This window comes from Myotis myotis, unplaced genomic scaffold, assembly GCF_014108235.1.
Source record: "Myotis myotis isolate mMyoMyo1 unplaced genomic scaffold, mMyoMyo1.p scaffold_m19_p_6, whole genome shotgun sequence".
Classification (NCBI taxonomy): domain Eukaryota; kingdom Metazoa; phylum Chordata; class Mammalia; order Chiroptera; family Vespertilionidae; genus Myotis; species Myotis myotis.
In genome coordinates, this window is record NW_023416368.1 from 77,314,612 (window position 1) to 77,448,173 (window position 133,562).

Here is a 133,562-nt window from a genome sequence, read left to right on the forward strand (position 1 = left end):
CTCAGCCCCTCACCCAGACTGGCCAGGCACCCCAGTGGGGACCCCCACCCTGAAGGGGATGTGACCAGCTGCAAACAGCCATCAGCCCCTCACCCAGGCTGGCCAGGCACCCAAGCGGGACCCCCACCCTGATCTGGGACACCCTTCAGGGCAAACCAGCCGGCCCCCACCTGTGCACCAGGCCTCTATCCTATATAGTAAAAGGGTAATATGCAAACTGACCCTAACAGCAGAAAGACTGGGAATGGCTGGTCACTATGACACACACTGACCACCAGGGGGCAGATGCTCAATGCAGGAGCTGCCCTCTGGTGGTCAGTGCGCTCCCACATTGGGAGCTCTGCTCAGCCACAATCCAGGCTGATGGCTGCCAGTACAGCAGTGGTGGTGGGAGCCTCTCCTGCCTCCTCAGCAGTGCTAAGGATGTCCGACTGCAGCTTAGGCCTGCTCCCCGCTGGCAAGTGGACATCCCCTGAGGGCTGTCGGGCTGCCAGAGGGATGTCTGATTGCCAGCTTAGGCCCAATCCCCCAGGGAGCAGGCCTAAGCCAGCAGGTGGTCATTCCCTGAGGGGTCCCAGACTGCGAGAGGGCACAGGCTAGGCTGAGGGACCCCTCACCGAGTGCACAAATTTTTGTGCACTGGGCCTCTAGTAAACATATAAATAAGAAAAAAACTCCCTTTATTTTAAACTCAAAATTTTCTTTATTTTCAGTAAAAACAAAATTTTACCAAAAGTATATGACAGTTGTCAATACAAATCTCTCACTTCTTTAAGGTATACTTTTCATTCTGATACACAGTTTAGGTATTATGATGCATTTTTAAAAAGGAACAGTTTAAGGTCAAAACCCAAGTTGCTTCAATGTAACAACACTTAAAAGTTAGCACTATCATATCGAATTGCAGCATACATACTGTATTGCCCCGTGCTAGTCTGATATCAATGCTAGTTGGTACTGCCATGGTAGCGATGTCAGGTGGTGTTCCTTCGCCCTCCGATTTTTCTTCTTTAATCTTGGGAACACCAGGCACATCAGAGGAAAGTTCATTCAGTATTTTTTTGATAAGAGGATCTTCGTGAAAGGATTTCTCTGCGTTTATGAGAATCAATTACACCTTCTGATTCTGTAGACTCATCTGTCTCTGTGATTGTTGCTACCCTAACAGTTTGTATCTGTGTTGTCTGAATTACACACTGGACATGTACAGTTTGGCCCGAAGGTAACTGTACTAGAGTTATAGCTGGGGAACCTCTTCCGGTGCCTGATCCAGCTACAGAAACCTGAGCTAAATTAGGGATTGAATTTTGACCAGTCTGGGCCTGCTTATTTGCAGTTTCTCTGTCACAGAATCTGTTACACTTCCATCCTGTTGAGATTCGATTGTTTCCATGGTCATTTCTCCACCGCGAAGGGATTTATGTAGCGGCCCCCGTCACTGCTTACACATGCAAGGTGGGAACCACAAACCAGAAATGCAGGCGCAATCGGCGGCCCCACGTCATCCACCATCCACTGTCATCAGCTCTGATGCGGCAGCCCCGGCTTCCCCACCGACCTAAAGTAGCGCGGCAGCCGCAGGAACTGCCAGCACTATTTCTTATGGAAGATCTCCCTGCATTTTTCAAACCAACTCAGAGCCCCCAGTCTCCTATGTCCATCATTTAGGCCTTAGAGAAGGCCCAAGCCATCTCTGTGTCCCACATCCAGCATCAGACTACAGCGATTTCCTCCGTCACTTTACTAAACAAACTCAATTATGACTGCACTGTGGTTGCCTATTTCTAGAAACGGTTCTTGCTACGGCCAGCTCTGCAACAGTCGCATTCAGCAGCCATCCTCATCTCTACAAGATTATTTGATACGAAGTTCGCTTTGTCTGATATTAACACATCCACCCAAGCTTTCTTTGACTCCTATTAGCTTGGTATGTCTTTATCTCTCTTTTATTTTTAACTTCTGTGCTTATATTTAAAGTGGGTTCCTTTTATGCAGCATATAGTTGGGGCTTGCTTTTATCTAATCTAACAATCTCTGCCTTTTATTTGCAGTAGCCACTTTGCAGTCAACTGCTTTAAGGGGGAGTGGGGGGCATTCTTTCTGCACCTAGGAACTTTTTTTTTTCTGGCACAACATTTAAAAAATAGTTGTCATTTCTTACAAACATTTACATGGTGATGACAGGGAGGTTAGAAATGTGGTAGTGCCCAGCAAGGATGCCTAGGGTATGATGCGGGACAAATCAGAGACAGTGAAAACTGCCACTAGACTTTTGCAATAGTTTAGCTGAACTTCGGGATCCTCTGATGAAGAGCCATTCTACTGAAGGAGGAAACAGAGGTTGGTGACAAATTGGTTACAGTCACTAAGATTTCTCCTTCCCAGGCTCTGGGTATGCCTTAGTCGCCCTGTTTACTGAAATTATGCAGAGGATAAAAAAAGTTCAGAGTGTCTGAGTTGGGAACATTTAGTTCAATCTTTTCTTTTATAGTTGAAGGAAGTCAGAAAAGTGAAATACTATGCTCAGGTCATGCCCCTAGCTCAGCAATTTTCAATATTGGTATGCTGCAAGAGGCACACTGGTATGCTGCAAGAATTTTTAACACACGCAATACCTGACTATTTTAGTCAAGGACACCGGCCTCTTTTCCCTTAGACCCGTGGTCGGCAAACTGTGGCTCGCGAGCCACATGCGGCTCTTTGGCCCCTGGAGTGTGGATCTTCCTAAGCCTTAGGAGTACCCTAATTAAGTTAATAACAATGTACCTACCTATATAGTTTAACCCTTTGCAGTCGTTTGTCTACTCTCAGCCACCAAAGCTTTTTTACCGTTCCGGTCGTATGTCTGCTCTCAGCCACCACAGCAAGGAACCATACGAATCTTAACTCTATTCATTCCTGTATCAGTTCATAATTTCTCTGAAAGCTCCTAAGTGTCTAAGCGACCTTGTCACGAACCAAAACATTGCCCCGACAAATTGGAGATATCGAAACTCAATATAAACAAACGCGGTCGTTCCACACTCGCCATGCAAAACATCGTGGCGAGTCAGTCGCCTTTTGAGAGTGAAGAAATCGACAAGCTTCAGAGATACTTCGCAGAATTTCAAATAAAGCTTTACAAATTACTATTAACTGTAATTAGGCATTCTCGCTTGTTAAGATATTTCAAAATAATACTCCAAAATGGCAAAAAGAAAGTTACCGAAATAAGTGTACTGCGAATCTGAAAGTGCCGGGAGCCAGTCCATCCTTGCTGTTTCAAGGGACCTGGCATATATGGCATACTGTTCTTAATATGTTTGCTCACCTTCTTGGCACTATGTGTTTTAACCAAGGTCACCTCTCTGAGAAAGGTTGTTTCCCCAGGTAGGGATTTTCCCCTGAAGTTAGGGAGGGAATAAAACCCCTTAACTAAGTGCCAGGCGGGTAATTAATCACTTTAACTACGAACAATCATGCTTAAGCTACATAATCTTTACTCCCTGGAATGGAGATAAGAAACGCCCTAACCTTTGGACTAGAGATTGATAGGATTGGAATCAACTGGTATAAATACAGATGTAACAAGACAACAGGACACAGAACCTAGACACAGAACCTACACAGAACCTAGACACAGAACCTACATAGAACCTAGAGACAGAAGAACTTCGCTGGAGAGAACATGGCAAAAGATCCTGGACAGAAACTGGAGACAGAACCTAGAGACAGAACCTAGCGAGAGAACATGGCAAAAGATCCTGGACAGAAACTGGCTACAGAACCTAGACACAGAACCTAGCGAGAGAACCTGGCTGAAGAACCTAGAGACAGAACCTGGCTACAGAACCTGGCTACAGAACCTGGATAGAACATGGCAAGAGAACCTGACTAGAACCTGGTGACTGAACCTGGCAAAAGAACCTGGACAGAACCTGGCTGGAGAACCTGGAGAACCTGGCTGGAGAACCTAGCAAGAGAACATGGATACAGAACTTGGCTGGAGATTGTGGCTAGAGATCCTGGCAAGGCTGCTGATCAACTGAACGCTGTCTCCGTGTCATTCCTTCTTCGCCGACTCCGTCCACACCTTTGGGGACCCCTGGACCTGCTGGGGCTGGACCCCAACATGAAAGTAACGATGAAGAGTTTTATTTTGGCATCTTGAATACTGACTCTGACATAGAAAGTGATAACGTTTGTAGTGATTCTACTAGTAGTGACGTAGTTCCAAAAAAGAATTAATAAATCTTGTTTACCCTTCATAATCTTGCATGTTATGTATCACTGCTCTTTCAATGGAAATTAATTCCGACCAGTACGACACCCATGTCCAAATTTAATACGACCACAAAGGGTTAAGTTTAAAAAATTTAGCTCTCAAAAGAAATTTCAATCGTTGTACTGTTGATATTTGGCTCTGTTGACTAATGAGTTTGCTGACCACATTAGACTATCAAATTAAAAACTTTTAACAGCCAACACAACAATTGCTGTTCAGTGTGAACAAATCAAAATTATACCTATTTATGTATCAGATCAGCAAAAATGATATATTTTCTGGGGTGCCACAGAATTTTAGTAATTAGTTTATGTGTGCCATGAAATGGAAAAGGTTGAAAATCGCTTCCCTAGCTAGTGGTGGAGCTTGGACTAGAACCAAGTCCTTTCCAGATTCCCAGAAAGACTGAAGAACCTTACTGGTTTAATGTCAACCTTCGTATTCTACTTTTTAAAAAAGATACAATTAATTTCTACTCTTTACCCACTCAAAGTTTAAAGGGGAAAAACAACAAGACAAACAAGGAAGATCCTTTACGAACAGAATGAAACACATAGATAGCAAAACAGACAAATTCACAGAGCAACTGGGACACACAGATAAGAGAACACAATGAAAGAAAGAGACAAGAAAAGTCAAGTTTTTCCAGGGAGTTGTTAGCCTCAACTTGTAGCCTTTTTGGAGACTGCCATTAAGGTTAGCATTTGAACCAGGAACTATAACTTACCCGGGTTGCGGGCTCAAACCCCACTGGCAGGCGTGCAGGAGACAGCTGATCAATGATTCTCTCTCATTGTTTCTCTCTTCCTCTCCCTTCCTCTCTGGAATCAATAAAAACAAAAAAATAAAAAAAGATATGCAGGAACTGTCTTCCAACAGAAACCAGAAACGAGTGTGTCAAGGGAAAGGAATTCTATGTGTTAAAGCAAGAAACGTTCTAACCTGTAAAGAATTTTTGTGAGTTTATTTGAGCCAAACTGTCAACAATTGCTGGGAAGCAGAACCTCAACATATTGAGATAATGCTCCAGAGAATGGCGGTTTTTCACCTAGTTTTATAAATTAACATCAAAGGAGAAGACATTCGTGGGTTTACATGAAATCCATTGGTGATAGATTAGGGAGGTGGGAGAAAGCAAAGTGGGGAAGCCTCTGGAACTGGATAAAAAGTGAAATGGTAGATACATGCTTCTTTCACTTAGGTGGGTACAGGATAGTTAACAGTCAACCATTAACACCTAAACAATAACAATGTGGGAATTTTCGGTCTCTCCCCTGGCACACTGGTTGTGCCCTGAGGAGTCCGGAAAAATGGAAGCTATAGTTACCCTGACATTCCAAAGGTCTGTTATCATAGATGTAAAAATAGGCTCAGTTAAGATCAAAGTTGATCTTTGTCAGGGAAGATACCAACCTAGGACATGACTACCCACTATAAGTTGCTTTTTATTTATTTTTTAAATGGATGATTCTTTAAAATATATATATATATATATATATATATATATATATATATATATAATTTTTTTTATTATTTTTTTTTTACAGAGAGGGAGAGAGATAGAAACATTGATGACAGAGAAACACTGATCAGCTGCCTTCTGCACACGCCCTACTGGGCAGCAAGCCTGAAACCATGGTACATGCCCTTGCCCTTGACTGGAATCGAGCCTAGGGACCCTTCATCCCTCAGGCCGACGCTGTATCCACTGAACTGAACCAGTTAGGGCTAAACTGCTTTCTAATTTCAAGACCATCCTTTGTGGTTACTTTAGGTCTGAGTTTGCAAGGCTGCCACGCAGGCCTTCCCTGAGTTGGTCATGTTAGCATGTGGCCCCTTTACGTCCACATACGTCTGAAGGCTGTAAAGTGATCCAACAGAGGCAGGAATGGGAGGTGGAAAGATCCAGGCATGCTGTACCAGGCTGGATTCTAGGTCCCAGAGCTAACTTTGCAGAAGTCCCTGCTTGTTGGGGCCCAACCCCAGCAGGTCCAGGGGTTCCCAAAAGTGTGGACGGAGGCAGTGTTCAGGTGATCATCATAGCCAGGTTCTCCAGTCAAGTTCTGTGTTTATTGTCTTGTTAAATCTGTATTTATACCAGTTGATTTTAACCCTATCAATTCTATTCCAAAGGTTAGGGCGTTTCTTATCTCCGTTCCAAGGTTACTCTATTGTTCTATTAAGCTACAAGGAAGGAACTGAAGGAGATTATCCTAAGTAAAGATTATGTAGCCTAAGCGTGATTGTTCGTAGTTAAAGTGATTAATTACCCGCCTGGCACTTAGTTAAGGGGTTTTATTCCCTCCCTAACTCCATCACCTGGGGAAACAACCTTTCTCGGGGAGGTGGTCCTGTTTAAAACACATAGCGCTAAGTGGGGGAGCAAACATATGCCATATACGCCAGGTCCCTTGAAACATAAGCTGTACAGATGTTTCTTCCCTAAAGTGACTGTGTCAAGCAGCAAGGGTGGACTGGCTTCCAGCACCTGCCTGATGTCGTGAGCACTTTCCATACTTATTCCACTTTAATCCTAACACCTCAAGGAGAGGAGAGAGATTTTACCCAGGGGGAGGGTAATATTAAGTAAACAACTAATCCAAGAGTGGGCACAGATCTATAAATCCTAAATGGTGCAAACACTAGCCACGCTGTGAAGACCAGACTCACCCCTAGCCGGTTTGGCTCAGTGTCTGCCTGCAGGTTGCAGGGTTCAGTTCCCATCATGGGCATGTACCCGGGTTGCAGGCACAATGCCCAGGCCCTGGTCGGGTGTGTGCAGGAAGCAACCAATCACACACACATGGATGTTTCTCTCTTGTCTCGCCCCTTCCTTTCCACCCTCTCTAAAAAAAATAAAAATAAAAAATAAAAAAAAGCCTGGCCTCCTGGCTCAGTGACTGATTGTGGAAACCTGAACCAGGAGATCACAGCTGGATTCCCAGGTTGGGGCTCATCCCCAGTAGGGGGTGTGCAGGAGGCAGCCGATCAAAGACTCCCATCATTGATGTTTCCATCTCTCTCTCCCCCTCCCTTCCTCTCTCTGAAATCAATAAAAACATTCTTTTAAATCAATGGGGGAAAATATCCTCGTGTGAGGATGGGGGGGGGGGGGGGGTACTCTACCTCGGATCCAGGAAGGGGGAGCTCTGGCTTTTCCTACCTCACGGGCCTGACTGGCCTTCGGGGATTGGTTAAGGAAGGGGCTTATAGACTTCATTTCCCATTTCAAATCGGAAGTAGGTTTCCAGTGACACGGAATACCTACAGCGCCGCTGGGGAGTTTACTCCTCGCTAAATCCCGGTACCTTACGGGGTACTGGCAGCGTCATCGGAGCAGATCTGCCCCGCCACGCTCCTCCATGGTTTTCCGCCCCGACCGGAAGTGGGGCGGAGCCTCTGAGCATGTCCAGCAGGATTGGCCTGCGCGGCTGTCATTCAGCGCTTGGAGGGAAAGGGCTGGGCCGCGCTCACCAGAAGTCCCCGGAGCAGCTGCGGGGCTGAGCAGGAGCGGCAGCGGAAGCTGCGGGCACCCAGCAGACAGTGGGTGCCATGGAGTCGGAACCCTCGCTGTCCCCCACGCTTTCCCGCTCCATCAAGGAGGAGCTGCTCTGCGCCGTCTGCTACGACCCCTTCCGGGATGCGGTGACGCTGCGCTGCGGCCACAACTTCTGCCGCGAGTGCGTGACCCGCTGCTGGGAGGTGCAGACGACGCCCACCTGCCCAGTGTGCAAGGACCGGGTGGCGCCCGCCGACCTGCGCACCAACCACACCCTCAACAACCTGGTGGAGAAACTGCTGCGCGAGGACACCGAGGGCGGGCGCTATGCCGGCCACCGCTCCCCGCGCTTCTGCCGCGCGCACCGCGGCCAGCTCAGCCTCTTCTGCATTGAGGACAAGGAGCTGCTGTGCTGCTCGTGCCAGGCCGACCCCCGGCACCTGGGGCACCGCGTGCAGGCGGTGAAGGACACTGCCCACGACTTTCGGGTAAGCGCGGCCGGGTGAGGGAGGCGGCCCAGCTCGCCGAGGCGGCCCAGGCAGGGCTCGGACCCAGCACCCCTGACCCCGCTGCTCCCGCCGCCACCGCCGGCCAGAGCCGAGGGTGCCCAGCCCGCCCCTCTCCCTGCAGCCAGCTGGCTGGTGTCGCCTCTGGACCCACTCCTGGATGACTCCGGGAACCTATGGAGGCGCCATTTTTAAAAAATATATTTTTACTGATTTCTGAGAGGAGGGGGGAGGGAGAGCAGGAAACATCAATGATGAGAATCGTGGCTAGGCGGCCTCCTGCACGCCCCCTACTGGGGATCAAGCCCACAACCCGGGCCTGTACCCTGAGGGGGAATCTAACGTTGACCTCCTGGTTCCTTAGGTTTGGGCTCAACCACTGGGCCACACCGGCGGGGCTAGAGGCTGCCTTTTTTTTCTTTTCCTTTTTTTTTTTTTTTCTTTTTGTCCTCATCAAAGCCGGTCCAAGGGGGCCTGAGATGGGAGAAGAGAGGCAAACAGGAAGTGTGTGGACTGGGGTGACACGAAGTTCTCAAGGCAGCCCCCACCCACGTATTAGGCGATGGATGCACCCTTTCTGCCAGCGGGGTGTGGCCCGTGCCTCTTCGAGAAGCACAGGTGTGGATAAAGCTCAGGGACCCTGGAGCTCGGCACCCGCAGGTGAGAGGTGCCGGAGCCCACGGCCTGGCGGTGGATGTGGAGCTTTGAGATCCTCCGTGTTGGTCACCTGCTTCCCCAGCTGCCCATCCATTGTGTAGCTGTGGGGAGGCCTCTGGCCCTGGCCAGCTGGCTTGTTCTGGATCAGCATCCCAATGCCTAGAGTGCCAGGGGCTATAAATACAGGAGCCACTTACAGGGCCAAACTGACACGGGGAATATTTTGGTGTCGGGAGGGAAAACGATCAGAAAATAAGGATTCGCCAACTCAGGAGTTTTCAAATTTTTTTTTTTACCTTAGCCCATAGTGAGAAATAGTTTCTCCATTATGACCCAGAACACTCATGTACTAATGTATCAGTTGAAACAAAAGTTCTGTGAAAATGATCATTGTACCCAGGCATTTTATGTTGTATTTTTGTTTATTGTTTTATTTTAAAAATTGTGCAGGGTGCGAAACACTAATTTATTTCGTCATCTATAATAATACATTGGTTAGACCCACCGTTTGGCGAGAACACCGGTTAGGTGGTAGGAAGCTGAATGTATTGAAAAGGAGGTGCTGCAAGAACCCCCTACTGCCTGGTTTACAGACACTGTTTTAATTAGTTGGTTTTAATGACTTCCTTAAGATATATCAAAAGTTGATTATTAAACATTGAAATATGTAAAGTTTCGTACACATTTTGACAAAGTTCAAGTGAAAGGGAATGTCATCAGTATACATTGAACACTGATGTGGCTGGGGGCTATCTTATTGGTTTTAACAACAGTGCTTTTGCCCATTTCCACGGGCAGAGGTGCCAGGTCCTGATTTGGGGCGGCTAAAGTAAGTGCTGAGCAGTCTGGGGGCTGGGGTGAAGGTAGAGGATCAAGTCATGAGTAATCACTATGGGGCTGGCAGAGGTACAGCTCAGGAAGAGAGTCAGGGGTCAAGGCAAAGGGTACCAAGGTAAAACCCCCAGGTCTGGACTAAGCCAGATTCAAGATCAGTGAGCCAGACACCGGGAAGTATATATGATCTAATGACAACTTTCTATTTATTCAGCAGATGCCTGGTATTGCTGGGCCCTGGGGACAATACTGACACGAGATAAATAATTTATATCTTCTAGGAGCTTCAAGCAGAGACCAGAGGAATAAGGAAGTGTTAGCCAGGTGAAGAGGGTAAGGGAGGGGCAGCAGCAATGTGTAAGGGTCCAGAGCAGGGAGGCCTGCCTTTCCAAGCACAGGAAGCATTACAGAGTAATTAGAATGAGGATGGAGATACAAAAAGAACCAGGAGGCCCCGAGCCTTGGCATTTATCCTAAAGACTATAGGAAGCAGTCTGAGGGTTTTAAGCAGAGGAACGATGCTGTCAGATCCATGGGCACTCAGGGCAATGTCTGAGGGGGTCGGGAGTCTAGACCTGAAAGATCTGAGGAGCGTGCAAGCTACGTGTGCTCAGCCTAATGCAGGGTGGAGCTCATTCGTGTCTTAGACAACTGTGTATCAAGGGCCTGTTGTGTTCCAGGGCCTCTTCTGGGTGCTGATGCTGCGGAGTTCACTAAGGCAGAGATCTCGCCCCATGGAGTCTCTTTGCAGTGGGGGAAGACAGACAGTAAATAGACAAATTGTAGTTCTGCATGATTGAAGTGGGTAGTGGTTGGCGGGGAGCAGTGTGGGAAGGCTGGAGAGGTCTGGCACTGAGGGGGTCTTTCCATTGTGTGCTATGGGCACCTGAAAGCTTTTACATAGGGATTTTGTGATGACATGTGTGCTTTAGAAAGATCACTTTGACACCCATATGAAGAATTCAGCAAAAATAATATCAGCCAACATTTCGAGCATTTACTATGTGCCAGGTGCTCTTAAGTGTTTACCTGTCAACAATTTTAATCCTCACAAAACCCCTGTGAGCTTGTGTATTAATACCTGCTGCTGCTGCTGTAATAAATTGCCACAGACGTTGTGTTTAACGCAGCGCAGATGTATTATCTTACAAGTCTGGAGGTCAGAAGTGCTGAAGTCAAGGTGTTGGCAGGGCGACATGCCTTGTGGAGGCTACGAGAGGATTTATTGCCCTGCCTTGTCCAGCTTTTAGAGGCCCCTCCTCCATCTTTAAAGCGCATCATTCCAACTCCTGATTCTTGTTCCACTACCATTCTAACTAACTCTGCTACCTCCATCTTACAAGGACCCTTGTAATTATATGGGGCCCACGCAGACAGTCCAGGATAATTACCCCATCTTAAAATCTGTAATTTAATCACACCTACAGGGTCCTTTTTGCCATATAAGGTAACAGACTCACAGGTTCAGGGATTAGGATTGGCAACTCTGGGGAAACCATCCTTCAGCTTGCTACAGGTGCAGAGACACTGAGCCTCAGACACGTTGAGAAGCCTGTCCACAGTCACAGAGCAGCTACGGTGGCGTTCTCCTGGGCCTTGTTCAGCCCTTACTCTGGTCATGGGCTTTCAGAGAAGCTTCTCTGGTCTCAGGGTAACACTTGCCCCTCTGGTCCTCTGTTCCAGGAGCTGTGAAGGCAGTTGACGATGTGTGTGGGAACTTGGAGTCTGGAGGGGAGAACAACAACTCTCAGTGGGCTGATTGAGTGCCTACTGTGTGCCAGGCACGGTGTGTCCACTGGAGGACAGGGCAGGCAGTCCTAACCCCTGCCTTCTTGGAGTCTGATAAGCATGACTGAATAATCACGCTAACCGTTACACGGTTTCAGACTGTGACATTCCTATCGCTTCTTCTAGGCCATTTGGCTGAGATCAAGTATAGTATCAGACTGTGACATTCCTGTGCAGGACAGTAGGATGTGTGGGCCGTTGTTCCAAGGAGGCCTGCTCTTGTCTGATGGGCATGGGGAAACGTTTCTGAGGAAATGATTTCGCAGCAACCCAAGGACGTGCTGGATGAGGACTGAGGGCACGTGAGGGCTGGGATTTTGTCCTACGTGCCATGGGGTACGAAGGAAAGGACTCATGAGCTTTCAGAATGTGATATTGTTTAAACCAGAACTTTGAAGTGTGTGTTGGATCTTTAGGGGACCTTATAAAATCCTCTAGTATTTGTACACGTTCTTTATATATATGTTATATATATATTTTTATTGACTCAGAGAGGAAGGAAGAAGAAGAGAGATAGAAACATCAATGATGAGAGAGAATCATTGATTGGCTGCCTCAACCAGCTAGAGCTGTACATGTTCTTCTTAAAGGAACAAATATTCCAACTGTATGTCGTAAATTATCATTCCTTACATACAAGCACAAAACTAGTGTGAATTCCTCTTGCTTATACCACATAGAGATAATAAAACCAAAATAAATTTACAGATTAAGTACAAATAAAACTAAAGTCAATACAATCCTAGTTAAAATATTAATTACAGGGCTTTATTTTGTTGGAGCTAAAATGCTGTTTCTGGGTGGCTGTAAAGCCCCTTTTCCCTGTTCAAAGTGATGACTTGATTCACCAGCCAAAACTTCCCTGTTTGCTGAACTGAAACTTTCCTGGGATATAACTGGCCTTGTTTGGGTCTAATATATCCTTCACTTGTAAAGTGTATTTCTGCTTTTTATTAGGCCAAGACATTGTCAGAGTATAGCCTGGTGTCAAGGAAGTTGTTAAGAAAATACAAATACTGGCACTGAAGTTAATAGGAACCTAAAGTGTGCGTCAGCAAGTTTATACAGTGATTCACAATAGGCTTATCTTAGGGTTTTTTAGGTTGTCACTAAGTGAAACACTAATTTAAAACACTCATGGAAAACTTGCAAATCCCCCAAATACTTAGACCCAGAGCCACAGGGGCTGTAAGGAGATGCTTACATTTGACTAATGAGAAAACGGAAACTTGGAGAAGTACAGTGACTCCTGCCAGTCACGGGGATTGAATGTAGAACACCTAGGACTAGAACTCTGGCTTCCGGAGTCCCCAGTCTAGCCTTCACTCTGGTTTGCATCTCCAAAGCAAACCTGCCCTGAGCCTGCACCAAGTCCCAGGCCTCTGAACTGCCTTGTCAAGACCCCTTTCGTATCCATCCCATGGACTGACCTGATGGCCATCCTCTACCCTCCAGCCTCTTTCTCCCCCCACCGCTTTCCCTTCCAAGGTTACCTTCTTAGAATCAATCTGACCTGGGAGTATTCCAGGCGCTCCTTTTTTTTTTAAGATTTTTTAAAAATATGTTTTTATTGATTTTAAAGAGGGGGGATAGAGAGAGAGAAACATTGATGAGAGAGAAACATCAATTGGCTGCCTCCTGTATGCCCCCTATCTGGGATTGAGCCTGAAATCTGGGTATATGCCCTGACTGGGAATCAATCCTGTGACCTCTTGGTTCATGGGTCATCGCTCAACCACTGAGCAACACCGGCCAGGCCAAGCACTTCTTAAGTCTTACCCTTACAATTCTTTCCCCTTGTTTCCTAACTGTTCACCTCCATCCCACATCCTCTTCAACCCTCACGGGCCAGGCCCTACCAGATCCAAGTGACACTGCAGTATGTTCATTTCCTACTGGCGAGGCATGTGCCGGGGGACAGAATGGGGTCTTACTGAACACTGCTCATGAAGGCTCCTGAGGTACAGGGCCCCCAGCACTAGGTGCTTAGTAGACACCTGCTTCTTAGGGCTGAACTCCATGGGAGAGGAAGAATGGGGAGACTAGGTTGGAGTTGGATAAGAAAGGGATCTGTTATCTCAGGTGCATTTGTGTTACCCATTTAGGATAAGAAGCCTGGAGGGGGGTAAGCGAAATGGATGAAGGTGGCCCAAAGGTACAAACTTAATGTACATAAGTCATAGAATGTAATGTACATCCTGGTAACTATTATTAATAATACTGTACTGCATATTTGAAGTTGCTAAGAGAGTAAATCTTAAAAGTTTTCATCACAAGAAAATTTTATAACTATGGTGATGGATGTTAACTATTGTGGAGATCATTTTGTAATATATTCAGATATCAAGTCATTATATTGTATAACTGAAACTAATATAATTTTATATGTGAATTATATCTCAATTAATAAATGAAGAAACCTGGAAAATAACCAGTAAGAGAGGTAAAGTTACCTGGCAATAAGTGGTACTTAATAGTAGTAAGAACTAACATGTGCCTGGGGCACTCTTGTAAGCACTTGCATGGACTGACTTGTTGGATCTTCACAGCCATTCTATGAGCTAGATAGTATTCTCACCCCAGAGACGCAGAGAAGTTAAGAAACTTGCTCAAGATCACTCACTAATAAGTGGAGGAGCTGGGATTTGAATTTGGGTGGCCAGGTGCCATGCCAGAGCTCTTAGCTACTACAGAAATCTGCCTGAAGTCAAATGTTTGAAATAGATAGGAAAAAAGACATGAACTAGAGGCAGATGGTAGGAAACCCTGGTGATGGACCAGTAAACATAAACAGAGGAAACTACACTCATCATTTTCATGGGAAAATTTGAGAGACCATAGAAACTTGCATGCCTTCATCTTGAAGTTGAGGAGCCTAACAGCCACAGAGAGACAGAAGTTCTCACCAGTGATTAGTGACAAAAATAAGGGTGCGAATCAATTTTTCTAGCTTCCAGTCCAGGAGGCGATGTGTCATAGTAGAGAGAACATGGGTGTTCAGTGCACTGATTGACTAGGCAAGTAGTTAGTTGAGCATCTACTTTGTGCTAAGACCTGGAGATATGCAGTAGGCAAAACAGTCTCTACCCCTGCAGAGCAAGCCTTCACTCCTGCAAGCGTGTATTGAGCGCCATTCTGGTAGGTTGAGAGGACGTGGTGTTAGGACTTGCCCCCAGGAAGCCTGCAGTCTTTCCAAGAGCATGAGGTGATTATCCAGAGTAGTGGGTGAGGTGATAGAGGTGTACCCGGGAGCTGTGAGAGCCCCCGGAGATACATCTGAACTGTCCTGAGAGATCAGGCTGGCTTCCTGGAGGAAACGAAGAGGCCTGAGTTGTTTTCAAGGCTACGATGTGATAGTTGAGTGAAACAGGTAGAGATAAGTTAGAAGCATATATAGGACCTCAGAGGACAGAAAACTTGGGTTGGGCCTGACAGCCCTAGCTTCAGACACGGCCCTAGCACTTTGATAAGTACTTGCAAGGGTCCTGTGACAATCTTGGGAAATCATAGTTATTCTTTCTCTTACCAGCACCTTCACCGTTCCCACTTTCTGTTATGGCACCTGAGTTAACAGATATTTGGGTAAAACCATTTTGTAAAATCCTTGATGTATTAGATATGCTATTGAAATTTGCTGCATAAGGAATCAAATTGTAATTTCTAAAATATCCATATAGGCTATATAATCACATTCTGAATCCTGTAGTGTAAATAAAAACTTCATATTTTCTGTGTATTGATAACTAAATAATATTGAATGTTATAATTTGATGCCCAAATCAGAGCTCATTTGTTCTTTGGGGTTTGGGGGCTGGGTGACATTCCAGATGTGTCATGGGCCACTCAGCCACCCAGGGCGGTGATAACTATTAGTCCAGTTGGGCTTCACACAAGAGCCCTCATTAGTGACCCTGCAGTTTCTGCTCATTCAGGCATTTTGTGGGCTACAAGCAGGTAATTGGGTCCCTGAATGGTGGGTCCAGTTGTGATACAAGTATATTAAAACTAGAATATCAAAAGCAAACATGAAAAGTATATGGTTTAGATTCATTTGAATTCATACTTTTAATGTATTTTCTAGGTTAACCACTAAATGCAGAGAAGGGGAAAAAGTAAAATAAAAATGCATAGTAAATTTTTCAAAAAGGCAAAAAGAAATATTGAACAAGCAGGGCAAATAGCACAGAACAAGAATGTAAGTTTAAATGCAGATATATCAGTAATTATGTTAAATATTCCAGTTCAGTGACAAAAGTTGTTAGACTAGATAGGAAACCAAAATCCAATTCTGTGCCACTTAAATATGATATAACAATTGATTTAAAATGTGTTTGATAAAATTCAATATCCTTTTGGAATTAAAAGGGAAAAAAAAACGGTGAACAAGGAATGGAAGGAAGGTCCTTAATCTTGATTAAGGGTATCTAACAAAAAGTGTATAACAAAAAATACGATATTTAATGGTGAAACATTGAAAGCTTTCTTACTGAGATTTTTTTTAAAAAGACAGGAATGCCCATTTTGACCAATTCAATTCAATTTTGTAATGGAGATCCTAGCTAATAAAGTAAATCAGGAATTATAAATAAGTTATAAGGTTTGAAAAGAGGAAAACAATACTGAAATAGGGTGTGTGGTGTTGTGGTTAAGAATGTGGCCTTAAAAAAAAAAAAAAAAAGAATGTGGCCTGTAGAACTGGACAGTTCTGAGTACAATTCCTGGTTCTGCTACAGCCTGTGTAATTTTGACAAGTTTCTTAGCTCCCCTGGGCCTTATTTCCTCCTCTGCATAATAGGAATACAGGGCCTACCTTGTAGAAATGTAACAGGCTCAATAATAACTGCTTGCTGATAATAATAACATTTTTTGTTGATCTCACCAGCTGCATTAAACCAGAAATCTCCAGGTGATTGAAAAGTATGGGAAGGACAAGGGACTGTCACCCCCTCTTACCTATCTTCATTGTCCTACAACTTCCTAACTGGCAAGGTTGAAGGCCAGAGGGTCGGGCTGTGTTTGGGGGCAGCACAACACTAGGTAATGTGTGTGGACAGTTGCTTCACTTCTATCATTCATACTTATTTGGACAATCATAGAATTGTCCTCTTGAACTTTATCGCATGATTTTGTAACAATATAATGAAACAGGATGATATTTCAGTGGCTGTGTGGGACACTCATACTAATGTTATTTTGCTATTGAGGACACACACCACCTTAGTGTGTCAAATTACATTAAGTGGTGATATACTGTTAAAAAAAAAAAAACAGTACTTTTAAAAATCTATTAAATATTCCCAAGAAGAACATAAAAATATCCAGAATGAAAAGAAAACAAAACCTGCAGAAAATGAAATCAGTCATTGTTTTGTTTTCTGTAGCATAGCAGTTAAAAGAATGGGCTGTGGAGTAGGACAGATAGGCAAGTAGTTATCTGTTGCTGTGTAACAAATTACTGCAAAACATAGCCGCTTGAAACAAAAAATATATATATATTATCTCATGGTTTCTGTGCATCAGAAATGTGAGCATGACTTAGCTGCGTGCCTCCGCCTCAGGGTCTCATGCTGCTGCTATCAAAGTGTTGCCGAGGCCGGGTCTCAGCGGAAGGCTCAAGTAGGCCAAGACCCCCGTTTAGGCTCGCTGGGGTGGGGGGAGAGGGGGCTGGCGGGTTTCAGGTCCTCGAGGGCTGTTGGTTGGAGACCACCTCAGTTCCTCGCCCCATGGGCTGCTCCATAGGCCAGATCAAGTAAGAGAGGGAGAGAAGGTGTGCACAGCCTTTTTGTCATCTCATCTCAGAAGTGGCATCCCATCACTTTTGCCATAATGATTGGTTAGAAGCAAATCACTAGCCCTAGTCCACAGGGGAGGGGTTTTTACCAGGGCATGAATACCAGGAGGTGGGGATCATTAGAGCCATTTTATAGGCTGCCTCCTTCATTCTGTCCTCTGGCCCCCACTGATTCATAGCCCTCCCACATGCAGAATACACTCACCCCCTCGTAAGATCCCCATACGTCTCATCGCATCATAGTATCAGCTCAAAATCCAGAATCATCTCATCCAAATCAGGTCCAGGTGCGGATGAGGCTTTTGAAGACAAATCTCTATTATCTCTTGGTGTATAACATTGGTGTATCATCCCCAGATTTGATAGCTTAAATCACAAACATCTCACAGGAGTGAGGGATCACTGGGGCCGTCTTAGGGGCTGTCTAGGTTCACATTCTTACTCTGCCACATACTAGCTGTGTACCCTTGGGCTAATCACTTCCCCTTTCTTGTGCTTCACACGTTTTCATCTTTAAAATGGGGCTAATAATAATACTTACCTAATAGGGATACAATGATTAAGTGACATAATTTGTAAAGTAATTAGCATAGTCCCTGGCAAATAGTAAATGTTCAATAAATGGTAGTCATTTATAATTAATGTTATTAGAATTGTTATTTTTTGTTATTTTTTTCAAAGAAAAAAACTTGAGCCCTGGCCAGGTGGCTCAGTTGGTTGGAACGTGATCCTAGACACCAAAAGGTTGCGTGTTCAATCCCCAGTCTGGGTGCGTATGGGAGGCAACTGATCGGTGTTTCTCACATCGATGTTTCTCTCCCTCCCCCGCCCCCCCTGAAATCTGTGGAAACATATCCTCAGGTGAGGATTCAAAACAAAAACAAATAAAAAACTTGAAAAGCTTTCTTAGAATGTAGAGAGAAAAAGATATAGAGAGAAGATGCTAGGCTCTGGATACAAAGGGTGAGAATTCAACCTAAAACTAGTCCCAGTACTTCAAGGAGTCAGTCCAAGGAGATCAGAGCAGTGGTTAAAGTTTAAAAAACAAAAACTATTAAACAAAAAGGTGTTTGAATCTGCTAATTAAAGTATTTCACATGGTCAACGCATAATTAGAATATTGGGATAAGGTTGGGATGTGCGAGACAGTTTAGATAAGGACCCGTGGGAATAACTGGATGAACCCTGTAATTGGACCTGCTGATTAGTGACTGCAGGCCAGTCCAGTTTAGAAAGTCACAAAGGGAGGCTGTGGGCACATTGTCTTTACAGTTAAACACACAGCTCCAGACTCACGGCCGAGTCTGGACCAGCTTTAGGCCTGAGCAGGATGCATCCCCTCTCTGCTGTACTGTGACCAACTTGAGGGGGAATAGGTCCCTTGATTTTCTCAGCCCTGTCTCTGTACCTGTAGTAGGAATAAAGCAATGGTCGAGTTAGAGGATATCTGAGAGCCCTTTATGCTGTAAACATGGTTCAAGGTCAGGGCCGTACCTCCTGCTGTTCCCTACAGTGTGTGGACGGAGTGGGTTCAGTAATTACGGCTGAGCTGTACCCTTGTGGAAGTGGAACTCGAGTTGTAAATGTGTCGTCCTCCCAGTCTGGCCTCCACCCCTAAACTTGCCTCTCTCTCATTCTTCCCATCAGGCTAAGTGCAGGAACATGGAGCACTCGCTGCGGGAGAAAGCCAAGGCCTTCTGGGCCATGCGGCGCTCTTATGAGGCCATTGCCAAGCACAATCAGGTGAGTGAGTGCTCCAGCTGTGTGGAACAGTGGGGCCACCTAAGGCCATCTTGCGGGTAGGTGAGGGGGGCTGGCCCTGGTCATGGCTGTTGACAAAGAGTCGGCCTTCCCCAGCCCTGACAGTCTAGTACACCCATGCTCTCAGATTCTGATTATGGCTGTGCTGCCAGGCCCTCTGTAAATACCTGTGCATGCCATGCCAGTAGCCACAGGAGTGGCTTAAAAGCCACCTGCACTATGGTTTCAGACTAACTTAAGCATGTGGCACACTCTTCCATCTACCTGAGTACTCAAGCCAGTGATGACCTGGGCTCATTAGTTATCACTCTTTCCCGCTCACTCTCTATGTCCACTCCATCAGCAGTTCTGTCCCCTCTATCTCCAGAATACATCACGATCACATCCATCCTACACTCCGTATCCACTGCCACCATCCCAGTCCAGGTCACTGTCTTTTCTCACTTGCCTCCTACCTGAGCCTCATGCTTCCTTCACTCTTTTATGTTGTTGTTATTAATCCTCACCTGAGTATATTTTTTTCATTGATTTTCAGAGAGAGTGGAAGAGAGGGGGAGAAACAGAGAGAGAATCATCTATCGATAGGTTGCCTCCCGCACGTGCCCCACCCGGGGCCAGGGATCGAGTCTGCATCGAAGGTATGTGCCCTTGACCAGAATTGAACCCAAGACCCTTCAGTCTGTGAGCCAAAGTTCTAACCACAGAGCAAACCAGCTAGGGCACTTCCTTCCACTCTTCTTCTGCAGTCCACTCTCTGCAGAGTGACCTGCTCTTTTAGAAAATGCATCGATCGTGTCACTCCTCTCTTTATAATTGTCCAATGGCTTCCATGACCCCCAATATAATCCAGACTCCTCACCATGGCCTCCAAGGCCCTCATCCAACACCTTCCTGCCCCTCAACTTCATCTCCTCTCAGGCTGGCCTGTGCTCTCAGTTCCAGGCACATTGGCCTTCTTCCTGTTCCTTAAATGAGCTAAGTCTTCTGGCTGTTTTTTTCCTGCCTACTCTGTTTTTATCTTCCTGTGTGATAAGAATCACCCCAGATTTCACTCTCTCTTCCACTGTACATTATCGGACTTTTTAGCTTGATATTTCAATAGCGGTGTCTCACTTCCTTTGCATTTCTTGGATTTTTACTGTTTGTACATCCTTTCACAAGTATAATAGCCATTTGCATTTCTTGGAATATTTATATTTTCTCCTTGTGGATGCATATGAGCACTTTGTATATTAAGAATAATATGTTATTATATATATTTATATATGGGGAAATATTTTTCCTACTTTATCTTTTCTTTTTCAATGAAATATTTTCACTTTTTTTGGTCATATTCACTTTTTTAGTGAACCATTTTATCATCAGATTGTCAGAGCCATAAACATATATTGAATTTTCAATCCAAAGATATGGATTACTGCCCTAACTGGTTTGGCTCAATGGATAGAGCGTCGGCCTGGGGACTCAAGGGTCCCAGGTTCGATTCCGGTCAAGGGCATGTACCTTGGTTGCAGGCACATCCCCAGTAGGAGGTGTGCAGGAGGCAGCTGATCGATGTTTCTCTTTCATCGATGTTTCTAATTCTCTATCCCTCTCCCTTCCTCTTTGTAAGAAATCAATAAAATATATTTTTTAAAAAAAGATATGGATTACTAACCTTCCATTGCTAGAGCACACATTTTGAGGTGTTTTTCCGATAGTCATCATGAACTATACAATTTGTATATTTTAATCAATAAGTATTTGCCTTTATTAGTATTTACCTTTATTACTTTCTTAAAGCTTTTTGTGGTTATGATGAAGTATGCATACTATTAATGATTCCAGTTTTTGTTTGTTTGTTGATTTAAGAGAGGGGGAGAGAGAAACATTGATTTGTTGTTCTGCTTATTTATGCATTCATTGGTTGATTCTTGTATGTGCCCTGACTGGGGATTGATCCTCAACCTTGGCATATCGGGATGACGCTCTAACCAGCTGAATTACCTAGCCAGGGCAATGATTCTATTTTTAAATAAATATTTCCTGCCGTTCTTTTGATAAGCCTCTCGATCAAACAAATTTGAAATCCTAAGATTGGAAAGCAATTAATTGTTTTTAAATAATTGCTATTTGCATCAATTCTTTTCTGTAACTCAGGATTTCTTTTGCTGGTGTGCAGCTTAAACAAGATGCAGAATATTATCTATTGAGGAAGTTACAAGACCACAGTTGTCATATATAAGCAGCAATTTCAGCTTTTAAAAAATTAATCAAAAACAACTTCATTTTGCTGTTTGACTTATTTCAAATTTAAACTTGTAAATTTGTGATAAGAAAACTTCATCTATATTTTATCCATTTGGGTTCTGCATAGGTTTCTTTTGAAAGTCGAGTCCCTTTGCTAAAAATCTGAGTCACTGGGTTAGGTGACAGCTTAGGTTCCCTCCAGCGTCTGATCCTCTGTGCCTCCTTCCCGCTCTCTGCTGCAGGTGGAGGCTACCTGGCTAGAAAGGAGAATCCGGCAGGAGTTTGAAAAGCTTCGAGAGTTCTTAAGAGGGGAGGAGCAGGCCATCCTGGATGTCATGGCCGAGGAGGCGAGGCAGAAGCAGCATTTGGTGGAGGAGAAGATGAAGCAGCTCAAGAAAGACACAGAGACTCTAGCCCATGAGATTGAGCGGCTGCAGATGGAGATGAAGGAAGATGATATTTCTTTTCTCATGGTGAGGACCTCATCATCTCAGTGACAGGGGCCAGATGTTCAGGAACCAGTGGGAGCCTGAGACCAGCAGCCCCGGGCAGCCCAATATGTTTTTATTGGAGAGAGAGTGAGAGAAACATCCATGTGAGATTGGCTGCCTCTTGGATACCCCCTACTGTGCCCTGACCGGGAATCAAACCAGCGACCTTTGGGTGCATGGGGCAATGTTCAACCAACTGAGCCACACCGGCCAGGGCTCCCATACGATTTTGATTCACATTTCCCTGATGGCTAGTGACATTGAGCATCTTTCATGTAGTTGTTGGCCATTTGTGTGTATCTTCTTTGGAGAAATGTACATTCAAGTCCTTTAGCCATTTTAAAAATTGGGCTGTTTGTCTTTTTGTTGTTGAATTGTAAGATTTTTATATATATATATTATGGCTACTAGACCTTTATCAGCTATATAATGTATAAATATTTTCTTCCAATCTCTGAGTTATTTTTTCACTTTCTTGATGACATCCTTTGAAGCACAGAGACTTTTCATTTTGATGAAGTGCTCCTTAACTGTTTACTCTTACTGCTGCTTTGTGCTGTTGGTGTCATATCTAAGAAGCCATAGCCTAAGCCAAGTTCATGATTTTTCTAGTTTTATCTCTACGTTTAAGTCTTTGACCCATTTTGAGTTAATTTTTTAATACGGTGTAAGGGAATCCAACTTCATTCTTTTGCATGTAGATATCCAGTTGTCCCAGCACCATTTGTTAGCCCATTGAATGTTCTTGGCACCCTGTAGATAACCAATTGCCAGTAAATGTGACGGTTTATTTGTAGACTTTCAATGTCCACTGGTCCATATGTCTATCCTTATGTTAATACCACACTAACTTGTTTACTATTGCTTTTATTAAGTTTTTAGTAGGGAAGTTTGAGCCACCAGCTTTGTTCTTTTCCAAGATTGTTTTGGCTATTTTGAGTCCCTTGAATTTTCATATGAATTTTAGAACAGCTTATCAGTTTCTGAAATTTTGATAGAAATTGCATTGAATCTTTAGATCACTTTGGGGATTATGGCCATCTTAATCCTATGAAGTCTTCTGACCCATGAACATTAGGTGTATGGCTCCTTTTGAGGTCAGAAACTTACATGTTTTCTCTGTGTCTGTGTTTGTGTCTGATTTTTTCTCTTTCAGAAACACAAGAGCCGAAAACGCCGGTAAGTTGCCAAGGTTGATGGAGGGGAGGGAAAGAGCAGGCAGAAATACCTGGGGTGCAAACTCCAGTGGCTCCAGGGCCAGGCATGTAATAAAGCCAACTGGGTGTAAGACAGAGGGCGTGATGGGGACTGGCCAGGTGTACAGAGCCCTCTTTCAAGGCATCCCACTGGTGCAGTGTTGTTATCCACGGGGCAGGGAGAGAGAGGGCCCTCCTGCGCGTGGCTCGTAGTTCTCAGTAGGTCGTCCCAACCTTTAAGCTTATTTCTTGGTCAGCACCCTCCCTCCGAGAGCCTCTGGACGTATTCTGGCTGATGTTGATGGTTGAACACAGGGATGAGTAAGGAAGAACTGTGTCTCAGACAGAGCTGTACGAAGATGAAAGAGAGTGCTTTGGGCAGTAGTGAGTTCCCTGTCACTGTAGGTGTTTAAGCAAAGGCCAGTGACACCTCATACTGTTGGACTAGAGGGCCTTTATGATCCCTTTTGACTCAGACATCCTTTGAGCAGATGTATGAGTGCAATTTCTGCCCACCAGGAAGGCAACCATGTCTGAGTACCTCCTATTTATATTTATCTTAGCTGGGGCAGGATGAGCCCTAATACTGAATCTTGAAGCGGTATGAGCTGCCCAGATGCTTCCTGGCTCATCCTCTCATCAGAGCCCAGTTTGGGTTTGTCCTGGGTGAGGTGGTGGGGAATTTAGGCCTGTGATAAGGGAAGAAGTCCTATTGTTTGTTAAATCCAGCTGACCCAGTTAGGCCCAGATGCATGACCCCAGCCCTGCCCACCAGACCCAGTTCTCCTTCCCCAGCCTCTTCTGTACCATGGAGCCAGAGCCTGTGCAGCCTGGCATGCTGATCAACGTTTGCAAGTACCTAGACTCCCTGCAGTACCGTGTCTGGAAGAAGATGGTCATGTCTGTTGAAACTGGTGAGTGGGAACGCGCACGGGCAGGTGGTACAGGCATGGGAGGCACTTCACACAAGGCAGAGAGCTCACTAAACTCCAGCCTCGTTCAGACAAGGCCCCAGTGCTGCCTCGTTCAGACAGGGCCCCAGCACCCAACTCCTCCTCCACTCCTTGCCCCACTGCTCTTAGCAGGACGCCTTCCTCTTTGGGTCCTGACACGTCGCCACCTCTTCAGAAAAAGAAACTGACTTCCCTCTATTCAGAACTGGATTGTGGATACAAATCTTCCTCAGTTCAGAATTGCCTCTTTCAAGGTGATTCCAGCCCACACGATCACTAGGTCATGTGCTGTGGCTGAATGTTTGTATGCCCTCCTCCCCACCCAGATCATATGTTGAAGCCCTAACCTTCTATGTGATGGTGTTTGGAAGCAGGGCCTCTGGGAGGTGATTAGGATCGGATGAGGTCATAAGGGTGGTGCCCTGTGGTGGGATCCGTGCCCTTACAAGAAGAGACACGAGAGAGCTGACTTCTCTCTCATTCCGTCTTGTGAGGACACAGCAGGAAAGTGACCATCTGTAAACCAAAAAGAGGGCCCTCACCATGACTTGGCCATGGGAGCACCCTGATCTCGGACTTCCAGCCTCTAGAACCGTGAGAAATAAAGTTCTGTTGTTTGAGCCACCCAGTCTGCGGTGCTTTTGTTGCAGCCGCCCAAACTGGCTGACTCTTATAGGGAGAAATGTCGGTGGCCCGGGGGATGTTCCGTGCTTTTCTAAGGCAGCATAGGAGTTGTGTGAGCATCGGGATCCCTGCCTGTATTGCTCCCGATGGCTGACATAATCAGACTGCAAACTGGATGCCTTAAAACGGCAGAAATTCATTCTCACATGGCCAGAGGCTAAGAAGTCCAAAATCTAGGTGTCAGCAGGGTCCTGCATCCTCTCAACCCTGTGGGGAAAGATCTTTGTCTCTTCTTAACTCCTGGTGTTTGCAGGCAATCCGGGGTTGGGGCCACAGTACTTTTATCTCCACCTTTGTGGTCACATGACCTTCTCCCCTCACTGTGTTGCTTCTCTTTTTGTAAGGACAACAGTCATTGTATTAAGGCCCCACTATATTCCAGTCTAATTACATCTGAAACAAATAAGGTCACCTTCTGAGGTACTAGGGGTTAGGACTTGCACATATCTTTCTTAGTGGGGCACGTTTCAACTCATAACCCTGTCCCTCAGCCCAGGGCAGCTCCTTCCCTGCACTGGGCCAGGTGGGACACCCTTGGTCAGTCTGGGGGGCCGGGGCATCAGCTGGCATGGCAGAAGGGCAGGATGTGAGGTTCACTGATTTACCCCTCTCTCTCCCTCTGCTCTCAGTGCCCTTCAGCTTTGATCCCAACACTGCGGCGGGCTGGCTGGCTGTGTCTGAGGACCTCACCAGTGTCACCAACCACGGCTACCGAGTGCAGGTGGAGAACCCGGAGCGCTTCTCCTCGGCGCCCTGCCTGCTGGGCTCCCGCTCCTTCTCCCACGGCTCCCACGCCTGGGAGGTGGACCTGGGGGGGCTGCCCAGCTGGCGGGTGGGCGTGGTGCGCATGTGCCTAGAAACTGGCCCCGAGGGCTACTCCCACAGCTGCTACCAGGACACTCGCTCTGGTTTCTGGTACCTGTGCCGCACGCAGGGAGTGGAGGGCGACCACTGCGTGACCTCAGACCCGGCCACATCACCACTGGTCCCCTCCATCCCGCGCCGCCTGCGTGTGGAGCTGGAATGTGAGGAGGGCGAGCTGTCCTTCTACGATGCTGAGCGCCAGTGCCACCTCTACACCTTCCATGCCCGCTTTGGGGAGGTGCGGCCCTACTTCTACCTGGGGGGCACCCGGGGGAACGGGCCCCCGGAGCCTCTGCGCATCTGTCCCCTGCGCATCACTGTCAAGAAGGAGCTGGATACCTGAGGCCGGCGGGGAGCCTGCCAGATGCTGCCCGGGTGTTCTGCCATGGTCCTGCTTTCTTTCTGTCCCTCTTTCTCAAGCCCACACGCACCTGGACACCTCTAGGTCCTGCTTTCTTGCCAGGATCTGGCTACTAACTGTCTAACCTTTTCCGTGGCTCCAGGCCCCAAGCCCCCCTCTTCATTTTTGGTCTTTTCTGTACCCACAGTTGAACATCATCCAGGAGATAGCTTACGGGCCAGGCTCTCCCCAGAGTCCTGGCATCTTCGGGATGTGAATTTCCTTCCTTCTAACTCCAGGATTTCTGGGGACAAAGTTTGCCTCTAGAGTAAGACCTGTTTTAAAAATGTTTTTAATGTAGGTTTTATTATTCAGGTATGATGAGGCCAACAGACCAAGAGTCAGCTGCCATTGAGAGGAGTTTGTTACTTATTGTTCCTAAGAGGAAGGGCCATGCTATGGGGTGGGGGACACAGAGGGAAGCACCAAGTCCCCCTAGGACAGTGGTTGGCAAACTGAGGCTCACGAGCCACATGCGGCTCTTTGGCCCCTTCAATGTGGCTCTTCCACAAAATACCACGTGCAGGCGCGCATGTACAGTGCGATTTAAACTTCGTGGCCCATGCACAAAAATCGGTATTTTGTGGAAGAGCCACACTCAAGGGGCCAAAGAGCCGCATGTGGCTCGCGAGCCGCAGTTTGCCGACCACTGGCCTAGGAGGCAGAGGTAGTGACTGGGGTGCATAGGCAGGAGACTAGTGTTTTCACAGGAAGGAACAGATGAGGCAGGTACAGGGTAGACAGGTTTAGGATTGGTTAGTTTAGCTAACCCTGGGAGGGGCAGCTCCCATAGTCGGTGAGCTCCAGATTTCAGAGTATCAAGAATGTAGAAATATATATATATATCTATAAATACAGAACCATGGCTGTGGCTTTGGGGCAGGACCAGGACTCTGCTCACCTGTCACTTTAAACCAGTATTTTAACACTGCCTCACAGAGCCTCCCTGGGGGTCCTCGAGGCCCGAGGCGAGGATACCCATCAGATCAACTCTTATTTAACTCTTTATATTTCTTGGATGATTTCCTCTGAACAGAGGGTTCCAGAGCACTTAAAACACAATTTTAGAACCATGGTTTAGGCCCGTTCCCTCTCTGGTCCTGGGTTTCCCCGTCTGTAAATGAGGCAGCGGGACTGGAGGATAACGTGCTTCCGTAATTGCTGTGGAGGAAACTCCTCGTCGCTGTTACAAAGGTAGGAGAAGGGGAGGAAAGAGGGTGCAGTCCGGGGGTGCAGGGAGTGAGAAGGGAAGGAGATACTCATTCTTGTTCCGCTGCCTTTTGTGTTTTTATCCCGATTTCTTCTCCCTCTGCCATGCCTGCCAGCTATGTACCTCCATCTTTTTTTCCTCGTGCATGCCTACAGGTAATTTTAATGGTCAAATCACCATGTCCTGGGGACAGCATTGTAAAAGGAAAATAATTTTTTATAGTAGCGATGTTCTCACTGGGGGAGCGCGTTCCTGACCGAGGATTGACATTCTTTCTCCTGCCTGCGCCCCCAGTTCACAGAAACGGATATTTTATACAGACATGATGACTCAAAACTATAAATTGGTTATAAATGTGGTGAGTACTTTGGCAGGGGCCATGGGAAGGATGTGGTAGGAAATACCGCTGAGTAAAGGCAAGCAGGTTGGGAGTGGGGATGCTGACACACTCGTGAGCGGCCCCTCCAGAGGACTCAGACTTGGAAAAGCTCAAAGCACTTTGATACTAAACACGTGAGGCCAGTGCGCACTCTACAACAAAGTATTTATCAAGCCCTTCTAATATAATTTCCATGTAATTATCTTGACTGGAAGTTTTGTTAGTTATAGTAAACTTTTAAAAATGTTTTTTATTTCCATCTTACATGTTGGAAAAGTTGTGTGTTTTTACAGCTTGATTTGGATAGACTAGGTCCCTTTTATGAAAATAAAAATATTTGAGCTAAAACCCACTTGTTTTGACATTTTCCTTTTAGTGTTCTCGTAAGCAAAAATTCATCCATGTTGTAGCATGTATTCAACTTTATTCCTTTTTATTATTGGACTAGAGGCCCAGTGCACAAATTTTGTGCACTGGGGGGGGGGGCGGTCCCTCAGCCCGGCCTGTGCCCTCTCACAGTCCAGGAGCCCTTGGGAGATGGCTGACTGCTGGCTTACGCTCGCTCCCTGAGTGGGCCTAAGCCGGCAGTCAGACATCTTTAGCACTGCCACCACTGCTGCTGCATTCCCCAGCCGTGGGCCCGGTTTCTGAGCAGCACTCCCCCTGTGGGAGCACATTGACCACCAGGGAGCAGCTCCTGAGTTGAGCGTCTGCCCCCTGATGGTCAGTGCACATCATAGCGATCAGTCATTCCATCGTTCAGTCGATTTGCATATTAGCCTTTTCTTATATAGGATAATATTCTGTCGTATGCATAGACTACATTTTAGTTATCCATTTATCTTCCCCTGAACCCTCTCCTATCCTCATCTTCCACTCTCACTTGTCCCTGGTTCACTCTCCTGCTCATCACTGCATTCTGACTGAAGATGCAGCCTCTGCTTCTCCCAACTTCAGCTCGTCCCATGTGCTGCTGCCAGACGTTAGCTTCAGTCTCACCTGTCATCTGAGTGACGCCCACTCCTCCCTGCCCAGGTGCAGTTAGTCCTCCAGGGCAGTGTTTGGAGCACATCTTTCTCCTGCTCTGCCTTTGGACCCACACTTCCCTGCCTTCCATCACACACACTCCCCCTTCCGGCTGGGCTTCTGACCCTTCAGACCCAGCCGCCTGGCTTCCTGCAGACAGCTGGTTGTTTGAGTTGGAATGTCCTGACATCGGTTCTTCTGTCTATTCTCATTATATTGGCTCCGCCACGTCCATGCTGTGTCTCCTTGGGCACAGGCTTTACTTTCCTGAGTTCATGTCCCCATCTGTAAAAGGGGGGCAACCCCCACCTTGTAAAGGTCTGATGCAGCTGCCTGCACGGTGCTGTCCCACGTGAGCACTTCACAGTGGCAGCCATTGGAAGCGGACAAAGGAGATCGTGTATGTTTCCCTCATTGACCAGCCCCTCCCCGCCCCCCCGCCTAACTCCCCATCACGCCTACATCAGCCACCAGTTATGTTTTGGGTCAGAATTAAGTGTACTGTGGACATCTTCCTTGCTTCCTCCTGTGTGTGGTGGGTGAAATTTCTCTCAAGAATCTGTTGATGAGAATACTGGGAATCTCTCATGACCCCCGTAGTTTGTGAAGTGGCAGTATCAGGATCTTCAGTACGGAGTGACTGTGCCATCCTGGAGTTTACCCTTAATGTGACATTCAGAGCCCTCCCCTGCAGCTCCTACCCACCTCTGCCACCATTCTCTGCACAGACTCTGCCCAGCCTCCCAGAGCCCCAGGCACATGCGCATCCCTGGGAGCTGCTTTGCAGTTCTGCCCGCAGGGCCTGTGCCCGCCCAAATCTGCCTTCAGTTGTCCTTGAAGTGGTGCCTTCTGAGTCCTCCCTGGGCTGCCACTGCACGTTGTCCGTTCTGCTGAAAGGTTCCTTGGTGGCAGAGCTGCTTCTGCTGTCCTCCCCCATGGAAACGAGTGCAGGAAGCAACCCCCTTCATCTCCTGCCAGTTCCAGAGACGCTGCCGGGCGTAGCAAATGCTTACTGAGTTGTGTAGCCGAGGCCGGGGAGGCTGTCCCTGAAAACTCCACAGGACCGGCAGCGTCTTCAGTAAGGAGAACATGGCCCAGAGCCTAAAACTCCATTTCCTGGTTCCAGATACCAACTGTATCAGAGGCTGCCTGGACCTTTGGAACCTCTGCTCCCATCTAAGGTGAGGATTCCGATTTCACCTCAGGCTGTTGTGAGGATTAAATCAGGCAGTTCTTTTGGTACAAATGCCATGTGTGCTATCTTAAATAGTATAGACTTCATGATACATGTTGGCTAATCCTTCGTAAAGTGGGAGGTTCTGAATGTTGATGCTGTGATTCACATTAATAAAGAATCCCAAAGGAAATTGAGACATCTAAGTTATCTGTACTAGGAGTGCCCCAATTTCTTGAGATTTTTAACAAGGATGTGTACATAAAACTCACGTTTATGAAAAATTTCAATAACATGGGAAATGGTTATGTTGTACTAACCAAGAAAAACAGGATTCCGAGTTATGCCTACAGACATTCAACACACACAAAAAAGACAAGCAGGCCCTGGCCAGTGTGGCTCAGTTGGTTGGAGCATCGTCCTGTGCATCGAAGGGTCACAGGTTTGATTCCCAGTCAGGGAAATACCCAGGTTGTGGGTTTGATCCCTGTTCTGGGCATGTACATGAGGCAACTGATTGATGTTTCTCTCTCACATCAATGTTTCTGTTTCTCCCCCTTTCCTTTCCTCTTTAAAAGCACATCCTTGGGTGAAGATTTTTTTTAAAAGACAGGTGGGATCTTGTCTCTAATTTTTGGGTACTATTTGATTAGAGCATTCATTTATGTGGCTGTAAATTCCAAAAGTACAGAAAGTACTAGAACAGTCTCCCACTTTTTCCCATTCAGCTCCCCTCCTTGTGAACAATCATACTACCATTTAAAAAAATCCTTCCAGATAGATTCTGTGCACAGTAATATTGTTTATGAGTATATCTGGTTCTCCCAAAACACTGTAATTTAAAAGCAGATATTCTAGATCTGTATCTCTAAGCAACCCAACAAGAGGAGAAAAATAAGGGATATTAAAATAATTTCATCATGGGTATCTTCATGTAGTAAGTTCCACTGGTGGATTGAGCTTTTTGTTCTCATTTTAACTATTTCACCTTAGGGTTGTTGTTTTTTTTAATATATTTTTATTGATTTCAGAGAGAAGGGAAATGTAGAGAGAGGTAGAAACATCAATGAGAGAGAATCACTGATTGGCTGCCTCTTGCATGTTCCACCCTGATGACCAAGCCTGCAACCGAGGCATGTACCCTGACTGGGAATCGAACCGTGACCTCCTGTTTCATAGGTTGACGCTCAACCTCTGAGCCATGCCAACCGGGCACACCCTAGGGTTTTAAAACGGGGAAAAACTAGGTGGAATCTAGTTGCTCCTGACATTAGAAGATAAACCTTAAACCTCAATTTACATTTAGGAAAGCTCAGTCCTCACAAAAATATCTAGTGACCTAAATAGGCTAGTGGTTAGGAGGTTGGGATATGGGATTGGACAAGCTGGGTTCACTCACTCAACCACTGTGTGACCTTGGGAGAGTTACTTAACCTCTCAGTGCCTTAGTTTCATCACGTGAAAGATGGAGATAATATGATACCTTAAGATTCATGGAGACAACCTACGTCCTAAGGTGGTTATGAGATTAAATGGGCAAATGTGTGAAACACTTAGAATAGGGTCTGGTTCATGCTTGGCAGTTGTGAGTCTCCTATTGTGTGGCCTGGCCCTGCTACTAAAAAGCTGTGAGACTTAAGATAAACTTCGGTAAGCAGGGAAACTAGGCCACTTGCATATTGTTTTCGAGGTCTTTTCCAATTCTAAAGTCCTGTGTATTGTGTCACTAGCAAAAGCCTAGTTTCTTGCATGCAGCAGGGAGTGCCGCTGACCAATATTCAGTAACCTCGGTGTGGTGCCAGGAGCTTTGCCTCCCGTTTTGAGTCTAGAGAAAAAGAAGCCTACGGAGTCTTAACGTCTGACGTATAGAAAAGGTTCTTCTAGAGAGGAACAGGTCTCGGGAAATCGTTCCTTAAATTAGTAATCAGCCGTGCACAATACAACTGTATTGTCATGTCCCAGTGATGGCTCATGTGCTTATATGTGCCAGACTGTGGATGTCAGATACTGACTCACATCTACCATGAATATGATCTCAGCGGCAGCAGAGCTATTTGGATCGGGCCAAACGATGACTGTGGTGGGGGTTGTAGCATCTCCCTTCAAGCTTTCAAAAGGGAAATGCAGCGTCTTACACTGACCTGGGCCTCCCATTCCTTCCCCCCGGCGACGATTGGAGGACCAGGCAAGACAGAGTCAATGACCCTCACAGCCCGATGCCTCCGGGCGGAGGGAAGCCCTCCTGCGCTGGATGCTCTTTGTCCTTGGTGGTGGGTGTCACTCGGGTGGGTCTCTTTTGCTGGGGAACAGGCTGGGGAAGATGGGAGGCTTTGGTTTCTATGGATACTGGGCTAGCTTGGATTTGCATAATGTATTTCAGAGAACAGACAATCTGGGAACAATGTGGACCCAGGAGGAACATACCGGCACATGGAAACGAGTTGGGTGGTCAGGCTCCATTGCAGCCCTCCTCCAGGGACAGTCTGGGATCCAACCCTCTTTCTTTGGAGAGGTGGCAACGTGGAGCCCTGAGGATCAAGGGAGGCAGTGGATGAACAGCGTCCCCCACAGGGCACAGTACACACTTGGGGTTCAACAAATGCTCAGGCTCTTGCCTCCCCCTTTATGTCAGCCCTGGGCTAGAGGGGTCCTTGATGAACTCTACTAGCCTATGAAATTTCCTTGTTTACTTACAAAGCATTCCACATGTGCCCTCTCATATTAATCTCCTCTGCCACCTAATAACTATGTGAGATAGGCTCAAGAGGCTGGAAGACAAGTCCAAGGTCACATGAGTAATTGATAGCAGAGCCAGACCTCAATCCCAGGCCTACAGTGACATCCACAAATCGCAAAACATCTAGGTTTGACAGCAATAAATGTGGCATGATTGTGGCAGTTCAGCTTGTATGGGAAGGGGAGTGTGGATAAAAAGAGATGGGAGCTAGAAATACTGGAGGTAAGACGGCCAGGACGATTGTGAAGAATGGACCAGGTGAAGGAAGTCAGGAGAGCCATGGTGACCTGGTTTCTGCCTTTCGTGGTGTGTCAGAGACTGGAGGAAGCAGGCGGGTTTAGTGTTCTGTGTGGGAACATTGTGGTGGAAGAGAAGACCATTAGATACAGCTCTGTAGCTCTGGATCTGTACGGGAGATGCAGAGTGAGGAGTTGGCAGGGTTGTCTTGTTGAAGCTACTGGAGTCTGCGTTCTCACATGGCTGTTGTCTAGAGCAGCGGTCGCCAATCGGTGGTCTGTGAGGTCCGAACGGTTGGTTGGCAACCGCTGGTTTAGAGTAAAAGGAGCGGGACAGGTCTTGGGAGCACTGATACATTTAGAGGTGGGCCGAGATCTCTGGGTTAAAGACTCAAGAAGTGAATAGAGAAGCAGAAGCAGAGAAGGTGATGGGAAAGAAAACAAAACAAAACAAAACACCATGTTGAAGGTAGAAGCGAGTGAACATCATTGTCAGACCCAGAAAGTCTGGTCAAATGAAGGTGGAAAATAATTCACCTGCTCTGATTTAATTGCAACCCCTGACACAGCTTCTCCCAATATCAGTGAAGACAAGAAAAGTTGAAAACTCATATCAATGAAAAGTGATGGGTGACCAACCTGTTGGCAGAAATTAGGAGGAATGCCCTCTACTTATAAAGCCAGGGGAGCACCCTCCCAGACTTTGCCTCTTTTTTTTTTTTTTGTCTGAGAGAAGCTGGGCACCTGAAGAACTGCCCTCAGTTGTACACATCATCACCTCATTGGATCTTGTGTGGGGCTGATGGAATCCATGTGTTAGGTATCACTTCCTTTGAGGATGAGCCCATTGGTTTAAAAAACAACATGGGGCATGACAAAATACCATAGAACAAAGGAGAAGAATCATCCAAAGACCCAGTGGGAGCATATATCCCTTTTAAAGGCCATCTGCGCCCAGCCGGTGTGGCTCAGTGGCTGAGTGTCGACCTGTGAACCAGGAAGTCATGGTTCGATTCCCAGTCAGGCACATGCCTGGGTTGCAGGCTCGATCCCCAGTGGCAGCCAATCAATGATTCTCTCTAATCAGTAATGTTTCTATTTCTCTCTCATTCTTTCTCTCCCTCTCTGAAATTAATTATATATATAATTGATATAATATATATATATATGTGTGTGTGTGTGTATATATATATATATAAGAAATTGACTAGAATAAGCAGTCATAAATCAAAATTCCTCGCTGTTTGGTTTTGAAATTAGACAAAGTGATTTTTAATTTCATTTGGGATAACAGAGGGTTAAACAAAAAATTTCTTTGTGTGTGTGTGGGGGGGTGGGGGGTGATCATAGCCCTCAGATTGCAACTTGAGGAAATATTTAGATATATGGGGCAATTTATGTACAATTCATGTTCATCACAGAATTATTTAGAAGAGGGAATAGTTGGAAATAATCTAATATATAAGAGAAGGGGAACAGTAAATAAATTATTCCATATGCAGTCATACTATGAAGCCACTAAATAAATAAAGAATATTTAAAGACATGAAATATTTGACCAAAGCCAAATTAAGGAAACAAAGTATAATCAGACCAATTCCAATTTTATAAATCTACTGTATTTTAGAAACAAATACCCAGCATTGTTAACCATGGCTATCTTTGGATGAGGTGGTTTCACTGTGACTTTTGTTTTTTTCCTCCTCCTCCTCCTTTGTTTTCTAAAGAAAGAAAGCATTATACCTAATAATGTGGCTATTAAGCGGTTACTGGTGCCCTTGCTGCAGGGTTCTGTTTTCAGAACTGTGAGGTTAGGAGGGGGAAGCCTGAACAGCGACCTGGGAGAGAGGGCTTCCCAGCTGGGCTGAGTCCCCAGAGAAAGGAGGGGTGACGACATGGGGACAAACAGAAACATTTGCATTGACTCATTGTGAATCCTCGAGTTTTTTTCAGCAGGATGCTGGCAGCAGCGTGTCCGAAAAGGAAGTGGTGAAGCTCTGGGACAGAGGGGCTGGGAGAAGGGCCAGAACCCGCTTGGAGAAGCCCCCAGGGTGGCACCTGCCTGGAGAGCCGGGAGGAGGTCCAGATCTGCAGGTAGAGGTGTCTGCAGAGCTGGTCCAGATGCCTCACTGGTCCAGATGCCTCACTAAGGCATCCGGGTCTTAAGGAAACTTCCTAAGCAGGTTTGCTACTATTGGCCCGTGCTGCTGGCATGATGTCACCATCATCCAATCTGAAGTCAGTTTCTCCTCCCAGATTAGGAGTTAATTCGGAGTTAACTCTTACTGACCCTTACGAACTAGCAAAAACAGTGCCTCTCATCTTTTTTACTCTATTCTCCAGGGTAGGGAAGTGAGGAGGAGCGATGGAAATAAACGGAATTAGAGAAAACAGTGCCAGGTTTGTATAGTGGGTATAGATAGAATTGTTATAGTATAAAAGTAATGCATGTTCATTGAGAAAGTTGTAAAAAGAATCACACCACCCAAACTTAATACTCTTAAGCTTTTCGATGCAGTTTCTTTCTATATTTTTAAACTAAAAAGTATGAGATTTTAACAGAAATTACCTCACTATATTTTTGCAGCCTTTTAAAAAATTCACTTACTGTGAATTTGTACTTAAATAAATAAATAAATAATCTTCAAATGCATAGTATTTGGCTGCAAAACTTTTCAACTAAATGGCCACTTCGTAAGTGCATCATTTCCCAGGATATACACCTATACCAGTGATGGCGAACCTATGACACGCGTGTCAGAGGTGACACGCGAACTCATTTTTTTGGTTGATTTTTCTTTGTTAAATGGCATTTAAATATATAAAATAAATATCAAAAATATAGCCCTAGCCGGCTTGGCTCAGTGGATAGAGCATCAGCCTGCGGACTGAAGGGTCCCAGGTTTGATTCCGGCCAAGGGCACATGCCTGGGTTGCGGGCTCGTTCCCCAGTGGTGGGTGTGCAGGAGGCAGCCAATCAATGATTCTCTCTCATCATTGATGTTTCTATCTCTCTCCTTCTCCCTTCCTCTCTCTGAAATCAATAAAGAAATATATATTTTAAAAATATATATATATAAATCTTTGTTTTACTATGGTTGCAAATATCAAAATTTTTCTTTTTTTTAATATATTTTATTGATTTTTTACAGAGAAGAAGGGAGAGGGATAGAGAGTTAGAAACATCGATGAGAGAGATCGATCAGCTGCCTCCTGCACGCCCCCCCAGTGGGGATGTGCACACAACCAAGGTACATGCCCCTGACCAGAATTGAACCTGGGACCCCTGAGTCTGCAGGCCAATGCTCTATCCACTGAGCCAAACTGGTTCGGCTCAAAATTTTTCTATATGTGACATAGTACCAGAGTTAAGTTAGGGTTTTTCAAAATGCTGACACGCCGAGCTCAAAAGGTTCGCCATCCCTGACCTATACTCTCATTTTTACTAGATAAGGAATTGTATTGTATGAATATATTATAATTTATTTTCAAAGTGCCCAGGTCACTGCTGCAATGAACGCTATCGAACATACATTGTATTGTAGGACTCTTGACCAATTCATTCCTTAGGATAAATTCTTAGGAGCAAAATGCCTGTGGCAAAGATTAAAATACATGTTGCCAGATTGTTGTCCAGAAACGTAGACAGTCCATGAGTGCGTCCAGTTCTTCACAGCCTAAGCAGACTTGGATGTTTTTAATATTTTACGTCTTTGATCATCTAGTACAAAATGATAGCTCATTAATCTTTCCCCCCATTTCCTCATTACTGGTGATGTTGACCACGATTTTATGTATGCAGTGCCTCATATATCTTTATGAATTATCTGTCTTCTCTGCCCATTTTTATACCCGGAAGTTTATTGTTTTCTAATCCACTAGCAAGATCTTTAATTTCAACCTGACAGTAGTTTCCTGAATCTTTTTTCATAGGCACATAGTGAATATACAGGGGTTTTAGTCATACTGTTTTGTCGGGTTTTTGTTTCAGTACTCCATTATTTTTGTGCTGCACCTAGACAGTTTTCCTACTTTTTCTGTGTGGAATAGTTTATGTAGTATGTTCCTGGGAGCTTTAAGGAACCAGAACCATTATTAGAGGTAATTTTTTGACCACTTTTAAAATATCTTACATACGCCCTGGCCTGTGTGCTCAGTGATTAGAAGAGCATCACCCCGTGCACCCAAGGGTCCCAGGTTCTATTCCCAGTCAAGGGCATGAACCTGCAACCCAGGTTCCATTCCCAGCCCTGGTCAGGGCACATGTGGGAGGCAACCAAGACACATCAATGTTTCTCTTTCTCTCTCATCCTCCCTCCCTCCTTCCCTCTCTCTAAAAAGAAAAATTAATGGAAAAATATCCTTGGTTGAGGATTAACAAAAAATAAATAAATAAGAAATAAAATATCTTACATAATTACTAGTCAATTCAATTAGTCTTTTCTTTATTAAATTTTTAATTTTTAATTATTCTTAGTTAAAATAATTAAAGTTTTAATTAAAACTTTATTTAAAATTTTTACTAAAATGTTTAAATTAGTAATATACGCTTGGGTACAAATACAGAGTTCAAAAGGAAGACGGTACAAGGTTAGTTTCTCTCTCCTCTCTGCCCCAATCATCTACCTTCTCTCTCCATAAAGAACCCCTCTTACTGGTTTGTTATGGATCTTTCCAGAGATATACTGAAAATAAGCACATTCTTTCTCTTTTTAAAACCACAACATAATCACAGACTTTAAATATTTTATCTTGCTTTTTAAAAATGATACATTTTGAAGATTGTCTTATTTAATACATACACAGTTACTTCATTCATTTTAAGAGCTGGGTATTGTCCCATTGTATGAAACTTATAATTTACTTAGCCACCTCATTTGTGAGAAAAATTAAGGTTATTTCTAATATTTACTATCCTATATACTAAAAAGCCAGCGACCATAAGCGTAACGACCAGAATGACCGCTCAACCAGTCGCCATGAGGTGCATTGACCACCTCTTGGTCCCTCCCCCCATCACCCACCCCAGCCTGTAGGCTCCGATCTCAGCATGGTGAATAGGGAACCAAAGCGAACCAAGGTGAGTGGCAGCTGGGCGGGACTGGTGAGCGGGCGGAATGGCTGACCTCTTGGTCCCTCCCCCTGGCCCACAGGCTCCTGAAACGGGAGTCATGCTGCAATCAGGGAACCATGGTGAACTGGGAGGTGGTGATGGGGTGGGACTGGGGACTGACGAGCAGGCAAAAGATGGTCCTGATTGCAGGCTAGGCCTAGGGACCCTATCTACGTACAATTTTGTGCACTGAGCCTCTAGTTATAAATTATGCTGCAATAACTATCCTTACACATAACTATCAAATCCGTGAGCTGTTTTTTTAAGTAAGCAAGCTTAGTGTACTTGCAGTAATTATCATGACAAATATGCTTAGACTTAATTATGTCTTCAATTTTATGAGTTTTGTTTTTATTTCTTCTGAATTTTAACTACTTTACTATGTATCTGTTCGTGAGCGTGCATGTGTTGCTTCTGATAATCTGGGAGGTTTTTATTTCTGGTCTGTTGGTTATCCTTATAACATAAACTTTCAGCTGTTTTTATTTATTGAAGTCAAAGAATGAAGCTTGTATAACTTCTGCTGTTTGCGTTGTTGATGCTTCCTTTGGGTTTTGTATATAACCATTTTTTAATTTGTCCTGTGCTTCATGTAGTGGTTTAAAAATGCGTTCACAAATTCTTTGATGCTCCTCCTTTGAAGGAAGGGATCTAATTCCTCTCTCCCTAAGTGTGGATTGGACTCAGTAACTCAATTCTGAGGAATAGAATGAAGCAGAAGTGATGGTGTGAAACTTTCTAACGTAAATCACGTAAAGGGACTGCAGCTTCCATTGCAGCTGCTCTTTCCCTCTTGAGTCACTAACTCTGCTGTATCTCGAGAACATTTTTGGAAGCAGATCCTCCAGCCCCAGTCAAACCTTCAGATGACCACAGCCCTGTGAGAAACCCAGAGCCACCGCTGGGTACTGACCATCAGAAACTGTCAGATAGTAAATGTTTGCCATTTAAAGTTGTTGTTTTTTTCCAGTATTCTTTTTTTTTTAATTAAATCTTTATTGTTCAGATTATTACATTTGTTCCTCTTTTTTCCCCCCCATAACTCCCCTCCTCCCAGTTCCCGCCCCACCCTCCGCCCTCACTCCCCACCCACTGTCCTCATCCATAGGTGCACGATTTTTGTCCAGTCTCTTCCCGCATCTCCCACACCCCTTTCCCCCCCAAGAATAGTCAGTCCATTCCCTTTCTATGTCCCTGAATCTATTATAATCACCAGTTCATTCTGTTCATCAGATTATTTATTCACTTGATTCTTAGATTCACTTGTTGATAGATGCATATTTGTTGTTCATAATTTACCTTTTTATTCCTCTTCCTCTTCTTAAAGGATACCTTTTAGCATTTCATATAATCCTGGTTTGGTGGTGATGAACTCCTTTAGCTTTTCCTTATCTGTGAAGCTCTTTATCTGACCTTCAATTCTGAATGATAGCTTTGCTGGATAAAGTAGTCTTGGTTGTAGGTTCTTGGTATTCATCACTTTGAATATTTCTTGCCACTCCCTTCTGGCCTGCAAAGTTTCTGTTGAGAAATCAGCTGACAGTCGTATGGGTATTCCCTTGTAGGTAACTGAGTTTCTTTCTCTTGCTGTTTTTAAGATTCTCTCTTTATCTTTTGCTCTTGGCATTTTAATTATGATGTGTCTTGCTGTGGTCCTCTTTGGATTCCTTTTGTTTGGGGTTCTCCGTGCTTCTTGGACCTGTAAGTCCATTTCTTTCACCAGGTGGGGGAAGTTTTCTGTCATTATTTCTTCAAATAGGTTTTCAATATCTTGCTCTCTCTCATCTTCTGGCACCCCTATAATTCTGATGTTGGTACGCTTGAAGCTGTCCCAGAGGCTCCTTACACTATCCTTGCATTTTTGGATTCTTTTTTCATTTTGCTTTTCCGGTTGGGTGTTTTTTGCTTCCTCGCATTTCAAATCATTGACTTGATTCTTGCGCTCCTCTGGTCTGCTGTCGGGAGTCTGTATAATATTCGTTATTTCAGTCCGTGTATGCTTAATTTCTAGTTGGTTCCCCAATATAACATCGAGGATCTCATTAGTTTTCTTGTAGATCTCATTAAGTTTATCGGCGGCTTCTAAACAGTTCTTGAGAGACCTTAAAAGTGTGGTTCTGAACTCTATATCTTCCATTGACAATTTTGTCCTGTTTCTTTGTCTCCGCATTTTGTTATGCTTCCTTGGTGCACCCCCTAGTGGTCTTTGTGCGCAGTCTTATAGTTAAACCTTGATTGTTGTAGCTAATTCCAGGGAGGGTTTGACCTCCAGGCCAAGTGGCTATGAGAATCAGCTGTGTCAGCAGTGAGAGAACTTCTGTTCTCTAGGGAGGTGCTAATCTAGCGTTTGCCTGAGGCTATCCGGCAAAAGCCTCTGTGCAGGGCTTGGGCGGGGCGGGTCGCACAGGATCAACAGGGTGGGCCGGAGAGAGCAGTTATGGCGACTCTCAGTCCTGTCCCCAGGGGCTCTGCCTCTCTGAGTCCCAGCACCCACTGCAAAGCTCGGAGAGAAAGCTGCACTCGCTCTGATGGAAGCCAGACAGTCCCGCTTCTCCCGTTTGAGTCTGGGTCCCTAAAGACTCGCCCGGATCTGGAGCTCAGATTCTGCGACTCCCTCCCGATTGAAAACGCCAACCACGCCCTCCGCCGCCAGCCCGCTCTGCGCACTCCGCACCTCAGAATTTGACTTCAGCACTGCGCCTCCTCTGAGTGTCCGTATGCGTTTCTCTTTCCTCCTAGTTGTAGGACTTCCACTCAGCCAGCGTTCCTGTGGTTCTGGGTGATGTCCATTCAGTTTTTTAGTTTCACTTTTGAAGTAGTTGTTCAAGGCAGCAAACTCCGGCGTTAACCTATGCCGCCATCTTGGTTCTCCCATTTAAAGTTTTGAAGTAATGTTTTCACAACAATAGATGACAAATACACTCTGTGTTGCCCCTTGAATTTCATTTTATCTGACATAATATTGCTGCTCTCATTATTTTTGTGTCTGTTTGTCTACTATATATTGGTCCATGCATTGACCACCTCTTGGTCCCTCCCCCCATAACCCACCCCGGCCTGCAGGCTCCAATCGCAGCATGGTGAACAGGGAACCATGGTGAACCAAGGTGAGTGGCAGCTGGGCGGGACTGGTGAGCGGGCGGAATGGCTGACCTCTTGGTCCCTCCCCCTGACATTTTAACTTTCTGTGTCATTTTTTTAATGCCTGTAGTAAAATAGATGAGATTTTTCAGACATTGTTTTTCATAGAAAAGTTTAAAACTTACTTTTACTATCACTCTGTTTTTAATATATTTTTATTGATTTAGAGAGAGGAAGGGAGAGGGATAGAGAGATAGAAACATTGATGAGAGAGAAATATAATTGATTGACTGCCTCCTGCACTCCCCCTACTGGGGATTGAGCCCACAACCCGGGCATGTGCCCTGACTGGGAATCAAACCCTGACTTCCTGGTTCATGGGCTGATGCTCAACCACTGAGCCACACCAGCTGGGCTGTCACTCTGTTTTATACTTCTTTGTTTCATTCCTTCCCCCCACACACACACACACATTTTGCTCTGTAAAGTGTATTTTCTTACATTTTTTCCTCTAGAAATTTGGTAAGTACTTCCATTATTTGTGGTTTTAATAGTTATCATCTTTAGTTTTATGAGAAAACATAACTAACACTTCCTATTTTATGAAATTAGCATCACAAATCAAAACCTGAGAGAAACATTATAAGAATGATAACTATAGACCAATTTTATTCAAAACCAAAGATCTTGAAAAAAATAAGTCCTAAACAAATAGTGAACCAAATCTTAAAGTATTCTAAAATGGTATATAATCATTTTATTTCAAGAATATATTTCAGGTTTTGTTTTTAACATTCAAAAGCAATCAACTATTTTATCACATTAAAAGAGAAGAAAGTATAGGATTATCTCAGTAGATGCAGAATAATCATCTGATCAAATTCAACAGCCATTCATTAAAAAATTCTTTGGAAGCTAGGAATAGAAGAAAACTTTCTGAATCTGATATATGGATATGTACAAAAAAGTTAGAGGAAAATATATATATATATATATATATATATATATATATATATATATATATATATATACACACACACACACACACACACACATACACTGAGTGGCCAGATTATTATGACCACCTGACGTTTGTAGGCAAATTAGCCGTACACTGCATCGTATGGGATATGGAAGCCGAAGGCCTGTTCGAACACCTTTGCTGTCTGCAATTACCAAGATAAAACGTCTCCAATTCACATAGGAACATGAGGATTGGACAGTCGAGCATTGGTCATCTGGTCCTCAGGAACAAGCTGGGGCTGGTGTGGCTGCTCACCTCTCTCCAGCATGGTGCACTGCTCTCTGCTTGTATGAAGGTACCTGGAAGCTGGAATTATGAACAACATAATCTTCTAATTTTGTAAATCCACTTTTTAAAAATATATTTTTATTGATTTCAGAGATAGAAACACCAATGATGAGAGAGAATCATTGATCAGCTGCCTTCTGCAGGCCCCACACTGGGGATCGAGCCCAAAACCCGAAAGGGTTAAAGAGAATAAAACAGGGCAGAGAAAGACTTATTGTGCTTAGCAGATATCTTGCAGAAAGCTTGCAGCCTTGAGCACAGCATAGCTCAGATAACCAGAAGACACATGGCATGGGAGGGACCAAGGACGGACCAGACCGCTAAGTCAGCAGAGCAGCTTGTAGCCAGCAAAAATTAGTAAAAATCTCTCTCTCCCTGTTCTCTTCGCTGATGCTTTTCTCGGTCTCAGCCTACCTGCACCTAGGTGGTCGAAATAAAGTCTTTTTTGATACATTATGGCCTCATGTCATAAGTGCATGACCCCACCCACTCCGAACCTTTCAAAACCCAGGCACGTGCCCTTGACCGGAATTGAACCTGGGACCCTTCAGTCCACACGCTGATGCTCTATGCAGTGAGTCAAACCAGCTAGGGCGTAAATCCACATTTTTTAAACTTGCTACAATGAATGTGGATTGCCTTAAACATTAGAAAACAAAACTCTAAGCCTTATAACAAAAATCTGCAAAACAACTGAGTGGCTGAGCAATGATGTAGAATGAGAACTACAGCACACCCCTCCCTTGTTGAAAATCTTTTCCACTTTGTACTTCAGCATCTAAACTTTCACCCTGTCCTTTCTATAATTTAAGAATTCCATTTTCCCTTTAAAAATGCTAGATTCATGTTCAGCTCTCTTATTAAGCTATTCTTAATCATTATCTTTATCATGTGCTTTGGGAAACACAGGATAAGAACAACTGTTTCCTGAGTCAGGGAAAGCCCCCCCAGAGGAGGTGACATGTATGCTGGGACTTAAAAAATGAGTAGGAGCTGGCCAGACAGAGGTGGTGAGATGTCAGCCCAGCCATGAAGAAGGACAGTGTATTCAAAGGTGGATGGTTGGAAATGGTGCGACTTCTTTGAGGAGTCAACTATAGTTTGTTGCAGTTCAAAAAGGAGGTGTGTGTGTGTGTGTGTGTGTGTGTGTGTGTGTGTGTGTGTGGCAGGGGTGGGGCACAGGAGTGGAGGCCTCCAGGACACACAGAGAGATTTGGACATTGTCCTGTAGGTGCTAGGGAGCCATTGAAGGTTTTAAAGGAGGATCAAGGTATAATTACAGGGGTGAACCTGAGGAGGGGCGGTAAAGGATTAAAGAAGACAGACAAGAGAATACAGTTGGGGCCAGGTAAGATCACTGTGCCTGGATGAGGAAACAGTGACAGCCTATAAGCCAGTGGTTCTCAACCTTCTGGCCCTTTAAATACAGTTCCTCATGTTGTGGTGACCCCCAACCATAAAATTATTTTCGTTGCTACTTCATAACTGTAATGTTGCTACTGTTATGAATCATAATGTAAATATCTGATATGCAGGATGGTCTTAGGTGACCCCTGTGAAAGGGTCGTTCGACCACCAAAGGGGTCGGGACCCACAGGTTGAGAACCATTGAGTAAGCCAAAGCTTTATTGTATAGTCAGAGCACAGGAAGCAAAACAAGGGCAAGATGTTTACAATGTTCTTGTAAGTTTCAAGTCTATTTCGTTACTCAAGCCTTATTTTGGCAGCACTTGCTGCACCTCCCACAGCCCATTAGCCACCTAGGAACAAGGGAGGACTATAAGGTCAAGCTTAATTGCCCTAGGAGGGCTCTGCCCTCCAAGCTGGGACTATGTGGCTCTGCCACAGGTCAGTCCAAGGCTTGATCCTATAGCCACTCCCTACAATTCTTTGTATGAGGAAAAGGTGCCAATATTTGTCCTCAAATTCACAGCTATGATGCTCATTACTTAAAGAACTGCAGCCACTTGTGGTCCTTGCAGGGCCTGCTTGTCCCTGCTTGTCCCTGGGGAGCTGAAGGCATCATTAGAGTCCTCAGAACCTCAGGGACCAGGATGATGTCATGCTCAATCTGATCTGAGTCCCCTTCCCCCAGGAACAGTATTCACTGTGCCTGTTACCTGTAAGCCTCTCCCCAGGCAGAGGTCATTCTCACAAGGCTGGTGAGCTGAGCTGCAGGTGGAGATAAAGGCCAGAGATGGCTTGTGTTGCTTTCTGAACCTCAAGCATGAGGCTGACAGTGGCTTCCATTTTTTCCGTTTCTAGATCAGCTCTGTTAGGGAAATGGTGAAGCAACACCAGACCTCTGAGATGGGTCCTATTTCCTTTTGGCCCATTGGAATGCACCCTCTATTCCTGTATAGCCTTCCTCAGAGTCCATGAAGACAGACCTTAAATTATAATAGGTTGAGTTCTAACAGCTCATCTGGGGGATAGGTGTTCAAAACTTGAAACTCAACTAATGAAGTAATAACAGTGCTTCTATTTCCTTGGAATGAGTCCATTTGCTAGCCTCTATCCCCAAAAGTTATCTTCTTTGTTTCCTTCTCCTTGGGGTGTTTCTGGTATACTCTGGGTTCACAGTCTGCTGAGCTAATCCCCAACACCAGCACATATATAGGGTGTCCCAAAATTCACGCAAGAAGTAATTTTGATAGAAAACACAGGTTTATAATTAAAAATTGTCAATTTTTTGCCCTAACCGGTTTGGCTCAGTGGATAGAGCGTCAGCCTGCGGACTGAAGGGTCCCAGGTTCGATTTCGGTCAAGGGTATGTACCTTGGTTGTGGGCACATACCCAGTAGGGAGTGTGCAGGAGGCAGCTGAATCAATGTTTCTCTCTCATCGATGTTTCTAACTCTCTATCCCTCTCCCTTCCTCTCTGTAAAAAATTCAATAAAATATTTTTAAAAATTGTAAATTTTTTATTGATTCATAAAGTATACAGTATAGGGTTATGTATGGAATAGCATATTAGGTAAATGGCCTCCATGGCTTTGCTGGCATATATGCAAAGCCGTGGTCTTCATTGGTCTTCATTGTCCCTGCTCCTGGGCCATAATTGGTACTTGGTAATGCTTATCAAATTGAAGGGATTGAAATCAAAGGGCAACAGATATTAGAATCTGATTCAATAAACCAAGTAAAATTAGGCTTTTACTTTTTGTTGTTAATGCTCACGCAAAATTCAAATCTTGCGTGAATTTTGGGACACCCTATATTTCCTTTGAAATGCACACCCAGCCCCAGGAAAGAAAGGAACAGACAGAGGCAGTGCACTGTCTTCCTTTTCTTCCCCTGGACTCTTTTAAGAGTTACAGCGATGCCCCAGAAAGGGGCCTTAGATATAACCCAGCTCAACTCTCACCTTACAGGCTGGCAGCCTACCTCCCCACTTCCTTTCTTCATCCCAGAGAACACATAGGACCACCCGGCATGAAGTTTTGTGTCCAAATTCTTGTGCAGATTGGGATTTGCCAGGCCAGTTCATTCCCTGTCATTTATTTGTGCATGGCTTTTTCATGTCTGCCTTAATTCCACAATTTTTGAAGCTCATCCTGGTGCTAAGATTCTTGCAAAAGATAACAAGCTAAGTCCTTGCTCTCAAGAAACTCATAGTCCAAGGGAGAGAGAGGTCATTAAAATACATAGGGAGCATTGAGTGTCAACAATCTGTCTGAGGCCAGAGAGGAGGAGTGGGATGGAAAGGCAGGGGGTGTCCCATAGGAGGAAGGAAGGATGAACAGGAGAAGGCTGGGGCTGGAAGGCGAGTGGGGCCACACCTGCACTGTCAGGATTGTGAACTCCTCACAGGCTTCTGAATTCATGAGTTTTGTTTCCATAATATCAACATAGAGTATTTTGTTCTGGGCCCAGCTCAGCATAGAACCAGAAAAGCTGGATTCGTCATAGGTAGCAATGTGACCTTGGCCAAGTCCGTTATCCTCCTTGAGACTCAGTTTCTTCATGTGCAAAATGGCTTTAGTCATTCCCAACATACAGGTTTATTGTGAACATTAAACGAGATCATCTATGTCAAGAGCCCAGCAGAGTACCCGGTCCTTGTAGGAATCATTATGTAACAGCTGATCTTGGTACTGTATTGGTTCAGGCTATGACTCCAAGAACATAGGGCCCACCATTTCCACACCCTAAAGTGAGGGAGCGGGGAACCCAATGCAGCTATATAAAGGGACTGACAGCCTGTTTTGCAAACCTCAGCTTGTAACTGAATCCAAGGTTCAGCTGCCTGTCACCACAAAAGCCAAACTCCTGTGATAAGTATTGGTGAAAGTGTCGGCCACCTAAGAAGATGGGGGACTGTTGTTACAAAGCCCGTCTGAACATCTCAGAGCAGACAGAGGATTTTATAAGGAGGGAGAAGGAAAGCAAAGCAGAGAGATCAAGGGAGGGGTTGAAAAGTTCTCTACATGCAGACCAGCACAGTCCATTCTGATAAGGATCTCAAAACTGGTCAAGTGATAGTCTGTTGTGCATCAGCCTGGTTTTTATCATCTGATTTTATGTTTTCCTGGTTATACAGTTGAAGGTCAGCAAATCTCCTGGAACTGTGATGACTGAAGGTCAGAGCCTGCATCTTCTGAAGTTAATTCCTAGGAATCTTATACAAACACTAGAGGCCCAGTGCATGAAATTTGTGCATGGGTAGCGTTCTTAGGCCTGGCCAGTGATCAGGGCCGATCGGGGCCTTCCTTCCCCAGCTGCCGGCTGTCGGTTGCTGGCCGGGGCCTTCCTTCCTTCCACATCACCCCCTGGTGGTCAGCACATGTCATAGCGAGCAGTGGAACTCCCGTTGTTGGTTGAACTCCTGAGGGAACAATTTGCATATTAGCCTTTTATTATATAGGCTGCTGTTTATCTACAAGCTACATATTAGCCAGAGTCAGCATTTACAGAAACAATATCAAATGAATGATTGGGTGGGTTACAACCCCCCACTGTTACAAGCTGACTTCCCTCTTTCCCAGCCTATAAGAGAAGTTGAATGCCATGAGCAGGGCTGGGATTAATGGGAGCATTTCTCTGAGGAGCATTATTAGAGTGCTGTGGGTCCCACCTTCTCCCCCCCAATTCCCCAGCTCCCCACATGCACTTCTACGACCACAGGGGAATCAAGAGCATGCCTTTCACTTACCCCAGCACTAAGGAAAGGAATTTCACCGGGACAACCTGGAATACCTCCTACGTGACCTCTGGATCTTGGAGGTCACAGTGGGCTGGCATCTGATTAGTGCTTGAAGAATCATACTGGGCGGGTTACCTGTTCTGATGACAGAATAGAGAGAGGCTGCTGCCTCTGGGACAGCCTGAGCCACAAACTTTGTTGGAACAAAGCGGATGTGTGAATCTCCTGAGGACCAGATGACCTTGTGATGACCTGCCTGGAGTTGTCTCAACTTCTGTCCCAAAGAGCCATCTGGAAGGGAGAGGGACCCCAACAAAAATAAGCTGGCATGTGCCCTCCACTCCTGCCCAGAGACGGCTTAGAGCCAGAGCAATCTGTTAGGAAGGCACCCCCACCCACCCACTACAAGGGAGCTGCAAGTAAGAGGAGCCAGAAATGGGGCATGCCTGGCTCTCTAAGGAACCCTCCAAAGTGCTGCAAGGCAAAGTCAGCCCTGAACACCTGAGTTCCCGAGGGCAGCAATTCACCATCAGGACCGGGGCAGCCTCAGAAGACCCTACTTTCCCCATTCTCCTCCCCACCCCCTCATCCCCATTCTGGCAGCAGGGGAAGAACGCAAGGCAGAGGGGTGGGGAAGGAGCTGACCCCGGCCCCAAACACCCCTGGTGGGAGGCAGGGAGAAAACGGTACGTTCTAAGAAAGTTGGACATGTTGATGGGATGTACTAATTCCTGATGAGGCTGCTTTGGGAATTAAGAGTGTAAGCAGGCAGGCATGGGCTTTGCCAGGATTTTCATCCAGGAACAATTTGTTGCCTCTCTCAGGTCTTGCTTGTTTAACTTCATGATGATTTTACTATTATATAGTTCACTGAATACGCCATCAGTGAGCTCAGAGCCTTACACAGCTGATCTCGGCCCGACAGGCTCTTCCCGCCCCTGCCCTCCTAGGGAAACCCTGTTCCCTCATCTGAATCAAGCTAAGCCTTGCCTTTCCAGAGTCTCTTGAACTTCTCTCTACCCACTTTCCTTACAGAGAGAGAAGTGCTTTTTTTTTTTATTCCAGGAGGGCAATGCCCCAGCTTGGGGGAAAGATGCTGTTCTTTTATAATTTTTTCTGCCATTCCCACACAGTAGTTTTTGTTTTGTTTTGTTTTTAAATATATTTTTATTGATTTTTTACAGAGAGGAAGGGAGAGAGATAGAGAGTTAGAAACATCGATGAGAGAGAAACATCGATCAGCTGCCTCCTGCACATCTCCTACTGGGGATGTGCCCGCAACCAAGGTACATGCCCTTGACCGGAATCGAACCTGGGACCCTTCAGTTCGCAGGCCGACGCTCTATCCACTGAGCCAAACCGGTTTCGGCAAGTTGTTGTTTTTTAATTAACTTTATTGAGATACAATTTACCAACAATAAACTCATGTTAAGTTCAATGAGTTTTGCAGATATATAGGCCCATGCCACCACTGCCACAACCAAGGTAGAGAACATTTCCGTCACCCCAGAGGTCCCCATGGCCCTCACACACCCAGCCCAGGCAGCCCCTGACACGCTTCCCATCACTGCAGATGTGATCTGTCTTTCCCCAGAGCTTCGTATAAATGGAATCATGCAGGACAACCCAGGCTTACTCAGGAAAAATCTCTCTAGATAAGAAGAAACCAGTTTTTTATTTTCTTAGAAAATAAGAAAATCCATTTAACCTTGGCCACTCTATCATGGGTTAGAGCGTCCTTCTGAAATGCTAAGGTTTCAGGTTAGATCTCTGGTCAGCACACATACAAAAATCAACCAGTGACTGCATAAATAAGTGGAACAACAAACCTCTCTCTCTCTCTCTCTCTCTCTCTCTCTCTCTCTCTCTCTCTCAATAAATTAAAAAAATTTTTTTAAAGAAAATCCATTTAAAGTGTGAGTTGTTTCCTTCTAACAAGCAAACCACTATTCATTCTCTCTGGAAAGTGAACATACTGTAAATAATTTTCTTGACTATATATTTCAATTGGTTCAAAATCTCTGCCTCCTCCCTCCTCACCCCTCCTTCAGTTTCTGTTTCCATTTTCCTCTGATGTCTTGTTTATTTTGCTAGAATTTGAAAGTGTTATTGATGTTATGCTTATGGGTATTTCTAGTTTCCTTTAACCTTGGGATACAAATTGATTTTTCACGGGCTAATTTCATCTTCAAGATTCCTTGGCTTGAATTTGGCCCATTCATTGATCTAAAATGGTTGCGAAGCCATGGAGCAGAACGAGGCAGATCCTAACCTACGTGGTGAATGAAAGTCACCGTGGCTTTCGTCATTGTGGCAGGATTGTATGTGTTTCTTCCTATTGTGCCCTTCTTTTAAGGCTACCTTTACAGTCCTCCCAGTCTCTACTGTCCCTTTAAACCTAAATTCTGCAGGTGAGAGCAAATCAGCTCTTTTTCCACTGTTCTCTCTGTGCTCCTGAGCGGGTCAAGGAGGGAATGTACCAGGATGACCCAGAGGTGATCCCAGCTCCCTGGCTCCAGCACCGTCCACACACAAAGCAGCACGCAGCACACAGAACTCAGTGGCTGGCCAGCCGTGACCTTAGCTGAGGGGGCAGGTGGCCCCCTCATCTCCCAGCACCCAGCCCTTCCGACAGACATCCCGTGTTTACAGCATCCTTTGTGAGTTCCCCTTCTAGGGGTTTCAGCCCCTGGGAATTTTGTACTGGGGAAGGGACAGCTGTAGTGCTAGAGGCCAGGATATGCATAAGGCAAATCCTTTTCCTGTTCCCAGCTTTTCTCTTTTTTCCTAACCTGATTCAATTGTTCTGCTGTTGGCAATTGCCTTTTGTTCAAAGGCAAGGAGCACAATGTTGCTGTTTTATTATTAGTCACTACCCCTGATGGCGTATCGTGTGGGATGTCTGCTCAGCGCTTCCCAATGCCCACTCCGAGAACAGTATCCACTACTCCATGCGGATTTGCACTGTGCAACCCCCACCCTCACCCCCCTGCCAAAATCCTTGCCATCAGACACGCACGCATGACTGAAATTGGGCCAGATGGGTTCTCTCGCTTGGACATTTGAAATTGGGATTAAAGGAGAGTTGGTTTGTCTCTTTTTCACCCCAAGAAAGGTGGGATGGCCAGTGCTCAGAGAGTAGAGTCTCTCTCAGGGAGATGGGCAGATATGGCCTTGTGGACAGATGCAGATGAGGACATGAGTGACCACATGGTGTCAGCAGCGGGAGGCACATCCATGTACAGGGAGAAGGAGAGAGGAAGAGAGGAAGACTGGCAGGGTGAGGGGTGAGTGGGGGTGGGGGGGGGAGGGGGGGTTCCCAGATTCTGTTGGTTTCCAGTTCCAGGTTCAACCCAGCTGTCCTTTTGTGTTGGTTTCTATGTGATCTCCCTGTAAACTTGAATGAACTTCCTGGTTTTGCTTAAGGTAATTTGGAATCATTTCCTGTTCGTTTACAGGAAAAAGACTCTGAATAAGATGCAACCTGGGACCAGGAAATGAAGCTGCACCTAATCACATAACTGGCTCATTTCAGGGTTTGGGAACAAGGATCCCACCTCTCCCGCAGGGGGAGGAATGTTTGTGGAACACAGACTGAAGCCACTGGTGAAGTTAGTGTCTGTTGTTTTGGGAACTTGGACAATTTTGTCCTGAATCTGAGGCTTTAGGGGGCTTGAAAGGCCACCTCGAGATGTCCGGCTGTGCCAGCTCCTCCCTGGGACTTCAGTAAGGTGCACGGGAGACATGAAGCAGTCCGACGCTGCCTGACTTAAAGCCGGTAACGGAAAACAGGTCAGTTATGCAACCCTGCCCCTGGTGTTCATTATGCTGATAGTATAGGAGCTAAGAACACTGCGAGTTCATTCTCAAAATTCACCGTGGGACTTCCTGAGCTGCCGCACCTAGCACTGTGCAGCCACCGACACTGAGCACTAATGTGGCCACCAATAACGAAGCAGCCAGGCCCTGGCCATTGAAACCAGGTCCGTTGAGACACGCTAGGGCAGTGGTTCTCAACCTTCCTAATGCCGCGACCCTTTAATACAGTTCCTCATGTTGTGGTGACCCCCAATTTCATTGTTACAAATTGAACATAATTAAAGCATAGTGATTAATCACAAAAACAATATGTAATTACATATGTGTTTTCCGATGGTCTTAGGCGACCCCTGTGAAAGGGTCGTTTGACCCCCAGAGGGGTCGCGACCCACAGGTTGAGAACCGCTGCACTAGGGGCTTTGGGGAACCCTGATCCTTCAACACTTTTGCCAACTCCGTCTGCTGCGTCCTTTTGCTGGACAGAGGTGGCGGTGCCTCCCCTGCACAGCACCCTTGAGGACCAGGCTGAGGATGCCCCACTGGGCTAATGAGGCCTCTACATCCTAAACTGAAACCCATTAAGCAAAATATATAGCAGGCGTCCTAAGAAACGGAAGTCCCGTAGACACAGCCTGCCTCTGGCTGGCCAGCTTACCGAACTGTCTAGAAATGGCTTCCAGCAAATCGAATCTCCCTAAATTAAGTCGAAGGACTGCTAATGAAGGTTTTACAGGCTTTATGCTGCCAGGAAAATTTCAAGCCTCGAGAACAGCGTTTTTAAAGTGACACAGATCCACATTAGGAGCTTCTCAGTCCCTCAGGCGAGCACAGGCCCAAGCTCAGAGGCTGCTAACTCCACAGCCAGTTCATCTCCAATCTCCTCCCAGGGGAGGCCCAGGAGGACCCCACACAAGGACCATGTCCCCAGGAGCAGATCCTGGAGTGGCTGCACTGGCTAACCAAGGGCTCCCCCAGAGGCCGGCAGGAGTCACCGTGAGCTGCCGCGAGCTTTGTCAGGGCCCTTCCTTCTTCGTTCTTATGGGAGCTTATTGTCCACTCTCTCTCCTCGTGTTCTTTGTCCAGCGGGACACAGGTGGCAGATTTTATCACTCCTCCATAGACTAGACCACCTGGAGACTGACTTGGAGGGGAAAGGGACATGGCCTGGGGTCAGGGCCTCCATGGGGGATGACGAAGATGTTTGTGTTGGCAGACACGTCTGTGCTGTGTGACCCCACTGTCATGGGATGAGGAGTAGGGCTGGTTGATTTTATTTTCCTGAGAATTTTGAATTGAATCAAAGAGAGAACCAATACATTTCTCTGTGTGGCTAAACTACAAAGGATTTCAGCACTGCTGCCAGGTAAGCAAGGAGTTTTTCATGGTTGTGAGGCAGTCATGTGCCTGGAGGACCAGAGATGGTGCCTACAGCAGGGATGGTGTCTACAGCAGGGATGGTGCCTACAGCAGGGATGGTGTCCACAGCAGGGATGGTGTCCACAGCAGGGATGGTGCCCACAGCAGGGATGGTGCCTACAGCAGGGATGGTGCCTACAGCAGGGATGGTGTCTACAGCAGGGATGGTGCCTACAGCAGGGATGGTGCCTACAGCAGGGATGGTGCCCACAGCAGGGATGGTGTCTACAGCAGGGATGGTGCCTACAGCAGGGATGGTGTCTACAGCAGGGATGGTGCCTACAGCAGGGATGGTGCCTACAGCAGGGATGGTGTCTACAGCAGGGATGGTGTCTACAGCAGGGATGGTGCCTACAGCAGGGATGGTGTCTACAGCAGGGATGGTGCCTACAGCAGGGATGGTGTCCACAGCAGGGATGGTGCCCACAGCAGGGATGGTGCCTACAGCAGGGATGGTGTCTACAGTAGGGATGGTGCCTACAGCAGGGATGGTGCCTACAGCAGGGATGGTGCCTACAGCAGGGATGGTGTCCACAGCAGGGATGGTGCCTACAGCAGGGATGGTGCCTACAGCAGGGATGGTGTCTACAGCAGGGATGGTGCCTACAGCAGGGATGGTGCCTACAGCAGGGATGGTGCCTACAGCAGGGATGGTGCCCACAGAGGGAAGGTGCCTACAGCAGGGATGGTGCCCACAGAGGGAAGGTATCTACAAACAGAGAGGAAGGAAGCAGCTTTGCAGAGAGGCTGGGGTTTGGTGGGGTAGCTGATTCATGAGTACCTTCCTGGTTCTTGCTTCTCAGGAGGAAGGGCTGCATTTTTGCTTTATATTCCATGAACTATCTCTGACACTTCCTCAAGCTCCAAAAAAAGAAACACCTTTAATTTTGAAATAATTATAGGTATAGAGTAAGTTGCAGAAGGGTCCCATGTACCCTGCACTATTTCTCACATGGTTACAACTTCCATAACGCTAGTATAATATCAAACCAGGAAATGGACATTGGTACAATGTATGCCATAAAGATCTTCTTACTGTTTTCCCTATATATTCACCCCTCCTTTCACCACTCCTAATCCGTGGCAACTTCTAATCTCTTTCCATCTCTATAATTTTGTCATTTTGAGAATATTCTTTTTCTTTTTAACCCTCACCCAAGGATATGTTTTTATTGATTTTAGAGAGAGAGAGGAAGGGAGAGGGAAAGCACAAGGGAGAAATATCAATGTGAGAGAGAAACATCAATCGGTTGCTTACAACATGCAACCAAACTGGAGATTGAACCCAAATCCTGGGTATGTGCCCTGACCAGGAATCTAACCTGCAACCAACTAAGCCACACCAACCACGGCTCATTGTCATCATAAATTGCCTTTTAAAATTGCCAATTGGTGAACTCCCCCCCCCCCCGCCCCCATGTGTTTATTTGTTATCTGTATATCCTCATTGATGTGTCCCTTCGTGTCTTTGCCCATTTTCTAATGGGGGTGGAGAGGGGGTTACTGTCAAGTTTTAATATAAATTATCTTGTTTTGTTAACAAGTTTGAAATGGGCTTCCGTTCCTTGCAAACTCATGGGTATTCTGCTTTTGTCTTTAGTGACAATCATAACAATAGCTAACATTTATTGAGCACATACTTTGCAGCAGGCATGTAAGTGATCACAGGTTTTAGCTCACTTTATATATGTTGTTTTTATAAACATTATATGGTATTGTTCTAATCATTAACTGCCATTACAATGCAGTCTATAAATAATTAGCATAAACAAATGGCTCCCGCAATCCATTGCCTAAATTCCAACTGACTGAGTTTGTGTTGATTGAAAAAATATCTAAGCCACTAATGTCACAAGAGTGCAAGAATCACAGCAGCTGCTCTTCAAGTGAAACAGCGTTCACAGTTTAAAAAAAACATTTCATAGTGCAAACGTTTTTATTTGTTTTAAGTCAATCCCTGACAATGTTCAGTTCAACACATTCTACAGGGGGGAAAAAATCCTCCAAGCTTCTGTCTCCTCCTAAAATAAAAGCAGAAAATAAATGCCCATTTACTTTGGGTAGTTTTTTATAAACCACATGAGTGTGAATGAAGCTGACACACACACGCAGTGTTCAGATATATTCTGAATGCCTGTGTGAGGCTAGGACAGTATTTCCTGAGGGTTCCCTAGGTGAGTGTGCAGTTGGCCCTACAGCAGAGCTACCTCTGTGACGGGCAGGTCCCTGAGGGGCTGGGCACTGCCCCCTGTGGCCTGGGGGCTGTACATGTGAGTTATTGTGAGTCAAGGCAATGCCTGCCTTCTGGATAGTCAATCATCTACTGATTGTTTGCTGCTGCTTCTTTCCACACTTGGAAACTGACAAGAGGATGTGGAGTCCCCGTTCCCACACGTTGGTCACGTTTCACCCTTGGAAGAGGTCAATGATGGCGAGCCCGCGGCGCAGCCAGGCAGCACACGGGCATCAGGGAATGACCACACCTGCCCCACCCCAGTGTCGTTGCCACAGTGCAACCTGCGTCGTGAAAGGTGGCGTCAACAGAGCGAAGTCACAGGTGTGTGCATTGGGGGCCCACGTCCCTCTGACTGATGTGTAGCCACTGCGTTTAGGAGGGTCCAGTGGCTGTGGCTCTACCTCTCCGCCCTCTTCCCGTTACTATTTCCCCTCCCCCATGTCAGTTCAAATCTAGCCTCACTACTCAGCAGCCAGGCTGTTTGCAATTTACCTTTCCTTCTGGCTCTGGGGTGGCAGGGGAAGCCCTTTCTTGCAGGGCTGTTGTGAGCTTTGCCGATTACTGTATCTATTACCAGGGAAGAGGGAAAGGGGTGCTGTTGTTTCATGGGTACAGAGTTTTAGTTTGGGAAGATGGAAAGTTCTGAACAGTGGTGATGGGAGCAAAACATTGTGGGGGCAACTGATATATATCCACCTCCCATCATAGCTTAGCACTCAGATGGTAGCTAGCGAATTCTAGAAATGGGGCAGCCCTCCTCACTACCCTTAGCCCCCCACCTTGGTCTCTGCCCTCAGGTCATGTGTTCTCTCCTGTCCATTCCCCCACCCTGTCCCAGCCACACCCTCCTATCAGTCAGTTGGGGGTGGGGGGTGGGGGGGATGCAGACAGAGTGCTCCCCTCGCCTAGTAGTGCAGGATCTCTCATTGGCTGCCATCACCATGGCAACTCACTGTCTCCTCCCCCACCCCCTCCCTTTCCAGAGCCTGCAGATTTGTGGAATTCCAGACTTCCAGGGCTGGGAGGGAAGACGAAAGAGAGTCGGGGGAAGGGAGAGAGGCTCCCCTGACTGCAAGGGCAGCCACAAGGTTCCCGTCTGCCTGGATTCCCATTGCAGCCTGGTGACCAGTGTGGCCTCTGTTGTCTCTCCATGTTGAGAAACCACTCTGCTATTCATAGGCACGCCTGATCCCCTCTGACATGGGCCAGCCCAGGGCCCCAGGGCCCCGGGTTCGTGGCATGAGGCCGGCATGAGAAGAGTGTTGTTCAAACAGAAGACCGGTTTCCTGCTGCTGGCCTTCCGGCACTGATGGGGTGACACAAAAGCCCCATCGTGGGGGAGCTCTGAAGCCTCCCAAGACGTCGGGGTCATTGCTTATTCTGGCCACCCCTGAGCGTGGTTGGTCAGAGGGGGCAGCCTAACCGGTGCTCTCCCCACCTGATGAGCCACACGGTGGGTCTCAGCTGTGGGGTGCAGGCCAGGGTCAGTGCCAGGCCCTGAGAACCTACTGCTTTCCCGGCTGCATGCAGTGACCACACCGCCCTCATACATGCATGGACTGCAGTGTGCAGATGCTCACCGGTGCTCTTGTAGTTTGAAAACATAACTTAAAAGCAAGGTAACCTTTTGTCATTATGCGTATTCTCAGGCAGCAGGGGGGTGGTGGTAGAGCGTGGGGGTCCGTGAAATTGATTGTGGTTGAACTGACCCTCCCTGAAGAGGGCGAGGCCAGGACATTCTGACACGTGCTTCAGTGTTGGATGAACCTTGAGGACATGATGCTAAATAAGATAAGCCAGAAACAAAAGGGTGAACCTTGTATGATTTCACTCCATGAGGTAATACATGAGATAATGAAACTGCTAGACTAGGCAAATTCATTGAGACAAAAGGTAGATTAGAGTTGGGGGGGGGGGTGAAAAGGGCAAATGGAGAGCCATTGTTTAATGGGTACAGAGTTTCCGTTTGGAAAGACAAAGTTCTAAGATAGATGGTGGTGACGGTAGCACAGCAGTGTGAATGTAGTTAATGCCCCTGAACCGCACACTTAAAATGGTTAAAATAATAAACTTTATGTTATATATATTTTACTACACACATAGAAATGTGTCCCCACCCCAGCCAAAAGGGGGTGAGCCAGAGCTGGGTGGTGGAGCAGTCCCACCTGCCGTGGGAGTGCGGAATGGAGGGCACGCCCAGGGAGCTTTGACAAGGAGGAGCATTCTGGAGGGGGGGCTTGCCCCACGGCCTGTCTCCCGCTCAGCCTCCTCACCCTGCACCTCCAGCTGCCTGGCTCAGGGTGAGCAGGTTGAGAGGTTACACCTGGGGCTCCCTGCCCCCATTCCCTGAGGGAACTAAAGAAGCTACGGCTGGATGACCCATTGCCTCCCCTCAGGGGTCCGCCTCATTTAGGAGTCCCCCAGGCAGTGATGACCTCAGCTTCAGTCAGGAATATCAGGAGGGCTGGCTGGGCGGTGCAGACCCACCCGCTCTGGTCAAATAGCCACAGCACAGGAGCGGCCAACAGCACAGCGAGGTGGGGAGAGGGAAGCCCTGCTCTCCTGGGACCCCCGTACTGCACCTTCCCCACCCCCATGGTCTGAGGCACCTGCAGCCCCTCCTTGCCTTCTGAGTCCCTAGGCAAACCCACCAGGCCTTCTGACCAAGATGGAAACCCGGCACCAAGCCCTCCGGGAAGCTATTTTTAGGAGTCATCTGTGCTTTCTGACTTCTCTAGATTCCATAGTCTCCCACCCCCAGATCTGAAAGAGCTAACGATTCTGGAAATCATTCATCATCCCCCTTCTCCAGGTGCCGCCGCTCAGCCTGCAAGCTGTGCCTTCACCCCCACCTTCCCGTACCACTCCCTCTTTCTTTCTTCATCCCCACCCTCACCCCGCTGGTCCCCCCACTCTACAGGCTGCATGGCAAGCAGGCTATTTGTCTGACATCATCTTCCACTCCCTGGCCTGCTAAGAGTTACTCACTCAGGCAATCCCTGCTCCGCCGCCGGAGGAAACTGTCCAATTGCCAAGCAACCCACTGTTGGCCAATCAGAGAGCTCGGAGGTGATGTCATGGCGAGAGCCGAGCAGTGGTGCTGATGTGGAGAGAAGCCCAGGGTACCACTAATTGAGGGAGTGAGGAAGGGAGCAGCTCGCTTCTAACCGGACTGCAGGTAAGTAGAAATGGAATGCAAATTATGCGAGGCTCTTCAGATAAAAGAAAAAGGACACCGGCCGCTTCAAAGAGGAGAACCACAGGGGGGTCTGGCACCTATTGTGTTGCCTTTTGGTTTCACGCAATCAATTAAACTTTGTCAAACCCCGGGGGGATTGGGTGAGGGGGAAAGAATGGTCTCCGCAGAGGGGAGAGGGTGGGCTGCCGGCGTTCCTCCCCTTCCAGAGCTCAGGAGGGAGCGGGTGGGCGGGACGGCCTGGGTCAGGTGTCCACGGTGGGGTTTTTCCTGCATCGAGGTGTGTTGGGGCTGGGGAGAACGGTCTTGCTCCGCGCCTGGCTTCCCTGGAGCGGGCTCTGACCCCAGACCCTTTCAGGCTAGAGGCTGCTCTGTGTTCTACATTTCTTTTCTCAGCCCCAGCTTTTCTCCTCTCCCTTCCCCTTTGTATTGCCCGTTCTTTATCCTCTATCGGCACCAAGTTACTTTTTTCTCTTGCTTCTAAGGATGCAATGAGATCACCACCTCTTCCCCGCCCCGCCCCACCCTGAGGTCAACCTGATCCTACCTGGGCAGGGTGGCTGGCTGTGAGGCTGCAAACTGCCACGCCCTGGTCCCTGCCTGTGGCCCAGCCAGTCCACGCCTCCTTCAGCCCACCCCCCTCGCCTGTGGCCGAGGCACAGCCCTCTTCTCACGCAGGACCCGGGGCGTGGATGTCCAGCGGCCGGCCATCCCCACGCGGTGGTGCTGTTTTGGTTTTATTCCTCCCGGGAAGACACCGTCCGGTGTGGAGCAGTCCCATTGTCCTGAGGAAGGGCAGGTCTCCCCAGCCCCTGGGGGGGGCTCAGGCCGCCCATGTCTGCACATTGGGGCAGGGATACCCTGTGTTTCAAGACCAAGAGAATAGCAGGAGGCTGGCCAGCGGTGGCTGCGGGAGTCCTGCAGGGACGGGGGGAGGTTGAGAGGGAAGGTGGGGGAATCTGTGTCTCCCGAGGCTGAGGCCCCTCGAGGGGGAGGAAACCCCTCCCACAGGCAGGGAGTCTGGGTGCCGGGGAGTGAGATCATCTGTCAGATGAGGAAGTAATCACAGTGCCGGAGGAGCAGCGAGGAGGCAGAGGCGAGAGGTCTGATCAGCGCAGCTGAGTCTCTCAGAGAGCCCGCTCTAGCCTCTAGGGCAGCGGTTCTCAACCTGTGGGTCGCGACCCCTTTGGCGGTCGAACGACCCTTTCCCAGGGGTCGCCTAAGACCATCCTGCATATCAGATATTTACATTACGATTCATAACAGGAGCAACATGACATTTATGAAGTAGAAACGACAATAATTTTATGGTTGGGGGTCACCACAACATGAGGAACTGTATTTAAAGGGCCAGAAGGTTGAGAACCACTGCTCTAGGGCCAGCCAACTCCCCTCTCCTCAGCTGCCCCCAGGCCCTCACCTTGCTTTCTGGAACTATCCCTTCCCCTCTCCTGGAAGCCCATTCATCCTCGCCAGCGCCTGCGCACCGTCCGTGGGTCCCAGCCTTTCTGGGACAGGTGTGCAGTGGGTGAGACTCTTTCATCGCTAGATGGACCCACCATAGAGCATGATAGGGAGTGAGTTCCCCAACACGAAAAGCGCTCAAGCAGAAATTGGATTTCCACCCAGCAGGGTGGCTATAGCGATTTCTGCGTTGTGTTAGAGACTGGTCTAGATTAATGTTTTTCAAACTGTAGATTGAGACCTATTAGTGGATTGTGAAATTGATTTGTGGATTATAACTGATTTTTTAAAAATGAAATGGGATAAAATTGTGTAAAAATAAGTCAGAACACATTCTATATAGTAGAGTAAATAATGTTTCCTATACCATTTGCTATTTATATATTTTCAGTTATATATATATTTATAAATATAAATAAATATAAATTATATACTTATGCTTGTATTTCAGTTATGTATACATCTATGTGTACGTCTGTCTATACCTATGTGTATGTATCAGTGACTATATATATGCACTGACATATATACATGTATACATATATGCACTGATATATGTATGATATATATATATACACACATGTATATATCAGTAGCATGACATATACATACTGGATCATGATATAAATGCAATTCCTTATTATGGATCCCAGTAAGAAAAAGGTTTGAGAAACATTGGGCTGAGAGACCTCTAATTCCTTTTTCTAACTATAAGATTGTAGCCCTATTGATAACTCTTACTAGACCATAAACTTCTTTTTTAATGTTTAAGCATGGTAAAATACACATAATGTGAAATTTACCATTTTAGTCATTTGTAAGTGTTCAGTTCAGTAGCATTAAGTACATTCACATTGTTGTGCAGCCATCCTCACCAATCATCTTCAGAACTTTTTCATCTTTTCAAACTAAAACTTTGTCCCCATTAAATAATAACTACCTATTCCCTGCCCCCCTTCTGCCCCCCGCCCCCTGCCCATGGCAACCGTCATTCTATATTCTGTCATGTAAGTGGGGTCACACAATATTTGACTTTTTGTGACTGGCTTATTTTGCTTAGCATAATGTCCTCAAGGTCCACGCATGTTGTAGACTGAATTTCTTGCAAGGAGAACTGTCTTATTCATGTGCCCTTATTCCCAGGTACAAAATAAGGGCCCAAAGGTCCAACTAAATCCAAGTATTTTTTAACTGGAAAAAACTCCATCTTTAGGGAGATACTTTTTTCTAAGGACCCATCAAAGCGAGAGAGATCTTGTGTCCTGAGCAAACTGTTGAGGAGACATACTGTTGGCCTTGGAGTAATGGGAGTGTCTTCCATTTTGGCTTAATATCTGATTTCATTTGGCTTCATGAAAGAAATCCAAGAGGCCAGCCGGTGTGGCTCAGGGGTTGAGTGCTGACCTAGGAACCAGGAGGTCACGGTTCGATTCCCAGTCAGGGCACCAGGAGGTCACGGTTCGATTCCCAGTCAGGGCACACGCCCAGGTTTTGGGCTGGATCCCCAGTAGGGGGTGTGCAGGAGGCAGCCAATCAATGATTCCCTCTCATCATTGATGTTTCTATCTCTCTCTCCCTCTCCCTTCCTCTCTGAGACCAATAAAAACATATTAAACTTAAAAAAAAGAAATCCAAGAGCCAAGTGGGGTCGGCTGCCTTCTTTCATTCAACCAGGCCATTGGAACCACGTTCTCTCTATGGGACAGAGATGGGATGACTGATAAGATTGAAAATAGAGCGACAAAGCCTGATGAACCGAGACCCAGAGAGAAAGGCAGTGGATCAGAAGAGGTAGGGGGGAGAGAGAGAGAGAGAGAGAGAGAGAGAGGGAGGGAGGGAGAGAGAGGGAGGGAGGGAGGGAGGGAGGGAGAGAGAGAGAGAGAGAGAGAGAGAGAGAGAGTCTACATTAACCCAACAATATAGAAAGAAGAGTAAACTTCAGATCTTTTATGTTCTTGATTTTAAATAATTGGATATTTTAAAAAAATAAAGATCATAACCAAAGAAAGGTTTACATTTTTCCTGGACCCCTAAGATGTTCTCCCTGGATATTTTATATTATTTTCAACTTACCTGGAGATTCCCATTTGGAGGCATAGGATTCCCAGATATTTTGAAGTCACGGATAGTTAGAAATGAGCCTTTTTTTTTTTTTTTTTTTTTTGGCAGGGGGATGGAAATTATAAAATATACAAAATGTAATTTTCATAATGCCCTGTAATTTTTATTTTATAATTTTTATAAGAATCAAACTTTCTTCTCTCTCTCTCCCTCCCCCCTTGGGAAATAAACATTCATCATGTACAATTCAGTGTGCTCATAAAGTGAGAATTTGCTATATTTAGAGATGTGATAGTCTGGAAAAGGTTACTTTTTCTACTTTTCTTTGGGGAGGCATAAAGACCAAAAAATTTTCTTCTGCTGTTTAAAAAAGCATTTTTGGGGTTATTTATTTATTTATTTATTTTATTATTATTTGCATTTTTAATCCCACTAGAAAGACAGAAAGATGTGGGTATATTAACCCTGCCCCATATACCCCACTCCATCTCCCCCACCAAAGCTCACTGCATTTTCATCAATTAAAACTGACAGCCAGCCCTAACTGGTTTGGCTCAGTGGGTAGAGCGTCAGCTTGCGGACTCAAGGGTCCCAGGTTCGATTCCAGTCAAGGGCATGTACCTTGGTCGCAGGCACATCCCCAATAGGGGGTGTGCAAGAGGCAGCTGATCGATATTTCTCTCTCATCGATGTTTCTAACTATCTCTCTCCCTTCCTCTCTGTAAAAAATCAATAAAATATATTTTTAAAAACCCAACTGACAGCCAGCCCTAGCCCGTTTGGCTCAGTGGAAAGAGCATTGGCCTACAGACTGAAGGGTACCAGATTTGATTCTGGTCAAGGGCACATGCCTGGGTTGTGGGCTCAATCCCCAGCGTGGGGCATGCAGGAGGCAGCCAATCAATGATTCTCTCTCATCATTGATATTTCTATTTCTCTCTCCTTCTCCCTTCCTTTCTGAAATCAATTAAAGTAAAAATTAAAAAAAACTGACATCCATGTATCCACCCCCTCAGGGTCTTGCTGTCAGAGGCGGGTGGTGGGAAGCAGGAGGACAGAACAGATCAGAAAGGGCAGAGTCTGGGCTGATTGGCCTAACATATGACAGGGCTCAGGCAACCTGGGAGTTCAGAGAACAAACCAGAGAATGTGAATCAGAAAAAAGATCTGAGCTCAGACACTAGAGTAAAAGGTCCAGTGGGGGAGTGTGTGTGGGTGTGGGGCGGGCAGAGTGCAGAATTCCAGTGGGCCATTTAGGTGTCAGTGCCCAGAAATCCAGACCAGATAGGAGGTACTAGGAAGGAATACAACGATGAATTGAACAGACATATTTCCTAGCCTCAAGATATTTGAAAATTGCATTCAGCTTTATAAACATACGAGAAGCCTGGTACACGAATTTGTGCACAGGTGGGGTCCCTTGGCCTGGTCAGAGATCGGGGCAATTGGGGCCATCTCCCCCAGTCATTTGAAAATATTAAATGGAAAATTCCAGAAATAAGCAATTCTTAAGTTTGACCTTGCGTGCCATTTTGAGTAGCATGATGAAATCTCACTCTGCCCCACTCTGTCCTGCCTGGGATGTGGATCATCCCTTTGTCCAGCATGTCCACGCTGTGTTTGCTCCCCACCCATTCGCCACTTAGTACCTGTCTCAGTTATCAGGTCGACTGTCATGGTATCTTGGAGCTTGTGTTCAAGTCGCCCTTATTTTACTTAGTAACGGCCCCAAAGTGCAAGGGTGGTGATGCTGGCAGTGAATATATGCCAAAAGAAGCCATAAAGTGCTTCCTGCAAGTGAAAGGTATGCATTATAGGGAAAACACAGTGTATATAGTGTTAGTGCTATCCGCCGTTTCAAGCAGTAACTGGGGTCTTGGAGCTTCTCCCGGCGGTGAAGGGAGGACCTGCGTATGTGGAAACAGGTGAGAGGCTCTGTCTGCTGATGGTGCAAACACAACTTGACTATTTTTTTTTTAATATATTTTATTGATTTTTTACAGAGAGGAAGGGAGAGGGATAGATAGTTAGAAACATCGATGAGAGAGAAACATCGATCAGCTGCCTCCTGCACATCTCCTACTGGGGATGTGCCCGCAACCCAAGTACATGCCCTTGACCGGAATCGAACCTGGGACCTTTCAGTCCGCAGGCCGACGCTCTATCCACTGAGTCAAACCGGTTTCGGCACAACTGGACTATTGATACTGGGATAGGTCTGTCTGTCTTCTGCTCCTACCATCAAACCAGGTATGTAAGGACTCGGCAAGTATTCCATGAGTCCCTCCTAGAAAAAAATAACTGTAGAAGTAGTCTTGCTAATTTTTTAGCAAATATTTTTTTATCAAATTACAGAACTCTAGTACAAAAAGAATATTGATAATGATCATGAAGAAAGAAAACATTAGAATTTAGAGTCATTGTCTAATTGTAATCCATCTATATGTATAAAAGCCTAATATGCTAAGTGTCCAACTGATAGGTCGACTGCTCTGTCAACCAGTCGCTATGATGTACACTGACCACTAGGGGGCAAACGCTCTGACTGATAAGTTAGCTTGCTGCTGGGATCTGGCCAACGGGGACTGGGTGATACAGGCCGGACATGCCCTAGAGCCCTCCCGCGGTCCCTCCCAGGCCGGCCCACTCCCATCAGCCTGATTGGGACTGGGGGAGATGGCCCCAATTGCCCCGATCCCTGACCAGGCCAAGGGACCCCACCTGTGCACAAATTCGTGCACCAGGCTTCTCGTATGTTTATAAAGCTGAATGCAATTTTCAAATATCTTGAGGCTAGGAAATATGTCTGTTCAATTCATCGTTGTATTCCTTCCTAGTACCTCACATAGTGCTTATAGTCAGTTCTCAATAAGTAAATCAATCGCAGTAAATCATAACTGAAAATCCAGGCCACTCTGACAAAACCATCTCACACCATGAAAATCATTAGGTACTGTTTTATTCTCAAAGTAGTGAAATGTAGGTATAAATGATATTAACTCCAAGATGAACACAAGATGTAAGACTTACAAAGCATTGGAGATGAATGAAAGAGCAAAGAAAGCGCAAGTATTACTGCAAAAGATAGGGGTCTCCCTTTAGCATAGCTAATTGCAGGCCTGAACAGGGGCTCTGTCACTGCTACTTAATCTTGGGGAAGGCACTGGTTCTCTTGGACCCTCTGTCTCCTCATCTGAAAAAGGTTGGGGAGTGAAAATGCTAGAAACCTCCATGGCTCCTCCCATCTAAGGACTGAGAACTTGACTTCTGAAAATGTTTCCAAGTTCTATTGCCTGTGCTCTTCTCATAGGAAAGTGATTTAATTCATGACACTTGGTAGGTCGTGTGTGCACATTTTAACAGGGGCTTCCTGAGGCAATGCTTGAGACAAAGGAGAGTGAAATGGTGAGAGTTGTAAGCACTTAGGTCCCCCACAGTTGAGAGGCAGGCTTGGGGCAAATGTGCCTCTGTGCACCCTTCAACCACACGCCCGGGCAATCATCCGTCTTGCTTCCATTTATGCTTGGCCTTGGATTTGAGGTAGTACCATGGAACTCTACTGGAAACCACATAGCCTTTGGTATGAGAAGGCTTGGGTTCAAATCCCATCTTCAGTATTTATTACTTCTATGACTGCTGGGCAAATCAAGTCACCTACCTGAACTGGCTATCTATAGAGTGGGTATAGCAGTATCTATTTCATAGGATTTGGGGAGAATGAAATGATAAAATATACATGCCCAGATTACAGAAAATAGGCACAAGAAAAAAACTACAAGGAAATGCCAATAGCAAAAAGTAGCAGGATAACAGGGATTTTCCTTTCTCTGTCACATAGCTGTTCTGCAATATGATGTCACTATGTTTGTAATTAAAACATGACTTATAAAATGTATATATGCACACATATGCCTATGAAAGTGCCCAGTAAACTGTAAAGTACTACAGAATACGCCTAATGTAGTGACGACAGTAAGATTATGCTGATTCCTCACACGGTCCTGGGTCACAAAGCCTTGCACTCCGTCCAGCGACACTGAATGGAGGTCTGTGCCCCTGAACTTGGCTTCCGCTACGCTGGTTCTTCTGTATACATTGACTCGAAATAGAAATCGCCCAGCAAGTGCCATCACTTGGGTTACTTGGGGCTGTCGGTGATCCAGGCTTCATTTGCCTTCTCTGGCTTGCCTCCCAGTGTAAACACAAACCCCAGAGCTCTGTGTTTGCCAACAGGTGACACCTCCCTGATTCCTAGAAGCACGACAGAGGCTGCATTTCTGAGTCTCTTAGCTCCTGGCTGGAAGTGGATCTTGACTGCGGCGCCCACTGTCTCTTCCTCTTGAAGCCACCCGGAGGCGGGTGGTTAGTCCCCCAAAGCCAGCCAGTCGCTCGCTATTCTGCGTTGCCCGGTTTCCCTCCGTGTGTCTCACTAGCCCACCTTGGCCTGTGCGCTGACACCTACTCCTGTCCCTTCATAGCGCGTTCTGTGTGACTGCCGGAGAACTGCCCGAGGCCCGCAGAGCATCTGTGAAACTTCTGGAGGTTCCAGATTCCCACCCAGGGGACCTGTTTCACTTTTTATCATCAAAAAACAAACAAATAAACAAAACACACTCTGTGGCTATTTTAGGACCTAGCTGAGGGCTTGGCACAGAATTAAATATTCAATAGTAATTGTGGAAAGAATGAAAACCACATTCATGAGAAAATTATTATTATATTTAACTGAAATAAAATATGCCTGCCCATCCGAGTCTCTGATCAGCATGAAATAACCAGGGTTACCGTACAGAGATGCTATGACTCTGTGACATTTGGGTAGCTTATTTCAGGTAAATATATACTAGTTACTGCAACAGGACTTTTAAAAAGACTGATAATTGGCTCGGTCGTAACAGCCACCTTCCTGTGCTGCTTGTGGTCAGAGGGCCTGGGTCGGAATTCATTGCTTCCAGGCCTTGACTCTGTGCAGAGTTCCCGTACAGCCTCTGAACACGCCTGCCAGGAACCACTCTACTCAAACCATTTAGCTATGCATGAGCTTCTTATCCCTCAAAAATAGCCCTCAGGGGAATTGACACATCCTGCTGGCCCTCTCCAGGCATTTCTTGCCGTGACAAATAGCATGCTTGCTCACGCCGGCCTGTGGGCAGTCAGAGGCACCTGAGGAGGCCAGGTGTGCACCCGATCAACGGCCACCCGGCATCTGAGAATTGGTTGCTCTTCTCTGTCAGCGTCTGATCATTGACTGCATTACAGAAAGCCTGGGAGTGTGGGTCACTGTTTCTGGTCATGTAAATAAGTCCACCTGCTGTGGTGTCCCTTCTGCATTCCCATCTTGGTATTGCTGCTCTGGTGGCCCCCGTGTGGGCTGTTCACGTGCATCCTGGTCTGGAGGAGAGAGAAGGGGTCAGTGTGAGAGGGAGAGTACTGGCACTGGAATCCAGAGGCTCGGATTCCGATCTTATCTCTGCCGCCAACGCCGTATGATCTCAGGGTCTTTGGTTCCTGGGGGAAGGGTATTGGCACTGGGAAGGGACTATTGTTGGTTGTTGTGTGCAATGCAGGATGCTTAACCTACCTGGCCCCTGCCCACTGAATGTCCCCAAGTACCACCCCCCCCTCCCGTTTAGTGACCAGCAGAAAGTCCCACATATTTCCTGGGAGTGAAGCTGCCCCCAGTTAAAAACCACTGGCTGGTAATGGCTGGGTCTCTCCATCTCTGACATTCGGATGTTCTGAGGCAGTGGTCGGCAAACTCATTCGTCAACAGAGCCAAATATCAACAGTACAACGATCGAAATTTCTTTTGAGAGCCAAATTTTTTAAACTTAAACTATATAGGTAGGTACATTGTCATTAGCTTAATTAGGGTACTCCTAAGGCTTAGGAAGAGCCGCACTCAATGGGCCAAAGAGCCGCATGTGGCTGGCAAGCCGCAGTTTACCGACCATGGCCCTAGGGGAAACTGGGGGATCCATGAGATCTCTCATCAGTCAGCTGATTCTAGACCTTCAATTTCAGCCGCCCTCACCCCCAATCAAAACTTATTAGTATTAAAAAAAAACACAAACTTACTGTTCCGCCCTGGCTGGGTGGCTCAGGTGGTTGGAGCTTCCCATGCACCAAAAGGTTGTGCTCAAGCCCGAAACCTAGGTGTGTTCAGTCAAGGCACAACCTAGGTTTCAGGTTCGATCCCCCACCAGGGCACATACAGGAGCAACTGATCTATGTTTCTCTCTTCTCTCTCTCTCTCTCTCTCTCTCTCTCTCTCTCTCTCTCTCTCTCTCCCCCCCCCCCCCCCCCCTGCTACGCCCTCTTCCTCTCTCTCTCTCTCAAAGTCAGTAAACAGATCCTCAGGTGAGGACAGAAAATGAAAACTTACTCAGTGTGCATCTTATCTCCTGATGGTCCTGGATCGCTGCTGGTGGGACTATCACTAATTAATGATGCTAATGGTTTAGCTCTTCAGGAAAAGAATATGTGATGATTTGCTTTTCCATGTACAGATTCTTAAAGGCTGGAGCTGGGGACAATGTATGGATCAGTTTGTAAACAGTAAAACAGTGCTGGGTGGGTTGCCAACAGTCCAGGGGTTAACTTGTTTTAGGCAGGTCCTCAACTTCTAGCCTTCCCCTCTGCATCTTCCCCTAAGATCATGCTGCCAGATGAACCTTTTCTATTTTAGAGAGAGGAGAAGGGGGGCAGAGAGAAAGAGAGAGAGAAAGAGAGGGAGAGAGAGGGGGATTCAAGAGTGAGACATTGACCAGCAGCCTCCTATACTCCCCCTACAGGAGAGTCAGTCCTCAACCTGGGCGTGTGCCCTGACTGGGAATCGAACCGGCAAACTTTTGGTGCATGATCCCAACCAATTAAGCCACACCGGCCAGAGCTAGATGAATCTTTTTGCACTAGCAGTATAACCTAAAGGTAGAGCCAGGCTTCAGAATGAAAATCCCAGCTCTGCCCCTTACTCCCTGTAGGACGTGATGCAATTAACTTGACTCTGCTGGGCTGCCATCTCCTCATTATTAAAGAGCCTCAGGGAATAAACTGAGATAATGCCTGTGATTTTCCTGGTACAAAGCAGGTGCTCAAGAAACGGTAGCCGTTATTATTGCTGTTATTACCAGCATCACCATTCCGCTCCCTTATTCAAAAGATGTCAGTGGCTTCGGACCAAATTGAAGATGAAGCACAAACTCTTTCCCTGGTCGGGAGGTCTCTGATCATCCCCTTCCTATTCTAGCAATTGGTCCCAATGCGCCCTGCATGCAGCCCAATGGGCCCCCTCTGACCGCCAAGAAACTCCAGTGCGCAGCCATCACACAGTCAAGTTCCAAAGCCCTTCCAAGATTAGAGGCATTGCAGAAACTGAATTGCATAATAAGCCCATCACACGCTCACCTTTAGCATCTGAAGCTTGAGTCACTCTCACCACCTGCAATGCTGGACCCTCACTGGCAGCACAGGGGCTGGGCTGCCCAGGGTGGCCCTGCCTCTTGTCTGCGTCCATCAGAAGCGCGTGGGAGCGAGCACTGGGAGAGGGTCAGGAAGCCGCCATCCTGAGCTCTAGCTCTGGTTCTGCAGTTACCACCTGAGTTTTTGTGACACATCAACCTTTGATCTTTGATCAAAAGGGGTCCCTTTGATCTTTGCTACCACTGAATGCCTTCAGTTTGCTGGGCTTTCTTAGGGCTGCCCAAGGCCTGGGATTGGCCTCTGCCTTAAAAGAAAACATGCAGGGGCTAGAGGTTTGCCTCAGCTGGGGTTTTGCCTTATGATGCTCTGATGCATGATGTCCTCCTAGAATCTCCCACTGATGAGCCTGACCTCATGGCCTCATGCCTGCGCTGGCCTCCATGATCTCAATCTCTGTCCTGCCTCCTGGAATTCCTGGCATTCTGTTCTCTCTGATCTTGGCCAATAACACCCTTACTACCCCCTCTCTGACAGTCCCAGGACAGACCTGCTGGCCCCAGGCCATTGCTGGTGCTGCAGGCATGACAACATGACCCACACCACCAAGCCACTTAGCAGATCCCACAGCACGTGAGAAGCTTGTAGGGCCCTGGCCTCTAGGACTAAGGCTGGTTGTGGGCCTTAGGGTTGATTGGACATGCTCAAAAGAATGGCCTGGGCCCCTGGTGTCTAAGATGGGAGGCCTAAGAACTGCTCTTAAGGGCCTTCGGGCCAAGGGTTAACATCACTAGATCTTCCGAGTGGTGTGCCTTCATTCTGGGTCCAACCCATCAATGACCTGCAGTTCTCACAGCCAGGCTGAGTGCTGGGAGGCTGTATGACCAGCCCCACCCAACACTGATGCCACAGGTTAATTTGGGGTAAAGTCAGGCTCCCTGCTGTGGCTGCCACCAGCCAATGGCTTAGGGCCCCTTTGCATTGCTGGGCCCTTCAGAAGAGTCATGCCCTCCTCACTGACCCCTTATCTCCTTTCTCAGAATAGTCCATGGGCGCCCTAACCGGTTTGGCTCAGTGGATAGAGCATCGGCCTGCGGACTCAAGGGTCCCAGGTTCGATTCCGGTCAAGGGCATGTATCTTGGTTGCGGGCACATCCCCAGTAGGAGGTGTGCAGGAGGCAGCTGATCGATGTTTCTCTCTCATCGATGTTTCTAACTCTCTATCTCTCTCCCTTCCTCTCTGTAAAAAGTCAATAAAACATATTTTTTAAAAAACAATATTCCATGGGCAGCAACATCTTTTGGGTCTTGAGTGCAATGGAAATGATGTCACTATTGCTACAAAGATTTAAAAGAGCCCCGTGTACCCATAGGCACATGTACCCAGATCATCTTGAGGAAAACATCAGACTGTGTAAAAACACTGGTAGTGAGATAGGGTAAAAGAATGATGGGTTTTGAACCCCAGCTCTGTCACTTACTGGGTGCATTCGTTTCCTATGGCAACTGGGACAAATGATCCCAAACTTAGTGGCTTCAAAAATGGAAATTCATTCTCTCACAGTTCTGGTGTCCAGAAGTCCACAATCAAGTTGTCAGCAGGGACATACTCCCTCCAAAGATTCCAGTGGCTTCTGTGGCTTTGGCCATTCCCTGGCTTGTGGCAGCATCACTCCAACCTCTGCCTCCATCTTTCCATGCTCTTCTTCTCGGTGTGTCTCTCCTTTGTGTGTCTCTTGTAAGGACACACCATCAGATTTAGGAGCCACCCAGTTAATCTAGAAGGATCTCATCTTGAGATCCTTCACTTAATTAAAATGTAAAGACCCTTTCTAAATAAAGTCACATTTATAACGTGCAGGGCTTATGACTTGGATATGCCTCATTGGAGGACACCATTCAACCCATGACACTGAGTGATCTTAGGAAGTCACAGCCTCTCTGAGCCTCAATTCCCACGTCTACAAGACAGGGATAGCAATTCCTATGTCACAAGGTTATTATGAAAATTAAAGTGAAAGCATTTGTCACATAGTAGATGCTCTATAAATACATATTTTTAACTTAGGAGGCAGATTCCAACCCTGGGAAACTGAGTGCTCTCGCTTATGAAGCCCTTGGCCACGCATACCTCTGCCCGTCTGTATCTTGGGTGATTCCTGTTCCATGCCCTGACCTTCCTTCTCTGCCCCTCTCACCTGTGTTCTCTACCTGGTTCTTCCTGTCCTAAAACTCTGAGTACAGTATCTTCCATCGAAGTAGAGGCAGCACTCATTACACATTTTAATTAAATCATATCTTCAGGCCGGACTGGCTTTTCCCGAGTCCTCAGCACCATGGAAGAATGAGCAGTTAACATCCAGTCCTTCCACTGCCCATAAGGAAGAATGGACAAAACAGACAACCTGGATCATAGAACCATCTCTACCCCCAACTGGCTGTGTGACCTTCGCCAAAAGTCTGAACTTCTCTGAGCCCCAGATTCTTCGTCTGAAAATGAAGTTGATGATGCCTCTCGTTGTCAGCCGAGCCCAACCTCAGGCAATGACCAACTGGGACAATGTGGGTGACAGACTGTAACCTGCAAAGTGCTCCACAAATGCGGGGTCTTCATTACCGTTCTCCGCTCACACTGAGCAGCATGGTCCCTGCCTCCAGGCACCTGCTCCTCGAGAAAAAGCTCAGCTCAGCCTCCTTCTTTCTCAGGGTAAAGTCGTAGGCCGCTCCCTCTCCTGGCAAGGGCTCGCTCACTCTACCAGTTGCCTTCACAATCCGCCGAGTCATGAGCAGAGATGGTGTAGAATGGAGGCTCATAACTCCGGATGTCGCATCCAGGCTCAGAGGCCCGCGCCCTGTTCAGAGACTCGCTGGTACTGTCAGGATCCGCTTGACTCGAGGAGAGAGGCCCATTGTGCTGCACTGGGAGGGGCATAAGGAGACGCTGCAGGAGTAGAGCCCTTCAAGGCCAGCTGACCCGGCTTCAAATCTCCATTCTTTTACTTTCTAGCCACATGGACCCTCTGAGTCTCCATCTCCTCATCTGCAAATGGGGATGACAGTGTCTGCAGGGCGGGTGGGAACCAGAGGCCATGACTCTGAAGCCGGCGTGTGGCACCTGGTAACCACCCTGAGGAAAAGGCCAAGGAACGGAAACTAACATTTATGAAGCACCTCAGTTTGGCTGGATGCTGTACTTACGCTTTTCTCATCTAATTTGTAAAAACTCTGAATCATTAAGATGGGGACAGCGAAGTTAGACATGTGACGTGACTGGTGACAGGTAGTAAGAGAGCTGAAGTCTGTGTTTGACTCCTCGCTGGTTGAGCCCTAAAACTGGAGCTGAGCCTAATGCTTCCCGTGACTTCCCTGCCCATCCCCAGCCAGTACAGACCTGGCTCCAGATGGAAAACACTTCATTAAGGAAGGAAAGGGGTGCTAAGTGAGTCTCAGGGTCCTTTGTCTTGTGAGGATGTTGGCAGGGAAGCTGTTGGCTCATGACACCCTCTGCTGGCACAGTGAGCACTGAGGGCGTCGGTATCAGTCAGGGTTCTCCAGAGAAACAGAACCAATAGTATATATAGAAAGAGATTTATTATGAGGGATTGGCTCATGCAATTACGGAGACCAAGAAGGCCCACGATGAGCCGTCTACAAGCTGGAGGCCCAGGAAAGCTGCTGGTGTGATTCAGGCCAGTCAGAAGAGCTGAGAACCAGGAGCTCCCAAGTCCAAGGGCAGGAGAACATGGAAGTCCCAACTCAAGCAGAGAGAGCAAATTCGCCCTTTCTCCACCTTTTTGTTCTATCCGGCCCTCAATGGGTCGTGTGAGGCCCACCTTCATCGATGAGAGCGATCTTTACTCAGTCTATTGATTCAAATGCTGATTTCTTTCAGAGACATCCTCACAGACATATCCAGAAAGAATGTTTACTGGCTCTATGGTCATCCGTTAGCCCAGTCAAGTTGACACAAAAGTTAACCATCACGGTAGCCAAGGAACGAGTGGTCCCCATGATGGCCACTCACTGTTGGCTAGTTCTCACTCCACCCAACAGTAGCCTTCAGTGGAGCCCTGTCACTGACCGTCCCCAGACACTCCCCAGTCTGCTCCCTCCCCACCTCTCCTGTTTCTCCACCTCTTCCTCCTTCACACTTTCTGGTCCAGCATCAGCCGGCTTGAGGTCACTTGAGACCAAGTTTTCTCACCTCCGCCCTTTATATGTGCTGTTCCTTGGCAGAATGCCCCCTGCCATCTCCTGGCCAATTCTGACTTATCATTTAAGACTCTGCTGTGTGCTGCTAACACCAGAGAACCCTATCTGGCTCTCCAGGCCTGGTGCGGAGTATACAGTCCCATCTCTGCTCCCACGGTAATCCGGCACACCGGTTACCACCTCTGTACTACTTTTATTTTTTTTAATCCTCACCAGAGGACATTTTTTCCATTGATATTTAGAGAGAGTGAAAGGAAGGGAGGCCCGGCCAGCGTGGCTCAGTAGTTGAGCGTTGACCTACAAACCATGATATTGCAGTTCGATTCCTGGTCAGGTCACATGCCCGGGTTGTGGGCTCAATCCCCAGTGCAGGGCATGCAAGGGCAGCCGATTAATGATTCTCTCATCATTGATGTTTCTCTCTCTCTCCCTCTCCCTTCCTCTCTGAAATCAATAAAAATATTTAGAAAGAAAGAAAAGGAGGGAGGAGGGGGGTGAGAAAAACATCAATGTGAGAGAGACACATAATTGGTTGCCTCCCACACACACACTGAGCAGGGCCCAGGATCAAGCCTGCAACCAGGGTACATGCCCTCGACCAGGAATCGAACCCAACACCCTTGGGTCCACAGGCTGATGCTTTGACCACTGAGCCAAACCGTAGGGGTCTGCACTACATTTTGATGTCATTATTCCTTAGTAACGTTTGTCCTTCTCATAGTCTGGGGTTGTCTTAAGTGGGGTTGAGGAGTGCTTAGGACAGTGGTTCCTGGGGGGAGGGAGGGAGAGGACACCTGGAGAGGTCTTTTGACATCTGTCCAACTCCCTCTCTCCTATATGAGAACGGGTCATTGGGAAGCACTACAGTTATTTTGCCAACCTCTCCAAGGTAATTCTGATTTAGGATTTGTCTCTCACCCTAACCCTTGCTTTGGGCCAAGCCAAAGAGCTGCGCAGGGAGACAGACAAACAACCTTTGATCCATACAGTTTGGGGAAACCCATGTCTGCCTTCTCAGGGGGCTTGAGACTGGGAAACCAATTCCGAAGTCATCACAGGTGCCTCGAAACTGAACTTGACTGGGTTGTGCTGAGGCGGCGGCTGGTGTATGGGAAAGGTTGGTGTGTGGAGAGGGCCTGGAGGTGGGAGCAGATGAGGCGCCTCCTGGGGTTCCCTTCCCTGCTTCCTTGTGCAAATAACCTGTCAGTGGTAAAATACTCTCTTTTTCTCTGGTTTGTAACAGCGTCCTGAGCTGGTGACAGACCTACTCCGTGGCTCTCAGTGGATTCAGCTCTCACATTCCAGAAAACATGACCCTCGCTGGTAGGTACAAACTTATTTTTGTGATGGGGCACCACAGCACAGGTTATTTCTGTACACAAATGTAGGTACCTACATATGCACAGAAGATAAGAAAATTACACCCAGGGTTGCAAAAGGTTATCTCTAGACGGTGGGTGGGATCGCAGCTGAGTTCTTCCTTTTGCTCTTCTGTGTGTGTGCTTTAAAAAGGATTTGCCATGCACATGTATTATTTTTTAAATATATTTTTATTGATTTGGGAGAGGGAGAGAGAGATAGAAACATCAATGATGAGAGAATCATTGATTGGCTGCCTCCTGCATGCCCCCCTCTGGGGATTGAGCTCACAACCTGGGCATGTGCTCTTGACCGGAATCAACCTTGGGACCCTCCAGTCTGCAGGCCGATGTTCTATCCACTGAGCCAAACCATCTAGGGACATGTGTATTATTTTTAAGTCAATTATGTTTTCAATTTGTAAAAGGAAATGAGGAGGAGAGTGCCCAGGCATCGCGCTGGGCATTAACTGAGAGCTGAGAGAGCCTGAGTGTACCTGAACTTTGGGTCCAAATCACACACAGGAGTTCTAAACAGGGCCGCTTGGGGCAAAGGGGGCTGGGTCCCCAGCCAAGGGGTGGGTCTGGGAGCCTCTGCAGAGCCCGGTGCCCCTGGCTGCTAGGGCATCCAGACTCCCACAGATGCTGGCCCGGAGACTAGGGGAGGGCGGCCGTCTTCACCTGCGGGTGTTCCCACAGCCTACAAGGAAAAGATGAAGGAGCTCCCACTGGTGTCTCTGTTCTGCTCCTGTTTCCTGGCCGACCCCCTGAATAAGTCATCCTATAACTATGAAGGTAAGCGAGGGCCACCGCTAGGAAAGTAATGGGTGGAGGGTTCCTGTGGCTCACAGCCACAGTACAGCACCCGCACCCCAGTTTCCTGAACCTCTGCCCCCCGCATCACCATTGCTTTCCCAGGACCAATAAAATCACCACAGCTGACTCCGAGGGTCTAAGCACCAGGTGAAGGCAGGTGTGGGGCTGGGCCTGGGGAGTAGGCGGCAGGCGAAGGTCTGACGCAGGCCCTGTGCAGAGTGATCTTGAGCTCAGCTTTTGTTCATTCACTTAAATGATGCTGTGGAGGGTGCAGAGGTGAAGCAGAGATGATGCCCTCAGGGAACACTGAGCCTGGAAGAGGAGGCAAGACAGGCTTACATCCGTAGACTCCATAGCTACCAAGCCTCCTCCGGGAAGGGTAGGGAATGCTGGGGGAGAGCCCAGAGGTGGGAAGAGGACTTTTGCCCAAGGAGGCTCTGTGATAGCCATGCTGGTGGGTCCCTGAACAGGTGTCCCTGGGTGCTGGCAGGGAGCACTGAATGGCCACATCCTGACTGGGGGTGGTCAGAGCACAAGTCGCCTCCTAATTTCCTGGGGGTTAAAGGAAGGGATGGGTTTGGTCTGAAAATGAGAGATGGGGGTGTTTGGGTTACCTGAGAATGTTTTTTTCCGTTGTTTAGGCTGGTGTGGGAGACAGTGTAGGAGAAAAGATCAAAGCCAGCGGAAAGACAGTGCTGACTGGAGAGAAAGAAGAGAGCAGGGTAGGAGGGAGAGGGGGAGAGGTGTCAACAGGCTGAGCCATCAGACTGGTAGTGGGAGGAGGAGTGAAGGCGTGGATGGGTGGTGGGTGGTGGGGAAGTGCACACTGTTGGCCACCATAGATGGCAATCTGAGCAAGAGCTCAACTATGGGAGGAGCCGTGTGGCAGAAGCAAACACCGTTGCTACAGCCATTGTCAGGAATCACATATCTTGGGACCTTAAACTTGGAGCCTGAGCCCTCATTGTGGCTACCCTCTCCTTAGCCCCATCAGAGCCCATGGAGCGTAGGTGCCCCGTTGAGGACAGACCCAGAACGTTGGCCATTGGTTTTCCTGGGGCACCCAGGTCTCCCACGGATGTGTGCATGTGTGTATGCTTTACGGGAGCCCACGCGGTCTTCAGGGGGTGAGCAGCCCCTCTTCTTCTCTCTGCAGCTGACACGGTGGACCTGAACTGGTGTGTGATCTCCGACATGGAAGTCATCGAGCTGAACAAATGCACCTCCGGCCAGTCCTTTGAAGTCATCCTGAAGCCGCCCTCCTTTGATGGGGTGCCCGAGTTCAATGCCTCCCTCCCCAGGCGGCGAGACCCATCGCTGGAAGAGATACAGAAGAAACTAGAAGCAGCTGAAGAGCGAAGGAAGGTAAGTGCTGTCCTTTCTCCCCTCCGTCTCAGCAGGAGGGGGAAGGAGCTGGAGAAGACCGGTGGTGGCTCTGAGCTGGGGTCAGGTCACCACCGACCTACAAATATGTCAACAGCACTTCCCATTCCCAGGGCAGAGAATGGGGCGTCATGGAGAGAAACAAGAAGTAAACGTCCCTGGTCTCTAAGAGCTTACAGTTTGGTTAGGGGGCTCAGGCACTGCATTACCTGCCTCCAAGTGGTGGCCGGATATGCACAGCAACAAGAGTAAGACATGGACAAACAATAAGGATTTAGGAAAAGACTAGACAAGTTAAAAAAGGGCCTCCTTCACTGGGGAGGGGGAGAAGGCCCCCTGGTGTGTCTGCTGTTTCCTATTGATTCTCAGGGCCCACCTCTGATGCCAATTTTTGTGTAAGTTTTTCTTCATCTTTCAAACAGAAAATAATCTTCTCCTCCCTTGGATTCCTCTTAGGGCATATGTCACGTGCTAGTTTGGTTTGAGTTATTTATGTATGTTCTCTCTACTAGGCTTTTTTTCTTTCCCAAGTTGGTAGATGAGTGCCTGGCACATAGTATATGGTCATTTAGTATTTGTGAATGCCTGAATGAATGGATGGATGAACGAACGAATGAATGAATGATGGCCATGAGGAAAAGAGAACTGACGGTCTGGTGGAGAATCTAGGAAGTAGGCTGGGGACCAGGTTCAGGGAGGCATGTGTTCTGGGTGTGGAGCTTTTAAGTCAGATGATAAAAACATCCCCTGCGTGCTCACCTTCAAGAGTCTCTCTCTCCCTTTGTGCGTCCCTAGTACCAGGAAGCTGAGCTCCTGAAGCACCTCGCCGAGAAACGGGAACACGAGCGGGAGGTGATCCAAAAAGCCATCGAGGAGAACAATAACTTCATCAAGATGGCTAAAGAAAAACTGGCCCAGAAGATGGAATCCAATAAGGAGAACCGGGAGGCCCACCTTGCTGCCATGTTGGAACGGCTGCAAGAGAAGGTAAGCGGCCTTGACCCGAGAGGAGACTCCTAGGACACGCTCTTCCGTCCATGGCAAGTGCCATAGACCTACTCGTCATTTCCGGGAGCAGGCAGCCTCCGGCAGGAATGGGCATATTCCGCTAGGCTGGGTCCTTTACGAGTTCCGAGGGATGGTTTGGGAAGTCATAGGCAAGAAACATACGTGGAGCTTTGGAATTCCTTGGAGGACGTGCTGCACAGCCACTCAGTGGAACTTTCTCGTTGTCTCAGGGAGATTCGAGCTCTTATCATGTAGAGAACGCAAGGGAGGAGGAATAAACAAGCCGCTGTACATGCCTGGCTTTATCCTTGAATGGACCAATTCAACTCAATGAGAGATGCTGACTGGAGCTCTTGGCTCTCAGCCAGGGGCACGATGACCTGAGCTGCCCATTTAGCAGGAAACATGATTCTTCCCAACTCTATTGATATGGACCGAGGGAGTCATGAGTCTTTCCAATAGGCTGCCTTTTGTCAATAAACCAAATGGTGTCACCTAAATATGAGAAACGTGAGAAGCTGAGGTTGGTCTCCGTGTCAGCAGAATAACAGCCCGTTCTGCTAAGAACACGCTGGCCTCGTTTCCTGAGTCTCAAGGCTGCCCCAGTTTCTCCTGCAGCTCCTGGGAGCGCTCCAGCTCTGTGTTTTATTTCCAGGAGCCGCCTGCTGCGCGGTGACTCCCGGGACCCGATCGGTGGCCTCGTCCCATGGTGAGCAGCGTGGTCCCCACTCCTTCCTGCCTGTCCACCTAGAGTCTCAGCTCCCTCACAACAGCTACTAGAAAGATCTAGTTTCTGCACAGGGGATCTGTATGTCCCATAGGCACTGCAGTTCGCCAGCATGTGGCAGCCCCTCTGCTCTTATATTTCTGGGGCAGCAAGTCCTCCATTATGTACCAGATAGGAGGGAAGTGCTCTTGTCTAATTTCAAACTTCCCCGGTTGTTGAAGGATGGCTAGAGCAAACTCTTGCAGGAAAAAAAAAAAATCTGGGACTGGGATAGGATGAGGCATGGCTCTCGGGCCAAACCGAGAAGAAATGATTGAGGCTTGGAGCATGATATGGTATTTGAAAGGCTGTCCGACACTTCTTATTTCATCATACCCCTCTTTCCACAACCAGTGCATGAGGTAAGCAGGACAGATCTTATCCTTGTTTTATGAAAGCCTTCAACAATGCCTGTGTCAGAGGAAACCGTGTCAGAGAAGGTCAAGTGACTTGCCCAGTGGCACACAGCCACTCAGCTGGACGGGAACCCAGTTCTTTGGCTATGCATCCAGGTGGCTCTTTCAATGTTTATTGCAGGGAAACCAGCACCCAGTTGTCCTGCTGGCCTTTTGTCAGAGACAGGGGGTCATTGGAGGCCAAGGAAATGGAGTCCAGAAACCTAGGGTTCTGCCCAGGGAGCTCACCTGAACATGGAGGTAGATTTTGAGAGATTAGGGAGACCCAGACTCCGGGGTAATAGCTTTGGAGGTCGGGTAAGACTCAAAGAAGCAAGATGTTGGAGCAGACATTCGAGTGGGCCTCACTTCTCTGGGATCTTGACCTCTATTCAACCTTGCCCACTAATGAAGGAAAGGGATGGGCGTGTGGTTTCTGCCCTGGCTCCAGCCAGGGACACTTTCAACAATGCCTGTGTCAGTATTTGTGTGGGGTCATTGACCACCTGCACCAGACTCACCTGGTGCCAAGTTTAACACTACAGGTACGTGGATCGTATCTTAGATCTACTCATGCTGTTTCTCTAGGGATTGTGCCTGAGGACTGCAATTCAGCATTCTATTTAGGTCGTGCTGGTAACATAGCAAGGTTGAGAACCACAGCCTTAGATGCACCCCTCCCCATACTTACCCAGGACCATGGAAAATTCTAGGGCCTCTGCAGGGACAGATTGGTAATTTAAGATATTTCCTAGTGGGTGTGTTCTAGGTTGCTTCTTGATATCTGGGTGTGATGATATCTGGATGGATGCCAGGGTCTGGCAGTGACAATATTTATTGAGCACCCACCATGAGCAAGGTGCCACAGGAGGGATTGGAAAATACAAAAACGAACAAGGCATGCTCCCTGCCCACAAGGAAGTCCCCGAGTAGAGGACCCGCATCTGTGCACAATGAATGAGTTGTAACGATAAGCCCTAGAGGTAAACGCTAAAATCGCAGAATTCTAGCGGTAAAGGAGCTTCCCATGCGTGCCCCTCTCTTTAAAGACCAGAGAACTCAGGCCTGATCAGTGACGCGAGCTGGTCACGGTCACACAGCTCACAGGCCTCTGAAGTCAGGGCCCGTCTGTGGCTTCATCATGCTGGGAAACAAAAGAGGGTCCTCTTAATACACCTGTAAGAAAGCTCGCCTATTGGAGCTGGACGGCACTTCCAAGAATTCTTCAGTCCATTTAGACTTGAAGAGCCCTCATCTTCCACCCAGGGGGTCAGACAACTCTCCTAAGGAGACAGACAAGGAATGAAAGTGGCAGTCAAGGTGTGTGTAGGGGACACCTGCAACGAGGCCCCTCTGCTCTGCCCGTTCCTTTAGCAGCTACACTGAGCGGCTGCTTCTATTAAGTCAAGTAGCATCTTCAGTGCAAACCCCAGGATGGCCAGGTGAGGGAGGAAGAGGCTGGTGGGCACCGGGGTCATTGTGAGGTGAGCCCCCAGGGAGGTTGGCCCCAGTCAGTGAACCACCTGGGGCCACACCAGCAGACTCACTCACCGGCCTCCTGCCAGTCTCACCTGCCACCTTCTGTCCCTTCTCAGGACTCCTTGAGACCCTGCTCTTCACTTCCGGTGGTGGCCATCCTTTGGGTTCTCTTGTCCCTCCCTTTATCCCCTCGGGTGTAACCTGTCCTTTCCCTTCCCTCCCCTCCCAGGACAAGCACGCGGAAGAGGTGCGGAAAAACAAGGAGCTGAAGGAAGAGGCCTCCAGGTAAAGCCCAGAGGCCAAAGAAGTTTCCAGAACAGCCGGACAGCTCCAGCAGCTCCGCGTTCCCGAGGCAGCCTCGCCCGCCGCTGGCTGCTCTCGCAGCACTGGGGTTTGGGGGGAGGGGGGCGACCAGGGGTGTTCCCTCTGCTTTTGGTGTTTGTACATGTAAAGAATTGATCAGTGAAGCCATCCTATTTGTTTCTGGGGAACAATGATGGGGTGGGAGAGGGGAGAGGAGAGAGGTGGGAGAGGGAGATGGAGAAGGATTCATGGACATTGCAACCCTGCCCACCGCAGACTCAGGTCAAGTCCAGGCACCACGTTGAGAAGTTGAAAACAGAGCAGAAGTCTGAGGGAAGGGCAGAGTCCTGAGTGGGGCAGTGGCTGCAGGGTGCGGCCACGGTACCCAGCAAGGGGGTGGGGGGCCCCGGAGGTGTTGCTTCAGCCCTGCAACAGGTGGGATGAGGTCTGAGTGTGTGTGTGTTAACCATCATCTTTTGATCATCATGACCAATGAAACATTGATTCCCAGTCTCCCGTTCTTTATTTCCTGAATCGGTCCTTTGGGTGATGGGTAGAATGTTCTTGGATTTGGTTCCCACCCTCCATGTGACAGATGCCCCTTTGGCCCCTCAGTTTGACCATCAGATGCTGAGGTGGGTTGAAACATGCCAGCCTTTGGCATAACTGAAAAGTTTGCTGCTTCTCTTCCCATTTACCCTCTCTCCCTCCTCCTCCTCCTTTTTGTGGGCTGGTCCCTTATTGGATTTGGTGCACGGAATTAATGAGAAAAGAAACCCAATCTTCCTTTGTATGGACTGACATTCTAATATGGTCCCCAAGATGCACAGTAAGAAGGAAGCCCTCCTCACTTTGCGGGTGTGGGATTCTAGGTGATCACAAAGAGCAAGCGAGGAAATAAAATGTGTGTTAGTGAAAAGCAGAGGGACTCATTGCAGACCCAGCAGTCAGAACACCAGCCATGGCGGGAAAAGGCGTTCCCTCCCCTACTCTCCTGCAGAAAGGAGCCGGGGTGCAGCCTGTGCGGACAGGGTCCCAGGGCATCTCTCCTCCGTGCCCCACACACTGTAGTTTGTACAGCTTTGTGAATAAACTGTTTGGTACTTTTTGTGCCCCCACCAGTGGTACTGCAACTTAGCTTCATTATAGGATGGGTTAGCAGGTGATTTTGAAAATAATGATGGTAATAATAATAATGGCAGATGACACTTAGGAAGTACTTACTAGATGCCTGGCCATTGTCCAGAAATTTTATATATATACTAGAGGCCCGGTGCACAAAAATTTGTGCACTCGGGAGGAAAGGGGGGTCCCTCAGCCTGGCCTGTGCCCTCTCGCAGTCTGGGACCCCTCAGGAGATAACGACCTGCTGGCTTAGGCCTGCTCCTGGGTGGCAGAGGGCAGGCCCAATCCCTAGGTGCAGCCCCTGGTCGGGCTCAGAGCAGGGCCGATTGGGGAGTTGGGGCGCCGCCCCCTGTCATGCACAGAGCAGGGTAGATTGGGAGGTTGCGATGCCACCCTCAGTCATGCTCAGGGTAGGGCCGATTGGAGGGTTGGGGCACCGCCCCCTGTCACACTCAAGGCAGGGTCGATGGGGAGGTTGCGGCGCCACCCCCTGTCACGCACAGAGTAGGGCCCATCAGGGGGGTTGGGGCTCCGTACCCTGTCACTCACAGAGCAGGGCCCATTAGGGGGGTTGGGGCTCTGTACCCTGTCACGCACAGAGCAGGGTCGATCAGGGGGGTGGGGAGCTCCCCCCTGTCACTCACAGAGTAGGGCCGATAGGGGAGTTGGGGCACCGCCCCCTGTCACACACAGAGCAGGGTGGATCAGGGGGTTGGGGCGCCGCCCTCTATCACCCACAGAGTAGGGCCGATCAGGGGGTTGGGGCGCCGCCACTGTCAAACTCAGGGCAGGCCCAATGGGGAGGTTATGGCTCTACCCCATCACACACAGAGAAGGGCCCGTGGGAGGGGGGGGTTGGGGTGCCGCACCCTGTCACACACAGAGCAGGGCCGATCAGGGGGTCGGGGCGCCGCACCATGTCATACCTGAAGTGTGTGTGACCAGCTGCAAACAGCCCTCAGCCTCTCACCCAGTAAAAGGGTAATATGCCTCCCAGCACCAGGATCAGCGGAGCCGCGAGGTCTCCCGGCACCGGGATCAGCATGACAGGGGGCAGCGCCCAAACCCCCTGATCACCCTGTAGCTCTGTGTGTGACAGGGGGTGGGGCCACAACCTCCCTATCCGCTCTGTTCGTGACAGGGGAAGGCGCCCCAACCCCCTGATCGGCCCTGCTCTGTGTGTGACAGCGGGGAGCTCCTCAACCCCCTGATGGGCCCTGCTCTGTGCGTGACAGGGGGGAGCTCCCCAACCCCCTGATGGGCCCTGCTCTGTGCGTGACAGCGGGGAGCTCCCCAATCCCCTGATCGACCCTGCTTTGTGCGTGACAAGGGGGAGCTCCCCAACCCCCTGATGGGCCCTGCTCTGTGCGTGACAGGGGGGAGCTCCCCAACGCCCTGATTGGCCCTGCTCTGTGCATGACATGGGGTGGTGCTACAACCTCCCTATCGACCCTGCCTTGAGTGTGACAGGGGGCGGTGCCCCAACCCTCCAATCGGCCCTACCCTGAGCATGACTGAGGGTGGCATCGCAACCTCCCAATCCGCCCTGCTCTGTGCATGACAGGGGGTGGTGCCCCAGCTCCCCAATCGGCCCTGCTCTGAGCCCGACCAGGGGCTGCACCTAGGGATTGGGCCTGCCCTCTGCCACCCGGGAGCAGGCCTAAGCCAGCAGGTCGTTATCTCCCGAGGGGTCCCAAACTACAAGAGGGCTCAGGCCGGGCTGAGGGACCCTCTTTCTCCCCCAAGTGCACAAATTTTTGTGCACCGGGCCTCTAATATATATATATATATATATATATATATATATATATATATATATATATATATATATAGAGAGAGAGAGAGAGAGAGAGAGAGAGAGAGAGAGAGAAAGGCCCAGGGTATGAAATTCATGCACTCAGGGGGCGGGGGGTCCCTTCAGTCTAGCCTGCACCCTCTTGCAGTCCAGGAGCCTTCAGGGGATGTCCAACTGATGGCTTAGGCCCGCTCCCAAGCCAGCAGTCAAACATCCTTAGTGCTGCCGCAGAGGCGGGAGAGGCTCCTACCACTGCCACTGCGCTCGCCAGACATGAGCCTGGCTTCTGGCTGAGTGGTGCTCCCCCTGTGGGAGCACACTGACCACTAGGTGGCAGCTCCTGCGTTAAGCATCTGCCCCCTGGTGGTCAGTGCGTGTCATAGAAACCCATTGATCCACCATTCAGTTGATTTGCATATTAGCCTTTTATTATATAGGACATCCTAATACATAAAAACCCTGGGTCCATCACATCCACAACAACCGGAGGCTCAACCTAATGCCTAGGCTGCATGCACAGCAGGCTCTGGTGGGTGGGGACTTGTGGCAGCAGAGACAGGGATGGGGAAGGCGGGGCTGGCACTCATACTCACTCACAACTGCGCACACACACAGACACACACAGAGCCCACCAGCTCACAGCCTTTTCTCCCTTTCTTTCCTTCCCTCCCAGCTTGCTCTCAGAGCCTCTCTCAGAATGAGGAAATGAAACAGACTGGGCCTGAAGAGGCCTGGATGGAAGGGAGGGCAGGCAGAGAGTGGAGCAGCCCCCACTGGCCCCGCCCCCTCCCGGCCGGGAAAGAGGGAGAGGGAAACAGGGAGGCAGGGAGGCCTGGAGGACTGCTGAGAAAAACAAAGAGAGGCAGAGGCTGGGCAAGATCAGGCCAGCAGGGGAGGGCAGTTGGGGGCGAGATTAGGCTGGCAGGGGAGGGCAGTTAGGGACGATCAGGCAGGCAGGCAGGCAGAGGCATGAGGGGCAATCAGGCAGGCAGGCAGAGGCAGTTAGGGGTGATCAGGCAGGCAGGCAGAGAGGTTAGGGGCGATCAGGCAGGCAGGCAGAGGCAGTTAGGGGTGATCAGGCAGGCAGGCAGAGGCAGTTAGGGGTGATCAGGCAGGCAGGCAGAGAGGTTAGGGGCGATCAGGCAGGCAGGCAGAGGCAGTTAGGGGCAATCAAGCAGGCAGGCAAGTGAGCAGTTAGGAGCCAGCAGTCCCAGATTGTGAGAGGGATGTCTGACTGCCGGTTTAGAACCAATCCGGGTCCTAAACCAGCAGTCAGACATCCTCCAAGGGGTCCCCGATTGGAGAGGGTGCAGGCTGGGCTGAGGGAACCCCACCCCCCTCCCCCAGCACAAATTTCGTGCACCAGGCCACTAGTGGGTATATATATGTATATGTGTGTGTGTGTGTGTGTGTGTGTGTGCGCACACACACACATATGTATCAATCTTCACAACATACCTACAACATAGGTTCTGTTATTCTCCCATTTTGAAGACAAGGAAACGGAGGTATAGAAAAGTCAGGTAACTTGCCCAAGGCCACACTTAGAGCAAGGACTTTAATCTTGCAGTGTGTCCCAGAGTGTGAGTTCTTAGTCACCGCACTGTGCTGGGTCTTGCACTTCCAAACTAGGATGTGAGTCCTAGGAAAAGGTTCCTCAAACTATGAGTTGTGACTCACTGCATTGTGAAATCCACTTAGTGGGTGCCACCCAACTTCAATTTTAGAAATGGAATAGAGTAGAAAACAAAATATCAAAGTGATTCCAGGTAACAGCGAAAGAATTGTTTTGTGGAAATTATGTTTCCATTTTATATTTGTGTCCTTATGTTCTAGGTCACAGCATAAAATACATTTCTTACTGGGGGGTTGCAATCAAAACCCTTTGAAAGTCAGTGCCCTAGAATGAACTTGGAGGCCAGAGCTACAGCCCCGGGGACTTCAGGAAGCTGCTGTGCTTAAGAAAGTGAGAAGCTGTGGCCATGTCACCAAGAACTGTCTGCTTCTGAGTAAAAGGAGATACTAATGCCCTCAAGGGTCTAGTCCCACAAATTTACCCCATCAGAGATTCCATCTCTCCAGGGGCCAGGGGGTAGAGGGAAGAACTGAAACAGGAAGAATCAACAGAATTTGGTGACTAAATAGAGACATGTCCAGGCTCCTGGTTGAACAGGTGGGAAGATGGCGGTGCTACCATTAAGATGAGACTATGGGAGGAGAGGACACTTCCCTAGGGAAGGACTCCGTTTGGGTCCTTAAATTTAAGATGTGACTTCTTTAAATAATATAACTGAGACGATTTCTTGACTACAATTAAGTTACATAACTTGCTTATGAACTGTTTTCCATTAACACCATTAACGAGGAATGGGGCTCTGTGTCTAACAACCAAAGCTGTGCAGAGCAATCCTGCTCACAGTAGACGGAGACAATCTCAGAGGCAGTGATGGCAATAACATACTCACACATGCCTGAGTTAAGCCTAAGTCCTAGCCATAATGCATATGAAAATATGTGCTTGAATCACAATAATGAATGCTAAGTGCATTGCATTAACTAATCTGCCTTGAGCACAAGTTCAAATGCTCATGTCATCACAGTTGCAGGGAGTCTGTTTCGTGAGTACGTGCTTTTGTTTGCAAAGTGAAACTTGAGATAAAGACGCTGCACTTCCCAACCTCCCCTATTGCTAGGTGTTGTCAGTTTACTCATTTCTGGCCAGGACATGGAAAGAGAACATATGGCTTCTGGGAAGTGTTTTGAACTGAAGGAATGTGCCCTTTTTCTTCCCTTTCCTGTCTCTTGCTGGAGTGAATGTGGGTGTGATGGATGGAGGTGTAGCAACCACTTCGGATCCTGAAGTGCAGATTAAAAAAGAAGTGTGCCTGGGGCATAACAGAGTGGCAGAAGCCTGGATCCTTCACACGATGGGCACCAAACGTACTTCAGGTACTTAAAAGAGAAGTAAACCCTGTTTTTGAGAATTTTTTTGTCTGTCAGTCACAATGGAATCTAATCATATTGGATTTAATTTCTGTTTTCAACAGTAAAATTTATATAAAATTTTTGTCCTGCCCTAGCCGGTTTGGCTCAGTGAACAAAGCATCGGCCTGCAGACTCGAGGGTCCCGGGTTTGATTCCAGTCAAGGGCACATGCCTGGGTTGCAGGCTTGATCCCCAGTCGGGGGCATGCAGGAGGCAGCCAATCAATGATTCTCTCTCATCATTGATGTTTCTATCTTTCTCTCCCTCTTTCTTCCTCTCTGAAATCAATAAAGGAATATATATATTTTTTTAAAATAATAATGCACCAAAGGCACTGGAACAATGGATCTAAAGGACCATGAAACTTGGTTCTATGGGGGATGATTCACACTCACCAATTAAACAACAGGTGATAGGGTCCGTTCTTGTTGTCTGCTGGGGGCATGGAAGAGGGAGTCATTAGCCCAGGCTGAGTGAGGGTGACATTTAAGATGGATCCCCAACATAAGGAGGCTATTGCCAGGTCTGGGAGGGGTGCGGGGAGAGGGCATTTTAAGGATCATGCGGCATGAAAGGCGACGGTGTGTGCAACTCCTGAGCGGTGTGCCCTGGAAGGCTAGTGTGTTTAGGGGACAGTGCGGTATCCAGAGTAACCAGAACACCGCGTGAATGGGGTTGGCAGAAGAGGAGCCTGGATGATTGGGCCATTGGGAAGGGCTTCGATGATCAAACTAAGGAATTGGGACTTAATCTACAGGTAATTAAGAGCCACCCAGTGATCTGCAAAGATAAGAAGTCTACGCATGGTGGGCCAGACAATGACCACACAGTTCCATGTTCAGAACATTACTCTTTGGTCAACAAAACAGTGAAGGGACTCCCTATAGAAATACAGTGTCATTACAATTTTTTCCCAAAGTTCTCAGACAATTCTGGGGGCAAGAGGTGGGGTTGGGGGAAGGAAAGGAGGGAAGTGGGAAGGGAGGGAGGGAGGGAGGAAGGAAGAGAGAGAGAGAGAGAGAGAGAGAGAGAGAGAGAGAGAAGAGAAGAAGAGAGAAGAAGAAGAAGAAGAAGAAGAAGAAGAAGAAGAATAGAGAGACAGAGGGAATGTGTGTGTGCATATTTGATAGACCCTCCAGCTGGTAATTACGGGAGAGAAGAAAGCCTGAAGACCTACGTCAGAAAAGATTTCGAAGGAATGGGAGGAAGAATCAAGATGAATCTGGAAGTTTAATTAAGACCATGGGACATTTGCTGCCTAGGGAAAGAGGAAACTGTCTCTAGATTTATTTGTGACAAGATCCTCACACTGTTTTCCTTGGTCTGTTTTCGAGGCATCTCTGCAGGTTAATGGTACTAGATGTTCAATATCCTTTTAATTGAGTTTCTAGAAATATTGTATCTGATATTGATTTAATTTCAGATTTTTTTTCATATATTTTATTGATTTTTTTACAGAGAGGAAGGGAGAGAGATAGAGAGTTAGAAACATCAATCAGCCGCCTCCTGCACATGCCCCCGACCGGAATCGAACCTGGGGCCCTTCAGTCCGCAGGCCGATGCTCTATCCACTGAGCCAAACCGGTTTCGGCAGATTTTTTTTTTCTTTAGTAATACCCAAGGGGCATTTTATAATCTTAAAATTGTATTTCAGGAGAAGGAAGCAGACTCGAAGCGCCTGCCATGTGCCGATAATGCGGCTGGTGCTTTGCCCACCATTACCTGACTTGGCTTGCTCATCACTATAACCCTGAGGTCAGCATCATGCACCTCTTTTACAGAGGGAGCTGAGGGTCGCGCCCAGGTTTCTTCTCAGTGGCAGAACCGGGATTTGGATTCTAATCAGCTTGACTCCAGAAGCCCTATATTCCACAACTCCAAGAACGTTCTGGCGATGTCTTTCACAAGCTGCGAGTACTTGGGCATGTGGCGCAGCCTTCCGCAGGTGAACTAAGTTACACTCTGCCGCTCTGCCATTGTGCTGACATCACTCTCCTGAGTTACACTTTGAATTCCCAGGGAGAGGCTCCTGGGAACCTTAGAATGAGGCACACTGGTTATTACGTTTCTCATGGGAAGGAAATACAGCATTTGTGCACTTTTTTCTTGTTGGCAGTTTTATTTTATTTTTTAAAAATATTTTTTTATTTACTTCAGAGAAGAAGGGAGACGGAGGGAGAGATAGAAACATCAATGATGAGAGAGAATCATTGAAGGGCTGCCTCCTGCACACCCCCCACTGGGGATTGAGCCCACAACCTGGGCATGTGCCCAGACCAGGAATCGAACCGTGACCTCCTGGCTCATAGGTTGACGCTCAATCACTGAGCTATACCGGCCAGGCTACACATTCATTTTAAAGAGGACATTTATTTACTTATTTACTCATTTCTCGTTGACAGTATTGAATGCAGTTAAGGTAGATTTTCAGAAGAGGGCCTGGGAAGACTTGCTTTCTATACATTTACTTAAAGACCAAATGTGAACCGATTTCCACATTCTAGTTTCTACTTTTCTGTCTTGTCTTGCTATGATGTTTTGAAAATTCAACATAGATTCATCACTACTGGGTCTGGGACTTTTTCCCATTCAGGGAAGAATGGGAGCTTATTACTGTGCAAATGGTGTGTGATCGGGATGCTTTTCTTCCTAGAAATCGGCAGGGTGCTTGCAGTGGGCAGGTCTTGCCGTTCTGATTGCCTGGAGCTGCATTGCAAACCCGCCTGCAGCATGCTGGACAGAGGATTAGCCACCAGGTGGTGCTCTTGGCTCTTGATGTGCTCACTCTGGAGGCTTGAGCAATAGTTCTGCAAAAACAGAGGTTGCTGAGCCAGAGCTCCCACAATTAGTAATGAGGGAGAGGGTTGTTATAGTGATTGGGATGTTTATGCTTTTGTCAGAGCCAATGCTTATGAGCCATCAGAGGGCTTCCTTTGATGATAATGGCTGGCACAGCAAAGTCATGAAAATTCCCTAAGATTGTGCAAACTGCATTTGCTATTCTTTCTTGTGTTCTTCCGTGATTTATGGACTGTAGCCGGACTGCCAAGAGTGACAGAATGTGCTCTTTTTAGCATGTTTATCTTATTCCACACTGGATTTTAGACATTTTCCATATATGTTTTCTCCCCCAGAATTTCTCAATGCGTTTTTCATTAAAATACTCCATGAAGAAAGATATGCTGGTCTAACAGGTTTGGGAAAGACAGCATGCTACTCTCAGAGATCTACAATACAGACCAGTATGTTAAAATCTATGCAAAGTCCAGCTTTGTTTCCAAAATATCATATGACAATTGAACCCATTTTAGTAGAATATTCATTAACATGTAGGGAACCCATTCTCATTTTGTTCCTAAGATATTAATGACTATGCTATTAAGAATGGATTAGCCCTAGCTGGTTTTGCTCAGTGGATAGAGCGTCGGCCTGCGGACTGAAGGGTCCCAGGTTCGATTCCAGTCAAGGGCACATGCCTGGGTTGTGGGCTTGATCCCCAGTGTGGGACATGCAAGAGGCAGCCAATCAATGATTCTCTCTCATCATTGATGTTTCTATCTCTCTCTCCCTCTCTCTTCCTCTCTGAAATCAATAAAAATATTTTTAAAAGAATGGGTTCAATTATAATTTAATATGTTTATATAGGTCTTCCCAACAGGTGTTGAGTTCTTTTCTGTGGCATGGACTCAGCAAAGGCTTAGTGCATATTGGAGGCTCATAAATGTTAATTGTTATTCATGGGCTCCTAAGAAATATTTTAAATTATCTATCCATGGATATTATTGACTGTAATTGTTATTTATAAACACTAATTATAGTTTTAGTGGGGAAATGTATCCAACACCAAGACATAGGCAACAGCAATAATGATGTCATTTGCAACTTAGCATTAAATTATGACTACATTCTCATGAAAGGGCCAAAGATTAAAGCACTTTTGCCTCTACTTACCATTTATTTTCCATTTTATTACCTTTTCTCAATGTTTTAAGATCAATATATTGGATATTGTATGCCAACAAATTGGATAATCTGGATGAAATGGATGGGAGAGTCTGAATGAAATGGATGCATTCCTAGAAACATACAATTTTCCAAAACTGAATCAGGAAGAATCAGAGACAGATTACAACCAGTGAAATTGAAGCAATAATTAAAAAAACTCTGGCCGAAACCGGTTTGGCTCAGTGGGTAGAGCGTCGGCCTGCGGACTGAAGGGTCCCAGGTTCGATTCCGGTCAAGGGCATGTACCTGGGTTGCGGGCACATCCCCAGTGGGGGATGTGCAGGAGGCAGCTGATCGATGTTTCTCTCTCATGGATGTTTCTAACTCTCTATCTCTCTCCCTTCCTCTCTGTAAAAAATCAATAAAATATATTTTAAAAAAAAAAAAAAACTCTGAACAAACAAAAGTCCTGGACCTAATGGTTTCACAGGTGAATTTTACCAAACATTCAAAGAAGAACTAACATCTATCCTCTCAAACTATTCCAAAAAATTCAAGGGGAGGGGACACTCCCAAGTTCATTTTACAAGGCCAGCATTATCCTAATTCTAAAACCAGATAAAGACACTACAAAGAAAGAAAATTATAAGCCAATATCCCTGATGAACATAGATGCTAAAATCCTCAACAAAATATTAACAAACCTGATCCAGCAATACATTAAAAAGATCAAACACCATGATCAAGAGGAATTTATTCAGGGGATGCAAGGTTGATACAATATCCACCAAATCAATAAACGTGATACACCTCATAAACAAAATGAAGGAACTCTAACCAGTTTTGCTCGATGGATAGATCATCGGCCTGATGACTGAAGGGTCCCAGGTTCAATTTGGGTCAAGGTCACATACCTTGGTTGCAGGTTGATTCCTGGCCCTGGTCAGGGTACGTGGGGGAGGCAACCAATTGATGTGTCTCTCACATTTCTGTTTCTCTCTTCTCTCCCCCTCTCTTCCACTCTCTCTAAAAACCAACAGAAAAGTATCCTCAGGTGATGATTAACAAAACAAAGAAACTGAAGGATGAAAACCACATGATCATATCAATAGATGCAGAACAAGCATTTGATAAAATCCAGCACCCATCCTATATAATAAAAGCCTAATATGCAAATTACCCCCTCAACCAGGAGTTTGACCAGGGGGTAAGGTTGGCTGGCCAACCGCCTGCACCACCCTCCCCCAGCTGGCTCCACCCCAGTCGGCAGCCAGGGGAAGGGAGGCCCCAGGCAGCAGCTGGCAGCTGCTAGGGACCCTACTCATGCATGAATTTCATGCACTGGGCCTCTAATCTACACTAATAAAAGACAAACATGCAAATTGACCTTACCTTCACTATGCCTTAAGCCATGCCCACCAGCCAATCAGAGCGACTATATGCAAATTAACCCAACCAAGATGGCGGCTGGCAGCCACGGAGTTGGAGTGAGCGGGAGGCTTGGTTGCCCCAATGATGGAGGAAGCCAAGCTTCCCAGCCGGCTGCTGCCTCCTCTCTAGGCAACAAAGCTTCAATTATAGAAGTTAAATAAACCCCAGATACCTGCTTCCAGTTGCCATGGCCACGAAGCTGGAGCGAATAAAAAATAAAAATAAAAAGGAAAGGCTGGGAGCTCCGGTTGCCGGGGGGCTTGGTCAGTCTGAAAACAGCCATCAGCCCCTCACCCAGGCTGGCCAGGCACCCCAGTGGGGACCCCCACCCTAAAGGGGGTGTGGGCAGCCTGAAGATGGCCCTCAACTCCTCACCCAGGCTGGCCAAACCCCCATGGGGTGAGGGTCCCCACTGGGGGGCTTGACCAGCCTGCAAACAGCCATCAGCCCCTCACCTAGGCTGGACAGGCACCCCAGCGGGACCCCCACCCTGATCCAGGACACCCTTCAGGGCAAACCAGTGGCCTCCACCCGTGCACCAGGCCTCTATTCTATATAATAAAAGGGTAATATGAAAATTGACCCTAACAGCAGAACAACTGGGAATGACTGGTCACTATGACACACACTGACCACCAGGGGGTAGATGCTCAATGCAGGAGCTGCCCCCTGGTGGTCAGTGTGCTCCCACAGGGGGAGCTCTGCTCAGCCACAAGCCAGGCTGATGGCTGCCAGCACAGCGGTGGTGGGAGCCTCTCCTGCCTCCTCAGCAGCACTAAGGATGTCCAACTGCAGTTTAGTTCTGCTCCCTGCTGGCAAATGGACATCCCCTGAGGGCTGCCAGGCTGCCAGAGGGATGTCTGACTGCCAGTTTGGGCCCGATCCCCCAGAGAGCGGGCCTAAGCCAGCAGGTGGACATCCTCTGAGGGGTCCCAGACTGCAAGAGGGCATAGGCCAGGCTGAGGGACACCCCCCCCCCCGCCGAGTGCACAAATTTTTGTGCACCGGGCCTCTAGTTTGTTATAAAACCTCTCAGCAAAGTGAGAATAGAGGGACTATATCTCTATATTATAAAAGTCATATATGACAAACCCACAGCCAACATCATACTTAACTGGAATTAACTAAAAGTATTTCCCTTAAGATGGGGAACAAGACAGGGATGGTCGCTTTCACCACTCTGATTCAACATACTACTAGAAGTTCTAGCCATAGCAACAGGCAACCAAAAGAAATAAAACGCATCCAAATTGGAAATGAAAAAGTAAAACTGTCATTATTTGCAGATGACATGATAATGTATATAGAGAACCCTAAAAATTCTACCAAAAGACTACTAGAACTGATAAGTGAATTCAATGAAGGATCGAGATACAAAATAAATATCCAGGAATCTGTCACACTTTTATACACCAGTAATGAACTATCAGAAAAATAAACCAAGAAAAAAATTCCATTCACAATTGCTTCAAAAAGAATAAAATACCTAGACAATAAATTTAACCAAGGATGTAAAAGACCTGTACTCAGAAAATTATAAAGACACAAGAAAGAAATTGGCCGAAACCCGTTTGGCTCAGTGGATAGAGCGTCGGCCTGCGGACTGAAGGGTCCCAGGTTCGATTCCGGTCAAGGGCATGTACCTGGGTTGTGGGCACATCCCCAGTGGGAGATGTGCAGGAGGCGGCTGATCGGTGTTTCTCTCTCATCGATGTTTCTAACTCTCTATCTCTCTCCCTTCCTCTCTGTAAAAAATCAATAAAATATATTTTTAAAAAAGAAAGAAATTGAAGAAGATACAAACAAGTGGAAGCATATACTATGTTCATGGATAGGAGGCATTAACATCATTAATACGCTCATACTATCCAAAGCAATCTATAGATTCAATGCCATTTCTATCATGACACCAATGGCATATTTCACAGAACTAGAACAAATATTCCAAAAATGTATATGGAACCATAAAAGACTTCAAATAGCCAGAGCAATCTAAAGAAAAAAGAACAAAGTTGGAGGAATCACAGTACCTGATATCAAAATATACTACCAAGCCATAGTAATCAAAACAGCATGGTACTGGCATAAAAACAGACATATTACTATAGCTCAATGGAACAGAATAGAGAGCCCAGAAATCAACCCATGCCTATATGGTCAATTAATATTTGACAAAGGAGGCAAAAACATACAATGGGGTAAAGATAGTCTACTCAGTAAATGGTGTTGGGAATATTGGACAGATACAGGCCAAAAAAAAAAAAAAATGGAACTAGACTAAAAAGAAGAAAATGACTCACAGGTCCAGCTGCCTGCTGCCACAAAAGCCAAACTTGTGAGACAGGTTCTGATTGAGAAGAAAAGAGGCTTATTCAGGACTCAATAACCTGACGAGACAGCTGGCTCATGCCTTCAAAGCCATCTCAGCATCTCGGTTGGGTTATGGAGAAGAAACAGGGGGAGAGGGGAGCTAAGGAATTTCTGACGATGTGCAGTTTCTCAGCTCTGCTCTTGGGTGGTTTCAGTGTTTTCTCCTGTGTGAATTGTTTCATTTCTCTGTCTGCAATTGTACTGCTGATGTCCGGGAACAGGGCATGCAGACCATGTTTCCACTGGTTCTGATATGAATTGCTGACACTTGCCCAATTCTTATGGCCAGGGTCATTCCTTAGCCACGCAGGAGCTGCAACTGCTGATGTCTACAAAATACTCATAAGAAAACTTTTAATATATGAATTTTCTATGAATTTGTTAGTACAATTTATTTTGTGATTATTGTTTTTTATATTACTGTCAATAGGGTTATTTTATTTCTTCTTCGGATTGTTCATTGTTATATATAGAAATGCAACTAATTTTTGCATATTGATTTTTCATCCTGCAACCTTAATGAATTGGTTCATTAGTTCTAACAATTTTTTATAGTCTCTAGAATTTTCTACACATAAAAATCATATCATTTGCAAAAAGAGATTTTACTTCTTTCTTTAAAATTTGGGTACCTTTTATTTCTTTCTCTTGCCTAATTTCTCTGGCTAAGACATCCAGTAGTATGTTAAATAGGAGTGTTGAGAGTAAGCACCTTATCCTGTCCCTGATCTTAGTTTTTGCCTACTGTGTATGAAATTAGTTGTGAGTTTGTCCTATGTGGCCTTTATTATGTTGAGGTATGTTCCCTCTATTCCTACTTTGCTGAGACTTTTGTTTTTATCATAAAAAGGTGCTGGGTTTTGTCAAATGCTTTTGTAGCATCTATTCGTATCATTATATAATGTTTATCCCTTATTTTGTTTATGTGGTGTGTCACATTAATTGATTTGTGGATATTGTACCAACCCACTTTATCATGGTGTGGGAGCTTTTTCATGTATTGCTGGATCAGGTTTGCTAATAATTTGTTGAGGATTTTAGCATCTATGTTCATCAGGGATATTGGCCTATAATTTTCTTTCTTTGTAGTGTTTTTATCTAGTTTTGGAATTAGGATAATGTTGGCTTTGTAAAATGAGCTTTCCCAAATGAGTCTTTTCTCCTCTTGAATTTTTTGGAATAATTTCGGAAGGATACGTGTTAGTTTTTCTTTGAATGCGTGGTAAAATTCACCTGTGAAGCCTACTGCTTCAATTTCATTCGTTGTAATCAGTCTATTTAGATTTTCTGTTGTTGTCGTTGTTTTAAATTCAGTGTTAAGAGATTGTATGTTTTTAGGAATTTATCCATTTCTTCCTGATTGTCCAATTTGTTGGCATTTAGTTGTTCGGATTTTTTTGTCCTTTGAATTTCTGTGGTGTCAGTTGTTACTTCTCTTTCATTTCTGTTTATTTGGGTTCTCTCTTTTTTCTTGATGAGTTTAGTTAAAGGTTTATCAATCCCTTTATCTTTTCAAAGAACTAGCTCTTATTTCATTGTTCTTTTGTATTGTTTTTTCAGACTCTATTTTGTTTACTCCCACTCTGACTTTCATTATTTCTTTCCTTTGTTGTTCTTTTATAAACTGCACCCTTTATACGCCCATGTTTATATTTTTGATGGCACAAGTTACCTCTTTTTACATTGTGTATTCATGAACAAATTATTGTAACTTTAGTTATCTTTGATACTCTTGTCTTTTATCATTTACTAGAGGCCCAATGCACGAAATTCATGCTAGGGGCTTGGCCCTTGAAGCCCCGGCTTTGTCCAGAAGGTTGTTCGGCTGTTTGGTCTAATTAGCATATTAGCTCCTCATTATATAGGATACTCCAGTTTATTTATTTTTTTAATATATTTTATTGATTTTTTACAGAGAGGAAGGGAGAGAGATAGAGAGTTAGAAACATCGATGAGAGAGAAACATCGATCAGCTGCCTCCTGCACATCTCCTACTGGGGATGTGCCCGCAACCCAGGTACATGGCCTTGACCGGAATCGAACCTGGGACCTTTCAGTCCGCAGGCCGACGCTCTATCCACTGAGCCAAACCGGTTTCGGCATAGGATACTCCAGTTTAAATAGTTTACACACCACCTTATTACAGTATTAGAGTGTTTTTGACTACCAGGTTTTTAAATATTTAATATGTTTTCATGTTAGCAATTAGTATCTTTACATTTCAGCTTACAGAATCCCTTTCAGCACTTCTTGTAAATCAGGTCTACTGGCGATGGATCCCTTCAGCTCTCGTTTGCCTAGGAACGTCCTTATTTTCCCTTCATTTCTGAACGATAACTTTGTCAGACTAGAGTATTTCTATTTGGTGGTTTTTGTTCTTTCAGCACTTTGGATATTTTATGCTACTCTCTCCTTGCCTGAGAAATCCTTTGGAGGACAAAATCTTCTTTTCTCTTGCTGCTCATAACTTTCTTTGTCTTGGATTTTTGACAATTTTCTATGTCTTGCTGAGGACCTGTGCAGGTTTGGTTTGTTTGGTGACCTATGAGCTTCATGAACTTGGATATCAAATATCTCCCCAGATTTTGGAAGTTCTCATCTATTATTTTTTTAAAATAAGTGTTTGCCTCTCTTCTCCTTATGTAATGTCAATATCTGGCAAATTCGGCCTATTGATAAATCACATAGGCTTTTTTTTACACTTTCTTGTTTATTTTTCTTTGTTCTCCTCTGACTAGATAATTTCAAAGTTCCTGCCTTTTGTGTCTCACAGATTCTGTCTTCTGCTTGGACCATTCTGCTGCCGATACTCTTTCATGCATTTTATATTTTATTCATTGAATACATAAGCTTCAGAATATGGTTTTTTTTATGATATTCATCTCTGTTAAACTTCACAATTTTTTTTTTAAATATATTTTATTGATTTTTTTACAGAGAGGAAGGGAGAGAGATAGAAACATCAATGAGAGAGAAACATCGATCAGCTGCCTCCTGCACATCTCCCACTGGGGATATGCTCGCAACCCAGGTACATGCCCTTGACCGGAATCGAACCTGGGACCTTTCAGTCCGCAGGCCGACGCTCTATCCACTGAGCCAAACCGGTTTCGGCTAAACTTCACAATTTGTTCATGCATTGTGTTCCTGGTTCTGTTGAATTGTCTTTCTGTGTATTTTTTTTTGTACTCATTGAGTGTTCTTTAAAAAGCTATCATTGCCGAACCGGTTTGGCTCAGTGGATAGAGCGTCGGCCTGCGGACTCAAGGGTCCCGGGTTCGATTCCGGTCAAGGGCATGTACCCTGGTTGCGGGCACATCCCCAGTGGGGGGCGTGCAGGAGGCAGCTGATCGATCTCTCTCATCGATGTTTCTAACTCTCTGTCCCTCTCCCTTCTTCTCTGTAAAAAATCAATAAAATATATATATATATATTTTAAAAAGCTATCATTAGTTCTTTACCAGGTAAATCATAGGTCTCCATGTCTTTGTCATTGGTTCCTAATCATATTGTGACGCTTTAGTGGTGTCCTTTTTCCCTGCTTATTTGTTTTATTTTGTTGATTTTTTTACAGAGAGGAAGGGAGAGGGATAGAGTTAGAAACATGGATGAGAGAGATACATCCCCTACTGGGGATGTGCCTGCAACCTAGGTACATGCCCTTGACCAAAATCAAACCTGGGACCCTTCAGTCCGCAGGCTGACGCTCTATCCACTGAGCCAAACCAGTTCGGGCCCTTGCTTATTTTTATGTTTCTTAAATTTTTGCATTGCTGTCACCACATATGGAATAATAATATCAGCCTTGCTAGAGATTCTGAGCCTTTATCAGGTATTCTGTGATTATAGCAGCTCCATACTATGCCCTCCTTCTATAGTAGGATTCTTAAGTTTGCATGCTTTCAGATGTGCTGACAGTTGCTCTTTTGTTTTCCTGAAGGTGGCACTACAGCTCAAGTTTATGGTCTCTCCCTGCAAATTCACATCTGCCAAAGCTCAATGTCGCTGCTGCCTTCAACATCGTACATAGGAAGCTGGCCACCGAATCTAAGGAACAAAATAAACTGGCAAACAAAATAGGCCCAGAAGCATGCAACAGACTGATGTATTTCAGAGAGAACGGGTGGGGCAGGAAGAGATTAATCAAAGACCTTACATGCATATATGCTTAACCCATAATGCTGTGAAGGGCTGGGGGAGGGGGCAGGAGAGGGGTCAATGGGGGGAAAAAGAGGATATCTGTAATACTTTCAACAATAAGATAAATTTTAGCCTGAGCTGGTTTGGCTCAGTGGATAGAGCATCAGTCTATGGACCCAAGGGTCCCAGGTTTGAGTCTGGTCAGGGCCACTCATACCTCCGTTGCAAGCTCCTCCCCAGCCCTGGGCCCTGATCAGGACTCATGCAGGAGGCAACCAATCAATGTGTTTCTCTCACATCGATGTTTCTCTCTGTCTTTCCCTGGCTCTTCCACTCTCCCTAAAAATCAATGGAAAAATATCCTCAGGTAAGGATTAACAAAACAAACAAGATAAATTTTTAAAAAGAATTATGTAACTTATTTATCTTTTTATTTTTCAATTATAGCTGATATTCAATATTATTTTATATTAGTTTCAGGTAGTACCACACTGTTTTAATTATTGTAACTTTGTAGTAAGTTTTGAAATTAAGAAGTGTGTTACCTCCAACTTTGGTCTTTTTTAAAAATTGTTTTGCATATTCGGAGTGCCTTGAGACTCAATATGAGTTGGGTTTTTTTTGTTTGTTTTTTTAATATATTTTACTGATTTTTTACAGAGAGGAAGGGAGAGAGATAGTTAGAAACATCAATGAGAGAGAAACATCGATCAGCTGCCTCCCGCACACCTCCCACTGGGGATGTGCCTGCAACCAAGGCACATGCCCTTGACCGGAATTGAACCTGGGACCCTTGAGTTCGCAGGCTGATGCTCTATCCACTGAGCCAAACCAGTCGGGGCTCAATATGAGTTTTAGGATAAATTTTTTATTTCTGTAGAAAGGTCATTGAATTTTAATACATATTGCATTGAATCTGTAGATCACTTTATGTTGTATTTTCATTATTACAGTATTGTCTTCCAACCCATGACATGAAATGTTTTTCTATTTATTTATATCTCCTTTAATTTCTTCCAACATTATTTTGTAGTTTTCAGTGTACAATTCTTTTGCCTCAGTAGTTGTTTATTCCTAAAAATTGTATTCTTTTCTATGCTACTGTAAATGGAATTATTTCCTTAATAATTCCATTAAGGAATTAATGGAATTAATGGATCTGTTAATTGTTAGTGTATAGAAACACAGTTTTTGCATTTTTATTTTATGTCCTGCAACTGTGTTGAATTCGTTTGTTAGCTGTGTTGTGCATGTACATGTGTTTGTGTGTGTACATGCATGTGTGCATATACTTTAGGAGTTCCTACATATAAGATCATGTCATCTGCGAACAAAAGTAAGTGTACTTCCTCCTTTCTAATTTATTTTTTTTAATTTATTTTATTTTTAGACAGAGAGGAAGAGAGAGGGAGAAACATCAATGTGTGAGTGAAATGTCAATCAGCTGCCCCCTGCACGCTCCCTATCATGGACCCCGCCCGCAACCTGGCATGTGCCCTGAGAATCAAACCATCAACCATTTGGTGCACGAGATGGCGTCCAACCAAGTCACACTGGCCCGGGCCTCCTTTCCAATTTAGATACCATTTTATTTCTTCTTTTTACCTTAATTGTTTTGGCTAGGATTTCCAATACTATGCTGACTGCAAGTGACAAAAGCAGAATCCTTCTCTTGTTCCCGACCTTAAGGGAAAAGTTTTCAGACTTTTAGCATTGAGTGTGAAGATAGCTGTTGGGTTTCCATACCTGGTTTTTATTATGTTGAGGAAATTTGCTTGTATTCCTACTTTGTGGAATGTTTTTATCACAAAAGGGTGTTGAATTTTTTTCAGATGCTTTTCCTGTATCAATGGAGATGAGTGTGTTCTGCTCCACCCCCATCATTTTGTTAATGTGGTGTGTTACACTGATTTTCATATGTTGGCCCATCCCTGGATTCCAACAATCAATTCCATTTTGCTTATGGTGTGTGATCATTTTAAGAGGCTACTGAATTCGGTTTGCTAGCTTTTTAGAGAATGACAAATGTTAATGAATATTCATAAAGGATATTGATCTATAGCTTTCTTTTCTTGTATTGTCTTTGTCTGACTTTGGTCTTAGGGTAATACTAGCATCATGGAATACAAAGTGTTTCCTCTTCACTTTTTGGAAACACTTGAGAAGGAGTGGTGCTAACCATTTTTTACATATTTGATAGAATTCAACAATAAAGTCATGTGGTCCAGAGCTTTTCTTTGTTGGAAAGTTTTTATTACTGATTCTATCCTCTTGCTAGTTATAGGAATATTCAAATTCCCTATTTCTTCATGATTTAGTTTTAGTAGGTTATACTTCTAGGAATTTGTCCATTTCTATTGTTTAAGCCACCAGCCTGTGGTCCTTTGTTATAACAGCCCTAGCAAACTAATACAGTACAGGTTTTAAGGCCCTTCTAATGTTTTCCAAATTAAAAAATGTCTTTTCATTCTGTGAATTATATATTAGGAATGGATATCGTTATTTTAATTTTTTTTCCTGTGGGAAAAAAATACACAAAATTCCCCCTGCCAACATTCCCAAGTGTGCATTACAATATTGTCAACACATGCACATTGTTAGGCAACAGATTCTCAGGACTACGCTGCATCCTGCATAACTAAGACTCTACACACACTGAACAGCTCCCCGCCTCCTGGGCCCCCAGCCCGTGGCAACACCATTCTACTTTGTTTTTATGAGTTTGACTACTTTTGACACCTCATCTAAGTAGAATCATGCAATATTTGTCCTTTTGTGCCTGGCTGATTTCCCTTAGCATAATACTCTCATGGTACATGCCTATTGCAACAAATGACAGGATTCCCTTTTTTTTAAAGGCTGAATAATTACATATATATATATATATACACACACACACACATACATATATCACATTTCCTTATACTTTCATCTATCAACATACATTTAGGTTGTTTCCAACTCTTGGCTCTTGTGAATAATGCTGCAATGCATTTCCTCAAATGTTTCCTCAAATGTTATTTAATGAGATTGAAAAAAAAATAGTTTTTATATTCATTAGTTAATGTAATAAATTACCTTTCTAAATTACTAAAATTTTAATATTTGTCACTCTACAGATTCATCTTGCCTAATTATGATTTGCATTGATATAAGCTCATGAATATTTAGTAGAGTTTTTAAATAAACCTTTAGGATAGGAAGTATCTTCCTAAATACAGCTGGAAATTAATAAAGTGATTGATGTATTTAACTATGTCAGGAGAAAACTGTAGTTTTATTGTTTTCTATATTCTCTTTGCTTATGTGTTAGAATGGTGCATATTATGTGGTTTTTTGTTTATTAATTTATTGGGGTGATACTGGTTGACACAATTACACTGGTTTCATGTGCACAATTCTACAAGTCATCTGTACACTGTATTGTGTTCACCATCCCAAAATAAGTCTCTGTCCATCACCATTTCTTTCCTGTACCTTCCTCCACCTCCCCACTCTGCAATCACCACACTGTTGTCCATGTCCATGAGTTTCTTCTCTTTTTTCATTTTTGCTCAAACCCTCCATCACCCCTACCAACCCCCCCACCCAACAGGTGTCAACCTGCTCTCTTTCTGTGATTTTGTCTCTATTTTGTTAGTTCATTAGATTCCACATGAGTGAAATACATGGTACTTGTTTTTCTCTGAAGAATGATGCATATTATGATAATGAAATGAAAATTCAATAAACAATTTAAAAATATCTCCTGAGACGTTCTATATAATATGAACATTTAAGCAATATGCTGCCATCAACTTTCTCATCCGTAAAATGGGATAGGTAATGGCATCTTCTGTATGAGTTGCTGTGAAAATACTTAGAAATAATGTATATAAAATGGTTATCATCATGTACACTGGAAAGTAATGCCCCATTCATTTTTCCACCAAAATGATCATAGCCTTATCACTTTTATTCTTGAAGTGTGCCATTTTCAAGATACATTCCATTGTTGCAAAGTGAATCATTTTATAAATTCCTCTTAGAGTTTGATGATCCCTTTGGAATACAATACCTCTCTCTCTCTACATATATCTCAAATAATACTGCACGAGACTTATAATGAAAATCTACCTTCTCCACCCTTTACTCAGACTCCCAGAAACCACTTCATTTTTCTGGCTGTAACCCTATTTCTACATGAGCTACTTATGCATCTTTTTCATTTTTCAGCTTTTAATTTTTTCTCATCACTTTCTTCCCTGAAAAAAATTAGCATGTATTTCTCTTCACCTTGCCCAGTATATTTATTTAAAGAATCTGGATAAATCAAAATTTAATGTCTATTGTCTTGTCACATAAATGTTTACCATTTCATGATATAAATCTTATCCAGAGAAGTACCATGTAGGATAATATGAATACATTTTCTTCCTAATTTTTTCTTCTGACCTTTGCAATGGTAAACTTCCCTTGTGTGTTCCTCTCAATTCATCACTGGTTCATCTCTCTCCACCAGAAATATAAAGATGTTTTCAGTATATCCAGATGCATGAGACAATTTACCAGCTTCAGTTTTTCCTTGGTAACATTCCCCTTGGGTTTGAACATAGACATATGTATACATATGCACACTATCTGGAAGGGCAAAGGAGAAAAGAATGTTTATGTCAGGATAAAAGGACTGGGAGACAGGGGTGGGAGTGAGGATATTTTACTGACTTTATACCCATCTTTGAAGTATTCCTATATGTTTCTCTATGATGTAGTCCCTCTCCCCTGCAGCGATAGAATTAGATCCCTCTCTATTGATTTGGGACAGCAAGTTGTAGAGAAATTCGAATATATAATCCACTATAAAAAAGAAATTAATAACATGCACCCCAAAATTAAAATCCTAAACAAGTGCTTCTTGTTCTATTAGGATTTGTGAGGTTGTGTGAATGTGGTGAAAAAATTGAAGGAAATTTGTTACCTTTCCTGTACAGTAAAACCTGGATATAATGGAAGATATAACGGACTAATTCAGGCCTGGGTCTGTTAAAGCTGAAAGTCATTATATAATAAAGTATGTTTTCCAAATGGATGTTAAAAAATTGACAAATTAGCTTACCTCTTTTTACTTATGTAGACACGTTTGTGTAATTAAAATCAAGTATGTATGAAAAGCTTAATTTCCCAGAAAATTTTCTATATGTATTACAATAATTTTAGTTTATAATGAATAGGTCTAATAAGAGTGCATTCACTAGTCACTGAAAGTAAACAAATGCACACAGCGGAGGTGTGGCTTAGGGCAAGTGGGAACATCAGCCGGCAAGGTTAAAACTGCTGCAGACAGTCACCCCATGCAACAACAGAACCAGGTACCATAGGTGATGCACTGTGGTCACGTGCTAATCATTCGCCCAACATTGTTTATTACCGGTGACTTGAATTTAATACGTAGACTAGAGCCGTAGATATGTAATAATTTAATCATGTCAGCAAAATTTAACTAGTGTTTTTTTCCCCAACATATGGCCTATTCACTAAAATTTGTTTAAAATAGTGAATAATCAAAAAAACAAAAAAGCAAAAAAACAAAACCTGTTAATTATAAGCCAATGTTGGTTAAAAGCATTTTACAATTAACAGGGTGCTAACTGTCACATATGACATATGGACTGGAAATTTTGTCCCTTAAATCTGAAGTCCCACCCTGGCCGGTTTGGCTCAATGGATAGAGCGTCAGCCTGCGGACTCAAGGGTCCCAGGTTCTATTCCAGTCAAGGGCATGTACCTTGGTTGCGGGCACATGCCCAGTTGGGGAGTGTGCAGGAGGCAGCTGATTGATGTTTCTAACTCTCTATTCCTCTCCCTTCGTCTCTGTAAAACATCAATAAAATAAATTATTTTTTAAAAAAATCTGAAGTCCCTTAAATGGAGATTCCCAAAATCGAGGGTTTACTGTAAAGTCCAGGGATCCAGGAAAAGCCCCACCTTGGCCCGCCCCTAGAGCTTTCTTCCCACTGTTCAGCCCTCCTCACCTATTCCAGCCCCATCCCTGCCTCACCCCCACCCCTGGAATGGGTCTTGTCCACCGTCCTGCCCTTCTACTCCAGCCTCACCCTCAGGTCTGGTTCCCGCCCACAGCCTTAACCGGGAATCTGGTCCCCACCCATCACCCAGTCCTCTCCGCCTGGTACCACCAGCATCCCGGTCCCCTTCACAGCCCCACGGGCAAACTGGCCTCCACCCACGGCCACGCCCGCTGGTCCTGGTACCACCCACGGCCACGCCCCCTGGCCCCTGGTACCACCCGCGGCCACGCCCCTAACCCATGTACCACCCGCGGCCACACCCCCTGGCCCCTGGTACCACCCACGGCCACGCCCCCTGACCCCTGGTACCACCCGCGGCCACGCCCCTAACCCATGTACCACCCGCGGCCACACCCCCTGGCCCCTGATACCACCCACGGCCACGCCCTAACCCATGTACCACCCGCGGCCACGCCCCCTGAACCTGGTACCACCCGCGGCCACGCCCCCTGGTCCTGGTACCGCCCTAGGCCACGCCCCCTGGTCCCTGACCAGCCCCCACCCCTTGAACAGGTCCTCGCCCACAGCCACGCCCTCTGTGTCTGGCGTCTCCCTGAGCCTAGTTCCGACCCCAGAAACTAGTCTCTGCTCACCCACCGCCCATGGGTCACTCCCGGCTCCCGCTCGCCTGGATCACCACCTCTGCCCCGAGCCCCCAAGATTCTCGCTCTCCGCGGTGGGCAGCCCGTGACCGGAAGCCCGTGTGGAGCCGCCAGCCCGAGACCGGAAGTAGGAGCGCGGGGAGGCGCCGCGGAGGCTGCCGTGGCGGCTGGCTTCGTGGTGTGTGCTCGGTCTTCTCTGGGTGGGACGGCGTCCACGTGGTACGGTTGGCCGCAGTGCGAGGGGAGGACGCGGTGAGCTGCGGGTGGTCGGGGCGCTGCAGGGAGGGGCGTGGGCTGAGGGCACCCCGTCACGGCCCGGGGACTCGCTGTCCCGCCCGGGACCGTTGTCTGCCAGGAGCTGCTGGTACCTCCCAGCTCTGCGCGCCGCTTCCCTCCTTCCGAGCTTCCACCCACCCCACCCCCCTTCCCCCTCGCCGGGTGTGATGATGGCCCCCAGCGGACTTTCAGCCTAGTCCGGAGGCTTTGTTCGGGTTATTACAAGGGCGCGGGGCGGGGCGGGTAGGGTACCATTGGCATCTGGAGGGCGGAGGCCGGGGATGCTGCTCCACGACCTCCATGCACAACCTTCGCAACAAAGAATTATCCAGCCCCAAACGTCAGTAGGGCTGAGCTTAGGAAACCCTGCCCTAGGGCCTTACAGCCTCGGGGGCTCTGAACGAACTGTGGAAATTGTTTAAAAGTCAGCTGAGTCATGGATAGGGCCCCCAAGTGACAAGCCACGTTTAAAGTGACTGGAGTCGCCAAAAACTGCAGCCAAATGAGCTGAGCGAGCCAATTGCACACAGCATGAACCTGCTTTCCCCGCTTGGGGAGCAGCTGGCTGGATGGGACTCAGGAAAATCCAGTCACAGCCAACAATTACACGTTCATCAGTAAATTCAGAAAAGAAACGTGCATGGGATGGCTTTGCCATTCAATAACTGTATTATGCTCTGTAAAAGGCCTCAAAGGCAATCTTTGTGCTTTTTTTTTTTTTTTCTCCTCCTCAGACAAGAAAAGCACCTCTAGAGCTCAGGTTTGAGTTGAAACCAGGTTTGAGGCTCACCTTTCCTCACTGATTTAAGAGTCCTGTGTGACCAGGTGAGGGCTGTGTGGAACTTGTGACAACAGGTTCCACCTGCCTCCACTGGGCAGAGAAACTGCTACTGGGCTTTCTTGAGCTCAGATCGGAAACACACAGAGTCACTAAGAATGAGAGAATCTTTTTTTAAAATATATTTTTATTGATTTCAGAAAGGAAGGGAGAGGGAGAGAGAGATAGGAACATCAATGATGAAAGAGAATCATTGACCGGCTGCCCCCCACTGGGAATCGAACCCCCAACCCCAGCATGTGCTCCTGACAGGAATCGAACTCAGGACCCTTCAGTCCACAGGCTGAGGCTTTATCTACTGAGCCAAACCAGCCAGGGCAAGAATGAGAGAATCTTAAGAAAAATTTCTTACGTTTGATGCATTATATTCAAGGGAAAGATAGTAAGGTGTGTGTGGCTATATGTATGTAAATAATTCAATAAATACAGTTACCTGAAAATAAATACACATTAAATATGTAAATAACAAAATGTGTAAGAGTACAGAGATATGTATTTGCTCACATTATATACTAAAAATGTTGGGATTTTATATATAAGTATAAATAGATAATTTTTACATGTATATGAAGTATGACAAGTCATCCAACTAAAGACTAGCAGGAATATTTAGCAACATTCCTCAGTCCTGTTGAGTTTGATTTCTAAAGCTCTATAAATCCTCCACAAAGATTTGAGGGCATCAGGGAAACAAAAAGTTTTTAACTTTTTTATATTAGTAACAGAAATTTGAATTGACCAACAAACAAATGTATTTTGGACAAGTGGAATTTTTTCTCAATGAGATTTAAAATCATTTGGAGGAATATTAAACAACAACTTACAGACTGAAGGGTAGGGTGCCAGTTTCCAAAGACTGTCCTCCACAACTTGCCTTCTAATAGAAATTAACTTTGTTTCTTGAAACTTTTCTGAAATAACAGTCTGGTGATTCATATTGAAGAGAAGCATTTTAAGTAATTTTATATTCAATTGTTGGGCTTTAATAATTGTGTGTGTGTATGTGTGTGTGTGTGTGCCTTTTTCATTAGCTTTCCTATATCATTCTTGAGGGTAATATTTGCTTGTCATGCAACAGATCCTTTTGAGTGTGCAATTTAGGGGACCAGCCATCCTCATTTATTCGGCTATGAGGAATTTGCCAGGATATAGGAAATTTAGTGTTCAAATCAGGACAGTCATAGGCAAACCAGGATGGTTCATCATCTCCATGAGCGAGGCCCTGAGCCAGATGCAGAGGGACCCTGGAGAACCAAGCAGACCTTGTCTTGCCTCCATGGAATTTACATTCTAAACAATTAATTACATAAGTGATGTGGGAGCTTGGCACAGAGGACTCAACCTGAGGGAATAAGGAAGTCATTTTGAGAAGGCCTGATATTTAGCTTGAGCTAAAATTGGGGCTGGATTTTGCTAGTCATAGAACTAGACTAGCGTGAAGGTGTGGGAGTACATTTAAGAGAGCACTTTGGGTAGAGAGAACTGCCTGAAAACAACCCCAAACGCAGGAGAGCCTGGGGTTCTCCATAAACCGGGAAGTCAGGGGTGGCTGAAGCCAAGACAACAGCCTAGGGAAGGAGTGTGAGCCAGGCTGGACAGTTGGCAGGCAGGACCAGGTCAGGCATTACTTTGGACTCTGTTCTAAAGCCAGTGAGCAGACGCTGAAGAGGATGTGTGGTTAGCACTTGGTTTTGCATGCCGGTTAAAATGGACTTCAGGATTAAGAATGAGGACTTAAGAGGGAAGATAGAAGGTGAAAGGAAGAAGTTTAGGATTAAGATGGTTGTACCCCAGGCCTGGATAATGGCTGTGGAGGAGGAAAGAAGTAGAAAAAAAAGAGACTTTAGAGTTTAGAACTAAGAGAATATTATGATGCTTCCATTCATGCATGCATTTGTCAGGTAGCACAGAGCATTTACTATGCTCCTAGCTCCTGTCCATGCAGACCTGCAGGCATCACCCTCTCCCAGGTCCATGTTTTCACCCCACTTTGCCACTCACAGGTCCGCCCCTCCACATCCGAAAGAAAGTCAGGCCTGGGTATATGTAGGACTCCTCTGTCCACCACGGTGGCCATTAGCCACGTGCCGCCATTTCAATTAAACCAATGAAAAATACAACTAAAAACTCATTTTCTCAGTCCCAATGACCATATTTCAAGTGATCAGTAGCCACCTGTGGCTAGTGGCTGCCACACTGGACAGAGCAGAATTAAAGAACATTTCTGTCACTGACAGTTCTGTTAGGCAACACTGGTGTGAAGAGGCCCTTTCTCTGTGACCTTCCCAGCACCAGCATATCCAAGAGGAGATAGGAGTTTCTGAATCTGTAACCTGAGCAGAGTCCCCTTCTGCCCTCACGTGAACTCCAACTGCCAAAAGACCTCGAAGGGGTACTTGGGGTCTGAAAGTGTCTCAGGAAACTTGCCAGTGTCCTCTCCTCTCGGGGCTCTGTGAGCTGGGTGGATCCTTGCTGGGAGCCAGTCCATCCTTGCTGCTTGACACAGTCGCTGCAGGGAAGAAACATCTGCACAGCATATGTTTCAAGGGACCTGGTGTATATGGCATACTGTTCTTAATATGTTTGCTCACCTTCTTGGCGCTATGTGTTTTAACCAAGGTCACCTCTCCAAGAAAGGTTGTTTCCCCAGGTAGGGATTTTTCCCTAAAGTTAGGGAGGGAATAAAACCCCTTAACTAAGTGCTAGGCAGGTAGTTAATCACTTTAACTACGAACAATCATGCTTAGGCTACATAATCTTTACTCCCTGGAATGGAGATAAGAAACGCCCTAACCTTTAGAATAGAGATTGATAGGATTGGAATCAACTGGTATAAATACAGATGTAACAAGACAACAGGACACAGAACACAGACACAGAACCTAGACACAGAACCTGGTGAGAGAACATGGCAACAGAACCTGGCAACAGAACATGGCAGGAGAACCCAGATAGAACCTGGCTGGAGAACCTGGCTAGAGAACCTGGTGACAGAACTTGGCTGGAGAACCTAGACACAGAACCTGGCTGGAGAACCTAGACACAGAACTTGGCTGGAGATCCTAGACAGAACTTGGCTGGAGATCCTAACCAGAACTTGGCTAGAGATCCTGGCTAGGCTGCTGATCAACTGAACGCCGTCTCCGTGTCATTCCTTCTTCGCCTACTCCGTCCACACCTTTGGGGACCCCTGGACCTGCTGGGGTTGGACCCCAGCAAATCCTACCTCTTCTCTTTCTCCTCAGCTCAGTGACTGTGACTCTTCCTAACTACAAATTGGGTGCCTGGTGGGGAGAAAGGAGCCATCCTCCACCTGCAGCAGGTAAGGAAATTCTGCCACAGTCGTATGGGTCTGCTGGACTCACACCAAGGCTCAGGGAGGGTTTGATTGAGAGGCTGTATTAGTTTCCTATAGCTCTGTAAAATTATCATAAACTTTGTGGCTTAATGCATTGCAAATTTATTTTCCTGTGGTTCTGGAGGTCAGAAATCCTAAATGAGTTGGCTGGACTGCATTCCTTCAAGAGTCTCTGGGGAAAATCCATTCCCTTGCCTTGATCTTCATATAGAGGCTGCCTGATTCTTTCCTTGGCTTAATGCTTCTCTTTTCGTCTTCAGAGCTAGCAGTGTAGCATCTTCCAGTCTCTCTCTCTCTCTCTCTCTCTCTCTCTCTCTCTCTCTCTCTCTCTCTCTCTCTCTCACCTCTGTTTTCATCATCACATCTCTTTTGCAGATCCGGACCCTCCTGCTTCTCTTTTATAAGGACCCTTGTGATGACATTGGGCCCACCTGGCTAATTCAGGATCCTCTCCCCATCTTAAGATCTTTACCTTGATCACATCTGTAAAATTCTTTGCCTTATAAGGTAGCACATTCACAGGTTCTGCGCAGTGGACATCTTTGGAGCAGGAGTGTTAACCTGTCTATCATACAGGCCCAGGAGTCATCGACTCCCTACAACTCCTTTTCACCTGGCCCACACTCACTCTTAGTGTCTTATGTTCCCCTCTCTGTACACACTCACACCATTTATTGCTTTCATCTCTTAGTTGCAGGGAGGATACACATAGAGACCTCAAGAAGCTAGTTTTATGGAATTATATTTTATTCTGTTACTACATTCTATATATGCTGCTTGGTATTTTGATTTTTTTTTCACTTAAATTTATTGAAGATAAGAATTTATCAATACATAGAAATTGTCTTTTTCTTTTTTTGGCTGCATGTTTCTTCATGATGTGGGTATCCCATAGTTTATTGAACTGATTCCCTATTGATGGTCATTTGTGTTGTTTCCAATCCTTTGATATTACGGTATAATAAGGCCACAGTGAATACTCTCGCTGTTCTGTGCTGATCTCAGCCTATTAATAACCAATGTTGAAATAGATTCCTAGAAGTTCTAGACCAGCCCTTGTGGTTCTGATTATGATTGCCCTTCACCAATAACTATGAGGAAACTGAAAAGATACAGGTTAACGACTTACATGACCTAGAAAGTACACCTTAGCCCACACAGGAATGTCATAGATAGAGAGAGTTCATGGGCCTAGGGTTCTGCTTTTATTGGGATGTAGGGTGGGGGCCTAAGGTTCATGGGTTCACTCTTTATTGGTGAATTTAAAACATAAGAACAAGAATTTGAAGTGCAGGAAGAGGAAACAAACAGGTAGTCCAAATGGTCAGTAATTAAAATCAATCAAGATCTCTAAAATAAAGAGCCTCTGTATCGGAGGCAGCTGGCCTCTTTATGTAGTCCTGCGACTGCCAGATGTGTTTTTTAGAGACAGCTGTATTTGTACTGGATGCCTCTTTGAAACGGATGTTGTCTTGGAATCAAAGCTTAAGTCAGGCATTTGCATTACAAAAAAAGGAAAAAATGTCAGGGTTTACACTAAACTCACCCAGGTCTTTTAGTATGTGTGTTACTGTTGCAATAGATCCCTAGAAGTTCCATTGACAGTGAAAGAGTAAATGTTTTTGATTTTGCTTGACATTGACAAATTCCTGCCATAGGAGTTGTACCCCAGCAATGTATGAGAGTGCATTTCCATACAGCCTTGCCAATAAAAGAAGTGGCCCGCCATGTCTTTGTTGATCTGACTGATAAGAACTGGTATCAGTGTAGTTGCAGTCTACATCTCTGTGAATAAGATTATTGGTGGTTCTACCAGTTGGATTGGTAGTGGTAGAAACAAATGATACTGTGTTGAGGAGTGAGTGGGACATGAGGAAATGAGACAGAGTGAAAACACTGAGAGGCAGAGATGGGGCAGTAACTGGAAAGAAAACTGCTATTAGACGTATTTCATTACTAAATACTGCATTGGGTTTAATGGTGAGAGTCTAGTAGAGTGGGAGAGCTTGGAGGGAAGGGTAAACAAGAAGTCTTCAATAGTGTACAGCTCCTAAGGGCAGGTGGGATGGGACACAACAAAGCTGTAGACTCTGGCCTTGTCAAGGGGAGACAGCTCCTGGTTTCTAACAGAAGAGCGGCAGGAAACGACGTTCAGATTGTCATTTTGACATCAGGAAGGTAGCGTCCTCTCATGATGATCACTTTGAGAAGTAGGATGTGGGGCCATCTGCTGAAGGTCAGGGTATATTCCTTACCTGTTGCTGCTAAGCTTAGTCACTTAAAATAATAGTAGTCATTTCCTGTCTCACAGTTTTTGTAGTTCAGGAATTCATCTTAGGTTCAAGGTTCTGGCTCAGGGACTTCGGTGATTTCTTTTTCTTTTTTTCTGAAGAATTCTTTTTTTTTAATACTCTATTTTTTTCTTTATTGATTAATGTATTACATATGTGTCCTTATCCCCCCATTGCCCCCCAACCCCCTCTTTCATGATTTCTTAGCCAGGTATCAGCTGAAACTGCAGTCATCTGAAGGCTTGACGGGTGCTGAAGGATTCGCTTTCAAGGTGGTTCACGCACATGCTGGCCTTTGTGCTGGCTGTTGGAGAGAGGCCTCAGTTCCTCTCCAAGTATCTCTCACCACAGGACCACGTGCGTGTCCTTGCAGCATGGCTCCCCCTTGAGCAGTAGTTTTCAACCTTCTGGCCCTTTAAATACAGTTCCTCATGTTGTGACCCAACCATAAAATTATTTTCGTTGCTACTTCATAACTGTAATGTTGCTACTGTTATGAATTGTAATGTAAATATCTGATATGCAGGATGGTCTTAGGCGACCCCTGTGAAAGGGTCGTTCGACCGCCAAAGGGGTCGTGGCCCACAGGTTGAGAACCGCTGCCCTAGAGCAAGCAGTGCAAGAGACCAAGGTGGAAACTGCTGTGCCTTTTAGGACGCAGACTTAGAAGTCACCGCCACAGTATTTTATTAGTCACACAGCTCAGCCCTAGTTGAATGCAGGCGTGACTATCAGGAGGCTTGAATCATTAAGGCTATATAGGAAGCTGATTGCCATAGAGGGAAAAGGTGAGATTTAAAGAGATTAGAAAGGTTTGATTAGTAGGAAGCTCCATTGACTTACAGGATTGTCCTGCAGGGTTGAGGGCTCTTTTCATGTTGGTGATCATGTTTGTCTAAAGGTGACAATAGCTCAGTTCTCCTGCAGGCTGGTCTGCCCAAGTGCTGTCACAGAGCAGGCAGGTGATTGGAATCATGTGGTCAGAGTTCTGCCGGAGCACTGTGAAGGTGGGAGTTAGGGATAAGGAAATTTGTGGAAATGAGGGACATTGTAATTCAGGCTGGGTAAGCATGAAATGAGAGAAGGTGACCAAGGGTAGCAAGAAGGTAGGACAGTAGGTGGACTGAGTTCTTTATGTAGTAGAAGACACATGTAGTGAAAGGAAAAAATGAGTGAACAAAGTAAAAGTTGGGGAGGTTGTGTTCAGAAAGAGGGAAATTTCTGAACTATTGTTCTGGATAGTGAAGCAGTGTCAGGTGATGAGCAAGCCCAGGGTGGTGCCCATAGAAATGTGTGGCAAAGGTGGAGTAAAGCAAACTCATAACACAGTGAGTCTGAGATTATCGGAGTGAAATGGGACTGGAGCTGAAAGAATAATGGAAGTCAGGTGCCCAAGTCTCAAGTGAATAGGGTTTGAAGGTGGGAATGTGATTGTGACAACCACATGGATGAGACTAAGTGAATCTGAGAATTTAAAAGGAGGTGGAGCAGCCCCTGGCTGGTGTGGCTCAGTTGGTTGGAGAGTTGTCCCGTGCACTGGAGGGTCACGGGTTCGATTCTTGTTCAGAGCACATACCCAGGTTTTGGGTTCAATCCCTAGTCAGAACGCATATGGAAGGCAACCGATCAATGTTTCTGTCTCACATCCATGTTCCTCTCTTTCTCTCTCTCTCTGAAATAAAATTTTTTTAAAAAAATATTGCCTCGGGTGAGGATTAAAATAAGTAAATAATAAAATGGGGTGGGGCAGTAATGTACTGGTCTTACCATGGTGGACAGAAGACAAGTTTTGCCATCACACAGCCCTGGGTTTATCAACTGCTAGGCAAAATAAAGGCCCAATAGCAGACATTGCATTTTGAAGGAGAACATGATGGGCGGCTAAGATAGATTTGTCCTCAGTAACCTAGAGAAAGAGAGAAGCTATGACTTTTTCATATTATCTTATTTATTCCAGACTGCATTGTGGGAGTAAGAAGAGAAGCTTCCTGGTTTTTCCATTGCTCTGTTGTTTAGGAAAATTTACTGGCTGAATCATAGGATCTTGTCATGGTTCTATTCCCCACCTCTGGTAAGTTGTGGGGTCCCAGCAGCTCTCAGAGGCCAGGTGTTAAAGGCCCCTTTACCACCGAGGAGGTAGGGGAGGGGCTGAGCAGGTGAGGCAGGAGTGGAGCTCAGAGGTCACTGGTACCTAATTAGGTTTTGGGTATTTGGGATTTCAGTAGTTTGTGTGACTGTGGAGATGTTATCTGTGTGGTAAATGTGCAGGAGCTTTTGAATTTTATCTCTAATTCTTTTTATAAACCTGATTAAATGACAGTGATGTCCCTTGGATTTTCAAATTCTGTGAAACGTGAATAATCTCTTCCTCAAGTGCAGTACGACTCTTGAGCTCTGTTTTCTGGCCCTGGTAAGACAGGGCTCTGCTCTGGTTTTTTAATGAAAGGGTGTGTGTGTGTGTGTGTGTGTGTGTGTGTGTGTGTGTGTGTGTTTATTCACAGGTAGGAGGGGAGTTTGTGAGTGTTAGAGTATAGATACACCTGGATTCTTGTGACTTATTTATGACTCATTTCTACTTCTCCAGTTCAGTCTTCCCTGTATCCAACACCCCCTCAAAAAGGATGCACAGAGGAGGAAGGGTTTGTTAATGGCTTCCTGACAAGCTGGTTACCGGTGAGTCATATGTTTCTTTTTCCATATCATTATTTTTTGGCCAGAGTTGAACTTACTATCTTTCAATGACCTGGAGCCTCACAGCCAAACCAGATCTTCAGGCATCCAGGATCTCTGAGCATCTAATGGAGGGTGAGAGACTGCTCAAACAAAGTCAGTATATGTCAGTATTTACTACATTGCAAAGTTTCCTGCAGGGTCACTCTCTCATGTTCTGCTGATAGTTTCTAAGGGGACATTAAGGAAAGACATGACCGTTTCCTAAACTCAAGCAATTGATGGTGGCCATTAGGAAATCATTCATACGTTTACCAAATATTTCTGATTTCTGCAATGTCTCAGGCCTATGTTCAACCTTTGAGAGTGAGGGCTAAGTCCAAAAGCAAATTAGAGTAGAGCCCAGAACTCTGAGATACAAAATACACCTTCTGCTTTGAATTGCCGGTCCCCACTCTTGCCATCTTGGCCCTTTTCCTATATAACGTCAGTGGTCCTTGGCTAAGCCATAATGTTTTCGATGACTTCAGGACATGGTGACCTTCAAGGATGTGGCCGTAGAGTTTACCCAAGAAGAGTGGGCATTGCTGGAACCTTCTCAAAAAACACTGTACAAAGATGTGATGCTGGAGAACTGCAGGAACCTGGCATCGCTTGGTAAGCCTGACACCATTCCTGCATTTATTTCTTAACTCAAGCAACAAGCCTTTCCTTTTTTTTTAAATTGAGGCACCATTCATATAACATAAAATTTACTATTATAACCATTTTAAAATATACAATTCAGTGGCTTTGATGTATTCACAGTGTTGTGCAGCCATCAGCACTAATTGTCTTCACCACTAAAAGAAACTCACACCCATTAAGTGCCAATACTCATTACATTCCCCACTCCCAACTGCTGGCAAACACTAATTTGCTTTCTGTCTCTATGAATTTGCCTATTTTAGAACATTTTATATCATCGGCTCATAAAATATGTGATCTTTGTGTCTGGCTTCTTTCAGGCAGTATAATGTATAAAGGTTTGGCTGTGTTATAGTGTGTATCTCAGTTATTTATGCCTTTGTATGACTGAATAATATTTCATTTTATGGGTATACAATTTTTTGTTTACCCATTCAGTGGTTGATAAACATTTGGGTTGTTGCCACATAACAGGTTGTTATAAATAATACTGCTATGCATTTTTATATACAAGTTTTTATTTAAACCTATGTTTTCATGTCTCTTGGGTATATATCTAGGAATGGAATGCTGGGTCACATCCTATCTAATAATAGACAAACATGGTAATTAACCGTACCTTCGCTATGCCTCCCATTGGCTAATCAGCGAGATATGCAAATTAACTGCCAACAAAGATGGCGGCTAATTTGCATACATAGGCGCGAAGCGGCAGAGCAAAGACTGAAGGCGTCTCCTGCCGGAGCAGTGAAGACTGAAGGCGGCTCCCCCGGAGCGAAGGCCTGGGTGCCGGGTGCTGGAGGAAAACTGGTGCTGGCAGCCAGGAGAAGGGAAGGCCTATTGCATGAATCTTTTCGTGCAACAGGCCTGTAGTATTACTATATTTAGCTTATTAAGAAACAGCCAAACTGTTTCCCCAGCATCTGTACCAACATATGAGTTCAAATTTCTCCACATCTTCCCCAACATTTGTTTTTGTTTTTTTATGATAGCCATTCATATGGGTATGAAGTGGCATCTTGTTTTGATTTGCATTTCGTCCTGATGACCTTGAACATTTTTCCCTTTCCTTGTTAACTATTTGTATATCTTCTTTGAAGAAATGTTTATTCAGGTCCTTTTAAATTTGGTTATCTTTTTGTTCTTGGGTTGTAAAAGTTCATTATATATCTTGAATACTATACCCTTATTCAGAATATGATTTGCGGTTGGCGTTGGTGGTATAGTGGTGAGCATAGCTGCCTTCCAGAATATGATTTGCAAATAATTTCTCCCATTCTGTGGTGTCTTTCCATTTTCTTTTTTTAATTTAATTTTTTAAATTTTAGTACAGTTGATATGTAATATTATATTGGTTATATGAGTTTCAGGGTACAGTATAATGATTTGATATTTCTATACCTTACAATGTGATCACCCCACTAATTCTAGTAATAATCTGTCACCATACAAACCTATCACAATATTATTGGCTATATTCCCCTTTTTCATCCATCCTCCCAACCCTCTCCCTTCTGGCAACCATCCCTTTGGTCTGTTTCTATGAGTCTGTTTTTGTTTTGTTTGTTCCTTTGTTTTTGAGATTCCATGTATAAGTGTAACCATACAGTATTTGCCTTTCTCTGCCTGACTTATTTCATATAGCATAATACCCTCTTAGAGCAGTGATGGCGAACCTATGACACGTGTGTCAGAGGTGACACGCGAACTCATTTTTTTGGTTGATTTTTCTTTGTTAAATGACATTTAAATATCCCATCTAATAAAAGAGAAACATGGTAATTAGCGTACGGCCGCTACCCTTCCCATTGGCTAATCAGGGCGATATGCAAATTAACTGCCAGCCAAGATGGCGGCCGGCAGCCAGGCAGCTTGAAGGCTTGCTTGTTTCAGTGGCAGAGGAAACCAACGTTCCCCGCCTGCCTTGCTGGCCTCTGATCCTGCAGTTTGAAACATTGTAACCAATATAGAAGCTAAACAAAACCCCAGAAACCTGCTTTCAGCGAGCCAGGATTTCAGAGCTGGAGTTATACATTGTTTCGATTATAGAACCCAAACAAACCAGATACCTGCTTTCAGCAGCAGAGGCCTGAGAGCTGGAGCCAGAGCTAAAGCTGGCCCAGAATAAAAAGAAAAAGAAAAAAAGGAGCAGTTGGGAGCTTCAGCCCTCAGCCCCTCACCCAGACTGGCCAGGCACCCCAGTGGGGACCCCCACCCTGAAGGGGGTGTGACCAGCTGCAAACAGCCATCATCCCCTCATCCAGGCTGGCCAGGCACCCCAGTGGGGACCCCCACCCTGATCCAGGACACCCTTCAGGGCAAACCAGCCAGCCCCACCCATGCACCAGGCCTCTATCCTATATAGTAAAAGGGTAATATGCCTCCTGGCACCGGGATCAGCGGAGCCGAGAGGCCTCCCGGCACTGGGATCAGCGTGACAGGGGGCAGCGCCCAAACCCCCTGATCGCCCTGCGGCTCTGTGTGTGACAGGGGGCGGGGCCACAACCTCCCTGTCCTCCCTGCTCTGTTTGTGACAGGGGAAGGCGCCCCAACCTCCTGATCATCCCTCCTCTGTGCCTGATACGGGGGAGCTCCCCAACCCCCTGATCGCCCTGCGGCTCTGTGTGTGACAGGGTGCGGCGCCCCAGCTCCCCCCCAACCCCCACGGGTCCTGCTCTGTGTGTGACAGGGTAGAGCAGGGGTGGGCAAACTTTTTGACTCGAGGACCACAATGGGTTCTTAAACTGGACTGGAGGGCCGGAACAAAAGCATGGATGGAGTGTTTGTGTGAACTAAAATAAATTCAAAGTAAACATCATTACATAAAAGGGTACGGTCTTTTTTTTTTTAGTTTTATTCATTTCAAACGGGCCGGATCCGGCCCACGGGCCATAGTTTGCCCACAGCTGGGGTAGAGCCATAACCTCCCCATCGGCCCTGCCCTGAGTGTGACAGTGGTGGCGCCCCAACCCCCTGATTGGCCCTGCTCTGTGGGTGATAAAGGGTGGTGCCCCAACCCCGTGATCCGCCCTGCTCTGTGTGTGACAGGGGGCGGTGCCCCAACTCCCCTATCGGCCCTACTCTGTGAGAGACAGGGGGGAGCTCCTCAACCCCCTGATGGGCCCTGCTCTGTGCGTGGCAGGGGGGAGCTCCCCAACCACCCTGATGGGCCCTGCTCTGTGCGTGACGGGGGGAGCTCCCCAACCCCCTGATCCACCCTGCTCTGTGCGTGACAGGGGGCAGCGCCCCAACCCCCTGATTGGCCCTGCTCTGTGCATGACGGGGTGGCGCCGCAACCTCCCCATCGACCCTGCCTTGAGTGTGACAGGGGGCGGTGCCCCAACCCCCTATCGGCCTTACCCTGAGCGTGACTGAGGGTGGCATCGCAACCTCCTGATCCGCCCTGCTCTGTGCATGACAGGGGGCGGCGCCCCAACTCCCCAATCAGCCCTGCTCTGAGCCGGACCAGGGGCTGCACCTAGGGATTGGGCCTGCCCTCTGCCACCCAGGAGCAGGCCTAAGCCAGCAGGTCGTTATCTCCCGAGGGGTCCCAGACTGCGAGAGGGCACAGGCCAGGCTGAGGGACACCCCCCTTCCCCCCGAGTGCACAAATTTTTGTGCACCGGGCCTCTAGTATAAAATAAATATCAAAAATATAAGTCTTTGTTTTACTATGGTTGCAAATTTCAAAAAATTTCTATATGTGACACGGCACCAGAGTTAAGTTAGGGTTTTTCAAAATGCTGACACGCCGAGCTCAAAAGGTTCGCCATCACTGCTCTAGAGTCATCCATGTTGTCACAAATGGCAAGATTTTATTCTTTTTTATTGCTGCGTAATATTCCATTGTATATATGTACCTCATTTTTGTTATCCATTCTTCTGTTGATGGACACCTAGGTTGCTTCCATATATATTGTGGCTATTGTAAATAATGCTGCAATGGGCATAGGGATGCATGTATCTTTTCAAATTAGTGTTTTTGGTTTCTTTGGGTAAATACCCAGAAATGGAATTGCTGGGTTGTATGGTATATCTATTTTTAGATTTTTGAGGATTCTCCATACTATTTTCCATAGGGGCTGCATCAGTTTGCAGTCCCAGCAAGTGCACAAAAGGGTCCAGGACTTTTGTTTGTTGGAAGTATTTTTATTATTTCTTTGATCTCATTAGCTGTAACCAGTCTGCTCAGATTTTCTGTTTCTTTTGATTCAGTTTTAGAAGATTTTATGTATACTAGAGGCCCGGTGCACGAAGTTTGTGAATGGGTAGGGTCCCTAGGCCTGGCTGGTGATCAGGGCTGATTGGGGCCTTCCTTTCCCGACTGCCGGCTCTCAGCCAGGGCTTTCCTTTCCTGGCTGACAGCTGCCGTCCAGGGCCTTCCTTTGTTCCACACCATCCCCTGGTGGTCAGTGCACATCATAGCAAACGATCAAACTCCCAGTTGAACTCCCAAGGGGACACTTTGCATATTAGTCTTTTATATATAGATGGCATGATGCTTCAACCACCTGAGCCACTTGGCCAGGGCTTTAAGTTAATTTTTACATGGTTTGGAGGAAGTGTCAACTCCACTGTTTTGCAAAAGTTGCCCCAAAACTTTTGAAGAAGAGACTATTCTTTTCCTCATTACAGTTTTTTGCACCCTTGTCAAAAATTATTTGACCATAGTCATATGAGTTTTTGTACACTCAATTCTATTCCATTGATCTATATGTTTGTCCTTGTGCTAGTACCTCCTGTCTTCATTACCATTTCTTTGTAATGTAAAGTAAGTCTTTTTTTAATATATTTTATTGATTTTTTACAGAGAGGAAGAGAGAGAGATAGAGAGCTAAAAACATCGATGAGAGAGAAACATCGATCAGCTGCCTCCTGCACATCTCCTACTGGGGATGTGCCCGCAACCCAGGTACATGCCCTTGACTGGAATCGAACCTGGGACCTTTCAGTCCGCAGGCTGACGCTCTATCCACTGAGCCAAACCGGTTTCGGCGAAAGTAAGTTTTGATATCAGGAAGCATGAGCGTCTCTTTTTTCTTTTTCAAAACTGTTTTGTCTGTTAAGGATCCCTTGCAATTTCATATGAATTTTAGGATCAGCTTGTCCATTTTTGAAAAAAAAGAAAAAAAAAGCTGTTGGAATTTTGATAGTGATTACATTGAATCTGTAGATCGATGTGATTGGGTATTGTCATCTTAACAATATTAAGTTTTCCAATTACATATCCTTTTGTTATTCATCTGTAATAAGATTCTACTATGGTCAGATAAGATACTTTGTATGATTTCTTTGTTATTGTTTATTCAGACTTGTTTTGTGTCCTAACATATGGTCTCTTCTGAAGAATGTTCCATATACACTTGAGATGAATATGTATTCTGTTGTTGGGTGGATTGTTTTATATGTCTACTAGAGGCCCAGTGCATGAAATTCGTGCACTGGGGTGGGGGTGTCCCTCAGCCCAGCCTGCACCCTCTGGCAGTCTGGGAGCCCTTGGGGATGTCCGATGGCCGCAGAGGCGGGAGAGGCTCCCACCACCACTGCTGCACTCGCTACTCATGAGCCTGGCTTCTGGCTGAGCTGCTCTCCCCTCCTGTGGGAGTGCACTGACCACCAGGTGGCAGCTCCTGTGTTGAGCGTCTGCCCCTGGTGGTCAGTGCATGTCATAGTGAGCGGTCATTCTGCCATTCGGTCGATTTGCATATTAGCCTTTTATTATATAGGACTAGAGGCCCAGTGCACAAAAATTTGTGCACTGGTGGGGGGGGGGGTGTCCCTCAGCCCCACTTGTGCCCTCTCACAGTCTGGGACCCCTCGGGAGATAACGACCTGCTGGCTTAGGCCTGCTCCCAGGTGGCAGAGGGCAGGCCCAATCCCTAGGTGCAGCCACTGGTCAGGCTCAGAGCAGGGCCGATTGGGGAGTTGGGGTGCTGCCCCCTGCCATGCACAGAGCAGGGCAGATTGGGAGGTTGCAATGCCACCCCCAGTCACACTCAGGGTAGGGCCGAATGGGGGGTTGGGGCGCCACCCCTGTCACACTCAAGGCAGGGTCGATGGGGAGGTTGTGGCGCCACCCCCTGTCACGCACAGAGCAGGGCCGATTAGGGGGTTGGGGCGCTGCTCCCTGTCACACACAGAGCAGGGCCGATCAGGGGGGTTGGGGCTTCGTACCCTGTCACACAGAGCAGGGCCGATCAGGGGGTTGGGGAGCTCCCCCGTCACGCACAAAGTAGGGCCGATGGGGAGTTTGCGGCTCCACCCTGTCACACACAGAGCAGGGCCCATCGGGGGGTTGGGCGCCGCCCGCTGTCACGAACAGAGCAGGGCGGATAGGGAGGTTGTGGCCCCGCCCCCTGTCACACACAGAGCCACAGGGCAATCAGGGGGTTTGGGCGCTGCCCCCTGTCACGCTGCTCCAGGGGCCAGGAGGCCTCGCAGCTCTGCTGATCCCGGTGCTGCGAGGCCTCGCAGCTCTGCTTGACACAAGGGCAGTGAGGCCTCGCTGCTCTGCTGATCCCGGGGCTGGGAGGCTTCGCTGATCCCTGTGCCAGGAGGCCTTGCAGCTCCGCTGATCCCAGTGCTGGGAGGCATATTACCCTTTTACTATATAGGATAGAGGCCTGGTGCACGGGTGGGGGCTGGCTGGTTTGCCCTGAAGGGTGTCCTGGATCAGGGTGGGGGTCCTGCTTGGGTGCCTGGCCAGCCTGGATGAGGGGATGATGGCTGTTTGCAGCTGGTCACACCCCCTTCAGGGTGGGGGTCCCCACTGGGGTGCCTGGCCAGTCTGGGTGAGGGGCTGAGGGCCGTTTTCAGGCTGGTGGGTGACTGAAGCTCCCAACCCCTCCTTTTTTTTCTTTTTTCTTTTTATTCTGGGATTTATTTACCTTCTATGGCTGTCACTGGAACTGAGAGCCGGCTTTAGCTCTGAGGCTCGGCTCCAGCTCTGAGGCCTCGGCTGCTGAAAGCAGGTATCTGGTTTGTTTGGCTTCTATAATGGAAACTCTGTTGCAACTCCAGCTCAGCCGGCTGGCTGAAAGCATGGGGTTTGTTTAGCGTCTATAATTTCAACATTGTTTCTTAGAGTGCAAGCTCAGAGCCCAGCAGCGGCAGGCGGGGAACCTTGGCTTCCTCCATCACTGGAGCAAGCAAGCCTCCTGTTTGCTTCAGCTGCCTGGCTGCCAGCCGCCATCTTGATTGGCAGTTAATTTGCATATCACCCTGATTAGTCAATGGGAAGCGTGTCAGAGGTACGGTTAATTACCATGTTTGTCTATTATTAGATAGGATTAGGTCCAGTTAGTGTATAGGATTAGTGAAGTCCTCTGTTTCCTTGTTGGTCTTCTAACTAGTTTCTGCCTATTATTCAATGTGGTATGTTGAAGTCTGCAACTATTACTGTAGTCTTTATTTCTCCCTTCAATTCTGTCAATTTTGAATTTATATATTTTTGAGCTCTGTTGTTAGGTACATATATGTCTCTGTTATATCTTCTTGATGAAGTTGTCTTTTTATTATTAATATCTTTCTTTGTGTCTTATAGAAATTTTTGTCTAAACGTCTATTTTGCCTGAACTTAATATAGCTACACAATCTCTCTTTTATCTGCTGTTTTCATGGAATAAATTTTCCCAGCAGTTGCCAAAACCGGTTTGGCTCAGTGGATAGAGCGTCGGTCTGCAGACTGAAAGGTCCCAGGTTTGATTCTGGTCAAGGGCATGTACTTTGGTTGCAGGCATATCCCCAGTAGGAGATGTGCAGGAGGCAGCTGATCAATGTTTCTCTCTCATCGATGTTTCTAACTCTCTATCTCTCTCCCTTCCTCTCTGTAAAAAATCAATAAAATATATTTAAAAAAAAAAAATTTTCCCAGTAGTTGACTTTCAACCAATTAATGTCTTTAGATGTAAAGTGAGTGTCTTATAGATAGCATATAATTGGATGATTGTTTTGTCCACTCTGCCAAAATCTGCCTTTTAGTTGGACACAGATTAATCCATTTACATGTAAGATAATCCTATATAATAAAAGTGTAATATTCTAAGTGTCTGACCAGTTGCTGTGATGCACACTGACCACAAAGGGGAAGACGTTCTTACCAGTAGGTTAGCTTGCTGCTGGGGTCCAGCTGATGGGGACTGGGCAAGAGGGCCCCAATTGCCGGCCAGGTCAAGGGACCCCACCTGTGCACAAATTCGTGCACTGGGCCTGTAGTTACTGATGAAGAAGAACCTGTTTATGCCATTTTGTTATTTGTGTTTTATTTGTTCCTCAATTCCTCCATTATTATTTATTTTTTTGTGTTCTGTATTTTCTAGTGGGCCATTTTAATTCCCTGCTCATTTTTTGTTCAGTTTAGTTTTATTTTTTTATTGAATTTATTGGGGTGACATTGGTTTTTTTTTTTTAGTTATTTTTAGTGGCTGTCCTGGGGATTATAATTAACATTTTAATTTATAATTATTTTGATTTAATACCAACTTTGTTCAATAGTATACCAAAGTTTTGTTCCTATATAGCTATACCATGCATATCCCCTCCCTCACTTTATAATGCTTTATCGCCCCTTATATCTTATACATTGTGTGGCTATTAACATAGATTTACAATTATTGGTTTAAGCATTTCTCTCTCTTTTTTTTTAATCCTCACCCAAGGATATTTTTCCACTGATGTTTAGAGAGAGTGGAAGGGGAAGAGACAGAAAAAGAGAGAAACATCGATGTAAGAGAGAGGGTTACCTCTTGCATGCTCCCCAGCCAGGGCCTGGGTCAGGGAGGAGCCTGCAACTGAGGTACATGCCCTTGACTGGAATCGAACCCAGGACCCTTCAGTCCACAGGCCGACGCTCTATCCACAGAGCCAAACTGGCTAGGGCAGTTCTTTTAAGCATTTCTTTTAAGTCATATAGGAAAAAAGAGTTACAGAATAGAAATGAAGGCGTTATAAACCTCTCAAAAAGCAATTGTCATTGACAATTATATTTACCTATGTATTTTCCTTATCAGTGTTGTTTATTTCTTTTTGTGGATTTGAGTAATAATTCATTGTCATTTTATTTCAGTCTGAAAATGTCCCAATAGCATTTCTTATAGAGTAGATACATTACTGCTGGGAGTGATCTCTGTCTCTTTCAGTTTAACCTATCTGGGGTTTTTCAATCTTGGTAGTGTATATTTATGTTTTTTCATCAAGTTTGGTTAAGTCTTTAGCCATTATCTCTTCAAATATTCTTTTTTTTTTTTTTAATGTATTTTGTTGATTTTTTACAGAGAGGAAGGGAGAGGAATAGAGAGTTAGAAACATCGATGAGAGAGAAACATCGATCAGCTGCCTCTTGCACACCCCCCTACTGGGGATGTGCCCGCAACCAAGGTACATGCCCTTGACCGGAATCGAACCTGGGACCCTTGAGTCTGCAGGCCGACGCTCTATCCATGGAGCCAAACCGGTTTCGGCGTCTTTAAGCATATTTAAAATAGGTGTTTTAAATTCTTTATCTAGCCCTGGCCGGTATGGCTCAGTTGCTTGAGCGTCATCCTGTGCACCAAAGGTCACTGGTTTGATTCCAGTCAGGGCATATACCCAGGTTGTGGGAGGTAACCAAGCAATGTTTCCCTCACACATTGATGCTTCTCTCTCCTGCCCGCCCTCCCTCCCTCCCTCTCCTTTCCTCTCTCTCTAAAATCAATAAAGTATATTTTTAAAAATTATCTACTAAGCTTAATGTTTAAGTTTCCCCAGGGACCATTTCTATATTTTTCCTATAATGGGCCATAAATTTATTTCTTTGCCTGCCTTGTAATTTTACTGGCTGAAAATTAGACATTTGTGATACTATCATATGGCAATTCTGGAATCAGCTTTTTCTCATCCCCAGGGTTTGTTTTTGCTGTATGTTTAGTGATGTTTCTGAACTAATTTGGTAATGTCTGTATTTGTTGTGTGTGGCTACTGAAGACTGCTATGTTGAAAACGCCTTGTATACCTGGAACAGAAACAAACGTCCCCTAGTCTCTGCAGATGGGCTCTGAGTATATAATGGGGTTTACACTCGCCATAGCCTTCACAGCCTGCTTATGAATAAAGCCTAAAGGTCAGCCAAAGCTGAGGACTTAGTGCTTTTTCACGTCTTTTCTGAGCATGTGCCCACCCCGAGTATGCACAAGGCTACCAGATTAAAAGTGTCAATGTCAAAAATGGCCAAAACTTGTAAAGAATTTTTTTTTATATATTCTATTGATTTTTTACAGAGAAGGGAGAGAGAGAGTTAGAAACATAATGAGAGAGATCGATCAGTTGCCTCCTGCACGCCCCCCAGTGGGGATGTGCCCGAAACCAAGATACATGCCCTTGACCGGAATCGAACCTGGGACCCTTCAGTCCGCAGGTCGCAGGTCGACGCTCTATCCACTGAGCCAAACCGGTTCAGCAGTAAAGCATTTTTATAAGAGTTCATTTGAGCAAAACTGATGACAATTGCCAGGAATCAAAATCTCAAATGCTGTGGAGAATAGCAGTTTTTTCAGTTTCTTTTATGCATTTGAAATTAAGGAGGAAACACAAGGAAGATTACAGGAAAATGGAAGCAAGCAAGGTGTAGATCAAATTACAGGATGGTTAAGATTATGCGCTTTCTTTAGGGTGGTCATGCCTTCGGGGAGTAAGCTGTGTTAATTTAGATGCTCAAGACCAACAGGCAGGGCTTGCTTAAAAACCTCTCACTAAAGAAGTTATGTTAAAAAAAAAAAAAGAAGAAGTTATGTTGTGCCCTGGCCAGTGTTGCTTAGTTGGTTAGGCATTGTCCCATGCACCAGGGGGTTCCCGGTTCTATTCCTGGTCAAAGGCATCTATGCTCAGGTTGTGGGCTTGATCCCGGTCGGGGTCATCGTGCAGGAGGCAGCCAATTGATGTTGCACTCTCACATCGACATTTCTCTCCTCCCTTCCTCTCGCTAAAAATCAATAAACTATTTTAAAAAAACAAAGTTGTGTTGTATGACTACCCACCATGACCTGTCTAATTAGGAATTTATGATCTATTTTTTTAAATATAGAAACATCAATGATAAGAGAGAATCATTGATAGGCTGCCTCCTGCATACCCCCTTCTGGGGATCGAGGCCGCAACCCCTTGACCAGAATCGAACCCAGGACCCTTCAATTCTCAGGCTGATGCTCTATCCACTGAGCCAAACCAGCGAGGGGAGGAATTTATGATTTATTACAGCACCCTTTTTTCAACTACAAAAGGAATATAAATGAAAGAGCTTTTCAAAAATTCTCAAAAATACATTGTTCCACACTTTTCCTCCCAAGTTTTCGGTCAGTCTTTTGTTTTCTTCTACGGTTTTCCCTCGCTTCAGGTGATGGTGGCTGATATATTTGCCTTTAAATGTGTTTAGCATAGCTCAGCCCTTGGAGAGTTTGGGATTAGATAAATGAATGCAAGCCCTTTGAGCCAAACCTTCAGAAAGGTCTAAACAAACAATCACAGTTCCTTGAGATAATGGTCTATTCTGCTCCCTCCAGTATTAGGAATGTGGGCTGTTGTCTTCAAGGTCACAGCCAAAGCATGAAATGGAGAATTAATCAAGGATCGGTTAAAATGTCAGCTGTTTTTTTTCCTTGATTAAGCATTTTCCTGGTTGCTATAATCTAATAAAGTTAACTCTTAAAGTTTTTGCCAGTTTATTCATTGTATAGGGATAAGCTTTTGGAATTTAGTATTTCTTGTTTTCAATGTCATGACTTCTCACTAGAATTTCTTACACACTTCTGTGTTCCTCAGTCTGTGTTCCTGGGTCTGTACTCATTACATGAATGAGACAAACATGTTCTCTACCCTCACAGAGCTTTGTGACTGATGCCTACCCTATGAACTGAATATGTTTCTTACCCTGACTTTATTATCTCCATGGTTAAAATCTTTAGAGCTTCTGATGTGTGTAATTTAGACTTTGACATGGGCTTTGGGACTATAGTTGACCCTTGAATAACAGGTTTAAACTATATGGGCCCATTTATACATAGATATACATAGATATTTTTTCAATAATAATACAGTTGGCCCGTCATACCCTAGGCTTCACATCTGAAGATTCAGCTAACCACCGATCAAAAACAGTATTTTTGATCCATGGGTTGGGAATCTGTGAATGTAGAAAGCAAACTGTATGCATTGTTCTATGCCATTTTATATAAAGGACTTGAGCATCTGTGGATTTTGGTATCCACAGGAGGTCCCATCTCCCACGGATACCAAGGGACAACTAAAGTTTTGGGGGAATCAAATTAAATGCAGAGTTTTGACTGTGCAGGTAGTCAGTTCCCCTAATCCCCTCATTCAAGGGTCAACCCCTAGATATTTATGCCCTGTCACCTAGATATTGAATAAGGATCTTGTATATTTGTTCCTTGGGAGTTATAGTATTCATTAGAATTTAGGTATAATTATTCCATTACTCTAAAAGTCTCACTTGGCCTCTATAGAATTGTTGGCATCATTTTCATGGAGTTGCTTGTCACCAGCACAGTCCCCTTCAGCATGTCTTTTCTCCATGATTAGGGTATCATGTTGATAAACTCAGCCTAATCTCTCAGTTGGGGCAAGAAGACAAGGTGATGACAGAAGAAAGAGGAATTCTCCCAGGCATTTGTTCAGGTGAGCACCAGGAGGATATGACTCTTTGTGAGGAATAGCTGTGGCCAGTGATTTGGGACATGGAAGTACGTATTACATTAAGAAATATCAGAGAACTTTGTAAAGTGTCCTTTATTTTTCTGATGGAGATGGCCAAGAACATTTGATATGAGCATTTTTTCCCTTTTAACTTGCTGTTCAGCATCTTATACTTTACTTTGGACTCAGAGGCTTTCGTCTCCCTTGTTTTTGTTTTGTCTTGTTTTGTTTAAGTCTTTTTTTAACTTTTTGTCCAATTTCTTTCTACTTTACATCCCTGATAATTCCTTCTCTTAGAAATCTCTGACAAATCTTAATCCTTCTAGAATCCTTTCTTAAAACCTACAATTTGCATACTCATCCCTTTTGCTGCAAATCTCCTAAAAAACCCTAATCTCTCAGAGTCTGGCTTTACTCATGTGTATACTTTTTCTTTTCTCTACCAACTTAAATTCCTTTTCAATTTGTTTCAGATGTGGAGACTATACTTAAAGCCAAATGGTTAACACCTAAGAAGCATGTTTTTAGGAAAAAACGTTCTAATGGTGTAAAAGCGGTAAGACTAACATGGTGATTCTTGGTTTTTCACAGAATTCTCTAAGTTAGAAAACCACAAGATAAAAAGGAGTATCATTTACACAAGATAAACTGGTGTCTCTGGAGAGATGTTGTGGGAAAATTGTGAATTTGGAGAAAATTATAAGTTAGCTTCAAAATAGTTTTTTCACTGAGAGTTTCCAGAAGTAAATTATTTCCTTAAATGTGACTAAGATATTGTCTGTTGAATCATAAAGTGGTCTTAAATTTATCAAAAAATGCTCTTGTATGGTAAGGACTTGTATCTTTTTTAATTTCTAAGAGCTCAAACTGGGCACATGTCTTATACAAGCACTGAAAATAGTGAAAACATCAATTATATTAATTAGCATAATTCCTGGGAGAGAGAATTTGTATGACAACACTGAATATTAAAAATATTATGAATTACAGTTATTTATCTCTATCAACAGGAAAGAAATCATGTTGGAATGAAACTTAATGAATGTAATCAGTGTTTTAAAGTCTTCAGCACAAAATCTAACCTTACTCAGCACAAGAGAATTCATACTGGAGAAAAACCTTATGACTGTAATCAATGTGGAAAATCTTTCAGCAGTAGATCTTATCTTACTATTCATAAGAGAATACATAATGGGGAGAAACCTTATGAATGCAATGACTGTGGGAAAGCCTTCAATGATCCCTCATCCCTCAGACTGCATGTAAGAATTCACACTGGAGAAAAACCTTATGAATGTAACCAGTGTTTTCATGTTTTCCGTACTAGTTGTAACCTCAAAAGCCACAAGAGAATTCATACGAGAGAGAATCATCATGAATGTAATCTGTGTGGAAAGGCCTTCAGCACAAGGTCCTCTCTGACTGGGCACAATAGTATCCATACAGGGGAGAAGCCTTATGAGTGCCATGATTGTGGGAAAACCTTCAGAAAGAGCTCCTATCTGACACAGCATATGAGAACTCATACTGGAGAAAAACCCTATATGTGTAATCAGTGTGGCAAATCCTTCAGCAGTAGCTTTTCTCTTACTGTGCACAAAAGAATTCATACTGGAGAGAAACCCTATGAATGCAGTAACTGTGGAAAAGCTTTTAATAATCTCTCGGCTGTTAAGAAACATGTGAGAACTCACACTGGAGAAAAACCCTATGAATGTAACCATTGTGGAAAGTCTTTCACCACTAATTCTTACCTTTCTGTGCATAAGAAAATACATAATAGGTGGATTTGAATACAGTAACTGGGAAAGCATTCATTGATTTTTTAATCCCTCAGACAACTTGTGGTAACTCATGCCAGGTGTTAGAGTTACCTGTTGCTGCCTAGCCAATTTCCCTCCAAAACATAGTGGCCTCAAACAACAAACACTTATTATCTCACAATTTCTGAAAGTCAGAAGTTCATAAATGGCTTAATTTTGTAGTTCTGGCTCAATGTCTCTCATGAGGGTCAAGATTGTCATCAGAAGCTACAATCATCTGTATTTTTACTGCTGAAGAGTCTTTTCTAAAATGGCTGACTCACATGCCTGGAAAGTTAGTGCTGGATGTTGCCAGGGAACCTTCATTTCCTCACCATGTAGGATTTTCCATGGGCCTGAGCATTTTTATGTGTAGCACCAGGTTTCCTCCAAAGCATCTGATCTGAGGGAGAGCTAATGCCGAAGCCATGTTGTCTTTTATAATCTAGCCTTGGAAGGGCATGTTATCACTTCCATATTGTATTGGACACACAGATCAATCCTGATACAGTGTGGAAGAAGCCTACACAAGGAGTGTATACCAGGAGAGAGAGATCCTTGGGAAACATCTGAGATGCTTGTCATGAACTCAGTGAAGAAAGGCCTTCAGCTTTCCACATTGATTTGATATGAAGTATCATTGAGCAACTCTCGGGTTAATTCACTCTGGAGAAAAACCTTATGAGTGCAATCTTTGTGGAAAGCTTTCAGCTCAAACTCACCTTAATGTGCCCAGTACATGTGATAAATCAGTACAGAGAAATACTCATATAAGGAATGTGAAAACCCCACAGCACATTCATTACTGAGAAAACAATGGTGAGGTACTCTGAGTGCAACAGTAAAGCCTTAATGTTCTCTCAGTTTTTGAGAGAGATGAGGATTTATTCTGGGGAGAAAGTCCTCTTAAATGTAATCAGTACTGGAAAGTCTTCCATTTTTCCCATTCTTAGGAAACTGAGAACTCACTGCACAGAATATAAAGATTGAGGGAATGCCTTTAATGATACCCTTTACATTAGGAAAAATATTAAATACTCCCTGGATGCAAAACCTGTCAGTGTATTAATTTTGGAAGATCTTTCCATGATTCCTGTCTTTGTTGACTTGTGAGGATTCACAGTAGAGGGAGACCCTAGGAATGTAATCGGTATGAGGATGGCTCAGCCTCACCTCTTCACGGAGTAGCCACAAAATAATTTAAACTGGGAATGGAAAATGTAAACCTTAAGAGTGTGGTATATTACCTTTAACAGTGTCTAATCCTTAGGTTGGTCCATTATTTATTTATTTTCAGTTGTTTTAGTATAAACATTTATGTCCATAGCTATACCCTAAAATAAACCTGAAGTTTTATTCCATAGTTTGGTATATAATATTTACTCTTTGAAGATATCAATACATGACAAAGGTATTTCTGAATGTCTCCTGAGTGATTTCATTTATCATAATGAAACACTATGTGTTATATACTTTTCTTCTCATTTAATGGCATTTTTGTCAAGTGGACTTTATGATGTTGATTCTTTTTTATATTTATATCCTAATATAGCAGTTACTTTTAGCTTCTTCTTCAGTGCCCATTCTCCCCTACTTACTCACTTAAAGAAACATTTTGTTCAAGTTGTCAGGCAGTATTGAAAATACTCAGTATGTAAAGCTTTCCTGAAGCCCAAGGATGTGTTGACTTCCTCTTCTGGCCATAAGTAGGTAGAGTCACTGGGTGGAACATCATCTGGCTTGTTTGCCTCACTATATTCTCTTCACCTTTACTAATTTTTCCCTTGAAAGTGGGCTCAAAGCCTAGAATTGAAAAAGCTATATTTTGATTACGATGATTTTAAAAATCACAATGATATGGGCTCCCCAGAAACTTCTGATTGGCTATATCAACTCCAGATTGCTTTTTCTTAGGCTTCTCCTTAAATTATTAAAAGTAACCTCTGAGTGATTTTGGGGATTTAGTTTTGAGGAGGTGTGTTAATATCCAGCTGAATGCAATATTTTACTGGTAAACCTATTAGTCAGATTTTATAAATGTTTCATATTTGTTTAAAAACATTGTGCATTCTGTAATTTTTAAATACAGAGTATACTAGGGGCCCAGTGCACAAATTCATGCACCTTGAAAAGAACTGTGGGCTGTGAGGCTGCAGTAGGCACAGGAGTGGGTCTCAGCCCATCCTCCGCACCCCCGGTCACCTGTCTGCCTGCAGCCCCACTCCCGCCGCTGCCACTCCCACCCACTGAAGGCGCGATTGTGGCCGGCACTGTTAACGGGTGTGAGCAGCAGTTGCTGCCCCAATCGCCCCTCAGGAGCAGAGGGAGTTGGAGAAGCGATCAGGGCTGGCAGCTGCTTGCTCCCACTGATGGTGCCAAGCAATTGGGACCAGCGCTGGGCACTGGCAGTGGATGTGAGCAACAGCTCCAGCACCCACAGCGGGTACAAGCGGGCTGTCGCTGGCAGTGGGTGCAAGTGCCTGGTGGGATTACAGCACATGGGAGCAAAGAATTTTCAGTAACCACCAGAGGCTCACCCCGATGACAGTGACCGGTGTCCTGCCTTGGTCTGCCACCCCACTCTCCTGCTCCACCACCCCACTGCAGCCGACGCCCGCCATGTTCTGTGCACTCCCCATGGTGTCAGTGCACATCATAGCGACTGGTTGTTCAGTTGTTCCACCGTTTAGTCTATTTGCATATTAGCCTTTTATTATATAGGATGCCCATTAACTCAAGCTCATTTTTTTATATAGTATGCACAAAGTTTTTTCCTCAAACTTATTTACATTTAGTAATAGATGTGTATTCAAGTCTTCCATTTTGGTTATAAATTAACATTCATTTTTGTAATTTTGTAATTTTTATTTACATATGTTGATGCAATGTAACTAAGCAACAGGATTATTTTCTTGTGAATTTCTTCTTTTTATGTAGGGGCCATATTTTTATAGCCAAGTATTTCAATACATTAATAAATGATCAGTCACTTATATAGCTCTTTCTATATACTGGACACTCTTCTGAATGCCTTATGAATATTAACTTATTGAATACTCAATGTAAGCTTCAAAAGTATGTGCTATTAATATCCCCATTTTACAGATGAGAAAACTGGTATGGTACACTTAATGTTACTTGCCTGAGTTACTGGCTAGTAAATGATAGAGCCCAGATTTGAACCCAGTCTGTGCACTTAACCACTGCCTCTTTACTGAATATTATAGAGGCCCGGTGCATGAAATTCTTGCACTCGGGGGCGAGGGGGTCCCTCAGCCTGGCCTGCGCTCTCTTGCAGTCCGGGAGCCCTTGGGGGATGTCCAACTGCCGCGGAGGCGGGAGAGGTTCCCACCATTGCCACTGCACTCGCCAGCTGTGAGCCTGGTTTCTGGCTGAGCAGCACTCCCCTTGTGGGAGCACACTGACCACCAGGGGGCAGCTCCTGCGTTGAGTGTCTGGTAGTCAGTGCCTGTCATAGCAACCAGTCATTCCACTGTTCAGTCGATTTGCATATTAGCCTTTTATTATGTCAGATGGCTGACCTTATTTTAAAAGGGGGAAGGTCATTTGGCACTTGACTTGTCAAGGACATACATACACACACATCTATATATATAAAAAGCCAGCAACCATAACACCAGAATGATCGGTTGCTATGACTCCCACTATGGCCTGCGAACCGGCCCTATCAGGGCTGGCCTGCCCCTGATCAGACTCTCCCACCCTGATCAAGGGCAGGGCCAGCTGGCCAAATGTTCCCCCATTCCCCTGGCCAGCCCTGCCCCTGATTGCACCCCTCCCACTCCAATAGGGGGTGGGGCCAGCCAGCCAACCTGCAG

The 133,562-nt window shown here is 45.9% G+C and overlaps 3 protein-coding genes and 1 pseudogene across 16 annotated transcripts; 3 read left to right on the plus strand and 1 right to left on the minus strand.

Moving 5' to 3' along the window:
- Nucleotides 1-687: 687 nt before the first annotated feature.
- LOC118658820 lies at nt 688-2,614 on the minus strand (annotated as a pseudogene).
- A 5,100-nt stretch (nt 2,615-7,714) lies between these two features.
- Nucleotides 7,715-26,296, plus strand: TRIM35 (tripartite motif containing 35). 4 transcript variants are annotated; one of them, XM_036312711.1, is made up of 6 exons: nt 7,715-8,251; nt 18,987-19,082; nt 21,572-21,802; nt 22,977-22,999; nt 23,812-23,930; nt 25,283-26,296. In XM_036312711.1, exons 1-6 carry the CDS (start codon nt 7,817-7,819, stop codon nt 25,858-25,860), a joined length of 1,482 nt encoding a protein of 493 aa, XP_036168604.1. In that variant the 5' UTR covers nt 7,715-7,816; the 3' UTR covers nt 25,861-26,296. The 4 variants fall into 4 exon arrangements, with proteins under 4 accessions (XP_036168604.1, XP_036168605.1, XP_036168606.1 ...); XM_036312712.1 differs by lacking the exon at nt 18,987-19,082; XM_036312713.1 differs by lacking the exons at nt 22,977-22,999; nt 25,283-26,296 and having other exon boundaries at nt 23,812-23,925.
- A 22,367-nt stretch (nt 26,297-48,663) lies between these two features.
- STMN4 (stathmin 4) lies at nt 48,664-81,166 on the plus strand. Of its 8 annotated transcripts, none has more exons than XM_036314556.1 (8): nt 48,664-49,991; nt 50,790-51,123; nt 74,398-74,477; nt 75,212-75,307; nt 75,970-76,050; nt 76,485-76,693; nt 77,507-77,698; nt 80,589-81,166. In XM_036314556.1, exons 3-8 carry the CDS (start codon nt 74,465-74,467, stop codon nt 80,646-80,648), a joined length of 651 nt encoding a protein of 216 aa, XP_036170449.1. In that variant the 5' UTR covers nt 48,664-49,991; nt 50,790-51,123; nt 74,398-74,464; the 3' UTR covers nt 80,649-81,166. The 8 variants fall into 8 exon arrangements, with proteins under 8 accessions (XP_036170449.1, XP_036170452.1, XP_036170448.1 ...); XM_036314559.1 differs by lacking the exons at nt 48,664-49,991; nt 50,790-51,123 and adding exons at nt 56,732-57,980; nt 78,375-78,428; XM_036314555.1 differs by lacking the exons at nt 48,664-49,991; nt 50,790-51,123 and adding an exon at nt 56,750-57,980.
- Nucleotides 81,167-105,028: 23,862 nt separating this feature from the next.
- On the plus strand, nt 105,029-131,086 carry ZNF558 (zinc finger protein 558). Of its 4 annotated transcripts, none has more exons than XM_036314463.1 (8): nt 105,030-105,372; nt 109,480-109,556; nt 113,841-113,954; nt 114,468-114,556; nt 115,084-115,210; nt 127,808-127,903; nt 128,395-128,477; nt 128,932-131,086. In XM_036314463.1, exons 3-8 carry the CDS (start codon nt 113,933-113,935, stop codon nt 129,712-129,714), a joined length of 1,200 nt encoding a protein of 399 aa, XP_036170356.1. In that variant the 5' UTR covers nt 105,030-105,372; nt 109,480-109,556; nt 113,841-113,932; the 3' UTR covers nt 129,715-131,086. The 4 variants fall into 4 exon arrangements, with proteins under 4 accessions (XP_036170359.1, XP_036170356.1, XP_036170357.1 ...); XM_036314464.1 differs by having other exon boundaries at nt 105,030-105,339; XM_036314465.1 differs by having other exon boundaries at nt 105,030-105,298.
- Nucleotides 131,087-133,562: the final 2,476 nt, after the last annotated feature.

What these genes read in the sequence shown, in the direction of transcription:
- ZNF558 (XM_036314463.1), top strand. Translation starts at nt 113,933, where the DNA reads ATGGTTCTATTCCCCACCTCTG. An exon ending in GGTTCTATTCCCCACCTCTG is followed by an intron (nt 113,955 to 114,467) that starts GTAAGTTGTGGG and finishes CTACTTCTCCAG; the next exon opens with TTCAGTCTTCCCTGTATCCA. An exon ending in GTTCTAATGGTGTAAAAGCG is followed by an intron (nt 128,478 to 128,931) that starts GTAAGACTAACA and finishes CTCTATCAACAG; the next exon opens with GAAAGAAATCATGTTGGAAT.
- STMN4 (XM_036314556.1), top strand. An exon ending in CAGCTGAAGAGCGAAGGAAG is followed by an intron (nt 76,694 to 77,506) that starts GTAAGTGCTGTC and finishes GTGCGTCCCTAG; the next exon opens with TACCAGGAAGCTGAGCTCCT. An exon ending in TGGAACGGCTGCAAGAGAAG is followed by an intron (nt 77,699 to 80,588) that starts GTAAGCGGCCTT and finishes CTCCCCTCCCAG; the next exon opens with GACAAGCACGCGGAAGAGGT.
- TRIM35 (XM_036312711.1), top strand. Translation starts at nt 7,817, where the DNA reads ATGGAGTCGGAACCCTCGCTGTCCCCCACGCTTTCCCGCTCCATCAAG. An exon ending in CCATTGCCAAGCACAATCAG is followed by an intron (nt 19,083 to 21,571) that starts GTGAGTGAGTGC and finishes TCTCTGCTGCAG; the next exon opens with GTGGAGGCTACCTGGCTAGA. An exon ending in ATGATATTTCTTTTCTCATG is followed by an intron (nt 21,803 to 22,976) that starts GTGAGGACCTCA and finishes TTTCTCTTTCAG; the next exon opens with AAACACAAGAGCCGAAAACG.